The 106,964-nt window shown below is 47.2% G+C and overlaps 1 protein-coding gene across 2 annotated transcripts; it reads right to left on the bottom strand.

Annotated features, from left to right (window-relative positions):
* Positions 1-9,838: 9,838 nt before the first annotated feature.
* On the bottom strand, positions 9,839-83,348 carry LOC144805118 (acyl-coenzyme A amino acid N-acyltransferase 1-like). Of its 2 annotated transcripts, none has more exons than XM_078671943.1 (4): positions 83,307-83,348; positions 66,991-67,493; positions 33,031-33,233; positions 9,839-12,272 (listed from the first exon to the last, which is right to left on the bottom strand). In XM_078671943.1, exons 2-4 carry the CDS (start codon positions 67,451-67,453, stop codon positions 11,652-11,654), a joined length of 1,287 nt encoding a protein of 428 aa, XP_078528069.1. In that variant the 5' UTR covers positions 67,454-67,493; positions 83,307-83,348; the 3' UTR covers positions 9,839-11,651. The 2 variants fall into 2 exon arrangements, with proteins under 2 accessions (XP_078528069.1, XP_078528070.1); XM_078671944.1 differs by having other exon boundaries at positions 66,991-67,534; positions 83,257-83,343.
* Between the last annotated feature and the right edge of the window lie 23,616 nt (positions 83,349-106,964).

Genomic DNA, 106,964 nt, shown 5'->3' with positions numbered 1-106,964 from the left:
CACCCACCACACAGCTCCACCGATGCACCCACCACCCAGCTCCACCGATGCACCCACCACCCAGCTCCACCGATGCACCCACAACCCAGCTCCACCGATGCAGCCACCACACAGCTCCACCGACACAGCTCCACCGATGCACCCACCACCCAGCTCCACCGATGCACCCACCACACAGCTCCAACGATGCAGCCACCACACAGCTCCACCGACACAGCTCCAAGGTTGCACCCACCACCCAGCTCCACTGATGCACCCACCACCCAGCTCCACCGACACAGCTCCACCGGTGCACCCACAACACAGCTCCACCGATGCACCCACCACCCAGCTCCACCGACACAGCTCCACCGACACAGCTCCACCGATGCACCCACCACACAGCTCCACCGATACACCCACCACCCACCACACAGCTCCACCAAGGCACCCACCACACAGCTCCACCGAACGACCCACCACACAGCTCCACCGATGCACCCACCACACAGCTCCACCGATGCAGCCACCACACAGCTCAACCAACACAGCTCCACCGATGCACCCAGCTACACCGATGCACCCACCACACAGCTTCACCGACACAGCTCCACCGATGCACCCACCACACAGCTCCACCGATGCACCCACCACACAGCTCCACCGATGCACCCACCATATAGCTCCACCGAGGCACCCACCATACAGCTCCACCGAGGCACCCACCATACAGCTCCACCAAGGCACCCACCATACAGCTCCACCGAGGCAACCACCACACAGCTCCACCGACACAGCTCCACCGATGCACCCACCACATAGCTCCACCGATGCACCCACCACACAGCTCCACCGAGGTACCCACCACACAGCTCGACCGAGGCACCCACCACACAGCTCCACCGAGGCACCCACCACACAGCTCCACCGAGGCACCCACCACACAGCTCCACGAGTCACCCACCACACAGCTCCACCGAGGCACCCACCACACAGCTCCACCGAGGCACCCACCACACAGCTCCACCGAGGCACCCACCACACAGCTCCACGAGGCACCCACCACACAGCTCCACAGATGCACCCACCACACAGCTCCACAGATGCACCCACCACCCAGCTCCACCGATGCACCCACCACCCAGCTCCACCGATGCACCCACCACACAGCTCTACCGATGCACCCACCACCCAGCTCCACCGATGCACCCACCACACAGCTCCACCGACACAGCTCCACCGATGCACCCACCACCCAGCTCCACCGATGCACCCAGCACACAGCTCCACCGACACAGCTCCACCGATGCACCCACCACACAGCTCCACCGATGCACCCACCACACAGCTCCACCGATGCACCCACCACACAGCTCCACCAAGGCACCCACCACACAGCTCCACCGAGGCACCCACCACACAGCTCCACCGAACGACCCACCACACAACTCCACCGATGTAGCCACCACACAGCTCTACCGATGCAGCCACCACACAGCTCCACCGACACAGCTCCACCCATGCAGCCACCACACAGCTCCACCACCCAGCTCCACCGATGCACCCACCACCCAGCTCCACCGATGCACCCACCACACAGCTCCACCGACACAACTCCACCGATGCACCCAGCACACAGCTCCACCGACACAGCTCCACCGATGCACCCACCACACAGCTCCACCGATGCACCCACCACACAGCTCCACCGATGCACCCACCACACAGCTCCACCGATGCACCCACCACACAGCTCCACCGAGGCACCCACCACACAGCTCCACCGAGGCACCCACCACACAGCTCCACCGAGGCACCCACCACACAGCTCCACCGATGCAGCCACCACACAGCTCCACCGACACAGCTCCACCGATGCACCCACCACATAGCTCCACCGATGCACCCACCACACAGCTCCACCGAGGCACCCACCATACAGCTTCACCGATGCACCCACCACACAGCTCCACCGAGGCAACCACCACACAGCTCCACCGATGCACCCACCACACAGCTCCACCGAGGTACCCACCACACAGCTCCACCGATGCACTCACCACACAGCTCCACCGATGCACTCACCACACAGCTCCACCGATGCTCCCACCACACAGCTCCACCGATGCACCCACCACACAGCTCCACCGACACAGCTTCACCGATGCACCCACTACACAGCTCCACCGATGCACCCACCACACAGCTCCACCGAGGCACCCACCACACAGCTCCACCGAGGCACCCACCACACAGCTCCACCGAGGCACCCACCACACAGCTCCACAGATGCACCCACAACACAGCTCCACAGATGCACCCACCACAAAGCTCCACAGATGCACCCACCACACAGCTCCACAGATGCACCCACCACACAGCTCCACCGATGCACCCACCACACAGCTCCACCGATGCACCCACCACCCAGCTCCACCGATGCACCCACCACCCAGCTCCACCGATGCACCCACCACCCAGCTCCACCGATGCAGCTACCACACAGCTCCACCGACACAGCTCCACCGATGCACCCACCACCCAGCTCCACCGATGCACCCACCACACAGCTCCACCGATGCAGCCACCACACAGCTCCACCGACAAAGCTCCAAGGTTGCACCCACCACCCAGCTCCACTGATGCACCCACCACCCAGCTCCAACGACACAGCTCCACCGGTGCACCCACAACACAGCTCCACCGATGCACCCACCACCCAGCTCCACCGACACAGCTCCACCGACACAGCTCCACCGATGCACCCACCACACAGCTCCACCGATGCACCCACCACACAGCTCCACCAAGGCACCCACCACACAGCTCCACCGAACGACCCACCACACAGCTCCACCGATGCACCCACCACACAGCTCCACCGATGCATCCACCACACAGCTCAACCAACACAGCTCCACCGATGCACCCAGCTACACCGATGCACCCACCACACAGCTTCACCGACACAGCTCCACCGATGCACCCACCACACAGCTCCACCGATGCACCCACCGCACAGCTCCACCCAGGCACCCACCACACAGCTCCACCGATGCACCCACCGCACAGCTCCACCGAGGCACCCACCGCACAGCTCCACCCAGGCACCCACCGCACAGCTCCACCGGTTGCAGCCACCACACAGCTCCACCGGCACAGCTCCAACGATGCATCCACCACACAGCTCCACCGATGCACCCACCACACAGCTCCACCGATGCACCCACCACACAGCTCCACCGAGGCACCCACCATACAGCTCCACCGAGGCACCCACCACACAGCTTCACCGATGCACCCACCACACAGCTCCACCGATGCACCCACCACACAGCTCCACCGAGGTACTCACCATACAGCTCCACCGATGCACCCACCACACAGCTCCACCGATGCACCCACCACACAGCTCCACCGATGCACCCACTACACAGCTCCACCGATGCACCCACCACACAGCTCCACCGATGCACCCACCACCCAGCTCCACCGATGCACCCACCACCCAGCTCCACCGATGCACCCACCACCCAGCTCCACCGATGCACCCACCACACAGCTCCACCGATGCACCCACCACACAGCTCCACCGATGCACCCACCACACAGCTCCACCGATGCACCCACCACACAGCTCTACCGACACAGCTCCACCGATGCACCCACCACACAGCTCTACCGACACAGCTCCACCGATGCACCCACCACCCAGCTCCACTGATGCAACCACCACACAACTCCACCGACACAGCTCCACTGATGCACCCACCACACAGCTCCACCGAGGCACCCACCACACAGCTCCACCGAGGCACCCACCAAACAGCTCCACGGAACGACCCACCACACAGCTCCACCGATGCACCCACCACACAGCTCTACTGATGCAACCACCACACAGCTCCACCGACACAGCTCCACCGATGCACCCACCACACAGCTCCACCGATGCACCCACCACACAGCTCCACCGAGGCACCCACCACACAGCTCCACCGAACGACCCACCACACAGCTCCACCGAACGACCCACCACACAGCTCTACCGATGCAACCACCACACAGCTCCACCGACACAGCTCCACCGATGCACCCACCACAGAGTTCCACTGATGCATCCACCACACAGCTCCACTGATGCACCCACCACCCAGCTCCACCGATGCACCCACCACACAGCTCCACCGACACAGCTCCACCGATGCACCCACCACACAGCTCCACTGATGCAACCACCACACAGCTCCACCGACCCAGCTCCACCAATGCACCCACCATAGAGCTCCACAGATGCCCCCACCACACAGCTCCACCGATGCCCCCACCACACAGCTCCACCGATGCACCCACCACACAGCTCCACCGAGGCACCCACCACACAGCTCCACCGAGGTACCCACCACACAGCTTCACTGAGGCACCTACCACACAGCTCCACCGATGCACCCACAACACAGCTCCACCGACACAGCTCCACCGATGCACCCACCACACAGCTCCACCGATGCACCCACCACAGCTCCACCGAGACACCCACCACACAGCTCCAACGATGCACCCACCACAGAGCTCCACCGAGGCACCCACCACACAGCTCCACAAATGCACCCACCACACAGCTCCACCGATGCACCCACCACACAGCTCCACCTACACAGCTCCACCGATGCACCCACCACACAGCTCCACCGAGGCACCCACCACATAGCTCCACCGAGGCACCCACCACACAGCTCCACCGAACGACCCACCACACAACTCCACCGATGCACCCACCACACAGCTCCACCGATGCAGCCACCACACAGCTCCACTGACACAGCTCCAAGGTTGCACCCACCACCCAGCTCCACCGACACAGCTCCACCGGTGCACCCACCACACAGCTCAACCGAGGCACCCACCATACAGCTCCACCAAGGCACCCACCACCCAGCTCCACCGATGCACCCACCACACAGCTCCACCGAGGCACCCACCACCCAGCTCCACCGAGGCACCCACCACCCAGCTCCACCGATGCACCCATCACCCAGCTCCATCGACACATCTTCACCGATGCACCCACCACACAGCTCCACCGATGCACCCACCACACAGCTCCACCGAGGCACCCACCACACAGCTCCACCGAGGCACCCACCACACAGCTCCACCGACACAGCTCCACCGATGCACCCACCACAGAGTTCCACCGATGCATCCACCACACAGCTCCACTGATGCACCCACCACCCAGCTCCACCGATGCACCCACCACACAGCTCCACCGACCCAGCTCCACCAATGCACCCACCATAGAGCTCCACAGATGCCCCCACCACACAGCTCCACCGATGCACCCACCACACAGCTCCACCGAGGCACCCACCACACAGCTCCACCGAGGCACCCACCACACAGCTCCACCGAGGCACCCACCACACAGCTCCACCGAGGCACCTACCACACAGCTCCACCGATGCACCCACAACACAGCTCCACCGACACAGCTCCACCAATGCACCCACCACACAGCTCCACCGATGCACCCACCACACAGCTCCACCGAGGCACCCACCACACAGCTCCACCGATGCACCCACCACACAGCTCCACAAATGCACCCACCACACAGCTCCACAAATGCACCCACCACACAGCTCCACCTTCACAGCTCCACCGATGCACCCACCACACAGCTCCACAGAGGCACCCATCACACAGCTCCACCGAGGCACCCACCACACAGCTCCACCGAACGACCCACCACACAGCTCTACGATGCAACCACCACACAGCTCCATCGACACAGCTCCACCGATGCACCCACCACAGAGTTCCACCGATGCATCCACCACACAGCTCCACTGATGCACCCACCACCCAGCTCCACCGATGCACCCACCACACAGCTCCACCGACACAGCTCCACCGATGCACCCACCACACAGCTCCACCGAGGCACCCACCACACAGCTCCACCGAACGACCCACCACACAACTCCACCGATGCACCGACCACACAGCTCCACTGATGCAGCCACCACACAGCTCCACCGACACAGCTCCAAGGTTGCACCCACCACCCAGCTCCACTGATGCACCCACCACCCAGCTCCACTGACACAGCTCCACCGGTGCACCCACCACACAGCTCAACCGAGGCACCCACCATACAGCTCCACCAAGGCACCCACCACCCAGCTCCACCGATGTACCCACCACACAGCTCCACCGAGGCACCCACCACACAGCTCGACCGAGGCACCCACCACCCAGCTCCACCGAGGCACCCATCACCCAGCTCCACCGACACATCTTCACCGATGCACCCACCACACAGCTCCACCGATGCACCCACCACACAGCTCCACCGAGGCACCCACCACACAGCTCCACCGAGGCACCCACCACACAGCTCCACCGAGGCACCCACCACACAGCTCCACCGATGCACCCACCACACAGCTCCACCGATGCACCCACCACACAGCTCCACCGATGCACCCACCACACAGCTCCACCGATGCAGCCACCACACAGGTCCACCGACACAGCTCCACCGATGCACCCACCATCCAGCTCCACCGATGCACCCACCACCCAGCTCCACCGACACAGCTCCACCGATGCACCCACCACACAGCTCCACCGATGCACCCACCACACAGCTCCACCGATGCACCCACCACACAGCTCCACCGATGCACCCACCACACAGCTCCACCGAGGCACCCACCACACAGCTCCACCGAGGCACCCACCACACAGCTCCACCGAGGCACCCACCACACAGCTCCACCGAGGCACCCACCACACAGCTCCACCGAGGCACCCACCACACAGCTCCACAGATGCACGCACCACACAGCTCCACCGATGCACCCACCACACAGCTCCACCGATGCACCCACCACACAGCTCCACCGATGCACCCACCACACAGCTCCACCGATGCACCCACCACACAGCTCCACCGATGCACCCACCACACAGCTCCACCGATGCACCCACCACCCAGCTCCACCGATGCACCCACCACCCAGCTCCGCCGAGGCACCCACCACACAGCTCCACCGATGCACCCACCACACAGCTCCACCGATGCTCCAACTAAGCTCCACCAATGCACCCACCACACAGCTCCACCAGTGCACCCACTAAGCTCCACCGATGCACACACCACTCAGCGCAACCACAGCATCACTCAGCGCAACCACAGCATCACTCAGCGCAACCACAGCATCACTCAGCGCAACCACAGCATCACTCAGCGCAACCACAGCATCACTCAGCGCAACCACAGCATCACTGGTTCAAATATGTTCTTTCAATGTTTCAAGCTGTTTTCAAGCTTTCATGCTTTATTACAAATCACAAAAAAAAAAAATATTTCACTTCTGTTCTTGGATTGTCGTCACTATAAAAAACACTGAACATGATCTTCACAAAAGTTATTTACAAAAGTTTAAGCTATTGCCATTACAAATTAAATACATTATTTAAGTATTAATTATTTAAAAAAATTAAAAGCCATTGTTATTTGCAATATCAATACATCTAAGTCACGTAAATACAAAACATGTTGCATTACAAATGCTATAGGTATTTGCAAAAGTTATAACTATTGGCGTTGTAAATGACAAAGCTATTAATTTAGCTATTTTAAAAAATAACACATAAATAAAAAAAAATTCAATTTTAAGACCAAGAGCTCAAACTTTCCTAATGCGAGCCCTATTGCATTTCCAATGCTTGTTAGTGTTTTCACTGTGTTACGGTATGTGTTCACAAATGCTTTACGGACTGCCTCTGGGATAAGCTTGTCTGCTCATGCCAAGCCACCATGGGGGTGAGTAGGGGTTATTTTAGAAGTGTATCCCCCTTATACTGACTAGGAAGAAGGGTCTCTACTTGCACAAAGGTGCAAACCCTTGGCAACTAGAGACCCCCATTTCTAACAAGAACAATTACCAAAGCTTATAGATGAGTGTTGTTAGAAAAAATATATTTTGCGTGATTAGCACTAGTTTTTACACATACTGTTCCATGCTTCACTGTGTGCTGTGTCTCACTATTCTACTGAATGTACATTCAGGACAATGTCAAGGCATTAAGTATTGTGGACAAGATGGTACAATAATACAATGCTGTGCTCTCTCATCCACATAAAATATCCGATAACGCATACCAGGTGCTAGTAATCCTTAGATAATGTGTTTTTATGTTTCAACGTTTGTCTTACGTACCTTCATTTTGCACAAGGAAACTTTGCTCACATTGTATGTTGAATGTGGTAATGTTCTACTAACGACGAACTACATAAACAGCCAGAGACTAAAGGTCCTGGTGAAGTCCCATAGGACAAGTTAAAGTAGGCCGAAACATGTTGCTGGTTTAACAATAGATGGCTAGGTGGTGACACAGTAAACCCTATACAGCATCTTAGTTTTTAGTCTAGCCAAAACATTCCATAATAATAAACTTTACTGAATAGCCCTATGCTGTGTTAACTTTCTTGCTCTGGCCTACAAAATCCCTGCTTAAAAACCCTTGCTCCTACACTATCTGATCAAGACTATCCAGACACATACAGAGGTCCAGGTGTGGAAAGCCCTATGATGAAGCATGCTACAATGCTGAAGTGAGGGACTTGCTTTTCCCAGAAATAATGTTGTTCTGGAGCACATATATTTGCACACTAAATTTGTCATAACAGATATATTCTGGGAGGGTAAAGAAATAGGTGTTTAGTACCTCTCGCTGTTTTTTTCTGTGTTGGACCTCAATACATTCGATACAACAGTCTCACCTCAACCTCGGAGTGAAAATATATAGGCAGATGCTATGGAATTATTGAAGCCAGCCAGGGGCGTAACACAGGCCCCCAGAGCCCCCTGGGGCTGGCCCCAAGCACCAAGGGGCCCCCTCAGCACAGCACTTCAGCCGGAGAGCTTCTGATAGAGTCCAGAGCGGGCCCCTCCACTTACTTTGTAAGGGGGGTCCTCAAGTTACGTTACGCCACTGAAGCCAGCCCCCAGTATTACCTCGACCTCAATGTCTATGCAGCCATGGTCAAGCCTGTAGTACAAGCTCAGTTAAACTCAAGCTGTAATTCAATCCACATGAAAAGTATTGAAATGGAGCAATAGAAACCATATTCTACAGCAAACTCACACAATTTCCAAAACCCTCTTCTGTTGGCTTTGACTTTCTCTGGGTATTGAGGTTGAACACAGATGATACACAACTGGATCTTACCCTTAACAAGATTTCCAGGAGCTGTGAAAGAAATTTTAATAACTGACTTTCAGAAGCTATTACGCAGATGAATGAAAATCTCATGAAATGCAACGCGGAGAAAACAGAAATTTGACCTAAAAGAAAGAACAACTAGTTCTCTATCTCATATTGATGGCCAGACAAACATGATCACCTCCTCCCCTCCCCCCCGGCCTACTAAGGTGGAAAGAACTTGGGAGTCAAGTTCAATAATGATTTGTTTTACCCCATGTAAATACTGTGACAGGGGTATGTTTCAAAAAGTTTGTTGAGTTTCTAACTTTTCCAGCAAGAAAGAGGGTTGTTCATGCCCTGATCACCTCAAAGTTTGACTATTGCAATAGTCTCCTCCTGGGCCTGCCTAATTATCTGGCTTAGAAGCTACATGCAATACAAAACGCTCCAGCAAGACTGGTACTTCAACTCCCTTGTCAAAGCTCCATCACAGAAGGTTAGCAGGAGCTAAATTCATTCATTCACTGAACAGTAAAGGCTTACTTTTCAAGGCTGGTTGTTGAGCGGAATGGTAGTTTTAGCAGCTAGAACGTGCGTCTCACATTAAAAAAAAGTACATTCCAGGTAACGCAGAGTCTTTTTATGAAATGAAAGAAGACTTTATTTCCATTAAGAGAAAAGTGTTAGAAAGTGTGATTGTAAATCTCACAATGCAGTAAAAATATGATTGAGGATCAACAGATACATCATCTTCAATGCTACAATTGTCAATGTGTGTTCCCTGAAATTGATTGACACAGATAATTAGGGGATAAAATCAGTGCTTAATTTGAGCCGTGGTGTCCGATGCTCGGCACCAGCACTTTATTGTCAACACTGGTACTTATGAGAACCTGCCACATGGTGGCGCCGTTTGTGTATCTTTGTGATGAGCACAACCATATTTGTTTAATATTTCAATGTACATTAAAATTTACTCATACCTGCCACCATAAGAATAGCTTGGGCGTCAGGTATTAGTCATTATTAATTTATATTAATAGTCTGAATCGTCACTCATGAGTGTGATGGTTATTAGTTGTGTTGTTACTGTCATTGGCAGCGCTGGTAGGGGCAATGGGCTTTGTGAGTAGAAGTGGCCTCCTGACAAGATCTCTGCCACTAATATTTTTACAAATGAAGCACTGTAAACAGCCAATATGTGTGCAGTGTTAGTGTTCCTCTCATTGGGTGCGCTCAGAGCGTCATCAGGGTTGCACACAGAAGACTACAAAGTTTTTGCAATGGTCTCAGTCCGTGGTCAGCAGGTATCCTAAGAGCAGTAGAGGTTTCTAACATATTATAGGTGACACTTTGGTCTAGTGATAATGATTACAGGCTAGTTAGCTTCCCGCAATTTGTGCAACTTCTGCAGCTTGACTCCTCTTGTGCCTTTAGAAGAATCTGTATTTGGATCCCACCTGGTTTCCACTAAAGGCCATAAAAAGGGTACCTGATGACCATGCTTGAATGAAGCCCCTCAAACCACCCTTCCATAGTGCCACTACACTCTGGCAGAGTACTGAAATCCAAAACCGCTTTGTCAAAAAGTGCGGATGGGCTGAGGCACTCAAAACGGGAAACATCGATTACAGCGCAGTCATTACAACGACCTACCTTTACAACGCAACTGCTACAATACAACTTTCTTTACATCGCATGCCGTTAAAATGCATGCCATTACAACGCATGTCATTACAACACATTATAAGGTAAGTAATGGAGATTTATTTTGTATTAGGGTGGGTATGGGTGTTGCACTCACTGGAGTGGGAATAGTAATTGTTTACCCCTACACTATCCAACACTTAAACCAAAGCAAGGTGACGGACTTAATGGGTAGCACTATCCCTATATATCTGCTGTCCTATAAGGTGATTGGCACCTGTCACCTTTTGGTGCCACTGGTGTCAGATTCACAAAGTACTTAAAGCAATAGGAGGTGCACCGAACACAAAACATGTACAACACACTACATGCTTTGTGTTCAGTGCACCTCCTATTGCTTTAAGTACTACCCAACACTTACCCTACTGTTGCCCTAAAAGAATGCATTGTAATGGTATGCGTTTTAATGGAATGCATTTTTATGGTAGTTTTAAAAAGTCTGTTTTAATGGCATGCTTTGTACAATCCTGCTATGTAATGGTAGTTGCAATGTAAAGGTTGCATGGTAAAAGCATGTGTTGTAATTGCATGCGTTATAACATCATATGTTCACCAAAAAGTATGTTGTGGGGTGCTCTTTTCAAAGAGGTCTAGGTAAAGAAATATATCTGAACTCTGTAATAAACTGATGATATATTCTGCTCACAAATGGATGCTGAGGGGGTTTGGTTTAGCTCTGTAGCACGTATTCTATGTAAATGAATCTATTGCATTAGAAGTTTAACTGGTTTTAGTGGTGAGGTCTATGGAGAGGTGAGGTGAATGAGGTTAGAGACTCCAGCCAATGGTTGTCCCAGATGCAGATGGAGAAACCTCTGGATCTCCTGCCATGAGTGCTCCTGTGCCTTGGCATGAGGTACAAGTTCCCCTCCCCACATCAGTGGCAAAGGAACACCAGGAGAGGTTGACGCGAGGCAGAAGGGCGAGCTTGGAGGCTCAACGAGATGCCCTGCATCTGGGTAGAAGAGAAGCCGACCATTCTTATTCCCATGTTGCTTCAACCTTTCCATTGCTTCATCAGCCATCATTTTGCTATGGCAGCTTTGGTCTTTACCGCTGATGACAAAGAGGATGTGGCCCATTGCCTTCTCAACTGGAATGACACAGTCTTTGTATTCTGGCTCTCGAGGGTCTCCAAACACATAGCGAGTGTCCATCGCCCCAGAATGAGTCAACAGGGTTCCCTCCCCACGATAGGGAATGCAAGGAATGTGGAGGTCCCGGTAGCGGAGAGTGTTCCCGTTCATGGCGTTGAGCCCGTTGATGAAGACCGTAGCCTTCACCTGTTTCAGGAAGGCTGCCATGGCCAAGGCAATCTCTGCCCCTTTCGAGACCGCGATAACCCCAACACCAGGGCCCAGGACCTAAGAGAGAAAAAGTAGACCGAATTAGGATAAATGTTGCTTAGTGAGAACTGAAGAGCCCATGTGCCTCAACATTATAAGAAATCCAGAAACTCCTCAAATGCATCATGAAGACTGACAGCATCAGGCCTCCCTCTTCATCATCCTTGCCCCACCCCTTGCTAACTCACCTCCCACTAATTAGGAACCCAGCTTCCTCCCTAAATGCCGCCCTCTGATTCCCTCTTATCCACCTTCTGCATCTCAACCAAAAAGCCAACACAATAATATCTATTTAATGGGCCATTATACTAATTGCTTTTCTAAAGTACTCGATTACAGAATATTAATTATTTGGCATTGCTTTTGCACGGGTGTCCTTGAAATTTAAAACGCTTGTCTATCATATCTATGTACAAATGTACAGGAAATATTGAAAGAACAACTATAACTAAAATGTAGTCTCCTGACTTCAAAGTAAAAAGTAATATATTTATTTACTTTCAATTAATATCTCCCTACTGTCATTTAGCCTAGAGATAATATTCAGGTTACAAGGTAAAACAAGACTGCAGTTATTTAATGTGACAAAGGTAACCCTGTCGCCTGTAGGCCACAAGAACAAACATGGGCAAAGCCAATTAATCTGCCCCTTGTATAGTACGTTCACATAAACGCACAACATGCAGCCACTCAAGAACACACACACACACATACACACACCCCCACCCACACACAAACACACACACACTAAAAAGATATAGCCATGCTGACATGGAGGATTACTGCAACATAGACATTGCTTAATTTGTAAAAGAATAAGTGTCATGCTCCACAGTTTTCCTCAGAAGCATATGACTGGCACTGCTGAATGGTGGAGTTGCCTAATTCTATGGCTGAATGGTCTTGATCCTGACCCATTTCTCTTTCATTCACTACCATATTATCTCTGCCTATATTCTCACCCTTGCAGTTTCCTTTTCATCCCTACGTCATCCTTTTCTTTTTTACAATTTCCTTTCTTTCTCTTTGCTCTTCTTTTCCTCTTTTCTCCCTATCTCTTACTTGCTCTGGGTCAAAGTCTGATAATGAAAAATAAGTGCTGACCCCCCAAAAAAGTACCGGTGGGCTACACTTGCAAACATCGTCTCAATTTAAGCACGTAAAACAGCAATAGATATCACTGAGCACACAAACATATTTATGTGTAGTAAGTAAAGGCAATGAGCAAGTAATGATCCAGGATCCTGATTTAGACTGTGGCTGAGAGGCTACTCCGTCGCAAAGTACCTTCTCTGCCAAAGCAATGTCCCCCCAGACTCAGGGCCTCATTTACAAGCCCATTACGTCACTTTTTTGTCGCTGTAGTGAAAGAGCCACTTTTGTAGTCTGGCACCCAATGATGACCTCCAACTATCACCATTTTAATTGATTTTAGTCCTTAATGTAGAATGGTCCTGCATTTGCCTGCTTCTCTTCTGTTCTGTAATCTTGCTGTCTTTCAGTGGGAGCTGTTACTGAGTGGAACAGTCTTGCCAAGAGTAGAGCGTGTGGGATGTGCATGTGTGTAGGTGTGCATGAATGTGTGTGCATTGGTGAGAATTATGAGTTCTTACTATTGGCTTTGAACCTTCTGTTTTCTGACTTTATCTAGATTAATGGCAGGGCTTGCCTATTGGCTTTGGCATAATCTTATGCCATCTTGCATTAGTGGCCTATGCTTAAGCGACTCCATCTTCTGAGCCTTTCTAGGTGAGAAGTAATGTTTTGCTTTCACTTGTTTTCTGCACTAAGGGGCCGATTATGATGGCGGACGGACCTGAGTCCGTCCGCCACCATAGAGTAGGAGGGACCATCCGCAGGGGCAGCGGCGGTCCCTCCATACAGATTAGGATGTGACCGCCAGGGTGGCGGTCACATCTTCTATTTTTAACATAGCGGCGGGTGCAGCTTCAAGCTGCACCCGCCGCAATGTTAAAAATGCATGCACAGCATTTGCGTGCACAAAGCGTCAGGCACCGCGCGGTGCCTGCCGCTTTGTTCACGCAAATGCAGGGGGGTACCATAGGTACCCCTCATGTGCACCCCCCACCCCCCTTCACCCAGGGGGCTCGCAACGGGCCCCCGAAGTGAAGGTCCGTATGCTTTTCCACAGCGGAAAAGCCGCCGTGGAAAAGCATACTTTTTACTCCATCTTAATATGGCTGGCGGTGTCTGACAGACACCGCCAGCCATGTTAATGCTTTTCCGCCGCGGTCGGAAGGCGACCGCGGCGGAAAAGCGGCGGACAGATTCAAAGACCCACCAGCCATCCTAATTTGGCGGTGGGTCTTTAAAGCATCCGCAGCGGTTTTCCCGCATCCTCCGGGCCGGCGGTGGCTTCCGCCAGCCCGGAGGATGCGGGAAATCCGCGATCCTAATGAGCCCCTATGTGTGCTAGTAGAAACCGGTTCTTATCAGAGGAATGTACAAGCCCCTTCTCATGGTCATAGCAAAGGCTTGACCAACCAATGCGGTGTCCTGGACACGGAGTGGTACGGAATCTGATGGGGAAAGGAGGCGAGGCTTGCTAGAAGCTTCTACCAATGTTTCCACTTGTATTAAAAGGGGGAGCCTCCACTGGTCTGGTGGAAGTTGGAAGTGGAAGTTTGAGAGTTTGGATTCCGAGTGAGGGCAGACGTGTCTACCTCGGATTAAACCCTGATTGCTGAGCTCTGATACCCGGCTGTGTGAAGACTTCCCACGGCCAGAAGTGGGCAGTGTATGCATCAGGTGATGTGTTGAGTTTTGTGGTTATCGCCATTGTGATGTGAGCCAGTGGCTGTGATCGTTTGAGGTGTTTTCTTTGTGGTGTGGGAGGTGCACATCCAGAGCGATCCTCTACTCTGTGTGTATATATCTTTCTGATCTCTTGCAGGACGTCCAGTGTATCTTATCTTATATCAGTTATTGCTTGTTTATTAATCAGTATTATAGTTTGCCCAGTTATTGATTCCTGCCTTTAGATTATAAGTTTGCTACATATATTTGAATCTAATGCATTTGGTATCTGAGACAGCCTTTGTTTAGAGAGTATTATGTAATAAACCCCAAGCCTTATTCTAAAAGTGATAGTCCTTGCATTTTGTTATATAAAACCCCATTTCAAAAGATGCTGTCTGTTTTCTGTTGAAGGCTTGCTGTGCCAGGGGTGGTAAGAAATGCTAAAAAGTGTATATTATTCAAAGTTGTAATGATATATTTGCCTCCCATGTGGGAGTGTAGTGATTGGGTGTGGCTTATTGGTGAGAAGCCACATTCAAAACATTTTTGGCGTAGTCGGCAGGATATGAACATTGATTTAAAAGGGGAAGAAATATGTTTTCTAGAAATTAAAAGCGGACTCTCAGATACCAATTGATATATGTACATATTTGGATCGGAGGTAGCCCATGTGGTGTGCTAGCCCGTGAGTGAACTAATTGTGCTGGGCTGAGTGAGAATTGGAGTGTGTGTTTAAGTGTGTTTTGTAACATGTGCTTATAAATAACTTGCTACGTTAGGCAGAAAGGGCTGGATCCCTTTCAAGTGTTTATTAAGAAATGTACACAAAACATGTTCAGGTGCAATGTGAATTTGAGAAATGAGAGGCACGGTTTGTGGAGCCAAAAATATTTCTGCAATGTTAACCTGTCAGAATAAATTATTGCATAGATAAGTGGGAAACTTACCAGACTGTGAATGAATGAATGAATGAAATGTGATTTGTAAACGCGCAACTTAGCCCAATGGGCGTCAAGGCGCTGTGGCAGAAAAAAGATATTGTTTGTATCATGCAAAATAAGTAAAAGAAAAGCAGAGGAAAGGTTAATAGGCGAACAGTGCATTTGAAGGTTGGAATTGACTGGAACCTTGAAATGTGGAAACAAAATTCAAGAGCTGTGTGTCTTTCACACAGATGAACTGTTCGTTTGAACACAAAAGAAGGTGCACAACTGAGATGCTGTACTGCAATATGAGCAGATATTACCGGAACTAGAGAGAAACAGGGGGAAACATTTTGATGATGCTTTTATTTTTCAGCGGGCGATTCATAATAGTTTGGCTGCATTAGCAGTAGAAGTTCATTTATTTTGTGTATCCAGATATGTACAAGTTATTTTTGTGCTTTTCAGTTTAGCACCGGAGTGATTGCTTTTTTATGTATTTGGGAAATGCAGTCTTCTTTTAATTATGACATGTAGTTTTAGATGGTTTTAGATGGTTTGCTTTCAATTGAGAAATTACATAATTGTGTCTTTCAGTTGAGACTTGCTTTGACATATGCTTTTGTGGTTTTATTGAGTTTTTCGATCATAGTTGTGTTTTTTAGTTGAGAAATGCAGTTTTTCATTGATAGTTATGTCTTTAGTTAAGTGATTCAAATTTTGATATATGTGAATGGTGATAGTCAAAGGTCATGGGGTGGAATGTAGTGAAAGAGCCACTTTTGTAGTCTGGCACCAATGATGACCCCCAACTATCAACCATTTTAATTGATTTTAGTCCTTAATGTAGGATGGTCCTGCATTTGCCTGCTTCTCTTCTGTTCTGTAATCTTGCTGTCTTTCAGTGGGAGGTGTTACTGAGTGGAACAGTCTTGCCAAGAGCAGAGCGTGTGGGATGTGCATGTGAAGGTGTGCAGGAATGTGTGTGCATTGGTGAGAATTATGAGTTCTTACTATTGGCTTTGACCCTTCTGTTTTCTGACTTTATCTTGCTTAATGGCAAGGCTTGCCTATTGGCTTTGGCATAATCTCATGCCATCTTGCATTAGTGGCCTATTCTTAAGCGACTCCATCTTCTGAGCCTTTCTAGGAGAGAAGTGATGTTTTGCTTTCACTTGTTTTCTGCACTCTGTGTGCTAGTAGAAACGGGTTCTTATCAGAGGAATGTACAGGCTCCTTCTCGAGGTCATAGCAAAGGCTTGATCAACCAATGCGGTGTCCTGGGCATGGAGTGGTACGGAATCTGATGGGAAAAGGAGGCGAGGCTTGCTAGAAGCTTCGACCAATGTTTCCACTCGTATTAAAAGGGGGAGCCTCCACTGGTCTGGTGGAAGTTGGAAGTGGAAGTTTGGGAGTTTGGATTCGGAGTGAGGGCAGACGTGTCTATCTCGGATTGAACCCTGATTGTAAGCTCTGATCCCCGGCTGTGTGAGGACTTCCCCTGGCCAGAAGTGGGCAGTGTATGCATCAGGTGATGTATTGAGTTTTGTGGTTATTGCCATTGTGATGTGAGCCAGTGGCTGTGATCGTTTGAGGTCTTTTCTTTGTGGTGTGGGAGGTGCACATCCAGAGTGATCCTCTACTCTGTATATATATCTTTCTGAGCTCTTGCAGGACGTCCAGTGTATCTTATCTTATATCAGTTATTGCTTGTTTATTAATCAGTATTATAGTTTGCTCAGTTATTGATTCCTGCCTTTAGATAATAAGTTTGCTACATATATTTGAATCTAATGCATTTGGTATCTGAGACAGCCTTTGTTTAGAGCAGATTTTGTAATAAACCCCAAGCCTTATTCTAAAAGTGATAGTCTTTGCATTTTGTTAAATAAAACCCCATTTCAAAAGATGCTGTCTGTTTTCTGTTGAAGTCTTGCTGTGCCAGGGGTGGTATGAAATGCTCAAAAGTGTATATTATTCAAAGGTGTAATGATATATTTGCCTCCCAGGTGGGAGTGTAGTGATTGGGTGTGGCTTATTGGTGAGAAGCCACATTCAAAACAGTCGCACAGGCTGCACAGTGTGCCTGCCCATATTTACAAGGCCACGTAAATGAAAATGAAATGAAAATTACATTAAAACCATGCACTACTACCCTGGAGGTGTCTAGGTACCATCAAATAGGGTTTTAATTGTTGAACAACCAGTTTTTTAAAGATTTATGGATTTAGGCAAGATCAGATTTATTCTTAAGGGTACTTGGCAGGGAGTTCTAGAGCCTTGTTGTGCCAACTACAAAACTACACACCGGCCACCGCCTTGGGGATTACAAGATTTAATTAGGATGCAGATCAAAGATGTCTTGTGCGGACATACCGGAGGAATTTGTGTTTGAAATAGTCGGGCCCGTGAATGTGTAATGCCTGACCCTGGAGGTGTCTAGGTGCCATCAAATGGGGTATTAATTGTTGAACAACCAGCTTTTTAAAGATTTATGGAATAAGAGAAGATCAGATTTTTTCTTAAGGGTGATTGGCAGGGAGTTCCAGAGCCTGGTTGTACCCACTACAAAACTACACCCCCCACCCCCTTGGTGATTACAAGATTTAAGGAGGATGCAGATCAAAGATGTCTTGTGGGGACATACCGAAGGAATTTGTGTTTGAAATAGTCGGGACCGTGACTGTGTAATGCCCTAAAGGTGATGCACAGACAGTTTAATGGAATACAGTTTTTTTTAGAAACCCAGTGCAGTCGTGGCAGAAAATAGAATACTGGCTGGCATTTTGGTAGGGCAAGCAGCAGCGCAGGAAGCTGCATTTTGAAGGACGTGAAGTTTATTTAGAAATTTGGTCTGGATGTTAAACAACAGTGCACCACAATAATAATTTTTTTACAGTATTAAGGAGGAAATAACAGCTTTCCACAGATCCAAGGGAATAAAAGGTAGGACGTTTCTGATAATTTTTAATGTTAGAAAGCAAGAGGATGTTGTAGAGTTCACTTGGCCTTCGAAGGAGAGTTTGTTATCGAAATAGACTCCCAGGTTTTTTACCTTTATGACCAGGGTGGTAAGCTCACCAATTTCCAGAGGCCAACAATTAGGTGACCAAAACAAGGTATCCTTACTGAACAGAAGGACCTCTGCCTTACCGAACAGGAGGACCTCTGCCTTACCGTACAGGTGGACCTCTGCCTTTCCAGAGTTCAACTTGAGACAGTTAGTAGGAATCCATTTCCTGATTTCTCGCATGCATTCGTGGAATCTGAAAGCTGTACCCTCAGGGTTACTGGCCAGTGACACTACAATGTGTGTGTCGTCAGCATAAGACACCAATGTAAAAATGCCTTTATAAGCTTGGCTAATGGAGTTACATGAAGATTGAAGTGCGTAGGGCTCAGAGATTATCCCTATGGAACACCACAGGAAAGCGAGAAGGACTTGGACCTAAATCTGTTGTGCTCAACAAACTGCTCTCTGTCTGAAATGAAGGATGAAAGAAGCCTGAGTGCCTTATCCATAATTCCCAGGGCTGAAACACAGTGAAAAAGAAGACTATGGTTAGCCGTATCGAACCCTGCAGATAGATCGAATAAAATCAACTCAGCCCTCCCCCTTGTCGTTAGTTTGCATGATTTCCTCGGAAATCGAAATCAAAGCTGATTCGGTGTTGTACTGGCTTTTCAATCTGTATTGTGTGGCATCCAGAAGATTATTATTTGAGATGAATCAGGATAGATTTAGAATGATGGCTTCCTCCACGATTTTTGCGGGGAGGGGAAGCCAAGAGATTGGCCTGTAGTTGTTCGGATCTTTGACACCCAGGTTTGCTTTTTTAAGCAAGGGTAGAATGGAAGCCTTTTTCCACTTCTTTGGAAAGTGGCCTTTTGAGAAAATCTTATTAAAGATGCCCCTGAGTTAATTGGCTGTGGTGTTGGGTGTTAAATGAAAAAGCTTAGGTGGATTAGGTGGATTAAGGTCCAGTGGTGATTCTGATTTTGCTTGACACAGAAGGGCCTGAATAGTACCTTCATAAAGAGAGCTGAACTGATTCAAACTGGAATTGGCATCCGATAGATAAATAACCTGCTTTGTAGCTTCTGAGAGAGGATTAAGTTCCTCCAGTGGGGTGATAGAAAAGGAGGTCTCCCCTGATGAGGGGATGTAGGCCATCTCTTCAAAATGTACTTCTCTTGGGTGCCTAGTTACAAACGTATTATAGACCAATTCAACTTTGCTCAAAGATAAAACCGACACAGAATTACTGCGGTGTTTGTAGGTTCAGGCAGTTTGCTCAGCTTGTATACTGTCGCAAAAGCTCTTTAGGGATGTTTAAGGAAGCCTTTATTTTAGCTGTAAGATAGCTAGATTTGGCTATGGAGACTAGTACTTTATAGACCTAAAGATCTTTTTTTAGGACTTTTTATCAGGGGGAGTCATGCTGTGACCACCATTTTCTTTCCAGCCTGTGACAGGCTTGTTTATGACTTCTGAGATTGTCATCAAACCAGGGCTCAGTGTGATAAATCCTTCTATTCGTAATGGATTCGAATGGGGCCAGCCGATTGAGATTAAAGTTGATCCAAAGTCTCCTCCAAATCTAGGGGAATCTCAAGGTTCAGAAACAAGCTTATTTAGACATTTGTCCATAAAATATTCTTAAGAAAAAAGCACACTTAACAATTAAAACATTTTAAAACAGTTACAAATATTTAAAAGGACCCCCGCTCCTGGCTAGCCACTGAGTACTTTACTCCTATGGCAGAGCGGGAGCGCAGCAACTAAACAAACATTTTAGAACAGCTACGCTGCAACAACTGATAAGAGTGCACGCTCCAACAAGAATCAAAGCACTTAGCACTTTAGTAAGTTGTCATACATTGACCGTTAGTTCTTATCGCATGGCGTTTTAACTTACTTTAATTTAACCGAAATTGGGACGCATAGGTGATCCTTTTTTTAAAGAAATTTTTAACATTGAAATTCACTCACCTACCTTTTACCACTCTCTCGCTCCCTGGTCCAACACGGAGTGTTCCGATTGAGTTGAGGACAAGTTGATATATTTTTGCTATTCTTGCAATTCCCCTTGGTGCGTTGGTTGCTGAGTTAATTGTTTCCTAAAAATATACTGCCTGCGCTTTCTTAGTTTCTGTTTGATATATTTTTATTGCCTCTCTTACCGCCATCCGCCGAGACCATGAAATGCTACTAGGCACATTGACAAGTAATAACTCCCGCTATAATTACGAAATTATGTTGTCATATGTGTGAAATAACGTGTGTGTTTTAGTTGTCATATAAAGTCCTTTGTTGTTTTTATGTGTGAATTCACACCTTGCACCATCACCAATTTTTTCTAGGCTCACTCACTGGAATGCTGAGAGTCTGCACGCACCAATATGGAGTAATCCACCCATATTGATATACAAATTTGGAGGAATAATGTGTACCCCCGCTCAAAGGAGGGGGGTTTTATTTCTAATTTCTTTCCATTTGTTTTTTCAGATATACTTCGAGAATTAGGAGTCGTATGTATTTAGACGCATGCTTTTATTAGTAGCAGCATACATTATTATTTCAATTGTTTATTTATGTTTGTTTTGTAGGTTAAATTAGGAGTGGCATACACAGGGTTGGTCCCTGTATGGTCCTGAGGAAGAGCTAGGAAAAGCTCGAAACATGTTGACCGTACACTGATTCCTTTCTCATCATAGTTTGGTACACAGTGTCTACCCCATTTTTAACCATACCCACTTAGGAGCAGGAATAAAAATTATTTGAGGCCCACTAGAAGGGTATTTTTAATCACCAACACCCACTCCACTTCACATTGCACAACACATAGTACTTCAATAAGTGCTCCTACGTAACTTCGCAAGTCGTCGCACGCCCCAGTTCGTAGAGAGCTGGGATGGCCCCAAAGATGAAGCATGTCACCATGGGGAAACCCTGGTGAGTGAGGGGACTCAAGAAAGAAATGTTTCTTTCTTCTATGGCAGTTTTCTGACCATGGTGGCCAGTAGCCTAAAATCATGAACTAGGTCCCAGAACCCAATACCTTGGGTTTGTGTCTTACTATACGTTCTGGGAGGGCAACCTAGTCCTTATCCTCCTTCTCCCCCATTTTTGTACTACACAACATCCCCAGAAAGCAGTCGGTGAAACAAGCACTGAAAGTACAACACTGGCTGCCCATCTCAGTACGCATTAGGTTTAAATCTGTTTGTATTGCACATAAAATCCTCTGGGGCACAGGCCCCAATATTAATCACTCCCTCCTAACTTTCCACTGACCTCTGCGTAACTTGAGATCTGCCAACCTTTTTCAAGCTAGGGTACCAAAAACTAGAAGAGTACGATCAGGTGGACGTATGTTCTCCTACATTTTATGGAATTCTCTTCCTCTTCAGCTTAGGTCTACACCACACCACTTGACATTCAGGAAACAACTAAAAACATGGCTATTTCAGAATCTACAGTAAGACACTAAACGGCTTGTTGTTGCATTTAGCACTGGGATGCCTAAGGGTAGCCATGTGCCTTAACAAGAATTAATAATTAATAATAATAATAATAATAATGGTACATTTAACATTCAGAGGGCAGAGGCAGAGACCACTATTATTCTGTACCCTGACCTGTGTGGGAGGGATTAGTAGATTGTATTGTATCCCACCCTGGCCCTTAGAATTGCATTCCTCATTCCTGGGACTGGTAGCTGTGATAGATCGGGAAAAACATTATCCTAGCCAATGTAGCAATCAAGAAGCTAATCCATAATCTCTTTTTTAGATACAGCAGGTCGACAGATTCTGACGACATAGAAGCTGTTTCCCTCATTGCTTGTTTTCCTAGAAACGGGAGCCAAGATGTAACTGAACAACTATTTATACGAAGGTTCCTTAATGCAATTATTCTGGTTCTTATGGCCTTTGCCCACATCCTCGCTCTGCTTTGGATCTCTTCCCAACACAATTTGTAAAATTTGACCACCTTATCATCCTCCGACAATGCGTTAAAATATCTTAGTGCCTGAAAAGAGGCCGCCATGTTCCAAGAGACCAGATTGCACTCTCTCCTTATGGCCTGAACCATTGTACCTTTGGGGAGTGATAAAAGTATTTTGAGCACCACCCCTTCCAGCAATCCCATTCATATGCTGGGTCGAGGAAAAAAACTCTTCCCCATACAGGCCTAACGGCGTTATGTTCCCTTCATAAGCCTTTAGTAATGGGATATGAGATAGCCTCCCTACACCTACCATTGAATCTTGACAGACAACTGGCCTGCAATAGGGCCTTCTGCTTAGTGAAATCCCAAAGAGCACCCCAATTTTAATTCCTCCTAAAAATTAAACCCAGATATTTGTATTGATCAGTTTGCTCCACCACCTGTGTACTTAAATGCCAAGAAAAACTCTGTACTTTTTTTCCAAAGATCATGATCTTGTTCTTTTCTAGATTGATACAGAGCTGGTTCTGCTTCCTATAGGTTGCCAGGATATTAATTTTCCTCTGCAAACCAATTGGGGTATAATCCAATAACACCAAATCATCTGCATAAAGCAGACAAGCAATATGCTGGTTCCCAATTTTTGGCGAAAAGGACAGGATTGGCAAATAAAGGTCAGGAGGTCGGCATGAAATGAGCTAAAGAGCAAGGGTGCTAAAACGCAACCCTGGTGCAGGCCATTGTCAATAGAAATTCTTTGTGATAATCGACCCCACTTATCTAACTCCACCTGAGCCCAATTGCCAAAGTGCAAAGATTGGAGCATGTAAATATCGAGTTTTTTATTTCGACTTACAAGAATATCGAGTTGGAAATATCATAGGGACAGAATATCGAAATCAAGAATATCGATGACCAGAATATCGACCTGAAGGTAAGAAATATAGTTTTTGTTAGTAATATCGATAGCAAAAATATTAATGCTACTAATATCAATATTAATATTAGTGTTATGTATTTTATTATGTATTTTATATGTTTGTTTTTATAATTTCTGCTAATTAGTGTACTAGTTTTAGAATATATGTATTACTTTTTAGAAGTTAGTAATAATTTTTTTCAGTAGATTATGCGTTTTAGTACAGTAGCGGGTTGTGGGTTTATAGGGAAGAGGGTGGGACGCAATTTAATTATATTAAATTAATCAAATTTCATTAGGAATTAGTAAATATTTTTGAAATATTTTTGTGTTTTAGCTCTACAGCGGGATGTGGGCTTATAGAGGAATAGGGTGGGAAGTAATTTAATTGTAATCAAGTAATTATTAAATTTTTCTTTATTGGTATTGATAATTAATTGTATGTTAAATACTTATTAATTGGTAATTAATTTTTATTAAGTGGTAATTACATTTTATTAATTGGTAATTATATTAAATGTATTAATGTATTATTGAAGTGTGTTGTGAGGTTATAGGGCACTGGGGTGGGAAGTAATTTAATTGTAATTAATTAATTCTTTATTTTAGTGTTGAGTATTGATAATTAATGTATTGTTAATGAATTATTAATAGGTCATTTTTTAAAATAATAAATATTTTTTTATTTTGGAAATCAATTTATTGTTCATTAATTATTAATTGGTAATTACATTTGAATAATTATAATGTATTGGTATTTATCAATAATGTATTGTTTTCTTTTATTAATTGCTAAATGTTTTTTTAATAATGATTGTTTTTTGGTATTGAAAATTAATCTGTTTTTATGTACTTATTATATGGTAATACATTTTTAATACATATTATGTGATTGTATTTATCATCAATTTAATTGTTAATTAATTATTATTTGGTAATTATTTTAATTAATTATTTATTGGTATTGGTAATTAATTTTGTGTAATTTAATAATTAAATTATTAATATTATTTTTTAAATATTTTAATTATTACTAAGATGTTTTAACCCCTGTGCTATCCAACACTTTCCCTACTGTTGCACCCTCTGGAGTTGAAATAGTAATTGTAACCGCTACGCTCTCCAACACTTTCCCTACTTTTGCACCCTCTGGAGTTGGAATAGTAATTTTAACCCCTATGGTATCCAACACTTTCCCTACTGTTGCACCCTCTGGAGTTGGAATAGTAATATTAACACTTACGCTATCCAACACTTTCCCTACTGTTGCACCCTCTGGAATTGGAATAGTAATTTTAACCACTACGCTATCCAACACTTTCCCTACTGTTGAACCCTCTGGAGTTGGAATAGTAACTTAACCCCTACGCTATCCAACATTTTTCCTACTGTTGCACCCTCCGGCGTTGGAATAGTCATTTTAACCCCTACACTATCCGATCCTTTCCCTACTGTTGAACCTTCTAGAGTTGGAATAGTAAATTTAACCCCTACTCTATCCAACACTTTCCCTACTGTTGCACTCCCCGGAGTTGGAATAGTAATTTTAACCCCTACGCTATCCAACACTTTTTCTACTGTTGCAACCTCTGGAGTTGGAGTAGTAATTTTAACCCCTACTCTATCCAACACTTTCCCTACTGTTGCACCCTCTGGAGTTGGAATAGTAATTTTTACCTCTATGCTATCCAATATTTACTGTTTTAGTTAATGTAGTGTATAATTTATTTGTAATTTTTTTATAATTAGTTATACATACTTTTGATATTTGTATTTATATTATTGTTGTATGTGTATGTATGTATTTATAATTTGTGAAATGTTTATTAACAATTCATTAGGTATTATAATAATTAATTGTAAATAATATTAAGTAAGTATATATATATTTCATTTATGTGTGTATATGTTGATTTTTTTTACATTAGGGGTCGATTCCGATCCGGTAAAAAAACGTCCGTACGAATCGTATCCAGAGCCCCTCCCCGTACGACTCATACACACGTTATACGACCCGATGAGTACGATCCGGACCGGGGTATCAGGACGCGATCTGTACGGTCCACATCAAGGAAGGGCGATTCGTACGGAAAATCGTACAATCACATACACACCGTATGGTGCGTACCCCCCATGATTGCAGGGGTACGCACCGTACACCCAGCATACATGGGGTACGGTGCGTACCCCCCATGATCGCAGGGGTACACCCTGTACACCCAGCATACATGGGGTACGGTGCGTACCCCCCATGATCGCTGGGGTACGCACCGTACCCCATGTATGCTGGGTGTACGGACAGTACCCATGCGATCATGAGGGGTACGCACCGTACCCGGGGGCCCGTTCCGTACCTGTTTGAGCACGAACTCTGCTTTTATGGCTGTTTTCAGCTCCCGTAGGAAAAGGGTCGTACTGTGCGTACCCGACACGTATCGTACTTGCTGGGTCATATAAACCAGCCGCGAGCCATACAGATGTCGTGTACAGCGGGTTCCGAGGGAGATTCGTATGGGGATTCTATTCGTACGGTCTCTGTACGATTCGTACGAAGTCCGAAACGTTTTGCGTCGTACGTACGGGGGACATTGCAGGGTACGATTCGTATGGGAAAAAGCTCCGAACGGCTAATCGGAGCATTTTTTACCGGATCGGAATCGACCCCTAAATGTATTTTATAATTTTAAACATATTTTTAACAATGTTTCTTTTAATTATATATATATATATATTATTTAATTAATTTTACATTATTTTTAAACATTTTAAAAAAAAAACAATATTTTTAACAACCATATTTTTGACAACGATATTTTTTTCTCGATATTTTTCCACTTACCATACTGTAGATAGGACTTTGATATTCTAGACATCAATATTCCGCCTCCGATATTTTTGACATCAATATTTTTGATGTCGATATTATTTCAGACAATCATTGGAGCCGCCGCTACAGTTGAGTTGCCTTCGATGGTACTCTTGCACGTATTACCCCACTTTAAAATGGGGTATGAATAGAACCTCTGCTTTTTGGTGGATGTCCCACATTGTCAACCTCTAAATGACCCCCTAAATCTTGAGTTCCACACACTAAAAGGTGGTGACCAAGAGACTTTAAGAAGATGTTGTGCATTTTTGAAACCTAATTGCTCACAGTGTGGTAGGAGGTTTGCCAAAGCGCAGGCTGGTTTCAGCTAGTGGGTTCTCTAAAGTGTGCCTTAACAAATATTAAATAATGTTATGTGTATTTTTAAAGCACACTAGCACCCGGGAAGTTATCCTGGTCCTGAGCAGGTGTATGTGCCTTCCCTTGCCAATGGTAAGTTGGTTATTTGAAAAATCAGGTCTTCAGTTTCTTGCTGAATTCAAGAAGAGGGGAGGAGGCTCTAATGCGGAGTGGATAGTACTTCCATGTTTTAGGAGCGAGGCAAATGAATGCCCGTCCTTCTGATCTGGTTCTGTGTAGAGGAGGTGGCTGGGTGGTAGGTGGAAGGAGATGCAACTGTTCAGAAAGGTTGGGCTTGAGTTGTGTAATGCCTTTAATATTTGTGTGAGGAGTTTGAATTGAGTGCATTTGTGTATGGGGAGACAGAGTAGTTCCCTGAGGTTTGGTGTGTTGTGTGTTCTGTGTGGGAGGTTGAGGATGAGTCCGGCTGCCAATTTCTGGATGGCATATAGTCATCTAGTGAGTTGCTTGGTGACCCTGACGTAGAGGATGTTCCCATAGTCCAACTTGCTGGGGACTAGGGCATGAGTGAGAGTTTTGCTATTGTTGCTTGGAAGTCATTTGAAGATCTTCCTCAGCATCTACAGGGTTTGGAAGCAGGATACAGTGACAAAGTTCCTGTCATGTCCAGTTTTCTGTAGATGATTATTCTGAGGTTCTTGCATGGGTTCTGGGTGGGGGGGTGTTTCATAGTGTGGCTGGCCAACAGTTGGAGTCCCATGGTGAAGTATTCCTGCTGAAGATCACTAATTCTGCCTTGCTGGTGTTCAGCTGGCTTTCATTCAGTTAGCGATTTTGGTCATGCAGGCAGAGAATTTGATTCTTGTTTGGGGGTCTGGTAGAGGGAGAGTATAAGTTGCGTGTCATTCTCATAGGAGCGGATGTTGATGTGCATGGATGTTGTTGGCCAGAGGGATCATGTATGCATTGAAGTGGGTGGGGCTGAACAATGAACCAGGAGACACTTCACAGATGAGTTTGCGGGCTTCCGAAGAGTAAGGTGCCAAGCTGACAGCTTGTGTTCTAACCATTAGGAAGGAGCAAAGCTAGCAGACAGCGGGTCCTTGGATGCCAATCGTGTGCAGGCACCTAATGAGGATGGGGTGTGAGACTATGTCAAATGCTGCAGAGAGGACCTGGAGAATGAAGGCTGGTGTGTCTCCTCTGTCAAGGATCATGCGGATATTGTCTGAGGTGCTGATGAGTGCTGTTTCTGTACTGTGATTTGGCCTGAATCTGGACAGCATGGCATCAAGGAGCTGGTCGGTGAGGTGCTGATTGATAGGTTTCTCTAAGACCATTGAGAGGTATGGTAGGAGGAAGATAGGCCTTAAATTGGAAAGCATGGCTCGGTCAGTGGATGTTTTCTTGAGCAGGGGCATGATGGTGGCCTGTTTCCAGATGTCCATGGAATATGCCTGAGTCAATGGAGGTATACAGGATGGGTTTTAGTGCTTCACTGTTCAATAGGAGTCCTTTGGTGATGGCCTGGTGAGGGCAAGGGTCAGATGGAGTCACAGAGTGCATGGTCTTCATGGTAGCAGTGATGTCGATGTTGGTGATGGCAGGCCACAAGGTCAGTGTTCGGAGGAAAGTTGAGTTGCAATGATGACTAATCCAACTGCGGGTCAAAGTTTTTGAATATGGAGGTGATTTTGTTACAGAAGAATCCCTAGAGCTTTTTGCATAGGTCTTGGGAGGGGGTGATGTTGCTGGAGATGGCAGGAGGCACAGTGAAATCTTTGATGATAGTGAAGATTTACTTGCTGCTGTTAGTTCTGGCATCAATTCAATCTGCAAGAGCTGTTTCGACCATCTTAGGGCTGATTTGAAGATGTTTTTATCTGTAGTGTCTTGACGTGTTCTTCATTTGCACTCCAGTTGCTCGCAGTGGTGTTTCATCAGCCTTAGTTTCTCTGTGCACTCGCTGACCTATAGTCAGGCTCTTGCCAATAGATTGCGCATGTGGGGAGATGGGGTGTTGGTGCATGCGGTGATCTAGCTGCCTATGGTTTTTATGGCTTTCTGCAAGTCACTTGTGTGCTTGGGATAGTGGTCAGAGAGGACAGAAGTGCACTTCTCTTCTGAGATGTTTTTCCAGCTGTGCTGGGTAGTTCTGGTGGTGGTAGATATGTGATGTGTGGGAGGGTTATGCTGAAACTGGAGAGGGCATGGTCTGGCCAGGTCATAGTTGCTGGCTAGTGGACTGCAATATAGCTGATTGAGTAGAAAATCATGTCCAATAGGTGTCCGGCTTTCTGAGTTTGGTAACGTGCTGAGTTAAGAAAAGGGTTGTAAGGTTTTCCAGAACAGTCATAGAGTTTGGATTGATGCAGTGTTCTTGGTGAAATAAAATGTCTGCAAGAAGGATAAAGGTGCTGGTGTTGATGATGAAGATGGCAACAAAGTCTGTGATGTCTCTGGCAAAATTGGTGTGGGTCCTGGTGGTCTGTATACCAGGCTTCCTCTCAGGGAGAAGGTGTTTGTGATGTGTATCTTAAATGTGAGGTGTTCCATGCAGCTATTAGGGGTGTCTGTATAGGTGGTGCCTCTGATAGTGTCTGATGGAATATGATGGCGACTCCACCTCCAGGCTTGTGCTGATGATCGTTTCTAATTATCTTGGAGTCAGCGGGGATCATTGTAGTGATATCCAGAGCCAAGTTTGGGTTTATCCAAGTTTCTGTGAGAAAGAGCAGGCCCAGAGTGTGGTCATGCAGTAGGTCCCATATCTCTGTGGCATGTTCGCTGAGTGAGCGGCTTTTGCAGAGTATGCATGCAAGTGCGGCCTGTTGTTTGGGTGGTGTTTGGTCTGTGGGGGTGGGAGCATATTGCTGATTTGTGTTAGTGTAAGCGATTGAGCTGCTGGGTGCTGTTAGCAAAGAAGTGGTGGGTATAGGGTGTGGAAGAGTGCATGAGAACTTACAGGAGGCCCATGTGAATGCTCCTTCTGCCTTGTGTGGTGCGGTGTGGCAGCAGTGCACCACGTGGTGGTTGTGGTTAATAGAATGGAGTGGAGCACAGTATTGGTGGTTGGGGGAGACAGAGTTCCTGGCGCTGGGCATAGTCCACGCAGCGCTAGGCACAATCCAGGCATGGACAGGTTCAGATGCGCTTGCCTTTGGCGTGCAAGAAGCACGTCCGTGCCGATGCTGCAATTAAATAGGTCAAACACTTCCTGTTCAGATGGGCAATGGGAGTGAAGCCCTCTTGGCTTCTTCTTTTAAAGACAGTTTTAGCGGAAATGCACTGATGTTACTTCCTGTACAGATGGATGATGGGAAATCTTTTGATGTCCCTTCTGAACAGATGGATGATGAGAAATCCAGTGATGTCTGTGCAATTGGGCAATTAAATATTAGCTCCTCTTGCTTGGCTTCTTCTTTTAAAGATGGTTTTGGCAGGAATACAGTGATGTCACTTCCTGTGCAGATGGATTATGGGAATCCAGTGATATCACTTCCTGTGCAGATAGGCATTCAGAAATCAAGCCTCTTGCTTGGCTTCTTTAAAGACATTTTTGGCAGGAAACCAGTTATGTCACTACTTGTGCAGATGAATGATGGGAAACCCAGTGCATCCAAATGCCGCGTAATAACTTCTGGATGTATTCTAGCTAGTAGGAAACCACATATATTTCCATTACACCATAGGCTTTCAACACATATTTGGACATATTAGCACTTTTCTAGTATCTGATCCCTGCAAAGGTACTGTAAGAAATTGGGTACTGGTTGGCTTGGGCGTGAACCCTGGTCAAGCTGCAACTACAATCCTTGTCAGGATAAGACGCAAGCAAACCACAAATTAACCTGTGCTCAACCCCTGGTAGCTTGGCACAGAGCAGTCAGGCTTAACTTAGAGGCAGTGTGTAAAGTAGTTGTGCAACATTTCAAATAGGCTGCAACAGAGTGAGTAAAATAGAGTAGAATTGAGTAAATAAAATAAGACTAAAATAACAAAGATAAAATATGGAAAATCAGAGCTATTGAGTTTCAAAGTTTTATGGTAAAATAGCACCCAAAAGCACAAAGCACAAACAAGGGGTTTCTGGTCGTTCTGGACCAGGACAAAGTTAGTAATTCTGCTCGACCCCGATGAGTTGGGGGCCCACTACTGGGACCCAGTTAGGGCTGCCGAACAAAGTACTTTAAATCCTAGTTGTGGAGCGTTGCATGGATCTGAGTCGATAAAACGCTGCGCAGCAGGAGCAAATCGTCAGTTCCGAGATGCAGTGATGTTGTGTCATTGTCAAGGTTGTTTCCAATGCGGGGACCTGGGCCAGAGATGCGCTACCCCAACTGCGAATCATCTGTTCCGAGGACTGCAAAGGTGATGATGGACTTCTGCGCCAGGTCCATGCAGCAGTGGCGATGCATTGGTTCTGCTCAAGAATGCACCACCCAGCCAAGGAGATGAGTTGATTCCGCTTGACGATGTGCTGCTCAGCAGAGAAGAAGCATCGGTTCTGCTGGTAAGCACCTAAGTCCCACATCCAAGTGTCCAAGACCGGGGTGGCACCACTTGGCAGGGTAGACTCACAGGTGGCAGAGACCAAGTGCAGCTGCAAGGTTATTAGAAGCCTGTTCTGTCCTTGTGCCTTCAAATCAGGAGGCCGGTCATTTATCCCTTGAAGTCACTCTGGGTCTGGGTTTAAGAGATGCAGGTCCAGTCCTTCACACCCAGTCAAGAGGGCAGCAGGCAACAGGCCACGATAGCAAAGCAGGAGTCCATCAGAGTAGCAGTCCAGCAAAGTGACAGCCCTTGTAACAGCTCAGCTGTCTTTCCTGCCAGAGTATCCACAGGTCCATACCTGTACTGAGGTGCTGGTATCTGAGGTCCAGTACTTATACCCAGTGGTGCCTTTGAAGTGTAAGAGACTTCAATGGGATGCCTGTGAAGTGTACAGATGTCCTCCCTTCCTGCCCTGGCTTCAGATCCACTGCAGAGGGGTATGCAGCCATTTGTTTGTGAACAGGACACTGTCTATTCAGGTGTAAGTGAGGCTTGGTCCAACTCCTCCCTCCCATCCTGCAAGAATGGCACATCAGGTCAAATCTAAACTCTCATTGTATGTGGCTGTCTAGGTGGAATACACAAAGCCCTACTGCTAACAACACCCAGTCACGTGGTCAGAGACAGGCTGCAGGCACCAAATGGCTACAGCAAGAAAATGAAAACTTTCTAGAAAGGGTATGTTTCGAACCTCACCATAAAGTAGGGTCTTAATTTGTGATTCCAGAGATACCATATTTGGAGGAATTGGTTGGAAGTTACACTAATAAAACGTAAGAAGGCAATTCCAATCTTATCCTATGGGAGCGATATGCCTTGAAGTAGTAAAAAGCAAATTTAAGAGTTTTTCACAACCACGACATGTAAAATGTAATAGTACATGTCCTACTTTATAAATCCATTGCACCCTGCCCTCTGAGCTGTCCATGGTCTACACTATGGGTGACTTATATGTATTAAAAAGGAAGCTTTGGGCTGGCAAACATTTTATTTTGCCAGGTCAAAATGGCAGTGTAAACTTCACACACAGGCTCTATTATAGCAGGTATGAGAAATTAAGTGGGTGCATTTAATTTACATGTCTCAAACACATATAGTGCACTTTACTATGAACATATAAGTAAATTAAGTGTGCCAATGATACCATGTATTGGAGGAGAGAGCACAAGCACATTAGCACTGATTAGCTGTGGTAAATTGTGTTGAGTCCTAATAACAGCAAAGACAAGTTCAGAAAAATGGAGGAGGAAGGAAAAATGTTGAGGGGAAGGCCACCCTACAGCTGACTGGTCTAACAGGTACAATAAAACATAACTTCAGAAAACATAGCTATTCTATTTGCTATTCGTTTTTTCTCCTGCTAGTTCTGAGTGCTCTGCCAACAAGCAAACAATTGAGTTTACAATCCTCAGAGGACCAACTAAAAGAACAGATAGTGAACATTCAATCACCTGCCTGAGAGTGCACAAATAACCCACCTTTGGATGCTTTAGTAGAAGTTCTGCTGCCTCCTCGAAGTACTCCAGGTCCACTTCATGTAAAACGTGGGGCAGGTCATCATACCCAAAGTAAGGAAGGGCGAGAGAGACAAAGCCACGGCTGGCCAACAAACCACTGCGAAACTCCACCAATCCTCCAATTCCACCGAACATGTCAATCACACCAGGGAAGGGACCATCTCCTGCAGAAGGGAAACAGAGGCAGGTGAAATTGAATTTGGAACAATGACAAGAATGAGAAGCCTGGGTGTGAGATCAAGTTTTGGTGGTCCCAGGGCAATCTGGGGCTACAGGGTTCAAATGATGAACATGGCCAAAAGATCCAGAAGGGGGCTCTGAGAGCGCAGGGGCCCATAGACAGCTGAGCATTGCCAAAAGATCCAGGAGGTGGGCTCAGAGAGCACAGGGGCTCAGAGACTGCTGAGCATGGTCAAACGATCCAGGAGGAGGCTCTGAGAGCGCAGGGGCCCAGAGACAGCTGGGCATGGCCAAAAGAACCAGGAGGGGGGCTCAGAGAGCACAGGGGCTCAGAGACTGCTGAGCATGGCCAAAAGATCCAGGAGGGGGGCTCTGAGAGCGCAGGGGCCCAGAGACTGCTGAGCATGGCCAAAGGGTCCAGGCGGAGGCTCTGAGAGTGCAGGGGCCCATAGACAGCTGGGCATGGCCAAAAGATCCAGGAGGGGGGCTCTGAGAGCGCAGGGGCCCAGAGACTGCTGAGCATGGCCAAAGGGTCCAGGCGGAGGCTCTGAGAGTGCAGGGGCCCATAGACAGCTGGGCATGGCCAAAAGATCCAGGAGGGGGGCTCTGAGAGCACACGGGCCCAGAGATGGCTGAGCATGGTCAAAAGATCCAGGAAGGGGGCTCTGAGAGCACAGGGGCCCAGAGATGGCTGAGCATGGTCAAAAGATCCAGGAAGGGGGCTCTGAGAGCACACGGGCCCAGAGATGGCTGAGCATGGCCAAAAGATGCAGGAGGGTGTAGTGGGTAAATCCCACAGGTACAGGTGTGGATAAGTAGACACCGTAGACCAATTCAAGTACTTGTAGTTGATGTTTATTAGCAGAAGTCATGGTCAGGATAACAGCATAACAGCAACCCCACCAGGAGCAAACTCCTGGCCGCTCAGCCCATCCTTAACTGACACTCAGATGCATCCAACATTCTACACAGACTAGGATTCCAATAAGAATGCACACACACAGGGCTGAGCAGCTGGATACAAGTACATACACATTATATGAGGATACTACATTATCCTCTCCCTTTAATAATTTAAAACAAAAGAACAGAAGAGAAAACAAAGAGAAACTATGCACAAGAAAAATATACAACTTTTAAGAAATCTGTGACCCAGGGATGGAGACGAAAAGGCATCACGAGAGGGAAAACAGAAATCCAAATTATCAAAGAAGGAAGAAAGCAAAAAGATAAACACTTACCCATCTTCCTCCTTTAATAACTAACAATTTAAAATGAATAAAGTGAAAAATTTTGAGCTCACATTTAATAACCAAAAACTAAGATAAAAACTGCAATGGGCGAACCAAAACCCAAGAAAGTGTTTCTCATATGAGAAGACTGTGACGTAGCCAAAAACGCCACCCCTCTTATAAGGGACACTATGGGACTCAAACCCTAGTATAACACTGTTCAGGTGGGACTGACACCCCCTAACAACCAAGGTGGGACTAAAACTCCCTTACAAAAATGAGAGTGGGACAAAAAACTCACTCCAAAAGAAACTAGCGGGACTTGAAATCCCTGCCTTTGGGATTGGGGTGGGTTTAAGTCCCATGACCCATGTTCTTGCGCTACATTTTGGCCTGGGTTTGAGTCCCATGTTCTCTTTATGTAGTTACATTATCCCTGTCTTGTCTTGGGATGGGTATGGGTTCAAAGTCCCATGTTCCCTTGTTTACGCGTTACTTTTAGGTATGGGTCTCAGTCCCATTACTTCTTATTATTATTAGGTTATCCCATCCTCGTCGCCAAAATGTAGTGGGTAAATCCCACAGGTACAGGTGTGGATAAGTAGACACCGTAGACCAATTCAAGTACTTGTAGTTGATGTTTATTAGCAGAAGTCATGGTCAGGATAACAGCATAACAGCAACCCCACCAGGAGCAACCTCCTGGCCGCTCAGCCCATCCTTAACTGACACTCAGATGCATCCAACATTCTACACAGACTAGGATTCCAATAAGAATGCACACACACAGGGCTGAGCAGCTGGATACAAGTACATACACATTATATGAGGATACTACAGAGGGCTGACTCGAGAGCGCAGGGGCCCAGAGACAGCTGGGCATGGCCAAAGGGTCCAAGAGGGCTGCCTCGAGAGTGCAGGGGCCCAGAGACAGCTGGGCATGGTCAAAAGATCCAGGAGGGGGGCTCTGAGAGCACACGAGCCCAGAGATGGCTGAGCATGGCCAAAAGATCCAGGAGGAGGGCTGCCTCGAGAGCGCAGGGGCCCAGAGACTGCTGAGCATGGCCAAAATATCCAGGAGGGGGGCTCTGAGAGCGCAGGGGCCCAGAGACAGCTGGGCATGGTCAAAAGATCCAGGAGGGGGGCTCTGAGAGCACACGGGCCCAGAGATGGCTGAGCATGGCCAAAAGATCTAGGAGGGGGGTCTGAGAGCGCAGGGGCCCAGAGACTGCTGAGCATGGCCAAAGGGTCCAAGAGGGCTGCCTCGAGAGCGCAGGGGCCCAGAGACAGCTGGGCATGGCCAAAAGATCCAGGAGGGAGGCTCTGAGAGCGCGGGGGCCCAGAGACAGCTGGGCATGGCCAAAAGATCCAGGAGGGGGGCTCTGAGAGCGCAGGGGCCCAGAGACAGCTGGGCATGGTCAAAAGATCCAGGAGGGGGCTCTGAGAGCACACGGGCCCAGAGATGGCTGAGCATGGCCAAAAGATCTAGGAGGGGGGTCTGAGAGCGCAGGGGCCCAGAGACTGCTGAGCATGGCCAAAGGGTCCAAGAGGGCTGCCTCGAGAGCGCAGGGGCCCAGAGACAGCTGGGCATGGCCAAAAGATCCAGGAGGAGGGCTGCCTCGAGAGCGCAGGGGCCCAGAGACTGCTGAGCATGGCCAAAGGGTCCAAGAGGGCTGCCTCGAGAGCACAGGGGCCCAGAGACAGCTGGGCATGGCCAAAAGATCCAGGAGGGGGGCTCAGAGAGCACAGGGGCCCAGAGACAGCTGGGCATGGCCAAAAGATCCAGGAGGGGGGCTCAGAGAGCGCAGGGGCCCAGAGACAGCTGGGCATGGTCAAAAGATCAAGGAGGAGGGCTGCCTCGAGAGCGCAGGGGCCCAGAGACTGCTGAGCATGGCCAAAGGGTCCAAGAGGGGGGCTCTGAGAGCGCAGGGGCCCAGAGACAGCTGGGCATGGTCCAAAGATCCAGGAGGGGGGCTCAGAGAGCGCAGGGGCCCAGAGACAGCTGGGCATGGTCAAAAGATCCAGGAGGAGGGCTGCCTCGAGAGCGCAGGGGCCCAGAGACTGCTGAGCATGGTCAAAGGATCCAGGAGGGGGGGCTCTGAGAGCGCAGGGGCCCAGAGACAGCTGAGCATGGCCATAGGATCCAGGAGGGGGCTCTGAGAGCGCAGGGGCCCAGAGACAGCTGAGCATGGCCATAGGATCCAGGAGGGGGGCTCTGAGAGCGCAGGGGCCCAGAGACAGCTGAGCATGGCCATAGGATCCAGGAGGGGGCTCTGAGAGCGCAGGGGCCCAGAGACAGCTGAGCATGGCCAAAGGATCCAGGAGGGGGGCTCTGAGAGCGCAGGGGCCCAGAGACAGCTGAGCATGGTCAAAGGATCCAGGAGGGGGGCTTGTAGTGTAGTTCCTATTATCCCAATTGGCTCTGCGCATTGGAATAATACCTTCAATAGTAAAGGCCTAGACCAGACGTTAACTAGGTCTTCTACTGTCGATATTAGACTTAAAGTTTTGGGTTTGCCAGCTAGCTCAGAGTTCACTAGAAACTTTCTTGAATAGGCAAGGAGGAGTTGAACCTCCCTGGATAGACAAGAAGGGATTTAGTTTCTGACAACCATAGAACATGACAACTTTGCTCTCCCCTAATCAAGAGTGTATCTCTAGAGTCGTGTGAAAACAAAAGACAACTTATTTTACTCAGTCAGTACGTGCATTCTTAGTTTCACCAGATTGTAGAGAAAAGGAAGAGACGGGCGTGTTCAATAAAAGATGGTATTTATTGATCAGTCTTTTTTCTCATACCAGAGAAATGGATCGATATTATCGCAATACTTATGGTTAAGTAAAGTGCATACAATAAAAGCAGAAGTATAAAATAATACTGTAAAAACATTTATATGGTTTCTAAGCCATATGAAGGTTTAAAATGGATAAAATAGATACATACACATATACATTTGACTAATCGTACTCAACTGGTGTTCCTAACTACGCCTACCCCAGTGTACCTGACCTAAGCCTAATACGTGGGCGGGAATAGAAAGTAGCAGTTTAAGTTAAGTTTGTTTTGCCAAGTGACTGACTCAAGAATTCTCTGCAAGGGGTTATTCAGTTCTGTACCTGGAATCTAGGATGGTTGAGGGATGGTATCTCTCGTCTCTGGTCTCGATATTCCAGGCTGCCTGCGAGGGCTACCCGGAAGCGCCGGAGCTGGATTTCTCGGCAGGAGAAAGCAGCGTCTCGTTCTCAGCGCGTCAGGAAGGCGGGGCTGCGCCAGCGGGGTCTGCTCTGCTCTGGGCTTCGGCAAGTCTGGCTGCTCCGATCTCGTCACCACCGCGTGTGTTTGCTTAAGGCAATACCGGTAATATTTATACCTGTAAGGTGCCGAGATTGACGTAAGGATGGACATGGATACGTCAATAAGGATGTCATACGAACTGGTCGTTAGCACATTCTTTTGCTGAAGTTCTCGGTGAAATCAAAACAATGGCGCAGGGTTTTTCCCAGGTTGTCATAGGTTTGATTTGTTTTGAGAACTCCGTATGCCTTATCAGGGGCTGGAGGAATATCGCTTGTCTAATTAGATGGCAAGCGTTATGACCTAATCAGATAACACGTTCCTGTGCCGTAGTGTGGCTTAATCAGATAACGGTTTCTGCATCATGGGATGGCTGCTAGTTAACTTGTTAACCAGAACAGGGTCAGGAATAGGGGGATCGATACAGAACCTATAGGAATACATCACAGGCTCTGCGAGCGCAGGGGCCTAGAGATGGCTGAGCATGGTCAAAGGATCCAGGAGGGGGGCTCTGCGAGCGCAGGGGCCCAGAGACAGCTGAGCATGGTCAAAGGATCCAGGAGGGGGGCTCTGCGAGCGCAGGGGCCTAGAGATGGCTGAGCATGGTCAAAGGATCCAGGAGGGGGGCTCTGCGAGCGCAGGGGCCCAGAGACAGCTGAGCATGGTCAAAGGATCCAGGAGGGGGGCTCTGCGAGCGCAGGGGCCTAGAGATGGCTGAGCATGGTCAAAGGATCCAGGAGGGGGGCTCTGCGAGCGCAGGGGCCCAGAGACAGCTGAGCATGGTCAAAGGATCCAGGAGGGGGGGTCTGCGAGCGCAGGGGCCTAGAGATGGCTGAGCATGGTCAAAGGATCCAGGAGGGGGGCTCTGAGAGCGCAGAGGCCTAGAGATGGCTGAGCATGGCCAAAGGATCCAGAAGGGGGCTCTGAGAGCGCAGGGGCCCAGAGACAGCTGAGCATGGCCAAAGGATCCAGAAGGGGGCTCTGAGAGCGCAGGGGCCCAGAGACAGCTGAGCATGGCCAAAGGATCCAGGAGGGGGGCTCTGAGAGCGCAGGGGCCTAGAGACAGCTGAGCATGGCCAAAGGATCCAGGAGGGGGGCTCTGAGAGCGCAGGGGCCCAGAGACAGCTGAATATGGCCAAAGGATCCAGGAGGGGGGCTCTGAGAGCGCAGGGGCCTAGAGATGGCTGAGCATGGCCAAAGGATCCAGAAGGGGGCTCTGAGAGCGCAGGGGCCCAGAGACAGCTGAGCATGGCCAAAGGATCCAGGAGGGGGGCCTTGAGCGCGCAGGGGCCCACAGATGGCTGAGCATGGCCAAAGAATTATGAGAGCACAGGGGCCCACAGATGGCAGAGCATGCCAGAGGTTCCAGGTTGGGGACTCTGAGAGCATATGGGCCAAGAGATGGCTGAGCATGGCCGAAGGATCCAGCCAGAGAACTCCACACCTGGATCTCCAACTGTGCAGACAAGCTCACCCCGCTACGCAACCTCGACAGACAACGCCCAGGAAAGCCGCCTGTGGATGCACGGGGTTTCGGCCAGTGCGAGTATGGAAGATCGGAGGTACATGGAAGTCGATTCTGTCATTGAGGTATTTGCGTCCATTGTTGTGTAGGCATTTGTAGGCGTGACTGAGGATTTTGAAAGTGACTCTTTTCTCCACAGGAAACCAGTGTAGAATACGTAGGTGTTGGCTGATATGTTTGTGTCGGGATTGCCGAGGACGAGTCTGATGGTGGTGATCTGTATTGTCTGGAGTTTGCAGAGTAGGGACTTTTTGATGCCGGCATAGAATGTGTTTCCATAGTCCAGTCTGCTGAGGATGAGTGCTTGGGTGACTGTCTTCCTTGATTCAGGTGGGATCCACTTTGGAGGTCTTGCAGAGGATGCGGAGGGTGTTGAAGCAGCCGGAGGAGACAGCGTTGACCTCTTGGTTCATGGTGAGTGATGGGTCGAGTATGATGCTGAGGTTCTTGGAGTGGTCTTAGGGGGTAGGTGGACTTCCGAGGGCGGTCGGTCACCAAGTACTGTCCCATGCAAATGGGGTGGGACCGAGGACGAGGTCTTCACGGCGATGAGCTTCAGCCAGCCTTTGGTCATCCAGACTGGGACATCTTGAATTCTCTTCTAGAAGTTGAGCTTGTCAGTTGTAGGGTCTTTGGTGAGGGAGAGGATGAGCTGGGTATCGTCGGCGTAGGATAAGATGTTGAGGCCATGTTGTCGGACAATTGCTGCAAGGGGTGCCATGTAGATGTTGAAGAGGGTGGGGCTCAGTGATGAACCCTGTGGGACTCCATAGGTGATTTTTGTGGGGTCAGAGAGGAAGGGTGGGAGTCTGATCCTTTGCCTGAGGAATGATCAGATCCAGTCCAGGGCTGTTCCTTGTATGCCTGCGTCATGTAGTCTGGCGACTAGTGTACCGTGGGAGACGGTGTCGAAGGCTGCTGGTAGGTTGAATAGGATAAGGGCTGCAGAGTAGCATTGGTCCAGGAGGGTGCAGATGTCGTCTGTGGTGGCGAGTAGGGTCGTCTCTGTGCTGTGGTCGGTTCGGAATCCGGATTGGGATGGGTCGATGACGGTGTTCTCTTCAATTAATTGTGTCAGTTTCCTGTTGACTGTTTTCTCTGCAACTTTGGCTGCAAAGGGGAGGAGCGAGATGGGCCGATAGCTATTGGTGTCGGTGGGGTCAGCTGTGGGCATCTTGAGCTGGGGTCTGACTTCTGCGTGCTTCCAGTCTTCTGGGAGAGTGCCTGTTATGAAGGTGGTGTTGATGGTACATTTTAGTTTGGGCGCCATGGCGGCCGCGGCACTGCGGTAGATGTGAGGGGGCAGGGGTCTGTGGGGGCCCCGAGTGGATGCTTTTCATGGTCAAGGCAATGTCTTTGGCCGTGATCAGTGACCAGTTGAAGATTGTGGGCTGGCTGGTGTTTCTGGGGGGCGTGGCCATCAGTGGCGCCTGGTGGATGGTCAATGACGTTGTTGTAGAGGTTTTTGATCTTGAGGTGGAAATAGGTTCCAAGCTTGTCACAGAGGTCTGAGATGGGGTGATGTCTGTGGCTTTGCTGCGTGGGTTGGTAAATTCATGAATTACATTGAAAAGTTCCTTGGAGTTGGTGAAGTTGGCCAGGATTCTGTTGTGGATGAAGTTCCTCTTGGTTGCGCTGATCTGGTTATGGTAGTCCGTCATGGCGTCCTTGTAGGTGGTGTAGTTTTTGGTTGTCTTGAATTTTCTCCAGGTCTTCTCCAGGCAGCTGCAGGTGCGTCTGGCTTCTTGGAGAGCGGTGGTGAACCAGGCGCTTTCCTGGGCGTTGTCTGTCGAGGTTGCGTAGCGGGGTGAACTTGTCTGCACAGTTGGAGATCCAGGTGTGGAGTTCTCTGGCTGCATCATTTGCGTTGTTTGTGTCGGGTGCTCAGGTGTGGCTGTCTCGGGTGTGGGTGGAGTTAAGTTGCTCATCGGTAACCTTGCTCCAGTTCCTTCGTGGTGGGCGTAGGGGGCTGGTTTGGGTGCCTGGGGTTTGTTGATGGCGAAGTGTACACAGTGGTGGTCGGTCCAAGACAGCTGCGTTATGTGGCTGAATTGGACGCTGTTTCCTGCCGCGAAGATGGAGTTGAGGGTGTGTCCTGCTCTGTGGGTCGGTGTGTTGACGAGTTGTTTAAGTCCAATGCTGGTGAGGTTGTCACAAAAGATAGTGGAGTTGGGGTCACTGGGGTTGTCGAGGTGGAAGTTCAGGTCTCCAATGAGTATGTAGTTTGTTGAGGCGATGGCGTGAGGTGGGATGAAGTCAGTGATGGTGGTGGGGAAGGGTTTTCGGGGGCTGAGGGTCTGTAGATGAGAGTTCCTCAAAGTGTGGCTTTTGGGTGGCCTGGATCTGGAAGTGCAGGTGTTCAGCTTTCGCTGGAGGTTGTGAGGTGAAGGGTGCTCATGTGGGCGATGACGAAGCCCCCTCCTGTGTGGTTGGTGCGATCTTTCCTCTGGATCTTGTATTTGTCTGGGATGGAGGTGCTGATGTCGGGGCGGAGAATGTGTTGGTCCAGGTCTCTGTGAAGAAGGCGACGTCGGGCAGGAGAGAGTCGAGTAGGTTCCAGATTTCCATGGCGTGTTTCTGTACGGAGCGTACGTTGAGTAGGAGGCATTTTAGGGTATTGCCGGAGCTGGCATTGGCGGTATTGGAGGCCTGGGTGGCAGTGAGGGTCTGGCGGCAGTGGAGGCAGGAGAACTGGGTGTGGGTCATGTTTGGCGAGGCCTATTGGCATTCTCTAAGTCTTCCAGGGTTGAGTGCAAGGAGGGTGGTGGTGTCGTAGCGATGGGTATTGGGAGGTCCAGGGTTCCTGGCACTGGCCGTGGTTGGGTCATAGACGGGAGCAGACGGGTTTACCTTTGGCACGTCTTTGGCATGACCACGCAGCGACCGCCATTAAGTAGGGGAGGTGAGAGGGAGGAGAGGCTGGGAGGGGCCACAGGGGCAGCAGCAGTAAAAGGCAAAAGGAACTGGCAGGCACAAGAAAATAAAAACAGTGGTGGAATTAGAGCAAGACACAGATGGGCACAATAACAGTGGCACAACAGGGATACATTTTTTTTAAAGTGGCTGAGAAAGGTTACAGTGGTTGCAGGCAGTCAGGTCCCAGTTGGAGCAAGTGCAGGAGCGGGCAGAAGCCTCGAACCTCCCAAGGAGGAGGTTGGGGTCTGGGGGCAAGAGATGGCACAGCCGAGCTCTGGGGAGGGAGTGGACCTAGATATCCCTCCCCAACTTGGTGTTGACCTTCATCCTGGTGTTCAGCAGACAAAGCCTCTAAGTCTTTGGATTGGCAGTGGATGTGGCCTCAGTCATAATAGCAAGGGTAGGATCGGCTGTTCCCCTTTCCCAACCTTGGCTCACACTGGGGGTCTGTTTCAGCACTTTCCATAGTACTCAGCGGCTCAGTTGTGGAGCAGGTGGAGGGGCTTTCCCCTGGGTCAAGCTGTGGCCCTGGGTTGTCCAAGGTGGCTTCTTCGTCTCCTGACTGGGTAGCTTCTTGGCTGGGGTGAACCACCCTTCGGAACCACGATACAGTCCATGTGCCAACCTCGCACCCTCTCTTTGCAGTGATCATTGTGCCACTGAAGTGGGAGACCTCCAATGTAGGAGACCTCCCATGTACCTGGTTCAAAGGGCATCCGGAACATCCATCTTGGCCGTCGCACAAGGACCCCTGGTAGGAGCTCTCCTCAAGGTGGCAAATTCGTTGGTCCGGGTGCGCCTGGCTTGAGCATCAGCTGGCTCATACGGGGTTGGTGTCCACCGGCTGGAAATAGGGATAGTGTCTTGCTGATGTAGGTTCAGCATCTGGTACTAGGGGGACCGCTGCATAATGCAGTTGGGTATTTCCTGATACTCTTACAGAAAGTGGGGCAAGCTAAGTTCAAGGTTAGTGCCTTCGGCCACTGAGATCCGGAAGGTTTTGTTTAGTGTATGCAAACATTGTTCTGCCTCGGCATTAGCCTGTGGCCACTTGGGGGTGACATGGCGGTGCTAGATGTACAGGGTTGTGAGTAGATCTTTGAATTGAGCGCCTTGAAATGAATTGTCCCTCATCCAGGACTTCATCCAGATGGTACCTTGGTAGCCTTGTGGGATACAGTTGTCACTCAGAGCTGGAGACTCTTGCAAATAACAATACTCACTCTGCACCATATAAGTCTATCTGCTGTGGAGCTCAAGTCATCATGTACCCTTCACATATTTTCAAGGCGTTCTTTGTCCGGGCCATACCAATTATTGGCATCACTTAGAAAGTTCTACCACAAACCCTGCTGAAGGGACTCCATGACCTTTGTCATGACTGGATCAGCCTTGGTGGCTTCGCTGATTTCTTTGACCATGAGCGACTGGGGGCATGCACCATGAGACACCATACTTACATACTCCTCTGTTGTGTCTGCATCATCATTGTTCTCGTCCACCAGGACTGGCGGGTGACAGGACAGAAAATCAGTGGGGTTCTTAGATCCTTGCTGGTAAACTACCTCCATCTGGTAATGTTGTAGTTGGCTCGGCCATCGTTCAATCCGACAAGTGGTTGGCGAACATCCAGAAAGGCTGCCTGCTGAGGTAGAGGTGAAAGTACCTGCACGCCCACTTGATGGCTAGTGCCTCTCATTCTATCTGGGAGTACTGAAACTCTGTTAGCGTGAGGGTTTTACTGGCAAATGCAAAGGGTACCCACTTGCCTGATTCCACTTCTTGGGTGATCACTGCAGCCAGGCCCATGGGGCTGGTGTCGACCCGCAGCTTTGAGTTCCTCTTGGCGTCAAAGTAGGCCATGGTAGTTTTGTTGAGCAGTGCTTCCTTGATGTTCTGGAAGGCTTCCTCCTCATTGCAGCCCCACTTCCAGGGCGTGTCTTTCTTAATCACGGATAAAAGAGGCTCGGCCATGGTTGCCAGGATCGGGATGAACGTTTGTGGCCATTCCCAGGAAGCTGTGCACTTCTGACACTGGCAGGAACTGATGCTTGCTTGATGGCATGAGACTTGCGAGGGTCTACTTGAACACCTTCTTGGTTGAACATATAACCAAAGAACTCAATTGAGTTCTGGAAGAAGGAGCACTTCTGTTTATGGCGTGTAACTCCATGGTCAGAATGATGCTTCAGTGCCGATTGGAGGTGCCAGTGATGTTCTTCAGCAGTTGTTGAATAAATTAAGATGTAACTCACGTTCATCACACCTTGTAAGCCAGACAGGGTTTCTCAAATTGTCTCTTGGAACACCTCTGCCACTGAGGAGATTCCAAAGTTCAATTGCTTGTACTGGCGTAACCCCAGGTGCGTTGAGAAGGTGGTTATGTAGCAGCTCTCTTCTGCCACCATCAGTTGGTGGTGCGCAACATTGAGGTCCAACTTGGAGAACCACTGTGAGCCACTAAGATCAGCGATGATATCATCCATTGTGAGCGTTATGTGATTGGGGATGGCACATGTCTATACACAGCCATACTTTGCCTGGTTGCTTTGGCTTTCCAGTGATCACCATGGGGTATACCCATGGAGATGGTCCAGAGACTTTCTCAATCACACCTAGTGATTCGAGCTGGCACAGTTTTTGCTCGATCATGGGTCTCAGGTGGAAAGGTACGTGCCGGTGTTGAAAGAACGTATCAATGTGCAGCTTGATGGCAAGAGCTTTTAGACACCATAGGCCTATGAAGAGGTGGGGGAACTGGCTTAAAATCTCATCTGTCTGGAAGACCTTCACTGTGTGCTTTAAAAGTAAACTACTAGGCCTAAGTCCTCTGCAGTTTGGCTTCTGACAAAGGTGTTGGGTACCTTATCGACGGTTTTCAAGGTGGTTTTGACTTCCTGGCCTCCGGCTTTTATTTGAACAGTCATCTTCCATTTGAGCAGCCATGGTGTCTTGCTTCGGTGCTTATAGATCTTAGTATTATTTGGGGACAGAGGTGGGCGTGGTTGGAGACGTTGGTACTGTTGGAATCCACTACGTTTACCATGGCTCTGGTGTTGATGAGGGCTTTGATGCTGGAGCCTGCAACCTCAACTATGCAAGTAGGTTGTGGCTGTCTTCTGCGTTTGAGATCGCCTGTGAATGTGATGAGAAATACTTACTCTTCATCATCTAGGGCAGAGTCTTCTATCTGATGTGGATGACGGGGCAGTATCTTGGAGGTGGCTTGGGGATCTAGATCTTCCAGAGGCAGTTGTCTCACTGATCTCAATGGTGGTCGTCTTCCATGAGCGCCTCTGCTTCTTGGCCCTCCTCTGCAGGCGGTAGCGAAGTGGCTTAGAGTGCCAGACTTTGAGCATGTTCGACCTTGTGACAGGCATTCTTCAAGGTCGATGCTTCTGACGTCCGCAAAACCCACAGAGGGACCCTGATGAAGGAGGGTCTGGTGGTCGTGATTTATTCTCTCTTCTTCATGCACAAACTGCAATAGCGCGCTCTATCTTCACTGCTTGATTTCTCTCTGGTTGACGCTTAATAGCTAGGTCCATTTCCATGGCTGTTGCGGAGGATAGGTCGTGAGACTGGGGCAGGATGAGGATATCATCCAAGATGATATTGGGCTGGCTAAAGATGAGGCCTCTTAACATTTTATTTCTGCAGCCCGAATAATCTGTGCCCTCACCTCCTTCGGTTGATCGTCTGCCATACATGTGCTAGCCAGCTCTCGCTGGTGTGCATAGAAGGTATCCATGGACACCCCTTCCCATTGGCAGGCTTGGTTAAGCTTGAAGTGCTCGTAATCTGGGTTTAGTTGCGGGTCAAAGTGTGCATTCAGTGTCATAACTGCTGTGTCATAGTTGTTCACTGTACCTGTATTGTGTAGGTGCGCAAAGAGCTTGTAGATCTCCTCACCCATGAAGGGGAGCAAGAGGGACCTCTTCACAGCACCATCAGTCCCTCAAGTAGCAATTAAGTAGTTGTCCAGCCTCTCAATCCCGGTCTTCCAGCGGGGCAACACTGTAGCTGGATCTGCAAGCTCTCTGAAGGGAAGCAGCACACTGTTCTGCGCATGTTGATGAGTGGCCTGGGCGGGTGGAGGGCCCAGCCGTGATGCCACATTACCAGCATCATCAGCCATGGTCATGGAGCGTGGTGGGCACAAGTGAGGGAGCACGGAGGCGAACTACTGTGGCTTACCAGCAGGAGAAGAGAAGGGTCTTGTAGTAGCCAATACTTAGTTATAGGAGCTGTGATGCTATGTTCACAGAGCCTGGTGGCAGCTCTTGCTGTTTTCTTTTTGTAAAACATTTTTATTGGCATTTGAAATGATTACATATATCACGTCTATCATTGCCGATCGGCAGATTGTGCTTGTTGGCTAAGATTGCAGAGGAACCACATGGCCAGCTGTGATTATCAACAGTAATGCTCTAGGGGTCTTGTGGCGGCATGAACCTGCAGACCTTTCTCAGGGTTGTACTTTTACCAAAGACTATGATTCATACTTTTCTCTTTTTCCATGGGGTCTACACGGAGAGCAGAATAGTGGTATGTGCAGGGTGCTGGGTGCTTCACGAGATAGGAACTGGTATGAATTTGAAGAGATCTTGGTGAGAGGCATGGGGAGGGAAAAGTGCAGGTTTGTAGAGGAGCAGGCAGGTAGTGAGAGGTACCATCAGGCAAGGTGTGAGTTGAGATGAGCGCGGTGACAGGGAAAGGGAGGTTCAGGCTAGGAGAGGAATAGACATAGAAAGATGTAGGAAAGAGGTGCAGCCAAGGAGAGGTGCAGAAAGTAATAGGTGCTGGATGGGTGCATGCTGACAGGGGGGGTTAGGCCGGGAGCGGTATATGCTGGGAAAGCTTCAGATAGGGACAGAAATATTCAGGAGAGACATCATCATAGAGAAGCCAGATGATCAAACTACAAAACAATAACAAATAAAAACTAAAACAGTTTATTTCATCTGAAAAACAAATGTGACACATCTATACAACATGATCATTTCAAAGCATTCACACAGCAGTAACACTGTTTGCACATCTGCTGGAATATGGAACTGTATGCCGTCTCAAAGTAGACTTTCTGAAAATGTAAGATTTTAGTGCATTTCTCAAACATCCGTGGGCCCGATTCACCGAACTAACTTAAGACAAAATCCTAAACTTACTACCATTTTGGTATTCACAGAAGGCACTTACTCACTTTGGTATTGACAGAAGGCACTTACTCATTTCGGTATTCACAGAAGTTAGGAGTCCTGACTTTAGGACTCCTAAATGCCTTCTGTGAATACCGAAAGTCTTAAAATTAGGATTTTTCTCAATTTAGTAGCAGTAAAGTTAGGAGTCCTAACTTTAGGACTCCTAAATGCCTTCTGTGAATACCGAAAGTCCTAAAATTAGGATTTTTCTCAGTTTAGTAGGAGTAAAGTTGAGAAAAATCCTAATTTTAAGACTTTTGGTATTCACAGAAGGCATTTAGGAGTCCGAAAGGTAGGAGTCCTCGCTTTACTACTACTAAATTTAGAAAAATCCTAAATTTAAGACTTTCGGTATTCACAGAAGGCATTGAGGAGTCCTAAAGTTAGGACTCCTAACTTCTGTGAATACCGAAATGAGTAAGTGCCTTCTGTGAATACCAAAATGAGTAAGTGCCTTCTGTGAATACCAAAATGGTAGTAAGTTTAGGATTTTGTCTTAAGTTAGTTCTGTGAATCGGGCCCCTAAGCATGTTCACGCCTTGTTATAAAAATAACATTTTGTTTCTCAACTCATATCTGTTGCTTACTTCAGACCACGCTGGGATTGTGTTCTACTTTAACTCTCCGCTACCTCTCGCGGAACCCGCTTCGCGGGTCCCGCTTCGTGGGGGGTACCTTGCTGCTTGTCAACGGACCTTGCCGGTAACCCAGGAGGTGTGTGCGTCTATCAGGGCTGCGAGCGAGTGTAAGCGCTGCCCTGGGACTACACTTCCCAGGAGCGCTGCCAGCCCGTATTTCCAGCACCTGGGCCGCTCTCCCTGACCGCCCCTCCTCATTCTGAACAGCTTAAAAATCACAAGCCCTTGGACCTCAGTGGGACGCTTTGCTGCTTACTTCAGACCACGCTGGGATTGTGTTCTACTTTAACTCTCCGCTACCTCTCGCGGAACCCACTTCGTGGGTCCCGCTTCGTGGGGGGTACCTTGCTGCTTGTCAACGGACCTTGCCGGTAACCCAGGAGGTGTGTGCGTCTATCAGGGCTGCGAGCGAGTGTAAGCGCTGCACTGGGACTACACTTCCCAGGAGCGCTGCCAGCCCGGATTTCCAGCACCTGGGCCGCTCTCCCTGACCGCCCCTCCCTTTTACCCAAAGTCCCTATATCAGTCTCAGTTAGTCCCGCTGCGCGGGAGCGCGCGGGAGCGACCGGGAGAAGCCCGGGACAAGGGCGGGCCCTCTGTGGCCCTCCGTGGCCTGTAGTGCCTGGCCTGGGCATGCCCCTCTATCTCTTCCTGCATTTGTTTTGTTATGGCTATTCACCCTGGGTTGTAAGTTCACCAGCCATTTACCTGTTTGGTATTTATTTACACACAGCTAGGCTTTTTGTGTTATTCATTTTAGTGTTATCAGGCTATTGGGTTTTTGGCTAGCATTTGTTTTTTCTATCTCCAGCCAGTCTCCCTCTCTCTAGCGATGTCCACTCGTAAAACTCGTAGCCAGAGAGCTGGTAATGCTAAAACCAAAAAAGTTATTGGCACTCTAGACAACTTTATTTCGCGCACTTATTCTCTGATCGACCAGGGAATTTCCCTTATGGAAAGGAGGGTTTCGATGGATCTTGTTCAAGCGAAAAGGTAATCGCTTGGCAACATTGCTCTAATTCATTCCCCGCCCCAAGGAACAAATAATTCTGCCCCTCTCTCTAGTCAGTCAGTTGATGACCAAACCCCTGCTACGTGCTATTATCATTACCTATTAATCCTCCCCCTACGAGTATACTATCTACTGTTAATCCCCATTTAAATAAATCAGTAGCAACAGTGGTAGTAATTCATCGTGATAACGAACCTTTACATGTGGGTGGTTCTGATATTATTATGCCAGCTTTAAATACCTCGAACATTTTAACTGATAATCCTGTTATAATTTCACAAGAGGCCATGGGCCCAAATGTTGGGGAGGCTAACTCGGGTGTTGGGATGTAAATTGATGTAAATTGATACTTGTATAGCGCACAACTCACCCGCAAGGGTCTCAAGGCGCTTGTACGAATACCGCTGTGGAACCCATCCTGGCTTTCCCTGTGAGGTGTCCACTCCTGGGCACCCCCAAGGTGGAGGCCAGGCATCCTTAGCGTTGTGGGGGCCGTTGTGGAGATTAAGCAAGCTATTGCCCAGAGTTACAGAGTGGGACTCCATGATTGGAATAGGCACCGAGGCGAGAATTATCAGGTCCGTGGAATTTTGAGCTTAAGACCCGTCGAGGCGGGGAATTGAACCCTGGTCCCGGGCTAGAACTCTGCATCAGGGTCTGCCGCTCTAACCATTGAGCCACACTTCTCCACGGGATGGCAGAGGAAGGGACCCTCCTGGCCCCTATCGATCAATTTGAGTCTGATATGTTGGATTCCACCCCCCATTTATTATCATTGGGTGTTCCAGATGACATAACGCATGATAGTAGTTTGGCCAGTATCTTGGATATTAGCGGAAGCAATGACTCTTCAATTAACTCTGAGGGCGGGCTTGATTCTTTAATGAATTCCATGTCTACTCTTATTAAATCATTGCTTTTGCCTTTGGAGACTAGGCTTGCTAATATAGAACATCAACTGGATACTATTCTTTCGCTACAAAATCCCAAGTTGATTCACCCCGGTCCTCGCACCTCTGTGGTAACATCCTCTGTTTCTAACAATGTGCCCATTACTAAAAATCCACCCATGGGGGCTACTTCGGTACCTTCAAACGGCTCACCCAATACTCCACTGCTGGCGAACAATATAAAGAGTATCAATAAACCCCCTACTTCCACATGTCCCAGTGTTGTGAAGAGAAAGGTTCCCAGTATCCCAGCTCCTATTATTCCCCAGCCACAGTCCAGAAAATCCAATACACGACGAAGCATCAATTTACCACCTGATGCATGTCCGTTTGTGGTTGTTTTGACTGGCATTCCTGAACTGCCCACGTCTACTTCTGAGCCCTTCTGGGCAATTAAAAATAAAATATGCCATTGGCTAGACAAAAATTACCCGCCACCTCCTGGTCTAAACAAGAACATACTTATGGTAGAGAGGGCCCCTTGGGTAGGTGGGAAGAAGAAAAGTATAAAGGGCGATTGTGTCGTTATCACGTTTGAGGACCCACGATTGGTGGAATTTATCTGCTCCTTTCCTCCATGCGATAATAAGTCGGTGGTATCAGCTAAACCGCTGTCTTTTTTTTATGCTCAAGAGGGCCATGAGGATGTCAGATGGAGTTGGTTGAGGCCGGCCAACAAAGGGCCAGGGAGAGGGTGTAATGGGAGCGTTAAGTCTACCTACCAGAACCCCCAAAAGTGGGGAGTGGCTGCTGAGGAAGGTTGGAATTTAGTCCCTAGGAGGAAGGGGCACCATTGGATGGGTGATTCCCAGTTGAATGGAGAAGGGTGGGGTCCGCAGCTTAACTATCCCTTATTCCCTTGTTACAACCGTTTTAGTGGGTTAGAAGGGGTGGACTGACCATCATCCCAGTCCCCTGAAGTTCCCAACGAGCGAGGGGTGCTTACTCCCCTGGGCACTGGTCTTATTTCCAACACCAGGGAGGTACCACCCAATCTAGATAGTACCAGTTTAGACACACTGGTAGGGGACATTGATACTTTGACATCCTCGAAAGACCCCTCATCGTCCCTTTCCCCTATCAAAATCCTGTCTTGGAACATAGCAGGTTTAAAGAAAAATCTGTCTAATCCTGTTTGGAATAATTTCTTAGAGGATTATCACATTTGTATGTTCCAAGAAACCTGGCGTGTTCAGCCAGAATATAAGCATGGTTATTCCACATTCTTTGTTCCCGCGATTCTACCGGGGAAGGGGCGTCCATCGGGAGGTTTACTTATCTGGATAAGGATAGATTTGAATTGTGTTGTCATCGTTAATCATATCCCCTCCAACGACATACTGCACATCACTGTTAAAAGCCAGTCTGGCAGAAATGTCCTGGATCTTTTTTGTGTTTACGCCAGAGGTCTACTGGGTGGTCAATCTTCACCCATATTGGAGTTGCTAGATAACAGGCTATCCTCCCTCCCCCCCAAATCTTCAGTACTAGTGGGGGGTGATTTTAACTGCACCTTTGAGCCCTTGGATGAGGAGGACCTCTTGGGTTCTCATAACAAATTAGGGAACCAGTTCATTCCATCTTTAACTTTGGCTCCAATTAAGAAGTGGTCTGCTAGAGCTATCCAGCTAAATGCCCTGGTCTCTGCCCACGACCTATGGGCCCTAAATGGTCGTACTACATCAGATCGTATGGGCGCAATGACCTTTAATCGAATAGGCTGCCCTTCACGGATTGACTACATCCTTTTAGATGTTTGGTCATGGGCTAACCTTGTGGATATGAAGGTCTGCCAGAGGATTGACAGCGACCATAATCCCCTTTGTATGGGTATGTTTTGGGGTGATAATATTGGTAACAGTGTTCCTAATGAGTTGATTACCAAAGAATTAGTTCCCTCCAACTGCAACTGCAGGCTCAAATGGAATGTAGTCAGGTGCGATGAAGGGATACTTGAAAATATTAAAGCTTTAGTTCTGGCTGCATCGAGTGACTTATTACCAGTTACCTCAACTCTCCTCCATTCTCGGGGGCCTACGACAGCAGCCAAGTATAAGAACCTAATAGGTGAGATTAGCACGTTTTTTATAAAAAAAAACAAGGGCTACCAATTGACTAAACACACCCAAAGGAAGGGTAACCCTTGGTATACAGTGTCCTGTAGGAAAAAAAGAAAAGCCATTTCTTTGGCCATAAAAAACAAGGACACATTAGCTGCTAGAATTGCAAGACAAGACTATCGCAACAGCATTGCGAAAGCCAAAAAAGAATGGGAAGAGGAACATTGGCAGGCACTAAAGGAAGCAGCCCATGGGAATAACGCCACTGTGTTTTGGAAATTAATAAATATCCTTGATAGGCGTGGTGCTGAGCCTATTCCAAACCACATCACTGAGTGCCAATGGCACTCCCATTTCTCCAAGTTATATGGCGAAGGTAGCTTGGAAGTTGTGCCAGCTTCTCCCGTATTAGATACTGGTTGTTTGGTCCAACCAAATGTTGACATTATAAATGAGCTGTTTACGCCCCGTGAAGTCCTGGATGCTATCCATAAAATAACTCCGGGTAAGGCTCCTGGCCCGGATGGAATTCCGGGGGACTTATTGTTGCACGACCCTACGGTCTGGGCCGATTTTATTGTAAATATCATGAATCTCATTCAGTCCGGCCACCAAGTACCTGATTCGTGGAAAGGCGATGAAGTTGTTACTATTTTTAAAAAGGGTGAGAGAGAGGACCCTGCCAACTACAGACCAATTAGCCTAATTGATGCCATTCAAAAAGTAGTTGGCAGGGTCATCATAAATCGGATTGAGTGCTGGCTAATGGAAGATAACATTTTGTCCCATTTCCAGGCAGGTTTCAGAAGTAATGTAGGAGCAATGGATCAGGTTTTTAGATTTTGTGCAGTTTTTTGGAAAACAGTGTCAATAGCCAGAGGGAGCCTTCACCTGGCCTTTATAGACTTAAAAACTGCATTTGATGTAATACCCCATGCCAAATTATGGGATGTTTTATTAGATATGGGATTCCCATCCTATTTGTTACAATTCATTATTAAACTACATGAGGGTACTTTTGCAAGGATTCGGTGGGGGACGCAGGGGCAACTCACAAAGAGTATTCCTGTCAACAGAGGGGTGCGGCAGGGGTGCATGATGGCCCCCACTTTGTTTTCTCTCTTCATAAATGGAGTGGTGAATCATCTACAAGAGATACCGGCAGATGCCCCTATTATTGCCGGGGAGAAAACACCATCGCTCCTCTTTGCCGACGACACCCTTCTGTTATCTAAAACCCCCAAAGGTCTCCAAATCCTTCTTGATCGCTTCAGTGTTTTTTGTCAGGAACGGGGACTTACAATAAACACTACCAAAACGAAACTAATGGTTATGACCGCTAAGAGAAATCACAGGAATATACACTTGTTTTTGAATGGATCACCTCTTGAGGTAGTGGAAGAGTTTGACTACCTCGGGGTTAGAATTAACAATAAAATGAAATGGGAACCCCATATAAGTAAAATTATTTTAAATCTTAAAAGAGTTTCCGGCACTATTTTAAAGAACCAGCGCCTCTCAGTGAGCAGACCAATAGCCCCCGCCCTGTCAGTTTATGAGGGAAAGGCAATAGCCCCAGCGGTCTATGGTTCAGAAATATGGGGCATTGAGAATACCAATACCCATGTGCTAACTGAGAATAAGTTCATGAGAGATTTGGTTTCGCTTCCAGCCTCTACCCCATTGAAACCATTATTTGCAGATTTGGGTAGGAGGTCCGTTCGGGACATTGTCCAGCTACGTCCTCTTTTATATTGGGTGCGCCTCAGGAGGACTCCCGAATTAGCTAATTATGCTACAGTGTTTGATGAAATATTAAAACTAAACACCTCGGGCAAGATCAAGTGGCTAAATGTTTTAAAACAACTTACAGCTAGCGTGGGCTTAAGCGATGCATGGGCTTCCCAATCCCCCCCACCAACTCAAATGGTAAAAAAACTTTATTGGGACTGGATAGAGGCTAAGGCTTTGCATAACCCAAACTGGGGGCAACTAACTGAGAACTTTTTATCTCATAAGTGCACTACAAAGCTAGAATTGTTTTTGGACTTTATCCAGATTCCCCGGGATAGGACCCTTTATCTGAAATTTAGACACGGTACACTGCCCCTTAAAAATTTTACTTTCAGATGGGGTAGAAGGAGGGAAGAGGATAGAAAGTGTCCGGGCTGTACCTGTCCAGAAGAATCATTAGGTCATTTCTTTTTTGCCTGCAAAGCATATACCGTAGCTAGGAATAAATGGTTAAAACCTGTACTAAAGAACCTTGGAGTCAGGGATTACAAATCAGCCCTACGTATCATCATCTCCAATACCTCCTGTATGGTTACTGTTTGCGGGGTTGCAAAGTTTTTATCTTGTGCCTGGATCATTAGGTTAAAGTTGTTAAATAATGTGTCTTCAGTCAATACTCCTATATGATTTTCATATGTATCTTTTGTAATGATGAAATGGTTTTTGTATTTATGTATGTATTGTATGTTTGTACTTTTTATGATACATGTGTCGAATAAAAGTATAATGACTAACTGACTGTTTATCTCATCATGTTGTGACTTTTTGATGTTATAAGTATGCCTACACACAGCTCCCTATCAAATCTTCAGGACAGCCAGTGAGGAAGATGCACTAGGGCTAACACTAGTTGCTGTACTGCTTAAGACATGTTAAACACAGCTTAAGATTCAATGGCACTGTCTGTGATGCATATTTATTAAACCTAGGTGATAGCACTATGAACCCCATTCACAAACTGCAGTTTGTTGTAAGCAAAGTAGTACTACAGTGCTACTTCTTACTTACTGCACAATGCAATTCACAAACCTACATGTGTAAATCTCCGTGTCCACTTCTATCTTTTCAATGAGGAGATCCTCATACGTTACTTTACTACTTAGGGCCTGATTCTGATGCGGTTAGGAAAGCATTCCTACCTAGGGCCTAATTCTGATGTGGTTAGGAAGGCCTCCCAATGGCATTTGCTCCTTCCAAATCGGATCGAGAACGTGTCTTTCCGACCCAGGGCCCAATTATGACGCGTTTAGGAACATATGCTCCCATTGAAGTCAATGTGAGTCCAACCAAATCGTATCTGGAAGCATCCAGATGCATCGTACTCCGTAGGTCAGACTCTCCCGATCCGAGTGGGTCGGAAACCATTTCCCAACCGATTCGGTCGGGAAGCTTTCCAACCCGCATCAGAATCAGGCCCTAAGTTGTACGGATCGGGGGATGGCTGGGGCGTACTTACCACACAGAGGTTTATCGCAGGGAAAGGGGGGGGTTTAGGGAGGGACATGCATCCATTCAAAAGAGGGTAAACCCATTGCTAGTCACAAACTGCACTTCAACAGTTACTAGAGCCAAAATGGACACAAAACAGTTATATATGCATTTGCGTTGAGAGATGAAGCACCACACATGGTCAACCACTAATACTGCAACACCAGCCCGCGGAAAACAATTGAGATTGGGACTTAGGAAATAACCACATAAGAAATATTATTAAAATAAATACAATTATTTAAGCTAGTTAAAAATAAAAATTATTTTAAAAAATAATGTAACAGTTATTTTTATTAAAATTTATGTAAATAACTTTTAATTCTTTTTATACAACACTTTTAATAATGATAAAACATATTGGAAAATAGATTGTTTTTTTATCTTAGTTGGGTTTTTTTATTTGAACTTCAGAAAACTAATTTTAACTCACTTTAATATATTCAAAATAATTACATTTTAAATTTAAATTAAGCTATTAATGTAACCTTTTCTATTCTGTGTTATGCTTAAAAGAAATGCATATAGAGTTGATTTACATTAACATGATTTCCATGTGAGCCTTGTTTGGTTGTATTCTGAAAATGATAAAAATAAATTTGAAGAATCTAAAAACAAATCTAAATTTTTTCAAATTTGATAAACTTTTTACTTTGTTTCTGTACTTTATACATTGGGAGCTCTCTTTCGCCAGTTAAAGATTTTTTATTATTTTTTGTATGGAATTAATTAATTTTTCAATCCTATCAGGAAAATAAAATATCAGATTATGTTATAATTAAAATATATTTTATTTTTAAAATACATATATTGTCTAACATTCAATTAAATTATATATATATGAGATGGATCGCAGCCGGCGAGGTGGAGTGACAAGTTGTGGGAGGCGGGGCCATGAGTTTCCTGCTCCAATTAGGGAAGCTCCATCTACCTTAAAAAACGAGCCCGCAGGCAGAACTGTATCCAGGTGAAGCGGGCACTGAGGAAAGTCGTAAGACCGAAACGCGTCTGCCCTCAATTCACGATCACGAAAGACTTTGCACTGGGAAACCTTCCAATAAATCCTTTTGTGCCACTGAGCATGTGTCGGACCCGTTTCCTTTTGGAGTGGGGCTGGTGTGTATATTGGTCGGGAGCAAGCACCGAATTGCCGACACGCCTTCACGGTCAGGAGCTCCACGCATAGCTTGCACCTGGTTTGGAGTAATGTTTGGAGGACATAGCGCGGCGCCGCCCCAGTTGGTCGGAGATACTCACCTGAGTGATAGACCGGTAGGGGAGTGAAGAAGCAGCAGCATGCTGTTTGACGTGGCACAAAATGGATACAACAGCATTGAGCCCTGCTGAGACTGTCGGAGGTGAGGTAGAAAACGCAGCCATTAATGGGACGCCACTGTGTGTTTGTTGTAGCAGATCACTGTGTCTGCATACACAGCGTGGGACACCAAAACCTGAGATGGATCGCAGGCGGAGAGGTGGAGTGACAAGTTATGGGAGGCGGGGCCATGAGTTTCCTGATCCAATTAGGGAAGCTCCATCTACCTTAAAAAACGAGCCCCCAGGCAGAACTGTATCCAGGTGAAGCGGGGACTGAGGAAAGTCGTATGACTCAAACGCGTCTGCCCTCAATTCACGATCACGAAAGACTTTGCACTGGGAAACCTTCCAATAATCTTCTTCACTGCTCTCAATCCGGGTTCAGGGCTGGCTTCTCCACTGAGACCACGCTTCTTGGTGTGACCGAGACCATCAGAAGACTAATGGACAACAGGGAGACAGTGGCACTCATTCTGTTAGACTTGAGTGCCGCATTTGACACCGTCTCCCATTCCATCCTGTTGTCCACCCTGAAATCTGTGGGTATAGATGGCCCTGCCCTGGCCTGGATTGCTAGTTTTCTTTCTAACCGCACCTTTCAAGTCTTTTCTTCTACCTCTGTCTCCTCCATCTTCACCTCCCCTCATGGTGTTCCCCAGGGTTCTATTCTTAGTCCCTTTTTCTTTAATCTTTATGTGAGTCCTCTAGCTTTCTTGGCGGAGCAAGCAGGTCTCACGATCTATTCTTACGCTGACGATACGCAAATCGTCTACTCTTTATCCACAAATAAACATCTCCCCACGTCTTCCCTGCAGTCTGGTCTGGAACAAATTTCCAACTGGATGCATAGACATAAATTAAAACTCAAGGGTGACAAAACCGAGTTGCTTCTATTTGGCCCAAATTCATCGCTCTGGGGCCCTCAACATTGGCCTCATCAGATGGGCCCTATCCCTACCCCTTCAGCCACAGCCCGCAACCTCGGGGTCCTTCTTGACAACCAGCTGTCAATGAAGCAACATGTTGTAAAAGTCTCAGCCACCTGCATCACCATCGTAAGGTGGCTGAGAAAAATTACGTGGATGCTTCCAGCTGACACCCTGAGGACCGTAGTCCAGGCCCTTGTCACCTCACGGATGGACTACGGGAACATTCTGCTCCTGGGTGCCTGTAAGGAGGTCATAAAGAAATTGCAGGTGGTTCAGAAGATGGCAGTTCGCCTTATCTGTAACTTGCCTGCCAGGTCCTCGGCCGCCGTCCATCTGCGTAAGCTGCACTGGCTGCGCATTGAGAGCCGAGTGAAATTTAAAGCTCTCTGCATAATGCACCATATCAAAACTGGTAAAGCCCCGAAATACGTGTCCTCTTTAGTACAGCACTATGTTCCTACGCGCACTCTGAGATCCTCCACGCAAAACAAGTTTCAGACCCCTCGTTTCAACAAAGCCAAAATGGGCGGTCGCTCGTTTGCGCTACTTGCACCCTCCCTATGGAACTCCATGCCTCAATCCCTGCGATCTGAAATTTGCTACCTGAAATTCCGTAAAGGAATTAAGACCTGGCTTTTTAATTCTTAAAATGCGTGCTCATTCCTTCTCTACTTAGCTCACCTTTTGTTTGCCTTTAGCGCCGGGAAACCTCCGGGTAGCTGTGCGCTCAATAAATGCAATTATAATAATAATAATAATAATAATAATAAATCCTTTTGTGCCACTGAGCATGTGTCGGACCCGTTTCCTTTTGGAGTGGGACTGATGTGTGTAAATATATATATATATATATATATATATATATATATATCAAGTCAAGTCAAATGATCTTTATTCGGATTATCAGTACATCCATAAAAGTACATACAAATAAAAATGCATTTAAAACAGTTTAAAAACATGTGTATAATTAAAAACTAATTTATCAATATAGGGTTTTAAGCAGCATATATCATAAAGTGCGAAAAGCACAATATACAGTACAAAATAGATAATAAGGGAGGGGCATGTTCTATTAGCAATTTAAGCATAAAATTCAGGTTTTAAGCTCCCAGATAATCATTTATATCAGAATTGATATACAACTAAATCAATGGTCAATTTACAATAAGGTAATTAGGTGCAAAAAGTGCCACAGATACCAAAGTACTAATATCTATTATCCAAACTCCAAGCATGACCTCGATTTCACACATCTTTTTATAAAGCAACTTACAGTGTATATAACTTCATCGGTGTGTAACATTTGGAGAAATTTTAATGCGAGATTGAAATCTCTAAGGTTATATTTACAAAGGCTCGGCCTCAGATATTGACAGGTATACAATTTATAAAAGCCACAAAAAAAGAAGAAGTGCAATAAACTTTGTTTTCCGCCCTGAGAGCAGGGGCAGTCCAGTTCCTCCAATTTTTTATTGTAGCCAAGGGGGAAGCTAAGCAGATTTACTATGCTTCCATCCCGAAACCTGAACAAAAGGCTCCGATTCCACTTTCCTATTGGTTTTGACAAGTATCTATAAAAATTATTCAAATTAATCAAATTGTCACAACTAGTGTCAATAATGAGCTGATATCTGATAACACCGGGTTTAATAGATTCAGATCTCAGTCGATCCTCTTTATATAAGTCAAGTAGAGCCCGTTTAATACTGTTCTTATGGGCGGGTACAATAGAATTCGGGGAACTAAACAAAGAACCCTGACCCACACTCTGCAGGCTATTCTTAACTGCATTTAGCCAAGGTATGTGGTGAAAGCTATCACTTAACAAACAGTCAGATATTATACTGCGCGTTAAGGACGCTGCTGGATTTAACCATACCTTGATCCAAAAAAGAGCAGGCCTAGACCTAATGAAATCAACAATATAAGACAGTCTCAGTTCATTATGACAAATTAGTGTGGAGGCGCAAGGGGCTCCCCCCAGCACCCTCCTACAGAATCTATTTTCCTCCGATTGAAGACCAGTGCTTTTACAGTATCCCCACACTTCTGCTCCATATGTCCCAGTTGGCCGACATTGCGTACGGTATATGTTAAGTAAGGGTGTTACCACATCTGCCGTTTTCGGTTGTCGGAGGGATAGAATTGTATGTATGTATGTATGTATGTATGTATGTATAAATTATTTTATAGCGCGCTCCGTTACTGGAGAGTATCCTGGCGCGGGTAGAGGAGAGGTAGACAGTCAGACATACAAGAAAAACTTAGCTTACACTCTTGAACAGATGAGTTTTCAAATGCTTTTTAAAAACAGCCACTGAGGACATAGATCGTAGCTGGAGAGGGAGAGCATTCCAGGCCCGGGCCCCGATCACTGAGATCGATTGGCCACCAAGTCTTGCTCGTTTGAAGCGGGGAAGATACAGTTTGTGCAAGGTAGAGGATCTGAGGGGGCGTGCAGGAACATAGCTGGTAAATCTCTTCCTCAGATACAGGGGGCCTTGATCATGAGAAGCACGAAACGCAAGCACCAATGATTTAAAAAGAATGCGTTGGGCAACCGGAAGCCAGTGGAGCGTGCGCATCTCAGAACGAACGCTCTTCCATCTCGGGATGTTAAACAAGAGTCGGACTGCCGCATTCTGGATGATTTGGAGGCGTTTGACCAAATAGGCCGGGATGCCACTAAACAGTGCATTTGCATAATCCAGCCTAGCCAGTATAAGTGCTCTGGCAACCGTCTCCTTAGCATCCGTAGGGAGCAAAGGAAAGAATTTGCGGAGCATTTTTAGGGTAGCGAAACAGGTGCCTGTAAGTTTATTAATGTGGGCCTCAAATTTGAGATCCTCTGTGAACCAAATGCCGAGATTTTTTGCTGGTCTCCCCATCTCTTTTGGGCAAGGAATGTTTGGTGGCCACAATGAGTTTTTAAACGAGGTGGGGAAGGAGCCATAGAAAAGTACTTCCGATTTTTCCTCATTGCATTTCAATTGGGCCTGTGTTAACCAACGAAATGCAGCGGACAAGCACAGATGAACAACCGCTGTATCCAGATTATCATCCGGCCAGGTAAACAACAGTTGGGTATCATCTGCATACCCTATTATCTTGGCCCCAAACTGCTCTGCCAGGAAAACCAGGGGGGTTATATAGACATTAAACAGCAGGGGGCTAAGAGTAGACCCCTGCGGAACCCCTGTAAGCAGTGGTTTAGGTTCAGAGGCGTGAGGAGGCATCCAGACCTGCTGAGTCCTATCGGACAGAAAGGAGGATAGCCAATCTAGGACAACTCCCCCAATTCCAATGGCCGACAACCGGCGGAGAAGGAGCTCATAGGGGACGGTATCGAACGCGGCAGAGAGGTCCAATAAAATTAAGACCGCTCTGCCACCTCCGTCCAAACATTCCCGAATTGACTCAGTCATCTCCACCAGCGCCGTCTCAGTACTATACGCCGCCCTGAAGCCTGATTGAGCAGGATGGAGGGCATTGGAGATGTCAACAAAGTTCTCCAGTTGCTGAAGGACTACCTTCTCACAAATTTTTGTAAGCGCCGGGAGAAGGGAAATGGGACGGTAGTTCCCAGGAACCGACACGTCCAGTCCAGGTTTCTTCAGAAGCGGCAGCAGCTTGGCCTGTTTCCAGGCTGCAGGCACCTCACCAGTGGCCAAGGAGAGGTTAACAATCTGAATTGAGTTAATTGACTTGCCAATTTTATTCCTCGCATAAGCAGCATGTGGCTGCCATGAGCCAGAGTTGGAGAAAAGCAACCCTAAATAGGGAAAAGTGCTAGTGCATTTTAAAATGTTATTACCAGATTTAATTGATGTAATATTGTACTTTTTTGGTCCGCAGTTCATGATAAAAGATTTTTTAAAATTGGTATTTAAACCAAGATCGGACATAAACGCAACAAACCCCGAAATTAGAATGCGTAAAGCGTTCGGGGTTCGCCCCATTAGTACTGCGTCATCCGCATAAAGTAAAGTAGTAATGGGGGAGCCATTTATGATTGGAACGTCCTTGGTAATTTTACTCAAGGTGCTACTCAACCCATTGATATATAAAATAAAAAGCAGGGGGGCGAGTACGCAGCCCTGTCTAACTCCTCTGCTAATAAAAACATAATTTGACAGATCACCGTCATTATTGATCCGTACTCTTGCTTTTAAGTCCCTATGTAACTCAGACAAAAAATACACCAAAGAATCATCCAAACCATAACCAAGCAAAAGTGACCACAACCTAGAACGATTAACAAAATCAAATGCGGAACTCAGATCCATGAAACCTAAATAAAGAGGGGATTTTTTAACAATAATGTATTTAGCCATAATCAGATTTAAATTAAGACACTGTTTGACTGTGCCTACTTGGCTTCTAAATCCCAATTGACTACAATGAAGAACATTGTTATCCTCAGCCCAATCCCTTATCCGTTTAAAGATTACCCTACCAAGGACCTTTAACGTATTATCGATCAGTGAGATCGGCCGGTAGCAGGCGGGATCCGACCTGTCACCTTTTTTAAATATTGGTACGATGACACTGTTCGACCAGGATTTGGGAATTGAGTTTTCACACAGGTTATTAAATAAGTTGCATAGAAGAGGGGCCCAAAAATTAATTTCTGATTTAATCTGGTCGATAGAAAGACCATCGGGGCCAGGTGCTTTGTTACTTGCGCTCTCAATTATAGCTTCCTCGACCTCCGTTAATGAAAAGGTCAGAGGTTCCGCACTGCTGGGTAGGGGGGCAATGACTAGAGTGGTTGCCGATATAGCATAAATTTGGGAAAAGTGCTCAACCCACGCCTCACCAGTTATGTTGCAGTTAATTGGGTTGAGGCTAGAGCCAAAGGATCTTAAGGACTTCACTTCTCTCCAAAAGCCTGCTGTGTCCTTTAGCGTGGCAGTACGTGTAAGAGATTCCCAATGGTTAATCACCAGAGCCTCGGATCTGGTGTATAGGGCAATTTTATATTTTGATCTTAAATCTCTTACCAATGGAACATCCCTAGGGTTGGTTTTTAAAGCAGCCCTCAGGTCCTTATTGGCCTTGGAGCAGGAAGAGTCAAACCAGCGCGGGCCTTGAACCATATTCTGCCTAGCTGGTTTGGAAGATTCTATTTTAATAGCCCCACATAAGTTACCAAAAGCTTCGACCACAACATCACAGGGACTCGAGTGTGACAAGCAATTCTCTACTACCAAAGGATATTTTCGAATTACTCTAGCTAGAATATCTTTGTTGTCTACCCCTTTCCACACAAGTCTTAATCTATCGGTAGATAGTGCCAGATTTTTTGGCCCACTCTCTAATTTTGCTGCAACCTTCATGGTCTGTGGATTATGTAAATATATTCTAAGTGGATAGTGGTCACTATAAGCGGAACAGATGACTTCAGCATTTAAAATTATGTCACTTAATGATGGGCATGTAAATATGTAATCTATCGTGGATGCACAGCCATGACCCACAAAAGTAGGTGTTGTTATAGTATTTACACTTGAACCCACAATTTCCATTACATTTAATAAGTCACGGGTGGCTAGGAGGTTTTTCAACTCATCACCGTTTTTACATGGTGGGCTACTGCGATATATATGGGCATTGAAATCCCCTCCGATGCAAATACCATCAAAAGGCCCATACTTATGCCCTTCCAAAATATCATCAATAAATGTAAACAAGGAAATAAAGTTATCATTGGGATGAGTTACAAAATCATTATTATAAAAATTTATAATGCACAATTTCATTCTATTAAAATACTTAATGGCCATAAAACAGTTACCTAAAGTAGGGATCAATTTTGTTTGGACCCCAGGTTTTATTTTGGACCAGATGGATAGACCCCCACTAGGCCTACCCATATGAGAGGGGGAGGCTTTTAAATTGTAACAACAGAAGCCCTCCATTGATGGTGACATGATACACCAAGTTTCTTGTAAAAGCAATACATCACAGTTATTGTCAACCCAATTTAGCCATTCTGGAATTTTTAATTTCGATTTTAGACCTGCTATATTCCAGCTTACAATTGATAAGTTGGATTCCAGGATCTTTTGATTTGAAACCAAAATTTTTTTACTCGTAACCGGTCGAGGCAGATGTAAGGGTAAATGTTCGGGAACAACCTGAGATTCAAAAGTTGGTGATAGAGATGGTACAACAGAGTTAGGCAAGGATGGTCAGTCTTGCAAATCTAAGTCCGACAAAGGTGCAAATCTATTGAACATCTTAAGAGGAAATGGGGCCGGTTGAAATTGCATAGGCGGTGGCTGAAAGTACATAGATGAAGGGTGAAAGTGCATTGGTTGAGGTAGTGGTTGTGGTAGAAATTGCATAGGAGGAGGCCGGGGGTGTCTTGCCATTTGTCTGTAGAAATAACTCAGAGGTAGCATGGTTGCAACAGTAGGAATGGCAGAACAATTACTGTTTATATTTAGAAATTTTCTCACAGTCCCTGGGTTCGGAAAATTAAGAACTATGCAGTCGCCTTCTTTATCCTTAGTTAAAGGTCCAACCCACGACACCCTGCGTACCGATAGAATCTCTCTTGAGATATCATAACCAACGCCTTTATGTTTAGTCAGCCAGTCTATGCATTTGTTTCTCAATTGCACCCATGATTCCCCCTGACCCTCCCTCAACTGTGGTACACCTGCAAGAACCAAAACAAAGGGACAGGCATCTGGAGGCAGGTGTAATGCAGGCCCCTGATGCTTAAACGATTTGTTAGACAATTTATTTGACCCTTGTTTACCAATACCCTCAGTATTATTTACAACAGTCGATCTTAACCCGATTGTTGATTGGGTAAGACCATTCTTACAAGTCGAGGCAGTGTTGGTATGGTTTGTAATAGGTGGAGTTGTGGTTTTTCTGGGGGCAGGTGTAGGGGTAGGCCTGGTGGTCAGATCAGGTTTAGTCAAGTGTGGCCCTCCATCGATAGATCTTGGTGGAATTGTAGGTGGCACAGTAAGCAGCGGTAAAGTTCCGGGGTTACTCACAACCCCGCCCAGGGGAATAGAAAATTCCTGTATCTTTGCTGACAGGGTGTCATTTACAGATTCCAATTCTTTTATAAGACGATCAGCCCTAATTTGGTCCAGAACAACAGATCCCTTCTTTTTTGTTTCTCCGTTTTTCACCAAGTTGTCTAATCTATCGAGTCTTTTAAAAACATTATTAAATTGACTGATCATTTGCTTTTCTATCCGATTAAAAATAGTATCTACTATAGTTTCGATAAGGTTCACATTCTGTCTTGAAAGATTATAGTTATCTCCCATTAGTGTTGTTTGGGTCCAGACAGTGTTAGAATTCTCACTCGAGTGAATAGTAGATGCGACGGTAGTGCTCCCCATATCTGCTTGATCTTTATCCTCCATAGGAACAAATTGCACCCCTGCAGATTTCTGTTTATTCCACAAACTTTGGGGTGTGGGCTGGTTCTTATGGATTGACGGTTGTTTCCTTTTATTGGCACTTTGCTTAGTAGTGCCTCTTTTGCGTTTTTCACCTCCCTGTTTGTTGCTACAAGATTCCAAACTGTCCAGGGTAAGTACCTCATCCGGTGAGGCTATTATAGTAATTGGAACATTTTCATTTAACGAGGCTACAGGAGGTGTGGATATTAGTGCCGGTTTTAAGGCGACAACTGCCGGTGAAGTAGAGGCAGAGTCTAGTGCTATATAATTAACGGTATCTTCGTCATCTAGGACAGTGGGCACATCAACAGGAAGATGTGACGGCTTAACCACTATAACTGCAGGGGTTATATGCACATTCCCATTAGTACTACTTGTGCTATTTGTCGTTACACTCGAGATAAAGTTAGTGGTGAATGGACCCATAGAAAACCTCCTGTCAGTCTCCACAATCTCATTAAAGGCTGTGTCTATCAGTGTCTCAAAGGATGTGATGAGGGACACGGAGGTATCAATACCCTGGATAGAAACATCAAGGTTGTTAACAGTAGGCGTATGATCGCCCATTTTCTTATCCGAGTACAGTGCTCACCTTAAAGGGTTGAACTTGGGGACGTGGCCCGCCCGACCACAGCAGACCACTGAGGGCCACAGAGGGCCCGCCCTTTGCCCGGGCTTCGCCCGGCGTCCCGCCTGCGTCCCGCAGAGCGTACTCTCTCCCGGTGTTGTAGGAAGGGCGGCGTGGGGCGGGGCACGCAGGGGGGCGCTGACCGGATGTTACGTGGTCAAGCAGGGACTCCTGGGATAGTGAGTCCCTGCCGCGCTACCCTTGCAGCCTCCGCAGATGTTGTATTCACAAGCCAGCAGGCGAGGGCAGACAGCGTCTGTGGGTTCAAGGGTCACACGGAGCGAAGCGGCTCCCGCGCAGCGGGAGCGGCGAGCCGTGTGTAGACAGCAACAGACAGCAACCAGGCAAGGTAAATGGGCAAACAGGCTCCCAAGACGTCGTCCCAAATGGTGCTAACAGGGTCACAGTGATGATTGCCCAAGCTCTCCTTTTACTCGTCAGCCGGCGGGGGCGGGGCACGCAGGGGGGCGCTGACCGGATGTAACGTGGTCAAGCAGGGACTCCTGGGATAGTGAGTCCCTGCCGCGCTACTCCTGCAGCCTCCGCAGATGTTGTATTCACAAGCCAGCAGGCGAGGGCAGACAGCGTCGGTGGGTTCAAGGGTCACACGGAGCGAAGCGGCTCCCGCGCAGCGGGAGCGGCGAGCCGTGTGTAGACAGCAACAGACAGCAACCAGGCAAGGTAAATGGGCAAACTGGCTCCCAAGACGTCGTCCCAAATGGTGCTAACAGGGTCACATATATATATATCTTTTTTCAAAGTCAAAAGAAATTATTTTAATTGTACCTTATTCTCTATGGGATTCTATTTTATGTCCCTGCCTCCATTATTTACCATGGGAGGGTGTTGTGGTTTCAGCGGTTGCTTTAGATCCAACATAATCTTATCATAACTGCAAAGTATAAGAAAGCAATCAAGGGGAAGAAGCGATTAACATTCTAATTCTTACCTATGGGAAGATCAAATAGGTAAGTGTAGCCATCCTCAAAATGCTAAAGCCTTTATGGGAAGCCAGTCCCAGCCCTGGGTATGTGTGGATAACGCATTGCAAACAAAGCCTGACGGATACTAATAGGAGCATGCTCTTTTATTGTTTTTTATGGAGATTCCCTATCAGAGAGCTAAACAATGTTGACTATGGTTACATCTAAAGATGCTTGTCTTCATAATGATCATGGTTGGGCCACTTTCTGTGCCTACGATTAATTTAATGAATACTGCCCTTGGTTACGCCACAGTGCGATATACATGATGTAGACAAACATGTTTCTTATAAGTGAGAGGACCAATGGGTGTTCCCATTAAACGTTCACTCACCTGGAGGAAGGTAAAGAGCCCCCCGGAGTCTGCCTTCCCTTATCTGGATTCGCTGTACCCCAGGGGCCACAAACCACTTCTCCAACACCTGACTAGCCACTGGTTGCGCAGCAGGAACTGGTTCGAAGTGAAGGGAGTCGTATACATCCAGAGTGATGCGGAATGGGCTGCCTATGACATCTCGCTTTATCAGCCTATGAAAAGGCTTCAATGATCGCAGGGTCCAGAAGAGACCCATGGGGAGTACGCCCCGGAAGTCTCCGCCGGTGGCCTCGGAGTGCTCCAGGTCCACCTCCCCAGCGGCATCCCCCTGATAGAAAGCCTTGGAGTGGAATGAGAAGCCCTTGTCATCCTTGACAGAGGCTCGAAGAGTCACCAGCTGCTTTGGTTTCAAGCCAGAGATGCAGATCTTCACTGGTTCATCTGCAAGGGAGACCGTCGGGGTCACTGTGACTTGAACCATTGCAGACAGAATGCACAATGCCGCTCACTGTGTAGGTTTCCTATGGAGAGAGAGAGCACATCATGAGTGAATATATACTCACTACACCCTAGGATATTCTTAACAAGTGCATGAAAAGATTCCATTCTTACCACATGGAAATATGTCATCATGGAAACATGGAAACAAGTATCAGCTTCCTACCCATTACTAATCTCTGCCTATGAAAGACCTGCTTTGACCTCCCACAAGTCTAAGAGAGGAGTGTATGGTGCAGCACAGGGGGTAAACAATCCACAGGGGTCAAGCAGAATTCAGATCAAGGGTTTCATCGATAGAGGGTACACAGCACTCCCAGGTTCTCTATCATATATCCCTTGTCTATTTAACACTCAAGTTACAGGGAATGCCCTTGCAGATTTACATGAAGTGGAGCTCTGGGGGAAGGCAATAGTCTTGGTGTGTAGACCTCCCTGTAGGCCATTATCGTGGATGATGCAGACGATGGTGGCCCCCAGGGAGTAGAGTGCACAGCGCTGTAGCAAACACAGAATACCTGCCCAGTGGCACTGTTTACCTGTTGCTTCCAGCCCAGCTATAAAGCAGCATATTATCACTTAATCTTCATTTGCAGGTGCGAATGTCTTCCATCCCAAGATCTGACTATGTCCTTGGTGACTTTCCAGAAATTTGCAAATGGGAACTCTTTGGTGATGAAATGGCAGAGGTGTCTACTCTATGTTTATCCTCTTTTTCTGTTGATCCAGAAAGTTCCCTCCAAGTTCCAACTGGAGGGAGGAGAGTTGATGGTGGTGATCCCATTTTTGCCTAGAAGGTCTTGGCTTTCTCTTATGAAATCCCCAGTAATTTGGCCTCCTTGGTTACTTCCATTATTGTCTTGTCCTCTCAAAGATTCTCCTCTTCCTTTTCAGCTTCAGCTGACGGATTGAAAAGTCCAATCTTTTACCAAAACGTTTATCTTTGTCTAGGGTGGAGGTGATGCAGAAGTCTAAGAGATCTTGCACTTTGAAGTCCTGCACTAGAAGTATTTTCACACATGGTATTCTTCTTCTAACCTGTCTGCACCTGCTTCTAATTCCCTTTCGGTGTTACCGTTTCTTTTGGATGGTTTTAATTTAAACCGTTCTGTCTCAAACTATGTCTTAGGGGTTGTCCATGAAGACTTTTACTGAGGAATTTTGTGAGCCTTTATATCTAATGAATTCTGTTAATTCTAGTCTTTTTAAAATCGTTCCAGTGAGTTGACCTGTAAAGAATCCTATGTTCCCTTCCTGGGACCTCCCTACATTATTAAAGGCATTGTCACTTCATCCTTTGGAGCCCTTGGAGAGTGCTGACCTGTAGTTTCTATCGTTTTACGCCTAATTCCTAATATCCATTACATCAACTCGTAGGATTCTGAGATGTTGGAACTGTTTTGAAACCTGACCCTACCATTGTTCCTAAGGTCAACTCTACCTTTCATCAGGGACGTCATTTGAGGCTAGTCAGGAGTCGCAGCGGCGACCTCTAACTTGCTCCCTGCTACTCCTGGCACTTCATTTTCAATCCTTGGCCTCAAAGGAGGCAAAGGTATTGCCCCCTCCGAGGCAAAGGGTCTCAAAGGAAGTGCCAGGAGTAGCAGGGAGCAAGTTAGAGGTCGCAGCTGTGACCCCTAACTAGCCTCAAATGACGTCCATGCCTGTCATGAGTCTCAAGAAATAATTATTTCTTCCTTTTTTTCCTGCCCCAAGCAGTGCAGAGAAACAGTTGTTGAATACACTAGATGTCAAAAGAGCTTTGGGCCCAATTCACAGAACTAACTTAGAAAAAAATCCTAAACTTACTACTTTTGGTAGTCACAGAAAGTATCTAGTAGTCTTAAGTTAGGATTTTGTCCTAAATTAGGATTTTGCCTTAAATTAGGATTTTGTCTTAAATTAGGATTTTGCCTTAAATTAGGATTTTGTCTTAAATTAGGATTTTTGGCCTAAATTAGGATTTTGTCTTAAATTAGGATTTTGTCCTAAATTAGGATTTTGTCCTAAATTAGGATGTTGTCTTAAGGTAGGATTGTGTTTTATGTTAAACTGAAGTTTAACTTAAGTTTGTCTTAAAATTTAACTTAAGACAAAATCCTAATTTGAGACAAAATCCTAATTTAAGACAAAATCCTAATTTAGGACAAAATCCTAATTTAGGACAAAATCCTAATGTAGGATAACATCCTAACTTAAGACAAAATCCTAATTTAGGACAACATCCTACTTTAAGACAAATACCTATTTAAGCCAACATCCTAATTTAGGACAGAGAAATTTAAGACAAAATCCTAATTTAAGACAAAATCCTATTTTAAGACAAAATCCTAACTTAAGACTACAAAATGCCTTCTGTGAATACCAAAAGTAGTCATTTTAGGATTTTGTCTTAAGTTAGTTCTGTGAATCGGGCCCTTTATCACTAATGTTGAAAGATCGGAAGAGAACAGAAAGACTGATAGCTTGTTTGTGACTTTTGGAACGTCTGGCTTCTTCAATAACCCCCAGCAGATAGATCAAGTCTACTATCCTGTTGGCGTCACAGCACCTCACTTCAGATCTTCCTGTCCAGGAGAGGTCCCCAAGAAGGATGGCCATTACCTCGGAAGAGTTCCAGGGAGTATCAGACTAGAAGCCTGTTGAGCTGCCTCTTGGGCTTCAAAGCACACTTTCATGAAACATTATCTTCTTAATTCTGTTTCAGGTTTTCAGCTAAATTTGGGAACAGGCATGTTAAGTTCAACATTATGATGGAGTAGTGTGAGTTTTTTTTGTGCAGACATTGAAATTTGGTGTATTGCATAGTTAAGACTCTGTTCTGTGTTTGGGATGGGTCATGGACTTCAGCTTTTGTTTAGGTTAGGGTAGGCTGATTTGTAAAGCGCAACAGCTGCCCCAGCAAAGGGGCGTCCCGGCGCTGAAAGCAAAAAAGGCCACAGACAGCAGTTGGTTTACCTCATCAGGTGTGTCTGGGACGAGTACAAGGGACGTAAGGGTAATGCCCTGGTCACTTACCTCTAGCTTAATTAGATTTAGTCCATCTTGTCTTCAAACCCAGTCATTACATAGACCCCATTCTTTCTCCTTTCAGCCCTTTTTTTCTAAATTATTTTTATTCAGCTTGAAAACTCGGCAAAATAGCAATTAACAATTACATTTTCATGGATGTCGTTATGAGAAGACAAAAACAAAAAGAAGAAACTTTGAAAAATCATATATAGCTTAATGCATCACAGAAACAGAAGAATACAATACGCCTTTATCCAAAACAGTTCTGCAATCTCAGTTATTAATCCATTGCGTGAATGGAGCCCATATCTGTAACCCCCGCTCCCGGCTCCTCCTACCCCCCTCAGAAACAACGCTGATTCAAAATTATGAAGAGCTAAAATCCTTGCTCTCCAATTCACAAAAGTGGGGGCAACAGGATTAATCCATTCGGATGTAATACATGTACTTACTAATGACATTGCAATATATATTAGAGCCGAGGTATAACTTGTTCTAGCCAGTGGAGCATCGTTCTTTCAGCCCTTTGATGATGAAACTGGATATATACTGAGAGAGCCAGAAGTTCCTGCCCCCTTTAAGGAGCCCAGTTGGGGTGGGATACCTTACAATGTTCCTCCTGCTTTCTTCCTGCTGTGAGGTGTCATCGACTCATCTGCTGTGACTGTGACAAGGACGGAATGGACTAAGGGTAATGAATTACAAGTAAGTAACTGGGGTATTACCCAAGCCAGCTAAGCCTCACATATCAGATGCTCCTACACCAGCCTCTTCAACAACAGACTCTCCTGATCCAGACTCTCCTACACCAAACTCTCCTACACCAGACTCTCCTACAAAGGACTCCCCTACACACGACTCTCCTACACTGGACTCTCCTACACCAGACTCTCCTACACTGGACTCTCCTACAAAGCACTCCCCTACACCCGACTCTCCTACACTGGACTCTCCTACACCAGACTCTCCTACACTATACTCTCCTACAAAGGACTCCCCTACACCCGACTCTCCTACACTGGACTATCCTAAACCAGACTCTCCTACACCGGGCTCTCCTACACCAGACTCTCCTACACCAGACTTTCCTACACCAGACTCTCCTACACCAGACTCTCCTACACTGGACTCTCCTACACCAGACTCTCCCACACCAGACTCTCCCACACAGAACTCCCCGACACTCGACTCTCCTACACTGGTCTCTCCTACCCCAGGCTCTCCTACACCAGACTCCCCTACACCAGACTTTCTTACACCAGACTCTCCTACATCAGACTCTCCTAGACCAGACTGTCCTCCACTCTCTCCTACACTAGACTCTCCTATACCAGACTCTCCTACACCATACTCTCCTACATCAGACTCTCCTATACCATACTCTCTTACACCAGACTCTTACACCAGACTCTTACACCAGACTCTCCTACACCAGACTCTCCTACACCAGACTCTCCTACACCAGACTCTCTTACACCAGACTCTCCTACACCAGACTCTCCCACACCAGACTCTCTTACACCAGACTCTCTTACACCAGACTCTCCTACACCAAACTCTCCTACACTGGACTCTCCAACACCAGACTCTCCTACATCGGACTCTCCTACACCAGACTCTCCTACACCAGACTCTGTTACACCAGACTCTCCAACATTGGACTCTCCTACACCAGACTCCCTTACACCAGACTCTCTTATACCAGACTCTCTTACATCAGACTCTCCCAAACACCAGACTCTCTTACACCAGACTCTCATACACCAGACTCTCTTACACCAGACTCTCTTACACCAGACTCTCTTACACCAAACTCTCCTACATTGGACTCTCTTACACCAGACTCTCCTACATCAGACTCTCCTACACCAGACTCTCTTACACCGGACTCTCCTACATCAGACTCTCCTAGACCAGACTCTCCTCCACTGGACTCTCCTACACCAGACTCTCCTACACCAGACTCTCCTACACTGGACTCTCCTACACCGGACTCTCCTACATCAGACTCTAGTACACCAGACTCTCCTACACCAGACTCTCCTACACCAGACTCTCCTACACCAGACTCTCCTACACCAGACTCTCCTACACCAGACTCTCTTACACCCGACTCTCCTACACCAGACACTCCTACACCGGACACTCCTACACCCGACTCTCCTACATCAGTCTCTCCTACATCAGACTCTGGTACACCAGACTCTCCTACACTGGACTCTCCTACACCGGACTCTCCTACATCAGACTCTAGTACACCAGACTCTCCTACACCAGACTCTCTTACACCCGACTCTCCTACACCAGACTCTCCTACACCAGACTCTCCTACACCAGACTCTCTTACACCCGACTCTCTTACACCCGACTCTCCTACACTGGACTCTCCTACACCAGACTCTCCTACATCAGACTCTCTTACACCGGACTCTCCTACACCAGACTCTCCTACACCAGACTCTGTTACACCAGACTCTCCAACATTGGACTCTCCTACACCAGACTCCCTTACACCAGACTCTCTTACACCAGACTCTCCTACACCAGCCTCTTCAACAACAGACTCTCCTGATCCAGACTCTCCTACACCAAACTCTCCTACACCAGACTCTCCTACAAAGGACTCCCCTACACATGACTCTCCTACACTGGACTCTCCTACACCAGACTCTCCTACACTGGACTCTCCTACAAAGCACTCCCCTACACCCGACTCTCCTACACTGGACTCTCCTACACCAGACTCTCCTACACTATACTCTCCTACAAAGGACTCCCCTACACCCGACTCTCCTACACTGGACTATCCTAAACCAGACTCTCCTACACCGGGCTCTCCTACACCAGACTCTCCTACACCAGACTTTCCTACACCAGACTCTCCTACACCAGACTCTCCTACACTGGACTCTCCTACACCAGACTCTCCTACACCAGACTCTCCCACACAGAACTCCCCGACACCCGACTCTCCTACACTGGTCTCTCCTACCCCAGGCTCTCCTACACCAGACTCCCCTACACCAGACTTTCTTACACCAGACTCTCCTACATCAGACTCTCCTAGACCAGACTGTCCTCCACTCTCTCCTACACTAGACTCTCCTATACCAGACTCTCCTACACCATACTCTCCTACATCAGACTCTCCTATACCATACTCTCTTACACCAGACTCTTACACCAGACTCTTACACCAGACTCTCCTACACCAGACTCTCCTACACCAGACTCTCCTACACCAGACTCTCTTACACCAGACTCTCCTACACCAGACTCTCCCACACCAGACTCTCTTACACCAGACTCTCTTACACCAGACTCTCCTACACCAAACTCTCCTACACTGGACTCTCCAACACCAGACTCTCTTACACCGGACTCTCCTACACCAGTCTCTCCTACACCAGACTCTGTTACACCAGACTCTCCAACATTGGACTCTCCTACACCAGACTCCCTTACACCAGACTCTCTTACACCAGACTCTCCTACACCAGACTCTCCAACACCAGACTCTCTTACACCAGACTCTCATACACCAGACTCTCTTACACCAGACTCTCTTACACCAGACTCTCTTACACCAACCTCTCCTACACTGGACTTTCCTACACCAGACTCTCGTACATCAGACTCTCCTACACCGGACTCTCTTACACCGGACTCTCCTACATCAGACTCTCCTAGACCAGACTCTCCTCCACTGGACTCTCCTACACCAGACTCTCCTACACCAGACTCTCCAACACTAGACTCTTCTACACCAGACTCTCCTACACCAGACTCTCCTACACTGGACTCTCCTACACCAGACTTTGCTACATCAGACTCTCCTACACCAGACTCTCCTACATCAGACTCTCCTACATCAGACTCTCCTACATCAGACTCTCCTAGACCAGACTCTCCTCCACTGGACTCTCCTACACCAAACTCTCCTACACCAGACTCTCCAACACTAGACTCTTCTACACCAGACTCTCCTACACCAGACTCTCCTACACCAGACTCTCCTACATCCGATTCTCCTACAACTGACTTTCCTACACCAGACTCTCCTACACCAGACTCTCCTACATCAGACTCTCCTACACCAGACTCTCCTACATCAGACTCTTCTACACCATACTCTCCTACACCAGACTCTCCTACACCAGAATCTCCTGCACTGGACTCTCGTACACCCAACTTTCCTACATCAGACGCTCCTACACCACACTCTCTTACACCCGACTCTCCTACACCCGACTCTCCTACATCAGACTCTCCTACACCAGACACTCCTACACCCGACTCTCCTACATCAGTCTCTCCTACATCAGACTCTGGTACACCAGACTCTCCTACACTGGACTCTCCTACACCGGACTCTCCTACATCAGACTCTAGTACACCAGACTCTCCTACACCGGACTCTCCTACACCAGACTCTCCTACACCAGACTCTCCTACACCAGACTCTCCTACACCCGACTCTCCTACACCAGACTCTCCTACACCAGACTCTCCTACACCCGACTCTCCTACACCCGACTCTCCTACACCTGACTCTCCTACATCAGACTCTCCTACACCCGACTCTCCTGCACTGGACTCTCCTACACCCGACTCTCCTAATCCAGACTCTCCTACATACAGCCTCTTATGTTTGAAATATTTCTGCTGCAAAAAAAGTTCTCTGCATAGTGCTGCACTGCTCCTTGAGGCTAGGTCCGCTCTATACCATACAGAATAAGACCTTTTTTATGTTACTCCTGAGCCTTGAATCCCTACTGGATTTTAACCTGCCGTTCTGCGGTGTTTATTCCCTTGGTGCAGTTCTTTTCTATCAACATTTCTTTCATTCCTACCTGTAGCATTAATAGGGGCTGTCCCTTGTGCCCTGTTTTATTTGCCCTTTTCATAGAACCCCTGGCGATAGCTATCAGACAAAAAATGGCACGTACTGCCCCCCTTCAAGGCATGACCAACTTAAAACTCTATGCCGACGATATCATTCTTTTTTTAAACCCCATGGAAAGCACGCAGGAGGAAATATTAGGGATCTTTTCGGAATTCCAGGTGATTGGGGGCTATAAAATAAATAAGGCCAAAACCGAAATCTGGTCATGCAATTGTTCCGCTGTGACGCTATTGCCAAACCTTAGGTTAGTATATAATGCCTGCCCGAAGAGATATTTAGGGATTTATGTGACCGAAAGAGTTGAGGATTTATTCCATTTGAACTTTATCCCCTTGATACAAAAAGTTAAACGTCTTTTAACGCAATGGAATCTACTCCCACTATTAATCCTAGGTCGAGTGGCACTCATTTGTATGTCTATTTTGCCTTTATTTAACGTTCTATTTGCAGCTGCCCCATGCGTATTACAGTTGTCTTTTTTGAAGGAGATAGACGGTCTGTTTTCATCCTTTTTATGGGCCAATAAGACTCCAAGACTAACACTAAGCACTTTAAATTTCCCTATTGTGCAGGGAGGACTGTCCCTTCCAAACTTAAGAGAGTATTATCATGCACATTTTGCACACAATACTTATAGAGTTTATTGCCAGCCATACTCTCTAGAGATGGATAATTTTTTTATAGAAAACATGTTAATGGAGTATAAAATCCCAGATCCAATGAGAATAGTTAAGTATCCTAAGAAAATGCGGTATAAGGTACTCCAGTGGAGTTTTAAACAAAAAACTCAGTTAGTATTTTTTGGTATCCCCAGAGTAAATGGTTCAACGAGGCTGTCTTATCTCTATACCGGTAAAGATAAATTGTTACCGACTGGTATCTTAAGAAAATGGGAGGAGAATGGATACACGCAAGTGAGAGAGTTTCTTAGCTTAGACTCCTGGAAAAAATGTTCAAGATAGAAATTGGGCTTCTTCATTCAAAGGATGCGCTCAAATGGTCTTTTATTAACACAAAGCACTTTTCAGATAATAACGATGCTGGCACTCTAACAGCAAGTTTAGAGATAACCGAAGCTCTCAAATCCCCTATAAAACGGTCAGCAAGCGCATGGATGAAAATCTTTAAGAATGACAAATCCACTCCCATTTACGAAAAAATACGAGACAGATGGTGGAAAAAAGAAGGCTTACAGTTCCCAAAAATAACTTGGAACAGAATTAATAAACTTAACGCTACAGTAATTAGAGGTGCCAATTTTAAACGTATGCAATTTTATACGAAATGGCTAATCTATAGGACCTCTTCTAATTTGCATAATGTATATCCTCAAATTGAGGATAGGTGTTTTCATTGTGCTAAGGAAGGAGGAGGCACCTGGTCACACATTGTCTAGGACTATCTTAAAATTGGGAACCTATGGGAGGAAATTCAAAAATATCTTAGAATTACCATAGGTCAATACATCTCAATCAATAAACATATCGCAGTCCTTGGATCCTCTCCAAATGTAACAAAAAGAATGCCTATTTATTTCCGCCCTAGTTGCAAGATCTTTAATCCTGCAAAACTGGCATAGTGACTTCATACCTTCCTTTCAAGCATGGAAAGCAAAGCTCATTAAAATTAAAGAATTAGAGAGAAGATATGCATTAAGATCAGGATCATTTAGAAAATTTGAGAAACGATGGAGCTCCATAGGGAATAAGTCTGGGCTATGGCTAACCAGTTTGTTGGTAGAGAAATCGTGCAATATATGTTTTTTTGCGAAGAGAAGTTATGGGACTCTAAGCACATTATGCACACCCCTTAAAGACTGTTTTTCGTGTATGCTTTTACTATGCTCTTAACCCTATTGTATATTAAATGCTTATGCACTTTATTCTATTTAGATATGGGTCTTTTCCTACCTGAACAATTGTGCAAATTACCACCTTTTATGTATAATCTGTGCTTCTAGACATTCTAACTGTTGCATTTTTTTTTAGATTGGCCTATTTATATATCTTTGGCACATTGCCAATTGGAATTCATTTTGAGCACTTATGCACTTTGCACTATTACGCTTTACTTTGTATTTGCATATTGTATTTTGAGCTGAACTCTCAATAAAAAAATATAAAAAGAAAAAAAATGTCTTTCTTTCCTTGCTTCAGTATCAACTAATGAGGGCAAAGGGACTGCAGCAAACAAGCCAGTGAAGGCACTTTGTGACCAAAGAGGTAATGTTTAACAGACTGACCTTGAAAGTTTGCAAGCACACACGCACACAGACAGACAGACACACACACAAGAGACCTGTTAGAGGTGTAAAATCATCTATTGTGTCAGTCGACAAAGGACATCCTGCTGTCATGGGCTTCTTGGCCTTTTAATGGCATTTAATACTGCGGTTTGTCCACACTCCAGACACACTGGAGCTCAAGCACTAGGGGCAAATGTACTACAATTTGATGCAGGGCCTTTTCGATAAAAAGGTTGCAGAAATTCTGCCCTATCTAACTCTAGAAGAATTTTGCGCCTCTGTTGCTGCCCTGAGACGTCCAAACTATGTGGCATATTATCAAGAATGGTGTTAAAAAGTTATCGCCGGTTTAGCGGCAGAAAACTGCCGCTAAAGCAGCGATAATGGGCTTGATAATATGTCCTTGTGAATTCCCATAGAAGCCCATGTTCTGGTGTGTATGCAGACACCCTCTGCTACCATGTACCACAATCTCACCACTGAGACATCCATGTGGTTCTCACTGTCACTGTCTCTGTCCTGCCCTGGGATGGAGCACTGTCTGAGCCCTCCTCTGTCCTGACCTGTGCCCTCCTGCCCTGTGATGGAGCACTGCCTGAGCCCTCCACTGTCCTGAACTGTGCCCTCCTGACCTGTGATGGAGCACTGTCTCCACCCTCCTCTGTCCTTACCTGTGCCCTCCTGCCCTGTGATGGAGCACTGTCTGAGCCCTCCACTGTCCTGACCTGTGCCATCTTGCCCTGTGATGGAGCACTGTCTGAGCCCTCCTCTGTCCTGACCTATGCCCTCCTGCCCTGTGATGGAGCACTGCCTGAGCCCTCCACTGTCCTGAACTGTGCCCTCCTGACCTGTGATGGAGCACTGTCTCCACCCTCCTCTGTCCTTACCTGTGCCCTCCTGCCCTGTGATGGAGCACTGTCTGAGCCCTCCACTGTCCTGACCTGTGCCCTCTTGCCCTGTGATGGAGCACTGTCTGAGCCCTCCTCTGTCCTGACCTGTGCCCTCCTGCCCTGTGATGGAGCACTGCCTGAGCCCTCCACTGTCCTGACCTGTGCCCTCCTGACCTGTGATGGAGCACTGTCTCCACCCTCCTCCGTCCTTACCTGTGCCCTCCTGCCCTGCGATGGAGCACTGTCTGAGCCCTCCACTGTCCTGACCTGTGCCCTCTTGCCCTGTGATGGAGCACTGTCTGAGCCCTCCTCTGTCCTGACCTGTGCCCTCCTGCCCTGTGATGGAGCACTGCCTGAGCCCTCCACTGTCCTGACCTGTGCCCTCCTGACCTGTGATGGAGCACTGTCTCCACCCTCCTCTGTCCTTACCTGTGCCCTCCTGCCCTGTGATGGAGCACTTTCTGAGCCCTCCACTGTCCTGACCTGTGCCCTCTTGCCCTGTGATGGAGCACTGTCTGAGCCCTCCTCTGTCCTGACCTGTGCCCTCCTGCCCTGTGATGGAGCACTGTCTGAGCCCTCCACTGTCCTGACCTGTGCCCTCCTGACCTGTGATGGAGCACTGTCTGACCCCTCCACTGTCCTGACCTTTGCCCTCCTGCCCTGTGATGGAGCACTGTCTGAGCCCTCCGCTGTCCTGACCTTTGCCCTCCTGCCCTGTGATGGAGCACTGTCTGAGCCCTCCTCTGTCCTGACCTGTGCCCTCCTGCCCTGTGATGGAGCACTTTCTGAGCCCTCCACTGTCCTGACCTGTGCCCTCTTGCCCTGTGATGGAGCTCTGTCTGAGCCCTCCTCTGTCCTGACCTGTGCCCTCCTGCCCTTTGATGGAGCACTGTCTGAGCCCTCCACTGTCATGACCTGTGCCCTCCTGACCTGTGATGGAGCACTGTCTGACCCCTCCACTGTCCTGACCTTTGCCCTCCTGCCCTGTGATGGAGCACTGTCTGAGCCCTACGCTGTCCTGACCTTTGCCCTCCTGCCCTGTGATGGAGCACTGTCTGAGCCCTCCTCTGTCCTGACCTGTGCCCTCCTGACCTGTGATGGAGCACTGTCTGACCCCTCCACTGTCCTGACCTTTGCCCTCCTGCCCTGTGATGGAGCACTGTCTCTCCCTTCTCTGTCCTGACCGACGCTGTACCACTATCTCGTCCCTTCTCTGTCTCAGCTATGACTTTCACGCACATTTTGTCTGTTTACATTCCCAAAGTTTGTCCATGTCCTCAAAAGATAGGTTTATAGCGCCTAAAGGGTGGAGAGCGCCTGGCAGAGAGCGCTTTCGACAATGTGCACAGTGCCCCAAGAGGGGCAGCCTTCACGCTCTCCCAGAGCTGAGATTCAACGCACTCTCAGACACACCTCTGCCCTGGCTAGCAGTGGGCACCAGCATAGTGCCCGCGATGCCCTCTGAGCTGTCTCAGTGACACGCGTCTCGCGCTGTAGATGCCTCTGATGATAGGGTGAGGCACAGGCAGTGCTTGTGACGGGATCCGTTTGAATTGAATCTCACCCTTCTTTGAAGGTGGATTGTCTCCGGGCTAATGCACCTGCTGCAGAGATCTGTGGGCTCGATTCACAGAATGAACTTAAGACTAAATCCTAAACTTACTACTATTTGGTATTCACAGAATGCACTTACTACTTTCGGGCTTCACAGAGTGAACTTACTACTTTCGGGATTCACAGAATGAACGTACTACTTTCGGTATTCACAGAATAGATTTAAGACTACTAACTTTACGTCCACACTCGGGCCGGAAATTCCGGCCCGGAGGCGGAGCTTCCGGCTTGGGGGCAGAGCTTGCGACCCGGAGGCGGAGCTTCCGGCCCGGAGGCGGAGCTTGTGGCCCAGAGGTGGAGATTTCAGCCATGGCTAAATCCCCACCTCTGAGCCGGAAGCCCTGCCTCCAAGCTGCAAGCTCCGCCTCCGGGCCTGAAATTCCGACTCCGGCCCGCAAGCTCCGCCCCCAAGCCAGAAGCTCCACCTCCGGGCCGGAATTTCCGGCCCGAGTGCGGACGTAAAGTTAGTAGTCTTAAATCTATTCTGTGAATACCGAAAGTAGTAAGTGCATTCTGTGAATAACAAATAGTAGTAAGTTTAGGATTTAGTCTTAAATTCATTCTGTGAATCGGGCCCATCGTAACTAACGCCTCGAGTCCTTGGCGGGCTGGCTCGGCATGTCATGCTTCTACGGTGGATACAATCGGGAGATTTAAGGTGGGAAACGTCAACAACGTGCACTGATTCCATAGAGGTAGTTCAGGTTAAATTACCAATCACTAATGCTGTCAAATATAAGGGACCCTCTATACGGGTTAAAAACCAGACCAGCCTCGCCGATGCCCGGGGAGTCCTGAGGTTGGTCAGATAAGAAGAACTCTATCTCCCCTCCCCCACGTCGGATGGTCTGTACATAACATGCCACATATGCACTCATTCCAGTGCATGTGTTAGCTCAGCAGGTTCAGCTCCAGCTGCATGCATCTGCTTGGTAATTATTTGCCTAACTCTTTGTTCTATTGCCCCATTGGGTTACCCTGCCTCCTGCTGAGGTCGACGTGTACCCTCAAGTCCCAGGTAGCTCAGTGGGTTGCATGCTGGGTGATGAGGTGATAAGCTGTATATGTAAAAACTCAATCACGTTTTCTTGCAATGTTGATCCTTCTACTCTGTACCTCATAAGTATCTTTCGATTGGGGAACAGGTACGGATGAACGAGTTGGATTTTTTTTTTTTTATAAAATGGGACAGGTATACATACACAAACCATGAAAATGACATCAGTCTCAAAATGCATGGATGTTTACCTAAACAACAGAGAGGTATAGACTGAAGCATGGAATGCATTTACTATTCTTCCCCAGTTAAGCAACTAGAACTTACCGCCACCAAAAAGTAAGAGCAATGAAAATTGGAATGCCTGTATTTCCTCTTCTATCAACCCCATAAAGCATAGTGGGTCACGTGACCCCTCCGCCCAGTGATCGGGGACCCAGTAATTAGCTGATCATACAACCTAAAAATTAAAGAATTTTCCAGTCCCTGGGCAGAATGTCAGAGGCCTCATTTTTAATAACGTAAAGCGTTCTGAGAGGAAGTTTTTACTGGAACACAAGGTGTTAATACCTATAAAGACATCCTTTGCAAATCACTACTGCTGGAGACAGAGGTGAAAATTAGGGGAGAAGGGGGGCACCTCGAAAAATAAGGGGGATATTACCAAACTCTGTCTCATTGAGTGATCTCCCCACGCCCCCCCAGTCTGATCCCAGTGAGAGAGCGCAAACTGATATAAATATATGAGTACATCACACTTACCTATAGAGAGCATAATTCATGAAGAGAAATGCCATGAGTGCTAATAGTATCTGAAATTATATTCTAAATGTATAGCTAATATAGAGATTTAAGTAGAAGTGGAACTAATACAGAAATGTGTGACATTATATGATTTTATTAGACGTGATTATTTTGAATCTATGTCGTGTAGCTGTTAACATATAAGATGGTCTGTGGTAAAACGCAGAACGTGGTAGGCCTCAGGGCCAGAGCTGGAGCTAAAAGGGAAGGTGTTTCTTTTCACGACACAGATTGTTTAACGTTTTTGGTCATTGCATTAATGGGCCATGATTTAGAGTAATGTTTTCTAAATAATAGAATAAGAGTTTTAACATGCTTTAATTAAATGAAGAAATTGAATGCTATAATCATAATGTGAAATATTGTAGGCCTGAAATGTTTTAGCATTGATTTACACGTACATGTCTGGGCTGAGAAATGTTGCAAGCCTTTTTAGTAGTCTATGAGAGTTGGGTTCTTGGCGGCAGATATCTGTCTGCAACAGGAAAGGGGGGATCCAATTATAAGTGAATGAATAGAGGCCTGTTCAGTAGACGGCCCAGACATGGAGGAGGGTTCTGGAATGTTTAAGGGGTATCAGCGGGCCGGAGAAGAGACTGAGAAGCAAGGTCAACTCTAACGTCTGAGGCCCAATACAAAGCATCATGGAAAAAGCCTGAAGTTGCACCACGTGAGAGGCGTTTCGCAAGGGGCGTCTCAAATGTTGTTGACTGTTTTGTATTAGGGACAGCACCCCTGGGTGGAGTTAGAGCAGAGACCTGAGGACCCTTTAGAGAGCGGATGGGTAGGCAGTGAGGGGTCATGACTGGAGAACTTTAGGTTTTCACCAAGAGACTTAGAGTGGGTGACTTCCCTTGGGGGTCATTCATTGCTGACACCTTTGTTAGGTTGGGATTTGGTTAAGTAGGGATACCATCTAGAACAGGGTAGGGACGCCTAACCTGTGTTTGTTTTCCTCCAACCTAAATGAAGGAGAGATATGCGTCTATGCTGATAGCTTTGCTATTTTTAGAACTTGTGTTAGTGATTTCTGTTGCTCGTCTGAGGGCTTTTCGAGAGCACATGTATGTAATTGGACCTGTGTATCTCGTGAATCTCATTCTGAGATGCTTGTATTTGCAGCTCATTATATCTTTACAATAAACTTTTGAAACCTAGAAGTTGTCCGTGATCTTTGAGAGTAGAGTCCTTTCTTGGGTGAACTAATTTGCAGATAGGTGTACTGTTTCCTTCCAAGACAGGCAATAAAGGTTCAGTCGACCAGATCGAGGTTTGGATCAATAGATATAAGGTATCGATCAAAATCTCGCCCTTTCACCAGCCAGGAGGAATCTAATAAAACCAGGCGTTTCCCCGCAGCCCCTGTACCTGTGTCCGGAGCTCGTGGGAGCCGCAGCTGAGTGCCAGGGCAGCCGCAGGAGGGCGGTGCCACCCTCCGACCAAAGTCTGCCAGGGCGTCACTGACAGGGGCTCAGTTCATGGAAAGAGTGACTGGCAGACGTCATGACCCAGCCGGGGCGGGCTCGGTGACCCCCGCGGGACAAGCTTCAAGGAATTCTGTTACTAGTTACTGAAAAGGGTGCCCAGACGGTTGCGACATTTATGTGTTTATTGCAGAACCTTTAGCTGTCGTTCTGCGCTATACTACCCAACCCGATTTACACCAGGCGAGATTAAGGGAGCCCGGAGCGAGCGGGCCGGACCCCGCCACAAGAGGTCGAGAGCTCCCCCGCGGAGCAAAACGTGGAAAAAAAGGGAACAAATGATGCATCTTACACCGGGCCGGGGCAGGAGTGAAGTATGACAACACTTTAATGACTTGTCCAAGGGACAACGATGACTACATTGAGCATTTGCTCAAAAATGCCATGTAGGGAATTCAAGCCCATTGGGTTTACAAAAGGGCACGCCCCACTATCAAATGGATTTTACATGGTCAGCGACTAGCTGCCGCCTCCCCCCCAAACCGGCACCCAACACCCAGGAACGTGGACACGAGACGTCTTTACTTTTTGGAAGGCAGGCGCTAGTCGCCCGGCCGTATTTATTAAAGTATGAAATTAAAAAAGGTTTTTTAATTGCATGATCAACAGTTTATACAAAAATCAGCAGGACATTATATACAAAATTATTATCAACAAGTTTGAGAGCCTGACCTTAACAAAACTCTAATACATGTTGTTTCCTAACCGAGTCTAAACATCCTCATCTTGATTTTTGTACATTTCTGGCCATATGGCAGGGTCACTACCGGTGTCAGGTCCTACAAGCTGCGCCTCCCCATGAGACGTGCGCATGCGCAGTGTTACCCCGGGAATTGCCCGGTCTACGCCCTGAACTCCATTTACCCACTGAAGGAGGGCCCTTACTCTGCGCCAGCCGGTGACGTCATGAGTATACGCGCGCAGGGTGGCTACCAGCCTAAGGAAAGCGTGAACTACTCCTACCCGCGCTCCTTTGCAGCATGAATTACCTTGCCCCTGGAGTTCTAGGAGTGGCCCGCAGGCCCCTCCCCCTGGGCGGGAACCTCCATAGGATGATGCCCGCCCCCTCAGACCTCAAATATGTGCTCACCGATAATGACCTTACCGCCACAGGCCAGCATTGTTAACCGACGATCTGGCCTCCCCCCTCTACCCCTTGCCTAAGAAACCCTCCTACTCGCAAATCCCTCTAGCCAGGCCCAGATATTGTCAGACCACAGGACATTCCCTTCCTCATTTAAGTGAACCCCGTCCCTCAAGTAATACCTGTCGCCCCAAATACACCCATGAGGTATTGACTGTAACAGGGGGGCTCGAAACAACCTATCCAACCGTGTGTTGATCCTCTTTACCGAGTGATTCAACGCCCTGACCGAGTCCCGACCCCCGCCACTGTAATCGGGGTATGAGTTGCGACCATACTAGTGTGCAACCCTGGCAGGTCCTGGCCATCCACCCCGCCGTTGAGATAATCTCCTCGATCAGAATGCGCCTTCCCAGTGTGGCCAAATCATTCTCCCCAAGGTGAAGTATCACCACTGACGGGGGAGATTGCCGGCGCGCTAAAAGCCCCTGGAAGAAGCCCCTAAACTGGTTGAGACACAGCCCCCCTCTCCCGAAGAACGTGATGTCCAACCCCAGTTGCGCCGCCCTTTTCCCCCTGTCACCTGACATAAATACGCATTCTGCTCGTCTTACATAAGAGTGACCCACAATCCAAAAACTTTTCTTCATTGTTTCCTGGCTGCAGCTCCGTGCTGATGTATGTTGTCGGTGCCCGACGACAAATTCCTCCCCTGCGTAACAGGTCTGAGAAACTGTAAGAGAGCGGAAACAAACCAAGCGTGAGTGCCCTGTAATCACAGCATGTCAATTCGTACATAACGTTTGTAACATTCAGAAGACCATCTCCCAATTGTCTTCACTCTCTCCACTGGGAGGCCCCCCGCCACCGCCTCAGTTGCTGCCCCAATCCTAAAGGAATGAGAGCCAAACTCTTTAGGGTCAAGACCTGCTTTCCTGACCACCATCTCCAATACCCTCCTGAATTGGTACCTGGTCAAGGGGTTACCGTCAGCATGACAGAGCAGTGCCCTGCCCGCTGTGCCCACCAGCTGCCCGTGCAATAATTCCACGTGCCTCACTGGGCAGCAAGGGTTGGCGGGGGCCCGTTGGAGGACTATGGTGTGGCCCCTAGACTCCTGGTCGGTCTTTGACTTCTGAATCGTCACCCACATGGTGTCCTCCCTTATCGTCACACTAGCCCTTTGCAAGCCGCCCAGTAGGTCTGACTTGGAGCCTGCCACAAGTTCGCTAATTCTCAGCGCCCCATAGAATGCCAAGGAGAATGCTGCCTTAAAAATAAGTACCTCCCACTCCGAGCTACAAACAGTGTCCAGCGCGCCCAGTAACGCTGTCAGCCGCGCTAATCCTATGGGCTTTCTCTTATCTTTATGGTGGCCCTGAATACGGCGCCAACCCCTCAAAGCCTTACGCACCATAAAGGTATTAGTGGGATCACGCAAGCCCCTAGCTTGAGCGTAGAATGACACCGCTGCCCTATGTCTGTTTGCCGCTGCCACCGAGCGCCCCTCCTTATGCATCCATTCTAGATAGGCCGCAAAGCCATCCTCCTGCGCCCATAGCACCTCCCATTGTTGCCCCAAAAAGGAACAGTAAGACAAAAACGCCCCTTCGTAAGCCGTCCTGGTCCTGGGGGCTAGGCTAGCGACCACGAGGTCCTGTAATCTGGGGCACCAATCTGCCAAAGTACTGCTGGGAAGTGCGCTGGCGAGGGGTCTGCTGTAGGAAGATGCTCCCTGAAAACCTGCATTTTGAAGCGAGAGAGGGAGTCAGCTGCATTGTTCAGAACACCAGGGACATGTTTGGCCTTAAACACGACATTCAATTTAAGGCACTGCAAAACAATTTCTTTGATCAGACGGAGTATGAAAGGACACCGTGCTCCCTGCTGGTTGATACATTCCACAACCGTCATGTTGTCTGACCAAAACACCACTGATTGATTACATAGGTGTTCGGGCCAGACCATCAATGCCACCCATATTGGGAAGAGTTCCAGGAAGCCAATATTGGTGGTCAGACCCCATGTTCTCCATACCTCCGGCCACTGTTGAGCGACCCACCTGTTCCCTAGGATGGCGCCAAAGCCCACACTACCAGCAGCATCGGTCCACAGGCCCAACTCTGCTGATGTTGTGAGCGGGCCGGGCCAGACCACCCTGCCGTTAAAATCCTCCAGGAATGCCATCCATATAAGCATATCCTGGCGAATTTCAGACGATAGACGAGTGCGGTGGTGCTTCTCCCTCAGCCCCTTCATTGCTTGAGTAATGGAGCGAGAGAAAGGGCGAGCCATGGGGATGATCCTCAGTGCGAAATTCAATTGCCCTACCACCTCCTGTAGTTGCTGCAGGGTGACCTTATCCTTCCGTAGGCATAAATGTAGCGCTGTTTTGAATTTGTTCACCTTGTCCCTAGGTAATCTAAAACATCCCTCCATTGAATCAATCTCAATGCCGAGGAATTCTAAGCAGGTGGTCGGGCCAACAGTCTTCCCGGGCGCAAGCGGGACTCCAAAAGCCCGCATGAGCACGCAAAATTCCTGCAATGCCAGTGCACACTCCTGAGATCCCGCTGTACCCAGGAAGAGGAAATCATCCAAATAATGCATGACCTGCTGATGGCCCGTCACTTGTCTCATGGCCCATTCAAGAAAAGAGCTAAACATCTCGAAGTAAGCGCAAGATATAGAACAACCCATGGGCATGCATTTGTCCATGTAGAACATATCCCCAAAGGTGAAGCCTAAGAGATGCTGATCCGCTGGGTGTACCGGGAGGAGGCGAAAGGCTGATTCTATGTCTGATTTCGCCATCAGCGCCCCGGGTCCCGTGGCCTGTAATAAGTTAACAGCCTGATCAAAAGAGGCGTATTTAACACTACAGATACCCTCGTCAATGGCATCATTCAGTGACGTCCCCCTAGGTGCTGACAGGTTGTGGATCAATCTGAATTGCCCTTTCTCTTTTTTGGGGACAACTCCTAATGGGGAACACACAAAATTGGGTACCGGCACTTCAGTAAAAGGGCCAGCTATCCTGCCTAAAGATAGCTCCTTGTCAATTTTGGCGGCCACCACGGCCGGATTGTGCTTTACTGACAATTGGTTTCTACAGTGCGCGCTGCCTGTGTATCCCGCTGCCGGGATCCTAAAGCCTTTAGAAAAACCTTCTTGGAGTAGGGTGGCCGATGTGTGGTCCGGGTATCTGTTCAACCATGGAATCATTGCCACCACATCCACTGGAGTGGGGGGGCCTAACCTGTTTGTCTTATAGTGGCTTTCCCCTACCCCTCTGACCTGTGTTTCCCTGCTTGGACCTACAGGCAGTTTCTGGATGAGAGGGGTGACCACAGGAGGAACATGCATGTCTAAACTTACACGCGGCCCTTGTGCAGGTGCGCCTATTAAAATCCCAGCACACCCCTTTTTTGTCTGGCCCACTGGCCCTAAACTTCCCAGGCACCTCACTCGTTTGGGGGGGCCGAAAGGGCTGTTGAGGTCTAGCAGAGAACATCTTGACTGAACCGGAGAACTGAGGGGGGGTGCAGTATCCGAGAACTGTTTATGCCAAGACATGGAGTCCACCGTGTCCCATGCCAATGTTCTATTAAATTCCAATGCCTTCCTGAAATTGACATCATACCCTTTCCATGCCTCCCCAGAATACTGTTCACTCCACCCCACAATCCTGCTCGAGTAGCATGCCAATGGTGCCTGTAAATCTGGAGGTCGCTCAGCTTTAATAGCAGTGAATACAGCCCAAGCTTTCATCCAGTTGATCAGAGTTTCCTCAACCCTAAATCTAGCACACTGCACCCTCCATTCGCACCTGAAAAATAAACGAGAGAAATTACTAAAACAAAGAAGCCCCGGGCGCGGGGCACACCGTTCAGTGAGGGAGCGTCCAGGGACAAGGGGGCCTCCTGGGCGCTCCCCACCTCTTTATTCCCGAGGGGCCAGGCGGGGGGGGGCACGCCCCCCCCCCGGCCCGCCCCTCCTGTAGCCCGCCCCCCCTGACCCGGACCTACTACCTTGTATCCGGGTCAGGGGGGCCGCCGGCCAATCGGCGGTGGGTCGCGCCCCCCAGGGCCCGCCCCCACCGCCGAGAGACAACAATGGGGAAAGGGGGGGCGACGGTCGCCGCGCCGCCATGCGTGCGGGGGGCCGAGGGCCCCCCCTTTTCATTTGAATGATTGCTTGTGGAGCGCCGAGTTCACCCCAGGAGGGCTCTCGGTGAGTGCAGAACAGGTAAACATTTAAAAACGGATAAAAAAAAGATTAACAAACTGGAGACCCAGAAGTCGACCATCAGAGATAAAGAAAACAACCCGAGCTCTCTGTAAAGCGAATGATCCCGGATGGTCCTGCCCTAAAGCGCATCTCTTACATCTCCCAGAGGTCAGGGCCTTGACCCCAACCCTTGAGTGGGATCCCAACCATGGGGGCAGATTTACAAGCCCCTTGCACCACTTTTGCGTCACTTTTCCCATCTTAAAAGTGATGCAAAAGTGGCGCAAGGGGTGGGGGGCGTGGCTACGAGCCGAGCATGGCGGACGCGATTTGAGCTTGCTCCGTCCATTGCCCTAAAAACGAGCTGATTATCCTGGGAGCCCTGCCTCGAGCTGGCCCCAACTTTTGCCTGATTGCCTCCGGTCCCCCCGGGTGCCGGGGACTGTGTCCGTGGTGACGCCCTGTGTCCGAAAGCGGGACGACGACCGCCGGGGCCTGTGCGGCCTAGAGGAATCCTGGAAGCAGCGGCCTGGAGTGAGGGAGGGCCGGTTGTGTGTGGCACGCGATCCGTCTCGCAAACAAGAAACCGGAGTTTGTTTGGGCCGTGACCCGCCTGCTGCACGACACTAGCCCCCCCGAGTTCCTGGGGCGAGAAAGAAGAGTGGTGGCCGATTGCGCCGACATTGGAGGGTGCCTCTGTGAGGGGCCCGGCTCCTGGAGGGACACTAGCTGCCGGTGGGCGGTGGACTCGGTGAGTCGCGGAGGAGTGCGAGGACGACGGAGTGAGCCTGTGTCGAGGGGTGAGGAGAGGCGCTACGGGTCCATGACACGCTGAGACGGCCCTGGTAGACTGAGACGGGGGGAACTGCTCCAGTGATCGGAGCCGCAGACTGAGAGCGCCATTTTGTGCTGCCGAGGCCTGGATGGCGGCCTGAAGGGGAACCATCGATCGTCTGCTGCCGCCAGACTGGCTGACTACAATGACGGGTGAGACCAGCGGGGGCGGCCTGACAGGGGCCGGCGAGACACGATACCTCACGAAACTGAACGGGTTCCATTCATTATACCCGCGTACGAAGAGAGAAATACTGAACTGGTAAGCCCTATCATCGGGCCACATTGAGGGGTGCCTGTGTGGTAGAGCACGCGCTGTTTTGGTGCTGGTGCCAGCCTTGGGGTCCCCTTCGGACTATATTGCTGCAGACTTTGTATACCTGCGCTGAGTGGTGCTTGTGCCTAAGACACTGCCCCCCCTGCGCCGCCTTGGGTCGGTGAAGCGAGGCACTGACGCCGTCTTGTTGGGATTAAGGCACTGGGCTGGTTGGGGGCCTTGGGGACGCCCCACACACGCGGTTGTGGGTAGGACCAGACCCAAAACCCAGGATCCTACGGTGGATGCAGACCAACGCTCCACCGGCTTGGACGACCCACTGGTCTCGTCTAATGTGGAACTTGTTCCGCCGACGGGCAAAGACACGCAGAAGGCCAAGCTAGACCTGATTTTGATGGAAATACGGGCCTCAAGGGAAGCACTGGAATCCAGAATGGACGCCATGGCGACGGGCATGCCACTCCTGAGGGCGGATCACAACAACTTGGCGGAGAAGGTGAAGGAGCAGAAACGTGCGTTAAATGATCTGATCCCCCAATCCACTGAACACTCCACGAAACTGGAGGCCTTTGAACACCAACTGAAGTCACTACAAGATAAGGTGGATAAAGCAGAAGGACGCTCCCGCAGGAACAACGTCCGCATTTTGGGTATGCCGGAGAGCAGCGAGGGGAGAAATCCCACGCAATTCGTGGAGGACTGGATAAGGAAGATGGTGGGTGCCACAGACCTCACCCCTATGTACAGTGTGGAACGAGCGCACAGAATCCCAGCGAGACCACCGCAGTCGGGAGCCCCACCAAGGCCTCTGATTGCGAGATTGCTACATTATAAGGACAGGGACTCGGTGCTGTTGGCAGCCAGGGAAAAAGCTCCCCTGAAATTTGAAAATACAACGCTATCTGTATACCCGGACTTCACCCAGGCAGTGCAGAAGAGCAGATCAACGTTCCTGGGTGTGAAACGCAAGCTCAGAGAACACAATGTGAGATATGCGCTGCTCTTCCCAGCCCGGCTAAAAATCATGCACGGACCCAAGCCTTATTTTTTCGACTCCCCTGAAGAGGCACTGGAGTGGATGGAGGTGACACGCTGAACACGCAGGACCCGCTGGCGGAGGATCCAGAAGAGGGGGCATCTAGGATAGGAGAAGACCGCCCCCCACACGAGGCGACTCTTTGGAGACCACCACTGCGAAGGGACAAAGTACACCGGGCCGATTACGCTCCAGTAAGGTGGTGTCTTTGCTTACAATGGACGCTCTGGCGGAAAACGACGCAGGTGGCGAAGTGGACGTGGGTGGCGGATTGGACACCCGCACGGACTTGTCGGGTTCAGTCTCCAGTGTGCAGTTGTTTCCAAAAATTACTGCACAGGAGGCGAACGATCTTTAAGTGTAACTGGTGAAAGCAACTGATGGTAATGTATGCACATAATGTATAATGGCGGAGGTGGGTGGATCGAGGCAGGGTGCTTTATGGGCACAGGGCACCCTAATGTATCTGTACACAGTTGTTAGTGTGTGCGCGTGCTCGTTCGCACCCCCCAGTGTGCAAGCAAGACCTTGTTTGTTGTTGCCCACGTTGGGTGGTGATGTTTGGTCCCCCGCTCCTTTTAGATGGGGACCTTCAAGATAAGGGGTTTATTCATTCACTGGCACTTATGATTTTTTTTTATATACACTAGAGGGCAATGGCCTTGGGTCACACACATGCATTAGACGAACGCTCTTATGGCGACTCCTAACACGTATAAGGTCTGCACCTGGAATGTGCGAGGTATGGGCTCCGTCCATAAAAGACATAGAATATTGGCGCAGTTACACAGGAGGCAGATACACATAGCATATCTACAGGAGACACACCTTAATGGTGCCGAAAGTGTGAAACTGCATAAGAAATGAAAGGGACAATTGTTTGCCACTACCTATTCCGCATTCTCGAGGGGAGCAGCAGTGTGGCTCAGGAACACTGTTGCATTTAAAGCTGTAGAACAGCGAGTAGATACGGAGGGCAGGTACGTATTTGTGAGGGGGCGTTAGACGGTATACCCGTCGTTTTTGGTTGTATATTTGCCCCTTACACGAATCAAGCGGCTTTCCTGGCCTTGATTGGTAGGGTACTGTCTGACCGGTTGGAATACGCTTGGGTAATAGGTGGTGACTGTAATGCAGTGATGGATATCTCCCTCGCCCGATCGCATCCCCCCTGCATGTGGTGGACAGTAGGAAGCAAGCAGAGGCAGAGGCAAAAACTTACTACACAGAGAGTACACATATTATTCTCCGCCTCATAAACTACACACCAGAATAGATAGGATCTTCTGCTCTAGGCGCTTACTGGGGGATATGGTGACTGCAGAACATATGGGTAAAACGTTCTCGGACCACAACCCAGTAGAAATCACTATGCAGTGGGGCAGGGTCCCAACTCCCATACCAACATGACGCCTGTCACCGGAACTGCTGGAGGACCCAGTTTTTAGGTCTATGGTCTCTGAGGCTATCACCCAATACTTTACTTTTAACGCAGGCACAGCTAGCTCCCGGCAGATTGAATGGGATGCATTTAAGGTGTCAATACGGGGGGTTGCGATGAGTACAAAGGTAGGCATGAGGCACACGGTTCTGGATCAACTGAGAGAGGTGGAAGGGAGGCTGGCAATGCTTGAATGTGAGGAGGCAGGTGCGAATGACAAATCCACGCAATTGCAGGAGGCACACATACGACATGCTGAACTACTGGAGGAGTTGAGAGTACTGGACTTCAGGGAATATACATGCAGACAACATGCACATGCAGATAGGTCGGGCCCCTTGCTGGCGAGGTTGGTGCGCGACCCACCTACACATACCCCCATTTTGGAAGTGTATAACCAGCAGGGTACGCCGGTCCAGTCCCAACTTGACATAAATACTGCATTCCAGCATTACTATGAGACGCTGTACGGAGGGCACCCGCAAATATCAGTAGAGAGTTATGAGACATTCATGACGGAACTTACTATGCCGAGACTCACGGCGGAGCAGAGTTTGGAGTTGGCTCGCCCCATTACAGTGGTGGAAATAAGGCAGGCAATACGGGCACTACCTAGGGGGAAAGCACCTGGATCTGACGGCCTTCCAGCTGAGTTCTATGGGGCATTCGTGGATATCCTTGCACCTCATTTGCACATACTCTATATAGAGTCGCTGATCGCACATGGGCTTCCAGCTACATCACTTCAGGCACTGATAGTTTCTCTTTTGAAGCCGGGCAGGGACGGGCTACACCTCGCTAATTACAGACCTCTATCGCTATTAAACACGGACTACAAGATCCTTAGTAAGATCTTGGCGGCAAGGTTGGCCCCTTTTATACCTCGATTGATCCGCTTGGATCAATGTGGTTTTGGACCAGGACGCAGCACGGCCATGAACCTGAGGAGGCTCAGCCAGGTGATGCTCCATGAGACTGCGACCTCTGGAGTGGAGGGCTGCATCTCTTTGGACCTTAAACAGGCGTTTGATCCCCTCAGATGGGACTACATGTTTGCTATACTTAGTAGATTCGGCATCCCACCCGAGTTTATAGCATGGGTGACTCTGCTTTACACTCGGCCGACTGCCCGGGTACGCACTAATAAATGTATCTCCGGCCCCTTGCATATAGAGAAAGGCACCAGGCAGGGTTGCCCGCTGTCACCACTACTGTTCATATTGGCATTGGAGCCGCTGTTGCATAAACTGCGGACTGTTGCCCATCACAATGTCAATGTCAAAGTCATAGGTTTTTATAGAGCGCCATTTGTCACCACAAGGTCTCAAGGCGCTTGCAGCATAAGAACCGGCTAGGAGAAGACAAAAACAGAGCGGGCATCAGAGAAAAGGACAGGGGCACCCTGCTAAGGAAAAAGCCATGTTTTCAAGGCTTTACGAAATTGCTGATGCTCATTAATAGAGAGAAGGTGAGGAGGTAGCTTATTCCAAAGAGCCGGTGCGAGAAATGAAAAGGAGCGCTGCCCATACCTAGAGGTTCGCATGCGGGTTGCGTTAGTAAGGACTTGTGGCTCGATCTTAAGAACCTCTTGGGGATATACCAGTTAAGTTTTTTTTGAAGATACCGGGGCCCCTTGTTATACAATGAATTGTGGGTCAGACATAAGATCTTAAATTGACTTCTTTGCCGTATGGGGAGCCAGTGTAGTTTTTTCAAACAAGGAGCGGAAGCCGTTCTAGGCGGCAGATACAGCACTAATCTCGCCGCCGTATTCTGCAAAGTTTGTAGTTTTGTCAACAGATCCTCATTCAGGCCGTGGTACATGGCATTACCATAATCAAGATGGCTAATGATCAGGCCCTGAACCAATGGCTTCCTGGCTTCCAGCGGAAGCCATTTGAAGATCTTTCTGAGGCCGCGCATTATACCATAGCAGGTGCCTGTCACCTTGTCTACATGATTTTTCAAGGACAGAGCGCTGTCCATTATAATTCCAAGGTTACGGACTACCAACTTGGGGGCCGGGCAAGCTCCCAATTCGGATGGCCACCACTCTGGCGTCCAACATCTGTCTGCTTTTCCGAACAAAATGATTTCAGTCTTGCCCGCATTGAGTTGGAGTTTATTCACCCGCATCCAGCTGCTGATCTCAACCATACATTTTTTTAAACGTACGCGAGTGTCGGCAGGATCTACGCCGCATGTGATCAGCAGCTGCGTATCATCTGCATATGACACCATTCCAAAGCCAAAAGATTTGATTATTTTAGCCAGAGGTGTCAAGTACAGATTAAAAAGCAGCGGGCTCAAAATCGAGCCTTGAGGCACGCCCACCGTGACCGGGCGACTGCGGGCAATTAGAGAGTTGACTCTAACGGTGGTGAGGCGGCCAGTGAGATAATCCTCAATCCAACCCAGTGCCCCTCCTCGGACACCAATCTCCCACAGCCGATGTTTCAAAATGCCGTGGGAGATGGTGTCAAATGCTGCGGAGAGGTCTAGGAGGATGAGTACAGCTGAGTCGCCCCTGTCCACCGTGAGTCTGATGTTATCCACAATCTCCACTACAGCCGTCTCTGTGCTGTGCGCGGCCTGAAAGCCAGACTGGGAGGGGTCAAGAGCTCCACTGGCTTCTATGTAATCAGTCAGCCAGTTGTTCACAAGAAGTTCCAACACCTTACCAAAAAAAGGCAGCAGTGATATTGGCCGGTAATGAGAAGGTAGAGCAGGATCATCAGATGGATTCTTCAGGATAGGCTTTACTTGGGCATGCTTCCACTTAGAAGGGACCTCAGGGGAGTGCGGAGGAATGCTGCGACGCATGTAGTCTCGGCGTACGCGGATGACATAATATTGTATGTAGGGAACATGCAAGGCAACGTGGACCCGATACCGGGGATCAACGAAGACTTCCGGGTCTTATCGGGCCTTACGATTAATGACGCTAAGTCGTATGGGTTCTGTTTCTGTAACACAAGTGAGGATGCAATGTTGCGGTTCCCACCGTACTCTCTACAGATCGCAGATGCGACCTTTAAATACCTAGGAGTACAAATATACAGGGAGACAGGGGACATGCTGGATGGGAATTTGGGGAAAGCGATTGCCGGCCTGAAGAAACAAGTACAGTTCTGGAATACTCTGCCGTTATTGGTGGCCGGAAGGGTGGTCATTTATAAAACGGTGGTTTTGCCCCGTCTTCTTTATTTCTTTACGAACTTGCCGCTCATGATCCCCGCACATACGTTCCAGGTGCTAAATACCATACTGACTGAACTGGTGTGGGGCCCGGGTAGGAGACGTATTAGCCTAGCTAAGATGCAACTGCCAACCACCCGAGGGGGAATGGGCGTCCCGGATCTGAGGGCGTATGGGTACGCCTGCCAGCTGCAATGGCTGGCCTACTGGCTGGCGGGTCGCAATCTCCATGAGATCAATATGACCGATGAGGACAGGGCAAACGGCGCCATCCATAAATTGTTGCTCCCACGGGCTAAAATACCGAGTACAGCGCCGCTCCTGCTTAGACTAGCCATGGGCTGCTGGAAGAAGGCGGTACGCTACACGAGTGCGATGACTTCTTATGCCCCCACGATACCGCTACTAGGACTCCCCCTTGGGACGGGTACATTGACGGAGCATGCGCTAAATGACTGGCTCGACGCAGGCGTCAGGCAGGTGGGCGACCTATTTCAGGACGGGGCTACGATGACATACACAGACTTTAATAGACTACACGGAACCCCTGAGAGGTTGTTTCTCTTGTACGCCAAGGTCAAACATTATGTCACATCAACGTGGGCGCCACTAGGAATAGAACCATCTGTGAACTCACTCATACCTATGCAGTATTTAATGGGAGACGGCGGACATTTGACAAAATGGATAACACATGGTATTAGAACGGGCAAGGCCATCTCACTTTTATCCATCAGGGCCAAATGGGAAGGGGATGTGGGTAGAGAGTTTAGAGATAAGGAATGGGACAGGATCTTGGAATTCCCTAAAAAAGTATCAAGGAACCCCAAATTTAAATTTATTCAACTCATGATCATTCATAGGGCTTACCTCACACCGCACCGGCTTCACACTATGTTCCCTGAGGTGGTAGATACGTGCCCCAGATGTGGGGCTGATGATGCAAGAATGGTACACATGATGTGGGACTGTCCAAAGTTGGGGTACTACTGGACCACAATCCATGACGACCTAGCTAGGGTGGCGCCAGCGAAGCCTTATGCCGTTATGAAGTACTGTTTATTGGGATTGGGGTCACCTGAGAAGGGGAGGAGCGTAGCGTCCCGATTTGCTGACCTAGCCTTACTACTAGCTAAGAGATCAATCACAATGCGATGGAAATCAGCCAGACCGCCGGACCCCGACCTTTGGCGGGGCGAGTGACTGAGGTGGGGGCGAGCAGAGGGCATGGAATTGCAACGAGAGGAGTGCAGGGGCGTGCGAAAAAACCCGATTTCTACGGACTGGCATGCACTGTTGTTGGATTTTGAAACTGGTGACGACGTTAGATTGACCCCTTCTGATGCAGGGGGCAGTGGGGAAATATTGTGATCGGGGGAAAGTTGACTAATGTTAATGCCGTTCTAAGTTACTGCAAGTCGTACATACATGCAGTGTGACTCTCACAATACACGTGGTTACTGTTTTCTATGTCTGTATTCCTCCTCCCCCCACCACCCCTCCTGCCCTCTCCTATCTCGCCCCCTCCCCCCTCATTCTCCCCCCCTCTCCGCCACCCTTTATTGCCTCCCTGCCCGCCGTTCTTGCCCTCCCCCCCCCCACCCACCCTGCCTCTACCACGGCACTTGCCCCAATAGATGTATGGAGGTGAACGCACGGAAAGATGCAGACGGACTGCCAAGTTTCGATGATATGCAATTACTGTGATTTGGGTGAATAGGAGTATAATGTCATAGAATGGGAACTATTAGGCCTATTTGCTGTGTGTGATTATAACGGAAGCAAACACGGCATGGGTAGTGCTTAACTGAAATGTTAAAGTGCCGGGACAGTTAGTGGGAGGGGGGTGTTGTAGTATAGACGGGGACTGAAACGAAATGAAAACTGATTTATATGTATAATATTCTGTGTTCATGCAGACAGCATACCACTGTTATAAGATTTGTGCAATATCTGTACTTACCAACGTGCATGACTGAATCCTGCAATAAAAACATTTAAAAAAAAAAAAAAGTGGCGGAAGGGGCTTGTAAATGTGCCCCGTAGTCTTTAAGACATACAGGGGCAGATTAACAAGCCCCTTATGACATCTTTACAACACCGTTGCATCGATGCAGCGGCATCATACACAATGCACCACTATTCAACATATTTACGTGATGCATCAAATGAGATGCGTCACGCTGTAAAGCCATATGCGACATTATATCTACGTCAATGTATAATGTATGCAGGGTGGGCGTTCCGTCACAAGGAATCCCAGTAAAAGTGACGCAGTGAAATCTACAAGATTTGACTGAGTCAATTCAATTCAATAAGCTTTATTCGGTTATAATAAAACAACCATAAAAGCACATTTAAAACAGTGTTAAGAAAAAAAAAACTATACATTTCATTTAATTAAAGGTAATCAATCATGACTATAAAAACTATTTAAAACAGCATACTTTTCCTAACATCAATTGATCGTACAATATATGTCGCAGTAAAAAAACAGATATCTGGCTCTCGCAATGTACAGCAGACCCATAGCAGCATTCGTAGTTAAAGTGCAATATTTTTTAAACAAGGGTTTAAGGAAGGCAATACGGAGGTGCAAATACAAGTCACATATAAGGAGAAAGTGCAGAGTGCTCTGTTTTGTAAGTCCATCACATGGGCAAGAGGAAACAGGATACTTTTTTACACAAGGAAATGCTACCAGATGATGGACAATGCCTAGTCTCTTTCTAGTGAGAACAAATCAATGTGATGTTCTAGTAACCAGGCCTACATATTGTTGGAATCCCTCAATTTCCAGTTATGAGTTATAGAACTTACTAGTTGTTAAATGCCCGTTACTTTTTTGGCGTTCATATTTTCTCTTCCTCAAAAACGTATTTTTCATTTCAATTTTGGGAATATCAATTGCTCCATTGGGGTTTTCCATAATATTTATGTTAAATAGATCTTTAAATGTTGATACTATATATTTAAGCCAAGGGATCTTTAAACAGTTGTCTAATTGAAGGTAGTCTTTAATAATACTTCTGTTAAATATAGTTTCTTCCTTCAACCATATAGATCTCCATGCAAGCAGTGGTCTTAACCCAAATAGTAAGTAAGTAAGTAAGTAATACTTTATTTGATTTGTGAAAATCATAAAAGGGTGGATCTTACCACCATGAGACAAAGCTTGACATCTTTGAATCAACGTAAAAACAACGTAAAATCACATAGAATATTAGTACCTTAACCCAAATAAATCCGTCAGGTAATTGAGCCGCACTTCGATATGAATTAAATCAGAGGAAGCAGAAGTGGGTAGACAGAGTAACTTTTTAAGAAACCTGTTTTCCTCTGTTTGCAAATCTTCGTGGTGGTAATGGCCCCATACCCCCGCACCGTAAACTGCTATTGAAGTACATCTGGATTGATAAATGTGCAACATATCGTGAATTCGGCGGTCCCCTATTTTAGCAGCAAACCTGAAGACCCCGTGTGCACTTTTAACCAGTTTGGACCTAACATTCATCATTTCCTGTGACCATATACCATTGCCAGTAAAGATTATCCCTAGGTAACAGAACTTATCAACTGTTAACATTTTCTGTCGATCTACAAAAAGAATTTTGTTCTCCCAGGCCTTGATCCACAGATCATAGTATATGTTTTGGTTTTATTAATCTGCAACTTTCTACCCTTGATAAAAACAGTAAACGTATCCATTAACCTCTGCAGACCTATGGGTGTGCTTGATAAAGTACGGCATCATCTGCGTAAAGCAGAACCGGCACATCTTGACCCTCCACCTGGGGCGCATCCGACTTTACAGTTTTGAGTGCTGCGTCTACTTCATTTATAAAAAGGGTAAAAAGAAGTGGGGCAAGGACACAGCCTTGCCGTATGCCTAATTTAACCTCAAACTTAGGGGTGCACTCTCCCCTTTGGCAATACCGCACGGATGTTAATCATTTTTCATAGAGCCTTGCCAGAAAGAATATAATAGACTCCGGAGCGCCAAGACCCAATAAAATCGGCCATAACAGGGCCAAAGATCAAATGCGCTGCTAAGGTCAGCAATTCAGAAAAGGGGGTGGTGATGGACAGAGCATCTGAATTAAACAGAACACTCATACCCAGTCAAAAGATCAGGGCTTGATCCATCACCATTTTTTAGCTCACTACACCATCCCAGTTCAGAACCTGGCTACATGCAAATTAGTCTGTCCCTGGCCCAGTGCATCATGGGAACAGGGCAGACCAAACTACCAAGGCAATTCTTTACTGGAAAGGAAACAAGCTTCCGGGGACCGGTTTCTGGCTTTGCAGCCGTCTTCGGCCTGGCTTGCTTGAATCCTGATGGTGCAGTGAGCAAGGGACTCACATCTGAGCATACCCTGCCACTCCTATGGTGGCCAAAATGATTCAGAAAAGGGGGTGGTGATGGACAGAGCATCTGAATTAAACAGAACACTCATACCCAGTCAAAAGATCAGGGCTTGATCCATCACCGTTTTTTAGCTCACTACACCATCCTCACTAAATCCCTTCTTGTCTATCCAGGGAGGTTAAACTCCTCCTCGCTTATTCGAGAAAGTTTCTAGTGAACTCTGAGCTAGCTGGCACACAAAACTTAAGTCTAATATAGTCAGTGGAAGACCTAGTTAACCTCTGTCCTACGTCTATACTACTGAAGATATTATTCCAATGCGCAGAGCCTATTGGGAATAAAGGAACTACACTACATGGCGCCCAACGGTTTGGTAAGGCGATAAATCTAACGCAAGGCATTAGAGTAACTCAGTCGTGCTTTTTCACACAGACCCTTTCTCCCGTAAATACTCCAAAGACGTCTGGAGAGGGTCAAAGGTTAAAATCCGCCGGAACTTAGTAGGAGGAGACTTCTATGTATAGTTTTTGGATTATTCAACGTTGAAGGATACAGTGTTCCAAAATATTGTGTCACAAAAGAGTTCCACTATTATAAAATAGAGGAACCTCCGGATGACTACACTCCTTTCGAGGAGGTGGAAATCCCATTAAAATACCAAGAGCACATGCTCTGGTTTAAAAGGCGCCCTAAAACATAATAATCACATCACCAGGCTCGGTCCACTAGGTAGACCAGGAGCAACGTGGCCGGTTCTAGCCAGCTACACATCACATCCTGACATTAATAGAATGTCAAGCGAAGAACTCTTAGTTAAAATAAAAGAATTAACACAGGCATATAGAGAGTTGGTTCAATTGGCAACTGAGGATGTATCTTTCCTCCAGAAGTTGAAAGAAACAGATATAGCAGAACAACCATTTGAACTTGCCAGAATCATAGAGAAATCCTATGAAGAATTAGGAAGAGACAGTTTGGGTGGGAAACCAGTGAAACCCCAACTAACTGAAAATCCTGAAAAAGTATTTATTAAAAATAATCTAAACACTCCAAAAAAGAGCTGGGATGGAAATAAACAATCCACTCCCAAAGAAAAAAGATTCCAGTCCAGAGGAAGGTCTCCTCGGCGGAGAGAAAGATCCCCGGACCAAGGACACAAGTCTCCCCAGAGGGAGCCCTCTGAGAAAAGATACAACCTTAGAAATAGGGATAATTTAAAGAAACCTGATAGATATCAAGATATTGATACACGTCCCTCTCGATCTTTTCAGACTTCCTCACAGAAATCGGAAAGAAGAGGACGGTCAGAACAAAGGGAAGAGCACGTCAAGTCCAAAGACAAGGAACCTGCTCATCAAAATAAAAAATTACAATTTCCGAAAAAGAAGGTAGCCAGTATCAAAGTAATCAAACATGTCAAAGATACTGAGGACACAGCTGAAAAACGGAGAGTGGGCTCAGACAATGCTAGACAGCGCAGCAGAAGTGAGCATAGCTCGCAAGATCCTGATGAATCATCTGGAGACAGTGGACACGAATGAATACATTCAGGTGGAAACTGCAGACACCAGAGTTAGCAAACCTCATAAGATATACGAAATAACATTACGTATAGAGGGGGATAAGACTAAGAAAATAAGGGGTCTATTTTGGGATAACCTCTCCAAAGGCTATAAAGTCCACATTTGTAAAGCGCACAATCACCCGTAATGGTCTCTAGGCGCTGGGGGCCGTCGGGAAGATTAAGCGAGCTATTGCCCAGAGTCACATGGTGCTGGGCTAACCTGCCGCCGGAGCCGGGGATCGAACCGTGGTCCCCAGATTCCAGCGTCAGTCGCCCTGGCCGCAGCGCCACACCTCTCCCACACATGGCTATGACATCCTTTTAGCTGAAAAAGACTGGCCACCGGAGTTTGTCAGGGAGGGCCCTCATGGCGAAGAAATGATTATGCCTGCCTTCTCAAATCGCATTCCAATTCATAAAAAATATACACTTGCAAGAAAGTGGGCAATAGCCCAAGCTCCTGCATTATATAAAAACCATGTAGGATGGGATGAGGACTCTCCTCCTCACAAAATACAGTTAAAATCTCAACCGACTGCACAAAGGCAGTACCCAATTAAGCAAGAAGCTAAAAAACAGGTCAGGGAGATCTTAGATCAACTTGAATACCAGGGGGTGATTGAAACATGCACTTCACAAATGAACAATCCTTTGTTTCCTGTCTCCAAGCCAGACAATTCATATTGTCTAGTTTTGGACTACAGACATCTAAACTCATGTTGCAAAACTTTTGCAGTACAAAACTCACACAGTGCAGCACTAATGAATAACATCGTGCGCAAAAATACAAAACAACATTAGACATCTCTAATGGATTCTTTTGTCAAAATATAGCACCTGAAAGCAGATATTTGACCGCTTTCTCAATAAATGGCTCGCAGAAAAATTTCTGTCGTTTGCCACAGGGGTTCAAGAATAGCCCAGGATTATTCTCAGCAAGAGTAACAGAGTTACTACAAATGTATGATGATGAGGCATTATCGTATGTCGATGACATCTATCTAACAGATGATGACTTGGATACTCACTTGAAAAGAGTGAACACCATAATACTTGGGTTCGCAGCAGAGGGTTACAAATTCAACTTTAAAAAGTCACGAATTGCCTATCTAACTGTCCTGTTTTTAGGATATGAATTATCAAGTGAAGGCAAAAGCCGGGCTGACAATTTCTTAGAGAAATGCGCTGTAATCCAAGCACCAAGAACGCTGAAAAACTTACAATCAATTCTAGGTTTCCTGAATTTCGGAAGAACTTACATTCTAAATTATGCAGAGAGGGTTAAACCTCTGTATGAACTAATAAAACCAGATTTTAAAACAATCAATTGGACTCAAAAACACACAGAAATTTTGAGATCATTGCAAACAGACATGTTAGCTAAAACAAAATTGCAAACACGCGATAACACACGCAACCTTGTAATCCGAGTCATCCTAGGAAGATGCGGATTCACATACCTGACATCTAATGAGGGAGAAACTGTACCAATAGCATACAAATCACATTTGTACACAGAAGCTGAAAAAACATTCGGTATTAAGGAAAACATTGTACATGCGGTTCAAACAGCTGTAGCAAAAGAAAGAGCCCAGGCCGAAGGCAGACGGATTACTGTTAGAACAGCAGAATCAGCCTTTGAGGCACTAACAAGCCCAGGTAATTTACCTACTATGGCATTAAATCCAAAATGGATACAATGGGAAAATTCTCTTGCTACAGACAAAGTGAAATACTATTTTGACCCGGAAATGAAAAGATTAAAACATCTGGAATATGAAAGAGAATATCCTCTGCCAATCGACATTCTGCCCATGCGACAGTACGCCTGTATAATATATACAGACGGACATGCACAACCCTCAGTTTGGGGAAAACATGCCTATAACGCCACATGCGAAATTGTTAAATACGTGTGGCGCGGAGGAAAATTGAGACCTCTTGTAACAAAATCGCACTCTGTAGAAAACAACTCAGATAAACAAACTGAATAATAGCGTTAAAAATGGCACTAGATAATGCGTATCGCGAATTCCCGACACTAATAGTGTGCGATTCATATTACTGCGTCAAATCATACAATAACGACTTGCATGCAGAAATGGGTTCGAAACGGTTACAAAGATGACATAGGTGCCACAATAAAGCAAAAATCGCTTTGGGAACAAGTAGTTCTGTAAAAGAAAGAACTACAAAAGACTCACGTGATACATTCACTGTGTCATGAACGTGATGGCTTTCACGTTTCAGGGAATTCATTGGCTGAGACAGCCACAACGGAAGCAACTAAATCGGCTTCCGTAGCTACAAAAAAGCGTTCAGGAAAATACATAGACGGGGAAACAATGCTGGCAGTAAAAACGTCATCAAAAGGCGACTGTGCAGCGCTACCCGTCAACTATCCACTCAATTATACATACATAATCGATGCAAACTCCGTTCCTTTTGCTCAAATCCCTGGAGTGGGGGATAGGGTAATTCCAAACACGAACAGGAGAAACTTGTTAATAGCAGACGCACATATGGGTGAAGGTCTAGGGCATCGAGGGATCTTGGAATCTCTGAAGGAATTACAATCAATATACTGGTGGCCGGGAATGAGCCTGCAAAACTACAAATTTGCATTTTACTGTCAAAACTGCAACAGAGACCGCAGTGGCGAAATGCCCGGAAAAGTACCAATGCCCTTCTTTTAGATATCATAAGAATAACAATGAAATATACCCAGGAAAATGCGTCCCTTTAATAATTATTTAAGACTAGATTCACTTGAAATGTAGACCCCAGCTGTCGGCTGACGCCAGAACTGTTATAAAAAGATTCGCAAGTCTACAACGGCATATACGCAATTGGCATGCTACATTATGGTCAGTGTCCTGCTTTTAATCTCTCGAGCTTGGGGGGAGGACATGGCCAGCATGGGCATTGCATTGTGGGACTCTTATCACTTCCTCCCTGAGGGAGATGGGATGGTGGAAAGAAAAAACCGAGGCATAGAGCAATATATAACGGCAAAGGTATTAGGTTCGGGGGCTGGGTGGGTCAAACATTTTATAAGTGTCCAACATAGTTTTAATAATCTGCCAAGAAATTCTCTAAGAGGTTTCAGTCCGTACGAACTATTGTTCGGGACTAGAATGCTAACCCAGGACCTCGATAGTCAAACTTCAGTGGTAAAAGGAAAATGCTTTGATATCAAAGATCGTTTGGCTATTTTACAGGACTTAAACGAAACAAGAAAAAACCTGAGCAACATAAAGTTGAAACAACAGCCAACAGCCACTGAAGTGAAACCACCTGTCCCAGCAAGGCCTGTCTGGATTCCAAAGATTGGGGATCTGGTCAGAGAGAAAATCGCGGTGAAGAAGGAATTTGGGCCTTCTTACAGAAAAGCATTACCTGTCTTAGCTGTCAACGGAACAAGATCAGTTGTACTACCGCCCCTTGCTGGTAAAAAGGAGAACCGAGTTGTATCCATCGACCTGGTTAAACCACAATCATGTGGCCAATAATAAGTAGTAGGCCAAGTGGACTCCCAAGAAATAGCAGAACACCAAAGTTTGCTACAAATCAAGAGGTTCAAACTGAGAGACTAATCACATTTGATAAACCTACAGTGAATCAACAAGGACTAAGCAACCAAGCTATGGAACTTATGCCTCTTGAAACCCAAATTACTACAATTCGTCAAGAAACACCAATCTACAATGATGTAGCCACAGACTATGCTAATGAAACAAAGAAAATTCCAAAAGCAAAAAGAAATCCAGAAGCAATTGAAACAATTGACAGAACTGCATCAGGCTACTTCATCAACTTCGATGACTTTTCTGAGGATCCGAGCGAACCTGAGGAACAGCCGACAGCAGAAAAGACTTTTAAAGACAAAGCCAAAGAACTCTTTCATCAACTCAAAGCAACCTATCTGATTTCTCCATGCATTGAATTTTGGGTGGTACTAGGTGTATTTTTCCTCCTACTTTGGCTCATCATGGTACTATGGTTGGGACATTTCATTGAAGGAAAATATGTTGCAATGGACACAGCAAGTCAGAAAATCAACTTAGTCCTAAAACCACACAAGTCTTCACACATCGAGAAAAGAGAACTTTCTTCAGTAAACTTCACAGCCAATCCTATACCCGGTGGGGTAGCATGGGACAACACTGATTACGATATATATAGCCCGGTCGAGCTCCTGAAGTATCCACACCAATTTAAGATTGCATTAAGTGACTTTGTAAAACCGAGCACATTTTCTGATGATTGGGACTTTGAAAGCATTAATGATATGATGTCAGACCTAGTTATGTCAGCTAAATTTACAGAACATGATTATTTGCAGGGTTCAACTAATTATGACCAGATGTACTGTTACAACCACTATGCTAACCAATATTTGCATAAATCTGCTCAACCTAGAAATGTTTTTAATTATAATCAATGGGAACATTGTGCAACTCCACCAAAAGGCAGTTCAAAAACATTTTATGATACATTTTCATACTTCTCAGGGTTTAACACAAGTGATGCAGAAACGTTTTATTTCAAACTGTTAAATAAGACAGGAATGAAAACCATGCTGACAAACACAATATTAATCTATTCAGAAACATTTTTTGAAAAAATGAATACATTTGGTTTTGATTTCTGGAACAATAATATTGAAACAAAAACCATCTGGGGTACAAGAGATTGGCAGGTCCAAGGTATAGAATTATTATTCAGAGCCTGCATGATCCCAGAACAAATTATATTTTTGAATGACACAATTCAACAGACAACCTGTCTTCAAATTAAATCAAATCAAAAGAGACTTTATTTCGGTTATATTTATAAAAGTGTACATGTATACAACAATTTAAAAACATTACACACATTATTGCCATATATACAGTCATTAAGAATTACAAAATTATTTTGACCCTATATCAATATGCGTACAGACTGGATGATTATAAAGTGCAAACAATGCTTAATGAGGTGCAAAAGAGCGTAATTATACAGGAGACTATTGTGGTTTATACCATTAAAAAAGTTTACACTAGTCATTGATCCAGACAGGTTCTCATTCTGACAACTAATTTTAAGAACGATATTGTTTGAAGAACACAGTCCGGGTACAATAGCTGTAAATAAAAAAGAGCTGGTCTGATTTGATTAAAAGCAAGTTTTCTTAAAAGGGCAACCAGATAGCGACGGCGGGGATATTCATAAAACCTACATAAAAACATCCTGTCGTGGCCTAGCCAAAATTAAAGACTTAAACAAACCATCTATTCCAAAGCCAACACCTGACAGTAATAGCACTACAGATGTTGAGATAGACGTATCCCATATTTTAAACCAAAACAGAACACATCCTGATTGGAAAAAATGGTTGATCTGGCCCACAGACACAAATATCTGTCAAGATAGATTCCTGAACAAAATACAGGGGTTCAAATTGACCAGGCCAGACCCTAGATACTCCCAGAGACAACATCCAGGGATTGTAACTACATAC

The sequence above is a fragment of the Lissotriton helveticus genome, chromosome 1_2 (assembly GCF_964261635.1).
Source record: "Lissotriton helveticus chromosome 1_2, aLisHel1.1, whole genome shotgun sequence".
In the NCBI taxonomy this organism is placed as follows: domain Eukaryota; kingdom Metazoa; phylum Chordata; class Amphibia; order Caudata; family Salamandridae; genus Lissotriton; species Lissotriton helveticus.
The sequence above is the reverse complement of the archived record's forward strand: the minus strand, read 5'-3'. Positions and strand labels throughout refer to the sequence as shown.

Coding starts and splice junctions, on each gene's coding strand:
- LOC144805118 (XM_078671943.1), bottom strand. CDS start 67,453: ATGGTTCAAGTCACAGTGACCCCGACGGTCTCCCTTGCAGATGAACCA. Junction 33,234..66,990: donor GGCTCTTTACCTTCCTCCAG/GTGAGTGAACGT, acceptor TCCCTTCTGCAG/GAGATGGTCCCTTCCCTGGT. Junction 12,273..33,030: donor TTCTACTAAAGCATCCAAAG/GTGGGTTATTTG, acceptor TTTCTCTCTTAG/GTCCTGGGCCCTGGTGTTGG.